Here is a 142,207-nt window from a genome sequence, read left to right as displayed (position 1 = left end):
ACAAAGGCCACCTCCTCCCTGGGGCGCTCAACAGTGCTCAGGTTGTTGAGGGCAAGGATCCTAGCACCTGTAGCATGACCCTGAACCCATGTTCTGCTAATTGGCATTGTGACTTCAGGTCACTCTTAACCTCCCCAGGAATCACTAACTTTATGTGCTAAATAAATAGGTTGGATTTGATCACCTCTAAGGATCGCTTGTATTAAACCGTAAGAGCTGGGGTGACCACATGCCCTCACTTACCTGGGACTATCCTGGCTGACACCTGCTGTTCGGGTGTGATTTATTTGCTACCAAATGTGTCCCTTTTTGGGTGACAGTGTATATGGTCACCTTCAACGGCTAACATGTTTCAAGCATTTACTACTTGCCCGATAATATGCTTTATAAACTTGATTTCACTTAATGATTTTACGTTCATTTAATCATTTAAGCTTAGAGAATGTAAGGTCATGCAGATAATGACAGACGTAATTGAGACATAGACCCAGAGCCTTCTCTCTGAAGCCGACGTCTCTATCCTTTTTAGCCACCGTGCTTCACTGCCTCAATGTCATTCAGTCACTCAACAAATATTTATAGAGTGCCTGTTATTCTATTCTAGTCCTGTGGTTCGGAAGAGGTTTCCAGAAACAAGTTCCAAAGGCTGTGCACGCGAAGCTGGTTATTGCTAATAAGGAAAAGCATCATTAATCAGGCCCGTGCCCACAGCACATGCTGGAGGCTTTTGCGTACGTGTGGTGCACACACACAGCACAGCTGGGCTTCAAGGAATCTTGGAGTAAACAAGCTTTGCCTTTTCGACTTGATGCTTGGGGGAGGCCGGAATAATGTGAAACATTAGCTTAAGTAAAGCACCAATTATGTAGGTGTGTTTGGTGCAGGGCATGTGTCTGCTTGATAATTGTTCTCTATCGTCCACAGATGTGGGTCAGATTCCCAGAGATGCCCAACCCTGATGTCAAAGACAATCAGGGAGACCTAACGGGGGCTTAAAGAGACAGCATAGCCTTTTCAGGTAAGACTGGTTTTGTGTGATGTTTAGAGAAGGCTTCTCTGTGACTCCCGACCGCTGTCTTTTTCTCTTAACTACTGCAGACTTATTTGTCCCGCACTGAATCCCTACAACTGCGTGCTGAGGCTGACTCTCGACTTCTTCCTTCAAATCCTTAACTGAGAATCCCTGTCCGTTTGTCTGTTTCAAGGCTGGGTAAACGCCAGGCTTCTAGATCTGACTTCTCCTTATATTAATGGCGTCTGTTTCCTCTGATCGCACCATGAAACTGCAAGGAAAGCAGGGCTGCGTTGTTGGCCTCGTGCACGGATGGGCCGCCAGGGCCAGGAGGTTACATGCTTGTTAGAAAATGTCGCTGGGGCTTGAGTGCCATCGAGCCCAACCTAGGGCTCTTCCCACAGCACCCGGGGCACCTGGGGACCGAGCACAGCTTTCAGAGACTCGGGAATGCAGAGAGGCAGGTCCATGCAGAGTAAAATGGCTGGGTGCTGAGATGCATGTTGGGGTTTCTGCTAAGGCAAGTCACTTGCTCAGGGTCGGCAATGTGTCCCTGGACCAGCAGCATTGGCATCATCCGAAAGCCAGTAAGACAGGCAGCATCTCAAGCCCCGGCCAGAATTAGGGTATCAGACTGCATATTTTTTTACAGGGTCCATAGGCACTTGATGTGCACGCTCCAGTTTGAGACCCTCTTTAGAAATGGCTGCCCACCTGCGGACGGGTGGGCTCCAAACCACGATGATGAAGTCCCTCAGGTACTCTCGATGTCCATCATTTTATTTCCTTTTTCACTCTTGTGATCTGTAATTGTCTTGTTTACTTATTTGCTCACTTATGGTCTGTCCCCTCCAGAGCATAAATTTTATGGGGCCAGCAAATACATTGTCTTATTCAATGCTGAATCCCTGGTGGCTCACCCAGAGCTCTGCACAAGGCAGATGTGCAAAAAATATTGGTAGGTTGGCTGGTTGGTTGGGTGAGAAGGAATGAATGAATGAACAAACAAATAGGGCGAGAGGAGGAAGGAAGGAAGGAGGGAGCTGGATTGGCAGACAAGTGGCCATCTTTTTCTTGAATCCCCTAAAGGCAGCTCTTGTTGCTTGTGAACTATTTGTCACAATTTGTCACAAAGCTGCCATTAGTAGAGATGTGTGACATTTACAGATTGATTGTAAAGGATACAGAGTTGTCAGGGGGGATTCTTCAATCACCGAGCGCTGGGGTTGTCCCATTCATTTTAGCAGGGAAGCTCCTTCGCAGATGAAATCTGCTGCAGAAACCCTGCTTAGATGACACACATGACCAGGGCTTATGGGGTCCAGATCAGGGACACTGGCATGCCCTGCATGGGGGCCAGGTCTTCCTCTTGGGCCATTCTGGGTGGGTGGCCTGGGCATGTCCTCACTTCCGTCCCTCAGCGTGTTCAGAATGCAGCACAGAGCTCCCCGTTTGCCCCCTCTCACAGCGGGGCTCAGTGATTGGCAGAGTCGTGGCAAAGCTGACCGTGCTCCTCAGCACAGAGCCGTCGGGACAGCAGCCAGCATCTCCCTGGAGCCAGCCATCCTCCCTGGCTGGCACAGGGTGGGCGTTTATCCTGCTAGACGGGGAACAGCAGAAAGGTCCCTGGACAACAGTGTAGTTGGGGACCAGTCCCTCCCCCCTCTTGCCTCCATGCTGCTCAGTGAAAAAGCATGGCCACCCAGTCCTTTCCCCCCACTTTTGCAGATAAGAAAACAAGCCAGAGAAGGGCAGTGGTCTGCCCTTGACCCCCCAGTGGCTGGGATGAGAACTGCCACCCCCTGGGATAGGTCCAGTTCTTTCACCTCCCCAGCCTGAGCCTGTCTTTTGGCAGGAAAGAAAGAAAGGAAGGAAGGAAGGAAGGAAGGAAGGAAGGAAGGAAGAGAAAGAGAGAAAGAAAGAAAGAGAGAGAGAAAGAAAGAAGAAAGGAAGGAAAGAAGGAAGGGAGAGGGAGAAAGAGAGAAAGAGAGAGAGAAAGAAAGAAGAAAGGAAGGAAGAAGGAATGAGAAGAAAGGAAGGAAGGAAGGAAAGAAGGAAGGAAAGGAGGAAGAAAGGGAGAGAGAGAAAGAAAGAAAGAAAGAAAGAAAGAAACAAAGAAAGAAAGAGAGAAATAAAGAAGAAAGGAAGGAAGGAATGAGAAGAAAGGAGGGAAGGAAGAAAAAGAAAGAAAATGAAAGAGAGGAAGAAAGAAAGAAAGAAGAAAGGAAGAGAAAGGAAGGAAGGAAAATAAAGAAAAAGAAAGAGAGAGAAAGAAAGAAAGAAGAAGGGAAGGAAGAAGGAAGGAAAGGAAAGGAAGGAAGGAAAAGAGAGAAAGAGAAAGAGAGAGAAAGAAAGAAAGAAGGAAGGAAGGAAGAAAGAAAAGGAAGGGAGGAAGGAAGAAAGAAGGAAAAAAGAAAAGGAAGGAAGGGTGAGGGAGGGGAAAGGAGGAAAGAAAGGAAGGAAGGAAGGAAAGGAAGGAAAGAGAGAAAGAAAAGGCAAAGCATTAATGGATGCCGTGCACTGAAGGTTTGCATCTCCTCTGCCCCCAACTTCATTTGTTGAAACTGAATCCCCAACGTGATGATATCTGGAGGTGGGGCTTTGGGGAGAGGATTAGGTCACTCGGGTGGAGCCCTCATGAGTGGGATTAGCGCCCTGACTAAGGAAGCCTGAGAGCTCCCTCCTTCTCCCATCACGTGAGGACACAGTGAGAAGATGGTCATTTATGGACCAGAGGGTGGGCTCTCCCTGGACCCCGAATCTGCCAGCACCTCGACCTTGGACTTTCCAGCCTCCAGAACTGTGAGCAGTTACTATTTGTTGTCTAAGTCCCCATCTAGGTATTCGGTTACAGCAGCCTGAATGGACTAAGACAGGGGGTCACTAGAATGAGAGGCTGTAGGGGTGAGTGGCAGAGGGGCGGCTTGTTTTCCTCCACCGTCCAGTGTCCATTGAAGGGTGAGAAATCTAGACAAATCTTTGTGTGATGTTTGGCGGGTTGGGTCATTTTATCACGTTGTAGGACTGCGTCGATCGAAACGCAGCAGCAGACAGCATTACGTCTCAAATCATTTGCTCGTAATGGATTACTTTTTCAGGCAGGACTTTGGTCTATGGCTGCAGAACCGAACATGTGGCGACTTTTTATGGATGCACGGGACTAACGGCGTGATTCGTGTCTGCAGCAAGAAGCTGCCGTGTGGCCCTCTTCCGACTCGGAATTCCTTACCGAGCACCTGTGTTCCCACCTGACCACGAGCTCCGGGACGAAGGGGGCGTCTCACTCCCAGTTGCTTCTGGCTCTAGCGTCCCGGCTGCTCAATAAATGGTGGTCGAATGACTGACTCAACAAATCTGCAGTCAGTGGGAGTTGTCTGGAGTTTCCAGGGTATGCAACTGCGGGGTTTTGTCCGTGCATTTTTTAATTTATTTTTTATTTGAAAAAAAATTTTTTTTAAACGTGTATTTATTTTTGAGAGACAGAGTGCGAGCGGGGGAGGGGCAGAGAGAGAGACACAGAATCCGAAGCAGGCTCCAGGCTCTGAGCTGTCAGCGCAGCGCCCGACGCGGGGCTCGAACCCGCGAACCGCGAGATCACGACCCGAACCGAAGCCAGACGCTTAACTGACTGAGCCCCCCGGGTGCTCCATTGTCCGTGCCTTTTATCAAATGCTCCAATTACCTCCCAGATATGCCTTGACACGGAGACCGACCGTCTTTTTTTGTTTGTTTCATTTTGTTTGCCTTTCAATTGGCTTGGGGAACACCTCGAACAGGAAAGGAGAAGGAAATATCGACACGGCTGACCGGCTACACCATTAGTCACTGCGGAGCGAGGAGATAGATGCATGAACGTAGCTCTCCCCGTACCTCTGGGCCGCAGACTGAAGCTTTGTCTTTACGTGCTCTGGAATTGCCTCGCGGACGAGAAATCCAGTGCTGTTTTCCCATTACGGTTTAGGAGTCATTTGAAGCTGTTTCGGACACCCACACCCATTCCCCCACCCCGCCTGCTTTTCGCAGGAATTGATTGGATTGGCCTTCTGGGTATGCAGACCGTCCTCAGGGGCCCAGCTCAGAGATCCCCCCTGAGCTAACGTAGCATCTGTAGTCTGTGTGTGTGAAATCAGGCAGGGATGGGGGACCCGGGGTTTAAAAAAAAGCAAGCGTGTGTCTTAAATTTACTACCCGTGAAGTCAGCCCTCGGCTTAAGCGCCACTTTATTTAGACCACAGTCACCGTCACGTGAGGACGGTCGCCGGGAAATGTGTTTGGAGCTTGGGATCGAGAGGTGTGGAGAAGGAGTGGGCTTTGTGGTCCCCAGGAGACCCAAGTAGGCATTTCCAATCAGTGAGGGCTCCCTGTTTGCGTCAGGATCGCCCAACCCCAAAGGAGAAGAGAAAAAGTGACAGGGCCGACACACTATGGCTTCAGAGCCAAGCTATGCTCCCCCTGCCGTCTCTCACCCGTGGAGGGAAAGGTGGAAAGTATCCTTGTTTTCGTGCCTCCAGTTGCTGGTCTTTGGACCTCCAGCTGCTGGTCCCCCTGCCATTTCAAAGTTGGCCCAGGACAGCAGTGTGACTGGTCCTTCTGCCCAGGCTGCTGTGAGTCCTTAGCCACAGATGGTGTCTTTAGTTCCATAGCAACATGGCCAACGTGGAGTGTCGTTCCCCATCCCCCGACAGTGGCCTCCTGGGGTGCAAATTCTCTGCCATCTTTCGTCCTCCAATCAAGGGGCGAAGTCCCTTTCCACCCCCCCTGCCTTGGAATTGGGCTGGCCTGAGTCGCTTGGACAGAAGGGATGGGATGGAACTTCCGGGGCTGGGCCTTCACAGGCCAGCAGCTCCCGCCCGGAGCCCAGCGCTACGCCCTGTGGAGTGACCGAAGGGAGGGAAACTGAGGCTCTTTGTTGGCAACCCACCTGAGCTCCCGGATGACAGCGGATACACATCGCTGGCTGTGTGAGCGGACGAGAGAGGGGGCGTTCCCACCCAGCGAAGCTTCCGGACGAGCGCACCCCAGGTGACGCCAACGTAGACCGGAAGGACCCCAGCGGCGCCCAGCCAACCCACACGGCCCTGAGGACCACAGCCGGCAGTTGTTTCAGCCACTACGTGCCGGGAACGTCTGTCACACACAACAACGGATCATTGAGAGACCCGAAGATGGGCTTGCTAGGAGGGTTTCTGAAGCCTGGGAAAGGATTGCCCCATTTCTTACAAAGAGGAGCGGGTGGCCAGGATATCGACTTCCAATGAAAACCACACCGGGTTGGTGAATTCTTCAAACTGAGAGCCGGGGGGGGGGGGGGGGCCCTTGCAGACCTCATCGTCCATCTTTCATTCCACAGGCAGTGACATTCCTGGTCGCAGAGTCACTTGGCAACCTCTGCCCTCACTTCGGCATCAGGAAGCCTGTCTTTTACTCAGTGATCTTCTCAAGCTATTTTTGTGATTGAGTTGTATGGTGTTTTCCCATCTTCCTCGCCCCTACCTCCAACCGGCCAGCAACATCTGGATGCTCCTTCTCAGGGGAAACTTGGTGCCTGCCAGTGGCCACAAGATGCCCAAGGTCGTCTTGTTCATCTTTGACATAAGGGAGAGTCGGGGGAGGGCTGGGGTCCCCAGGACCTCCGTGCTGTCTCCTCACTGTCTCACGTCTTGTGGTCAACTTTCAGCAGCAGCCCAGATGGCCCTGCCAATTGAGGGACGCCATAGGGTCCTCAGCGCTAAAGGGACATTAACCCGCTTTTGTACGGAGTAAGCCTGCATGGGAGGCACGGGGGCAGGACACCTTGGAAGGGGAACAGCAGGCTAGGAACCTTCCTAGACTGCCAAACCAAAATGCAACTTGGCCCATCGTCCTAGGTTGGGTTCCTGGTGACATAGCCGCAGAGGTGCACAGGAAGCTTACGTCGTCGGGGCATCCTTGGGCCCCACGTGTATGGAGAAGTAAAAGAAACAGGACCCAGGAGAGCAAGTTGTGATGTGGTCGCAGCAAAGCCTTCAGCTGACGGTGCAGGTGACCCTGGAGTGAGGGTGGGTCCTCAGAGGTGTTTCCCACTGGGCGAGGGGCCAGAGGTATTTCCCACTGGGCAAGGGGCCAGACCTTTCCGGGGCCCCACCCCAACAACGAGGGCAGCCAACTGACGTGGGACTGAGGGGCTCCCAGCCTGTGGGCCTTTCAGTCCCAAAAGGAGTTGCTCTCCTTGCCAAAGACCAGCCGTTGGCTGCGGGTGCCTGGAGGTAGCATGGCTTTGGGAGGAGGAGGGCTTTCTGTCTTCAGCGCCACGAGGGGCCCGGCTGAGGGTCATGGCTGTCAGCACTCACACCTCCCGAGGGAGAACGTGGGTGCCCCTGCGGTGCCCGCCGTGGCCGTTTGCTGCCTCGAGGTGCTCCTGACTGTGCAAGGAGCCGGTGGCGGCTGGGATGGTGGCCCCCTTCCGTGGCCGTGTGTGGAGGGGAGCGGGTCAGGGTCCCGGTTAGCACAGAGGCAAGAATCTCTTTGTCAAAATGACCGTTGGGGATCTCTGGAGAAGGGTTTCTCAGCCTTCCACTGCCGGGCTTGCCTCTGGCTGGAGCCGATCTCCATCCAGTCCTGTAGCGGTCACGTGGCATTTTGGACCCACACTGTCTAAAAACCCAAAAAATGTGAGTGAGGTTCTTCTCAGGGCCGTGAGGTGCTGTGATGGGGCTCAGGAGACTGACGGAGGGAACGGCACTTCCTGTTTCCCACCTTCGGGCCCATCACCTAGAAGGGCGGAGGATGGGGCCTGTGTCATTTAAGCCCTCTCCGCACCGCTCCCCACCCTCCCCTTTCTCTTCTCTCTCCTTTCTTTCCCCCAACCCCCATTCCTAAGACAAAATCCTGAACTCTAAGTTAGTATGAGGGTAGGATACAACCCCACAAAATGGTAGGAAGACCCTCCGTCCAGGTGTCAAACACAGACCTATCTGGGCTCTTTCTACCACCTACCAGGTGAGACCTTGGCCAAAGCCCCCAGGACTTCTCTGGGTTTCTGTTTCCTGAAACCTGCAGTCTCTATCCCCTGGACTGTAAGCCCCTTGAAGGCAGCCACTGCCATCAGCAAAGAGCAGCCAAGAGCAGGGCTCTTACGGGTCCTCAATAACCTGATGGACCCATGAATGAATCATGAATGGACAAACGGTTGCCTTAAAGGGCTCCCAGGGGTCGCTGTGGGAATGTACTTTGTGAACTGCAAGGATAAAAGCACTGTCTTCATGACGGCTCAGATCAAGGTGATGACGTCTCCAGGTACCTTCTTCCATCCTGAGATTGAGAAGGAGTAAAACCCAAGACTGAATCTCCCCGCTCCTCCTCCTCTGTCTGTGTGCGGGTCCCACGAGGGGACAGAGGCCCGGGAGGCAGGCGGGAGCCGGCGAAGGCGCCTCAGAGGCACGACAAAGAGGAGGTCCCAGCTCAAAAGCCCCAGGTGGCCTCTCACCTGCTTTAGGCTGGGCTGAGGCTGTCAGCAGCGGATGCTGGTGGCCACCTCGTGAACCATTTGAAGAGTCCCCTGGCTGGTGCCGTGGGCCTGCCTGGATGGCGCCCGAGATGTGCTGGAAGGATCTTCTGCTTGGACTCTCCCTCCGCCACGACCGAACAGGGAACATTTCCGCTGAGCGGAACTTTCACACACAGGCCCATAGGAGGGGGATCCATAAACTAGGTTTATTAACCAGCTGAAAGGCGAGTAGCTCGGACCCAGGCCTTTGTCGCAAGATTCCAACATCACCGCATTTGTTTATTTTTTTTAACTTTCTGAGCGAATGCCTATTTCTTCGTGTTTAGAGATTGGCAGTCCTGGAAAATGAAGTTTATTTATCTACCAGATACACATCATATAAACAGCTGCAAACGGCTTCCCTCCACCCCCTGCGGCCGCAGCTCTCAGCTCTGACCTGCGGGGCTGCTTGCTGTGCAGCCGAAAGGTGGTTGCGTTTTCTTGCACACTCTGCCCTCGGCCAGGCCTTGGGGCGGTGCCTGGGGGAGCCGGAGAGCCTGCGTTCTGGGACCCAGGTGGGGCTGAGGCCAAGTCTCAGCTGCAAGTGGGGGCAGCTTCCAGAATCTTCTCTGGTTGCCTCAAATCATTCCTAGGTCTTCGTGTACTTACTTGTTCGTTCAACAAACTGATATCGATCTTTCCCAGGCCCTGTGCCGGCCCCCAGGGACGTGAAGACGGTCAGGGTGGCCCCTGGGAGACCCTTACCCTGAAGGTGAGAGCCTCGAGGGGCAGGGTCTTGGTGGGGGGGGGGGGAGGTGACTTCCCTCGCGAGCATCTTTCAACCCCGAGCGAGCCCACCCGCCTCTTGTATTTCTCCAGCGGTGACAGCTGTCCCTCGTCCTCCCAGCCCTGTTCCCATCTGGGCCGGGGGAAGTGAGCTTAAGGACGTTTCCGGAAATGAGGAGAGGTCAGGATGCTGGAGTGTTTGGAAGTCATCCCGGGGAACGCCCGCTGAGGCCCTCGCTTGCCACTAAACTCTGCTTGTGGGACTGCTCCGTGTTTGCACGTGTTCCGATTTATTAAATGCGGAGGTGCTCGACAGTGGAGTGACATTCCCGGGCTGCTAATGAGATCCGTCAAATCCTTCCCCCCTTGCGTTCGAAGGCAGCCCCGCACCATAAACGCGCAAGGGTGGTGATCAGCCAATACCCAGAGTCTCCTATGTAGCACAGATCCCCAAAGAATTATGGCTCCTGGAAGGCTAACTTGGCGAGAGTGTTTGGACGCTATTGTTTTTCTTTCTAGGAAGAGCAGTTCACGTTTACAAGATGGATTATCATCGGGCCGGGAGAGGCAGAGGGTGTAATTTCTTGCCTGAAAATTGCTCGTCTTTTGAACCTTTCAGCCACTGAGTCAGCACCTTGCTTTATCTTCGTCTCTGCCTGCCAGGCTAGAGGGTTGTTGTTGTTTTTTTTTCCTATCTGCATTTCCTAATGGGAAGGCTCTGTTTCCAGCCAGCTGAGCAGTGGGCTTTCCAGGGCGGTACAGCCTCTTCATTCTCCGTCTTTAATCAGCTCGACCTGCCAGTGGGCACAGCACACGACTGGTGGCCTTCCAGAACAGGTGGGGTGGAAAGAGTGGCCCTAATGTGGATTTGGACAACCCTGGGGGACGGGAGGGGGCATCACAGGCAAGGGGGCAGCCTGAATAAAGGGCCGTAGGGAAAGCTGGACACATGCTAGAAAAGTGACAGTCCGGGAGGCAGGACGGAAGGGGCACGATTCCTCATGCTCTTGCCACATGTGTACCAGCCAGGCCAGTCCACGTCCGCCGGGACCCAGAGTGGGTGAGAGTAGAGTTCCCGAAGCCAGCTGCCCCTGCTGGTTAAACCCTGGCCAGAGGTCGGGCCCCACACTAGGTGCCTTTCAGGCCTTACCTTGTGTTTTGCGTGGAATTATGTCGTGATGAGGTCCTGACCCCAATACCTACGAAGGTGACTTTATTTGGAAGTAGGATCTTTGCAGATGGGATCAAGTTAAGATGAGGTGGTTAGGGTCGACACTCATTCAGTGCGACTGGCGTCCTCAGAAGAAGAGGCAAGTTTGGACCCAGACACTCACGAGTTACGGCTCGTGACAGAGGCAGAGAGTGGAGAGCTTCGGCCACACACCCAGGACTCCAGTGACTACCAGCCACCGCCAGGAGCCGGGAGAAAAGAGAAAGGATTCTCCTCCAAGGCTTCAGAGGGGGCATGGCCCTGCTGACGCCTTGACTTGGGACTTGGAGACACCAGAGCCGCGAGACAATAGATCGCTCCTGTTTTAAGTCACCTGGTTTTACCTGACGTCATTACCTTCTCTGTGGTTAGCAAATAATGGCCCCCCGCCCTGAGATGTCCAATCTCTAATTCCCAGAATCTGGTGAAAGGGCTTGGAGATGACATTAAAGTTACCGAGGTTTAAACAGGGCCACGACCTGGGTGGCCCCAACCCCATCACAGAAGCCCTGGAAAGCAGAGAGCGCTCTCCAGCTGGAGCAGAGGGTGAAGTCACCGAGACCCGGGGTGTGACGGGGGCTTCAGGTGTGGCTGCTGGCTCTGAAAATGGAGCACCGGGACTGAGGGAGGCTCCCGGCTGCCGGCCAGGCCAGGAAACAGCACGCGAGCTCTGCCGCCACAAGGAACCGCCTTCTGCCAATGACCCGAATGTGCCCGGGGCAGATTCTGCCCTGCAGAGTTTCCAGAAAGGAACGCATCTCTGCCAGTGCCTGGATTTGGACTGAGCCCCGCCTTGACCTCTGATTTACAGAACTGGGACCTAAGAAATGTGTGTTTCAAGCCACAAGGCTTGGGGTCATTTGTTCCAACAGCTCGGGAAACTCACGCACGATCTATAGCACAGATGTGGCAACTACAGCCCAGGGAGGTTAGCGACTTTGCCCAAGTTCAGACTGAGGCTCAGTGGAGAAGCGGACATGGGGACCCGGGTGTGACTGAAATCAACGCCCATGACTTACGTCGTTGGAAGCCGAAGAAATCTGTGGCAAAGGTGGAGGATAGGTAGAGTGAGTCCAGGCACAGAAAGAGTGTCACCTGATGTGACATGACAGGGGCTGGTGGAGGGGGGCGGTGGGGAGGCAGGGGGCCTTGTGATCCCCACGCTAGTAGGGGGGTGGTACCCACAGCAGGTGGCTGACACTGAAGGGGTCGGGAGAAATTGCTGGGAGCCCAGCAGGTTCGAGCAGAAAGCCGGCCCTGCCAGGTGGAACCAGGTAGAGTGTGCTGGAAAGCAGCTAGAAAAAAGGACCGAGTGTGCGAAGGCACATTTGTAGCAGGAGGTTTATCTGCCTCCATCTTGGACTGAAGTTCTGTTTTCCCCATAAACTAACTCCCCATAGGAGAACTGAGATCAGGCAAGTAACCAATTTCATACACACACCTGATGACCAAACAATAGCACCCTCATACCACGGTCAATACCCTGGTTACTCTTTCAGAAGGAAACATGGCAGGTGCCTGGCTGGCCCAGGCGGGAAAACCCTCTTGATCTCAGGGTTGTGAGTTTGAGCCCTACGTTGGGTGTAGAGAGTACTTAAAAGCAAAAAAAAAAAAAAAAAAATTTAAGAGGCTCCTTTTTTTAAAGTTTATTTATTTTTGAAAGAGAGAGAGAGACAGAGAGAGAGAGAGAGAGAGAGAGAATGAAGGGGGGAGAGGCAGATAGAGAGGGAGAGAGAATCCCAAGCAGGCTCTATGCTATTCGTGCAGAGCCTGATACGGGGCTTGAACTCACAAACTGCAAGATCACGACCTCAGCTGAAACCAAGCGTCGGACGCTTAACCAACTGAGCCACCCAGGTGTCCCTTAAAAATAAAATCTTAAAAAAAAAATCTCTTTAATTAAACAAATAAATGGAAACATGGCTCTCTATAAGGTTATTATCATTAACACCAGATATTCAAATAGCTCTGTCAATATATAACTTAATCACTTCAAAATAGGCCCAAGTCTGCCATAGAGTGGCCCCAGAAACCAAGCCGAGGGCAAGCATCGCAGAGTTTCTGATCAGGCCTGACTGACCCCCCGATATTTAATGGGGGCTTTTCCAGGGTAAGCCCAGGATAGAAGGAGAAGGTAGGTAATTCCCAGTGGTCTCTGGGAAGAATGCCCACCTCTCTTGGACTTGTCCCATCCAGTCAACCTGTGGGAGTGGCTTCTACATGGCGTAGGCTTGCATATAAAACAAAGAACACAAAGTTCAATCTGGATTTCAGAAAAACAATACTTTTTACTATAAATACGTCCCATGGAATATGTGTTCGTACAATATTGGGGGATACTTATACTTGGGGCCCCTGGGTGGCTCAGTCAGTTAAGTGCCTGGCTCTGGGTTTCAGCTCAGGTCACGATCCCGGGGGCATGGGATCGAGCCCTGCATCAGGCTCGGCACCGAGCGTGGAGACTGCTTGGGGATTCTCTCTCTCTCCCTCTCTCTCTGCCCCTTCCCTGCTTGCGCCGTCCCTCTCTCAAAAACAAATAAACATTAAAAACATATCTGTTGCTTCTCTGAAATTCTAATTCAACTGGGTGCCTGCGTTTTTATTAGCTGGATTTGCTACCCCAACCCAGCAATGTTCTCAAGTGGTGTCTTCTCTTATATGGAGGAGTCGAGGCTAACAACTGTCTTGATTCCTGTTTTGAAGCACACAGAGGATTTTTTTTTTTTTTTACAAAGAAAATGAATGTATCCCTTCCTCGTCCCCAGAGGACCAGACAAAACAATGTACCGGTACCAGTTGGATAAATGCAGAATCTGCTCATGGTCATGATGAGCTAACACTGGAGTGAATTTGTATGATACTGAGAAGGCCTTTGGAAGAGAGTGAGCAAATGCTCTGCCCTAGACAGCTCCAGCTTCTGCCAGAACCAAGACTGAGAGGTGAGTCTGGAATATTGGTTACGTCCGATATTCACAACCTACGAGGAAGGTCACAGAGGCTCAGAAACGCTGAGTAACTTGCCCATGGTCACACAGCAAAGGTAAGTAGCAGGAAATAAGGCCAGGGTTAGGACAGGGCTACAAAGAGGGAGGTCTGAGTGCCTCTAGTCTAGAAATAGTAACATCAGCTAACGTGCACTGAACCAAGCACTTGACCCTAAGCCTCCCATTCAATCCATAAAAACTCTGGTAAGCGTGTTAAGCAGGTGTTAGTATTCCTCCAATCTACGGAGGAGGGGGCGGACATGAGGCCCTCCGCAGGCAGAGCTGGGCTACAGATCCCGTGTTCTTAGCCGCTACAGGATAGTAGAGGATGTAGCCTGCAGACGCTCTGGCCAGCTAAAAACAGGAGCTAATGTCTAATAATCGAGACAATGACCATAATCTGAATGGGATGGCCAACTTCTCTGGAAGGATCAGAAAAATGCACCCCCCCCCCCACTTGGCCTATATTCCCAGTCATCAGCTAAAGCCGCTGGGCCACCCTGAGCCTCACCCTGGCCCACATCACCTGCTCGCAGAATACTGGCAGCATAAGTGAAAAGCATGCACTCCCACGCCGGGCTCCCTCCCTCATCACCCGACGACCGTGGGCGGGCTCTCAGTGTGTCCACTGCCCAATTAGTAAAATTGGGGTCATCGTGGTATCTACCTCACAGGGTCCTTGTAATCAATACGTGATAATTCACTTAAAGGCCATAATCACAGCTGTCGGAACATAATAAGTACCTAATAAATGTCAGCTACCACGCACCCTCTCCGTGCTGACAGATCAGTTGCCATGGCTCTTGCAAATGGAGAGCCACCAAGGCTCTGAGTGACCTGATGGAGGAGCAGCGCAGGGTCCCCACCCGGGGCTGACAAGGAAGAGGGATCAGAGCCAGAAGCTGCCGCAGAATTCTAGATGTCCATAGGGCAGCCCGTCCATAGGGCAGCCAAGACGGCTGCAACCGTACTAGGAAATAAACACACTAAAAAGGATGGGGGCGCATTGCTTTCAAAAGACAGCCCAGATCTAGGCATGGGCTGGCCTTGGTGGGAGGGGAGCTGGCAATCCTCAGGCTGGAGGGTGGCGGCCAGGTGGGCACTGGGGCCAGAAGCTCCAACAGGGCACCGGAAGTCGAAGACGGTAAAGGTGGCTCTCTGGCTTGTTGAGGATCCAGGTGCAGAGATGCTGCGCCATGCTGTGGACAGAGAGGAAGCCAGGGAGGGGACATCTCCAGGCCAGGCCAGGCCCGGGGTGGGGGAAGGTGGAGACCGCTGCCGCCCCAGGGTCCCGGCAGGATCCTGTCTCCCATGTGCTTCAGCAAGCGCCACGATATCTGCTGCAGACACGCCTTGACATCGCTCGCTCATCACCTGCCCAGTCCGAACACTGAGATCCGGGTGAGGCGGGTGCAGACGGATCGCGCGCCCCTCCTCCCGGCCGCGTCGTCCCCATCGCTCCTCCAGCCCCCGGGGCGCAGCCCCCCGTCCCGCCCCCCTTCCCGGGCGCCTTGTGACCCTGCATCCACCCTGTGCGCGCACCGGACGCCCGCGGCCACACGGGGGCGCTAGCGCCCGCTGCGCGCGTACCTGCGCAGAATCCGGAGAACAAAAGGAGCCCCGGGGACCTTGGCCTCCTTCACCTGGAACCACCTGCTCCACGGGCTGCGGGGCCAAGCGCCACCGCCGGCATCTGGCCCCCGCGAAGGAGTTAATTTTTGCTCGACGCTGCTCTCAGAAATCTGTTAAAGAAATCGCTCCTCCCTCGATGGCCTTTCTCCCCAGCTTGGGGACAAAATATAAGAGCTTTGGGACTCTAAAAGGGTTACTGGGTTTGTGGTTTTACGATGCGTCCTGCTCTGTATTCTCCGTCTCCTTCCCGGAGTTTACCAGGATCCTGGCAGCATCATTTTTCTCCCCTTTGGTATATTAAAGTGAACTTCTTTTCACGTTTGGACCAAATAGACACACTCTCGGAAAATGGCAACAAACTAAAGGCAGAAATAAAGGGAAAAGAAGGAGGAAAGTACCCTGGAAATCGGGTCATTGCAAGGAAGGGAAACTTCCACTGCACGGCTAGGTCAGCCTTGCCCTAAAATGGCTTTTATTCTCCAACTTCGAAATATACCTCATCGATGAGGTGCAAAACCCCGTGTTAGTGTGCCCGGACGCCTTAATTGGGAACCCCCAAAAGAGGCTAAGTTACAATCACCATCAATCAAGTATCTATTGAGGGCTTGTAGGCACAAAGGCAGCTTAATAAACTGCCAGAGGCTAGCCAGGCAGCATGCCCAGCCCTGGAACCGCGAGAGGGGAGAGGCAGGCTGAGCTTTCTGGGTGTTATAATTTAGTGGTCCCCAATTAACCCCTCTCCCCCCAAACTGATGTCCAAGGTCACTTTCCACTGAGCTTTGTCCAAGGTCAATTTCAACGGGGCTTTGTCCAAGGGCATTGCCATCTTGGTGCAGCCAAGATGCACCCCTCTGGTGGGTTCACGGCTCTGAGTGCACAGCTGTGGGTTCCTGAGGATTTGAGGGAACAGGAGGCCTGCCAGAGAGGAGCTGAGGGTTGACAGAAACTCCCACTGAGACCAGGGACGGTTTCAAGCGGGCCCCAGAATCGGGAGGTCCTGCTACAGATATGCCACTGAAATTCAGTCAACAGTAATATTGCCGTTGTCCGACGAAGACGTTTCCTGGGAAACTCCAGCACTCTTCTCAGGCTGAGGAGGGGAGTTCCCGCCCTTAAACCCCCCTGGTGGCATGAGACCACTGAGAGTACATGGGAGTTGGGGGTTGGGGGGAGGCAGAAGCAGTTCCTGGGGACTCCCCTGGTTAAGGTGATCTTGGAGGAGGAAAAGGAGGCAGGGGTACTCTCCGGTGACAATTTCCTGTAATCCCTGCAACACCACCCAGTTTGATGGCCCCAGCCACGTGTGGCTATTAAGCATGTGAAATGTGGTTGGCACTCCTGAAGGGCTGAAGTGTACGTCTGACTCAGTTTTACTTAATTTAACACGAAATAATCATACTGGCTAGTGGCTGCCGTATTGGACGGGGCGGTGCAGCTCTAGGCAGTGATGGTGGGTGGCGGTGGGGAGGGAGTGAAAGTGGGCATCATTGTTAATCTCTTCCGAATCGCCCCACACCGGCTAAATGCACCTGCATGTTTCCTCTCCAGTCTGCTGGGAGCCATTGTTACGGTGGAGGTGGCGGTTGAGTGCAGGCTGAGGGTGGCGGGAAGGCAGCCTTGCAGCCATGCAGTGACATGTCATAAATTGCCCTTAAGCAGCAACGGGCCGGGGATTAGAGGACTTTTCCGGTAGATACCGTTACCAGTAGACAGGGGTCAACAGCAGGGTTCCTGGACTATGGTTTCAAAATACTTTAGAGAGGATGTTGACTTCCTGCAAACGGGTTCCTCTTCAGTGATGGGTAAATGAGCACTTTTCAATTTCTCTGGAGGCAGTGAACGTTCAACGATTGGAGAGGCTGGAGGTCTTAGACACATTTATTTTTGAAGCTCAAAGCCGGAAGACCTCACTGATGCCAAAAGAGGGTGAGGCCAAGGGGTGGGGGCCGCGTTTAATGACTTTCTCAGAATCGTACAGTTTGGGGCAATGTTGGGACAGAGACCCAATCTCGGGCGCCCTGCCCTGGTCTGGTGCTGTTTCTACTGCACAGCATTCCCAAATACCCTGTGACTTTGGGCATTGTGGACTTTACATCTGGCTGGTTTGGCCAGCCAGCAAACTGCCCAATCATTTTGTCTTTATAGATGGGCAGGTGCCTGGTAGGAACTTGCAACACTGGGGGCAGGGGTGGCGGTGGTGATGTGTCCCTGGGGGCAGTGTTGAGGCCAGGGTAAAATTTCCCCAATTATTACCACCCCCCCCCCCACCACACACACACACTATCTTTATAGCAGTTTTTGCTTTTCTTGAACTAGAATGCAGTCAGGGTCCCTGAATTGCTTCTTCATTCTCTTTTGAGTAACAGACCTGGTTACCCAGTTGTAAATAGCAGATGTGTGGCAGATTATTAAGCCTTAATTTCTCCAACACATTTCTTCAGAATTTTCCATTTCTATTTATTTTCCATTTCTATTTGTTTTCATAATATCGCCGATTGGACTCATTTTATGGACCACAAATGTTGGCCCTTACCTCTTCCCCTATTTTGAAGACTGCGAATTCAGCTGATGAGCTGTAGGTGTGTGAAAGAGGTCTAACAATCTTACGTACCTGAACATGAAGGTTCTTGGAAACATTAACAGCAATACTGACCCCAACCAAATTCCTGGAGCACTTGAAGAAGTAGGATGAAGCCATGGCAAATGGGTAACTGTTCTCTCGAAATGTGAACACTTTGGAGGCAATGAATTCTACTCAAAATATTCCACCTCTGCACTGAGTTGAAGTACCTGGAAGGAGCCGTCACCGGGCACGGGTAGGTGAAAACGGTTGACTTGCTCTGGTAGCTACTGGAGTGAACCCCAGCCCGATCGGGAGACTGGACTTCTGGTTGACCAGTGGGGTGACCTTGAGCCCATCACTCCCTCTCTTTGCCCTGCTCTTCTCCTCTGTCAACATGATGCTTTAACACACACTTTCTCACCTTTGGTTCTAGTCTCCTTAGGAAAACCTACACGTGTTACTTAAGCCACTTAGAAATCCAATAAACCATAAGAGCAGAACATAGTGGCAATTTTAATTCAGGTGCTCCTCATGTCTATAAAAAAGCTCTTTCTTTGGGGCTGCGTTGTTCACCAGTGTTAAAACGCCTTCTATGTGACCTGACCCCCGCCTTTCTTGAAACCTCCAGGGACTGCTCCTGGGAAGCACTGGGTACCAGTAAGCATTGCATTACTGTAATGGAATTATTATTCCATTTGGATAATAATTTGTATGACTCAGGCTGCCCGCCCAGGCCACATTCTATCCCAGGTGGGTTTGGGTAGGCACCAACAGGTCCTTCAGCTGGGGCAGAGGGTAGGGATGGGGAATTCAGAAGTTATGGCTCCAGACTCTGTTGAAACCAGGTCCCTAATAATATCCAGGTGGTGCCAGTGGGTTCTGGGCTCTTCACTGAAACACTTTAATCCTTCCCATAGACCCAGGAGGTAGGAATATTCAGAACGGCTAATAATAATCACAGACACATTGCATTTCCAGAACCATGAGGAGTATCTGAATTTAAAAAAAGGTTTCTTCACACTTTCACTCACTTAATCTTCTTAGTGACCCTGCTAAATAACTACAAGACAGGTACCACTATTGTCTTCATTTTACCTGAAAACAATGGAAGGCTCAGAGAACTTAAGTAACTTGCCCAAGGTCACACAGCGATGGAGTGAAGAGAGCCAGCCGCACCTTGCCTGTTGGAACCAAAGCCCCCTCACCCTTAAAGCGAGACAGGAATTCCGGAAGGACTTTGTCCCCAGGGAAGTCTTGGCTTTGAGATTCTGTCCTAAGTTTAGAATCATCGCTGACGTTCAGCGCTGGGATTTATGCTTTCGCTTCAGTGACATGCGGTGAAGTTCCCTGAAGGTGGGACCGAGCTGTCAGGGGATCAGGCCTCTCCCCTCATCCCAGGAGTTAACTACCCAAACCGCAGTCCTTGGACTCTTCTGTATTTCTCCTCTCGAATGCTTCTTTTATGCCACGGACATTACTGAGATGGAGCCTAAAGAATGAAATTCATAGTTTTGCAGGGAGGACAGAACGGCATCAGACGGGCTCATTAGCGCTGAAACGTCAGCAGCCCGCATTCATCTAACTTTTCTACAGGGTGAAGGAACAGCCACCTAGTAAAAAACAGATTATTAAAAAAAAAATTCTGCATCTTTAGAGGAGAATGGCCCGTGGCAGCCAGGGTTCCCACCCCTTTCCTGGTCCCTTCCCGCAGCCAATGGTTAGCAGTACACTTTGTTTCTTGAAAGTCATGGGGCATCGGAGTTCTGGTGTCCTCATTTTTCTTCCTTCCATTGATGTATCATTACTAGAGTGAAAAAAAAAAAAAAAAAAAAAAGAAGGGCGTCTCGAGGGCTTTTGAAAAAAAAAGGGTGGCTACTCAAGACATTTTGTAAAGGGGGAAAATTGTGAAGAAAAGGAACCCCAGTGGGGGGCGGAGGGTTGTGAATGTGGCCTTGTCTGGTAATTCTTTCAGCAGAAACCTGGTGCTGGCGTTAGTATTTCAGTTCAAACTGTCACCTTTAGTTCTTGCTGGCTTTTCTGCCCTCGGCCCTGAACCTCAACAGATTGGGGCTTATTTACCTATTCACACTCGGCCGGGAAAGCTCATTAATAGGCTTATTAGCAACACCATTCACGGGAGGCCAGTGACAAAAGGGGTTCCAGCCACTTGAAGGGGGAAGAGAAAAATAAAAAAAAAAAAAAAACGTACAGAGATTATTTTTCTCATTCAGAAGCCTCACTGGTGTGAAAGCTTTCCTAGACCCTCTGAGGTCACTTGAAGCCTAAATATGATGACAGAATTGTGTGTGTGTGTGTGTGTGTGTGTGTGTGTGTGTGTTTTAATTCCAAACATGCGTTTGCTTTTCTCAAAACTGAAGAGCTTGCTGTTGTGGGCTGTGGCCTCGCTCCCTTAAAAATGAACACTCTTAAGGGAATAAGGGTCTTGTGATGGATTGGTGTCTTCTCATCCCTAGGAAGAATAAATTCTGCAAACTGCATCTGGACACGAAAGAAGGTGTTCTGATTTGTCATTTTCAGCGGAAGCCTGCCTTTTTATTCAGTGTACATAAAGCTATTGATGAATGGGGTTAGGGATGACGGCTTCCTGCACCAGTAATTTATGTGAGAATGTGTTAACAGCATTTTCAATGGCTAATGGATATGTTGCAGGATGGGAAGGGACTCTGTCCTGAGACACTTGAGTTTCCCATCGATGGGGAGTATAAAGACGTAAGTGCCCGTCGCCGCGCTGGTGGACCTTCTGCCGCCTTTTTGTGCCCACGGGTCTGAGAACTTGAAAAGGTGTGTTCAGAACAACCCAGGTGTGAGTGGATGGCTGAGGCTCACCTGGCTGAGCTGTCAGTTAATTAAAAGGCTTTAGGACTGATCTGGGTTAAAAAGACTTGACCGAAAACATACCCAAGCCAACGGACCGATCATTTTGCTTGAGACTCAGACCATTACCCTCGCTGTCAAATTTCCAAAATATAATTTCACAGCCATTTGCTGAAGCATTGCAGTGGAGTTGCTCGTCCTGGGTTTTAAGTAATTTACATAAAAAGTTGTCTATCGTGTATTGTGAAGCCAAATGATTTTCTCATGATGTGGCTGGCACCTTCAAAAAATTTTTTCGTGTTATTGAAGTGTGCCATGTCGGTGACCCATGAAGAACTCACTGCGTTTCTAAATGCTGGAAAAGTCGATTTTCCAGGTCAGTTTTGTACTCACTGCTCCATCTATCTTCAGGCCTCAAAAGCCTTCTAAAGCACTTCTGGGTTTAATGACCTTTTCCAAGGAAAAATAATTAAGGTTTTTATCTATATTGTCTTGTACTTAAGCAGGAAAGCTTAGGAGCTGGATGCGTGAGGAGGAGAGAAAGTATATTAAAAAAAATAAATTACCCCGTAGACACAGCCTAGTGAGAAAAGTAATGGAAAATATGAACTTTAACCAGTTACAGCCTGGCATTCAGTTGGCCAATCTGATTTTGCAGTATAAGAATCTAAGATTCAGAAAGAAGAATTGCTTTGCTCTAGGTCATACAGCTATTTACAGCAGAGTTGTGCCTTTAGAATCTTTCCAATTTCTTTTTATTACTCCAAATACATATTATTAAACAACCCTTTTTTGTTGTTGCAATTTTTTTTAAAAAAATTTTTAATGTTTATTTATTTTTGAGAGAAAGAGAGCGCGAGCGGGAGAACAGGCGAGAAAGAGAGCGCCACAGAATCCAAGGCAGGATCCGGGCTCAGGGTGGTCAGCATTAGAGCCGGATGCGGGGCTCGAACTCGCGCGCGAGGAGATCATGACCTGAGCTCAAGTCGGACGCTTAACCGACTGAGCCACCCAGGCGCCCCTGCTACAGTTTTTCACTTTTTCTATGAGAGGCCAGATCCAAAGTCAGATCTGCCAATAACCAGCTGTGTGGCCCTGGACAAATTACTTAACCTCTCTCATCCTGTCTCTTTATCAGAAACTGGGATTATTACTCTGCAAGGTGGTTGCACCGATGACGAATAACCGGTTCAGTGTGCCCCGCCCGTGGTGGGGGCTCCATAAGCATCGGTTTCTTCTCTCACTGCTGTAGTTTGGCAGGACAGAAAAGTGCAATGTCCCGCAGACATTTCCAAGCTGCTCTCTCTCTCCTCCAAAAGTTTCAGCTGCATTAAATTTCTCCCCCCTGTTAACAACGTGCGGTCCCTCTAGGGGCAGGGCAGGCAGGCCGTCATTTGTTTTCTGACTTGAACCAAAAACGCAACGCGATCACCCGGCGAACCGTCGGTCTGCGTCCCCTGGGAAGGAAGGGGGCGGTGGCGCGGGTCGAGGCTGTCGCCGCACCTCCGGGTCCCGGCGGTGGCCGGGGTCTCGGGCGGCTCGCGGGCGTCGGGAGCCGCGCGGAGTCCCGGCGGCCGGGCGCGCGGCGCTGATTGGCAGAGCGGGCGCCGCCGTCCAGGAAACGGCTCGGGTTTCAGCGGGGGCGTGACCCGCCGGGAGGGGGCGGCGGCGGCGCGGGCGGCGGCGGCGGCGGAGAGCGCCGCGGAGAGCCGAGCGAGCGGGCGGGCGGCGGGTGCGGAGCGGGCGAGCGAACGAGCGAGCGAGCGCGGCCGCCACAAAGCTCAGGGCGCCGCGGGGTCTGCGCGCGGCGTAGTCGGCCCGGCGCCGCGACTCCTTCCCGGGCTGCCGGGGCCCGGGCGCCCCGAGGCCGCCGCTTTCCTGGGCGCTCCGAGCGTTCGCGAGTCGCGAGCAAAGTTTGGTGGAGGAGACGCCGAGCCGGAGTCCTTTCTTCCTCTCGCTCCCCAAACCCGAGGGCAGCCGGCGGGCGTCATGCCCGCGCTCCTCCGCAGCCCGGGGTGCGCCTGAAGCCTCGGAGTCTTGGCGCCGGCGAGGACCCGAGGACCACTCTTGTTTGGAGTTTCCCCCCGAGCTCGTCGCTTGCTCCATCCCAACCCACGCCGGGCGCGGGGACAGACCGGCCGCCGGGCAGCGTTGCCATTCAAGGTAATCGCCGTGTCGGGTGCCTCGGGGAGCCTCGCCCGCCGGCGAAGCTGGGGCCGCGGGAGCCCGGGACGCCGGGCGCACTGTCCCCCGAGCGGAGGGCGCGGGGGCACTGGCACGGTGGAGCCTGCTCCCTGTCCTTGGCTCCCTGTCTTTGGCTGCATAGGTGATGGGGGAGCGGGATGCGTGCTGACGGCGGCCGTTCGGGAAGGTCTGCGTTTACTCCTTACCCCCCATCCAGATGCTGACATCTGCCTCTGGCACTGACACCCCCCTCCCTGTCAAACTGCGGCCGGCGCCGTCCCACCGGCCGGCGCGATCCTCCGACCCCAGAGCCGGCAGGCGAGTGGCGGGGCTGCCTCGCTGGTGGCTCGGCCCCGCAGGTCCCGGCTTCGGAGGGGCATCTTCGGGGTGGCTCATCCCGGGGTCCGGGGAGCGCCCGCCCTTGTCCCATCCAGGCCGGGCGGGGGTGGGGGGATCCGTCCTTTCCCGGGACGGAGCCGTTGAATGGGGCCCGCGACCTTTCCGTCGGGCTGGCTGTGCTCGGGGGAGGGGGGGTGGCACCTTAGGGGTGGAGGCCGCTCCGGTTCCCCGATTCAGGCACGGGCGCCCGTAGCCCGCTGCCGCCCTCGGTGCTGGAGGAAGCGCAGCGCGCCTGGGGCTAGGGGGCGAACTGGACCGACTTTTTTCTCGCTCGCCGCCTGTTCAGCCGGCAGCAGCTAGGGCATGTCGAAAGCGCAAGCGAGTTCTAACTTGCGCGCTCGTTCTTTCAGCTCCGGAGCCGCGCCGGGGAGTCAGCCGAGGGCCCTGCGAGACGCTGGCTCCCACTCTCGCGGCCACAGGGCCAGCCTCGGGGGGGGGGGGGGTCCCGGCCGGGGGCGCCGAGTCTCCGCCGCTCCCCTCCGAGCCCGCTCCCTGCAAACCCTCCTCCGGGCCTGCCTTCCTCTGGCCCAATTCAATAAAAACCTACCCTTGAAAGCAAACCTGCTTTCACACTCGGGGCACCCATTATGTGTTTGGTGTGAAACGCTATCAACATTTAAAACCCCATTGTCCCCCGGGTCCCAAATCCCTGTAAATCTTCCACTGGCCACGACTCATTTTCATCTGAAAAGCCTGTTTAGTTTGAATAGAAAAGCAATCAGGCGCCCCTCTCCCTCTCCCTCTCCCTGGAATGTCAATTAAAATGCAGATTTTTCTGAGCTCTTTAGCGTCCCAAGAAGGGGGAGAAACTCTGGATAAATGAAAGAAGTGGCCACAATGAGCCGGGCTGCTGGTGGTTAGGAGTTCCCCAAAGCTGCTGCAAGTTCTCACTGGCTTGCAGGCGTTCACCAGGGGTGGATTGCGGTCCTGAGTCAGCCTGTATTTTTTTGAGATTTCAGAATGTTGAGCAGCCCCCGCCCAGATCTGACCCCTTGATAGCTCCCTCCCTTACTCAGCTGGGAAGACGAGGGGAGCAGCAGGGAGGCTTTGAGCTGGGAGATAGGTCGGCCCCCTGGGGGGACCTGGGCATCCCAACCTTACGTGGCCTTGTTGACTTTCCTGATGTAGGATCTCCCGGGAACAAAGCGCCCAAATGCTCGGCTTGGGTGAGCCGGCAGAGGACAGATAACCCAGGAGCTCAATTAAGGCGGGCACTGTGTTGGTTTGCCTCTTGGAGCGTGGGGGCGGGGGTTGGGAATATTCTGGTAAGTTGAGGAGTCCAGAACAAACCTGCCAGCCAGGCTCTCTTGCTTGCCACTTTGCGTGTGTTTGGGGGCAGGTTTGTGCTGAGGTGAAAATGGACCAGGGGAGCGGGTGGCCACGAAGAGCCGTCCATCACAGGGAGGGTGACAACGCCTCCCCTGCCCGGGCTGAGAAGAGAGTTCCCTTTCAAGGGGAAAAATAAACACGCCGGGGCTTTCACTGAGGCTCAGACTCCAGGAAGGATTATGGTATTGAAGGCAGGAAGCCGGGATTGTGGCCGCCAGCGGCATGCTGGGCCTGTGTTCCCAACACCGAGCCTCGGGACCTAATTATCCTGCCTAGGAGGTCCCTTCACACTTTTGTCCACTTTGGTGAGGAGTTGTGCAGACCTGCTGCCTTAGGCCTCCGCCTTCCAGAGATGTGAGCAGGGGGCAGCCTGGGGCCTGGACCCGGTAATGGCTAAAATTCAAGTTTCTGGTGCAAGCTGACCGGTATGAATGAATGGTCTGAGATTTAGCTGAGGTCACTGACCGGCTTTCTCTGCCTGGAGCAAAGGAAGCCCCCTGGGCTGGGACAGGTGGGTGAGGAGGCCAGGGAAGCAGCCTGGGGGGAAACCTACTAGGATTTAAGGTTGTTTGTGGAGTTGTGTCAGAGGCAGAAAATTCCCATGCATTCTGGAAATGCTTAGTAAATCAATGGGCATGCTTGTGTACTTTCCTCCCACATGTGTGTAGAAATAGATACGGAGTTATCTTTTGAGGCTCTTAACTTCAAGAGGAAAGAAAAGTCAGGGGGAAAAAAAAAACATCCTTCAAGCAATCTGAAAATAGAGGGTGTGCTTGCATGCACGCGCTTTTCTTGCTTTTGCTGTGAATCACACCGTTTCACATGTGCTTTCTCTGCAGCAGAGAATTTCTTTTTTCCTTCTCAGGAAATGGTGCAGCAGTCTCTTTTCCCGTTTTAATCCTTAGTCAAGGCTAAAAGGAACAGTTTTTCTGATGTAGCTTTGGAGAGGCTCACGCCGTGTTGAAATTTGATGGTATAATTTGAAACCTCAAGTTGGCATACAGAAAGCCCAGGGCTTAGAGATTTTTGTGTTAAAGGTCTCCCCCCGCCAATCCTTAACATGTGGTTGGTTCACTTATAGAGTTTATGGAATCTGTGATTGTTTCAGATTTTCTCAAGTTTGTGCATTTCGGTTCTACACGTAGTGATTGAGGATAATGAACGCATCTAAAGTCATTCGGAATATTTAAGTTTGGGAAGCTCTCTTTGCCTTTGGGTCAAATGGGTGAATAGACCAGGCAGTTGAGCACCCCCCCCCCCCGTAACTTCTGTGAAGTTTCAGCCAATAGATTAGCCTATTGAAAGTCATTGTCCCAATCGCATACCATGACAGTAATTTACACGTCACCATCATCGTTCATAACACACCTGCGTTATTCCTCTGAGTTTGCGTCTGCTCTGTTCCTTCACCCGCTCTGTATGGGTTGAAGACATTTACGAGGCTGGGGGCTGCCAGTAGTCACAGCGGAAGGGGGTCCTTCAGGCTTTGAATCTTTTTCTTGGATCAGCTGCTTTGAACGTGTTGCAGTTCCGTTCATTCTTCGTAAGTGGCTGCCTGGCGAAAGATTGAAACACATTTCTGTATTGGGAAATGAATCCTGACAAGTGTAAACTGGTGAGGATTTTTGGTCGCCTTCCTGGGGTCCCTTTTATTTTGCTGGTCTCCTTTCTTCCTAAGAACTAACAGTGAGGGTGGAGCCAGCCTCTCAGCTGCAGCCCCAGAAATAAGTCTGCAAACAGACGCCTCCACGATCCAGCTGTCTGAAGCCCAGTTGGCCTAAGAGAAGTTAGCAAGGCCGGTGATGCCAACCCGAGCGTTGGGAACTTGCTTTTGTAGTTGCCCTTCAAACAAAGGTCACGTTGCTTCTGCTTTTTGAGGGCGGCAGGGGTGACGGCGGAGAGCAGAAGAGAGCGCACCCTGCCCTGATCTGTGTCCCGTCGCTCCGCCTCTACCTCTGTTCCTCAAAAGTGTGCTTTTTAAAGATCAGCCCACCCTGCTTCGTGGACCGGGCTGGTGGAAACACCTGGGGCTCTGAGGTGCGGACGCAAGGCATTTGCAGATCATGAAAAGGAACCGTTGGCACATATATTTGGGAAGCTGAGAAGCTGTTTTAGCCCGCTTGGGGTTTCAGCGAATTGGCATCGGGGAGGATTTCACTGACTTCGCCGAATCTCTCTCCTCTAGAGGCTGCAGCAGCTGCAGAAGCAGCAGCAGGACGAGCAGCGGCTGCGGCAGCACCTTGGCTCCTGAGCGTCGCAGGCGGTCCATGCGCGCAGAGGAGGTGTGCAGATGGGAGTGACGTCCACATGCAGATATGCAAGAGCTCGGGGGACTGGCACCACCTCACCCATGGTCAGCTGGGGTCGCTTCCTCTGCCTGGTCGTGGTCACCATGGCAACCCTGGCCCTGGCCCGGCCCTCCTTCAATTTAGTGGAGGACACCACGTTAGAGCCGGAAGGTAAGTTCCTTCGTTTCACTCTCAGGGTACCCAAGTTTGTTTGGGGCGTTCGTCCGGGGGAAGTGGCACTGAGGTCAAGGCCTCTTTTAGAATCCGCTGCCCTTGCGTCGTCAGTGAGGCTCTGAGAGCCAGGAGTGGGCTCCCTGCTGCCCCCAGGCCGGAGGTTGCCAGAGAAGGTTCCTTGCTGTAACACCGCAGGCCGGATGGTAGTTTGGTGGTTTCTGGGTGTGCGCGCTTCCCTGCTCTGGGTGAGGGAGCCAGCCTGCACTTCACCTTTCTCCGGTGCCCGGCGGTGCTGCGGGAAGGGGGTGCGTGGAGGTGAAGGCCATCTATAGCCTCCTGCAGGAGCTTTCTCACCGGAGGGAGAGTCTTGCTTCTGATGTAAAGAATTGCTGTTTTCTGACAAAAGGAGCCACGAAGGGAAATTGCCAACATCTGAAATGCTGACATTTTATTTTCATTGTCTAAGGAGAAAAAGAAGCTTCTGAAGTTCAGCCCAGAGACGCTAGACATATTAGTGTTTTTTTGTTTTTTCTTTTTTTTGGCCCTTGTCGTTCATAATACCTAAGCAGTACGTCGCAGAAACTGCAGAGTGTGCTTTAGGTAGATTTGGAAGTGAAGGTACCTGGCTGTCTCCCACATCTCTGAGAACTTACAGATCGAACAGGCCATGCACTGTGTTTCAGCCTTGGAAATTTAATTTTAAAGGCACGAAGCCAGTTGGTGAACACTTCAGTGGGGCTGAATTACTTAGCGGGACAGGGTTGGAACCTCTTTCCCGGGTCCTTCTGAGACGACAGTAGCCAAGCCTCCACTTGGTGCGGCGTTGAAATCTGTCATCAGCAGGGAATATTGGGAGCTGAGTTAGTTTTCCAGTGGTAATCCGAGAATAAAACGGCAGATCCCAGCACTCATCGCCACTTAATGAACCTGTTTGCTGAGAGCCCACCTGGTGCTTGCTAAGCTTTGGGGGCGGTCGTGGTCCCGAGCGGTCTGGGGTCAGCTCAGCTGTTCTGGGAGGGCACCCCGCACCGCAGGCTGGAGAGGGACGGAGAGCCGGTCGGGATGACACGGGAAGGAGGGCTGTGTTCCTGCCAGAGATGAGAGCACCGAGGGAGGGGGCTGCCACTGAGGCCCACGCATGCGTCATAAGAGGATAAGTAAGGGCAACTGTTTTTCTAAAACGGGCCTTACTGGGAGGCAGTCGGGCATCGGCAACAGTGAGGCCGGTCGGTGCCCCGTCTCACGCAGAGGCATGGGGGCTTTGTGCAAACAGGTGCAGTGACGTCACAGGGGTTTCCACGTCTCCGGGAGGGGGGAGTCTGGTGAGAGTTTGTGTCTGCGACACTTACGGGCTCCAGCCCCGGTGATGATGGCACTGCCTCCTTGTGCTACGTGCTGTGACAGAAGCACACGTGTGATTTGCAGAGGTGATGCCTTTTTAAAGGGCTTAATGCGAGAGAAAAGGTTCCTGGTTTCTGAAAGTCATGCCTGTTCTCTGATTGTGCTGATAATTACAATAGATGTGTTTCCTAATTGCTGATTTTTCCCTGGAGTGCGGGGCTCAGCACTTGCCCACGCAGCTGAGCCGGGGGTTTCCTACCGGGCACGGCCTAGGTTAGGAAAAAAACTGGCATTTTTCATTTCGGCTTTCAGGGCAGCCTTATTGGGAGTTTATCGCAACATATAAAGTGTAAACGGTCCGGGAGGACCTCTTTTTATCATATTTAATTATGAAAGAAAGTTTAAAATATGCGGGAAGAGGTGGGGGCGGAGAGGGGAAGACACAGTGGGCAGCGAGGAGGTTCCCCCCAATGGTTCTTTGTGTAACAATTTGTATCCAACAATGAGAGCAGGTCTTTCTAACCTGGGATCTGTGGATGCACTTGGGGGCTGGGGAGGTGTTTGCGAATTCTCCCCCAAGTTGTAGGCAATACTTTGCAAATGTCATTGTCCACATTTTTCGGGGTTCACAGCTTCCATGAGGTTTGCGTCCAGGATCGTGACAGGTTTAAATGGGAAGTGCAGAGCTGCAAAGAAGTGGCTTTGGAAAAGCATTCAACCCCCTCAACCTCAGTTTCCCTTCCTGTCATCTGATGGTTTGATAAGATGACCTTTAAGGTCTTCTTCGTTAATGCTAAATGAATGGTGATGTCCTCAGGAGCCTTCTGGCAACTCGCCTCAAAAGGTCGCCAGTAGGGGCGCCTGGGTGGCGCAGTCGGTTAAGCCTCCGACTTCAGCCAGGTCACGATCTCACGGTCCGTGAGTTCGAGCCCCGCGTCAGGCTCTGGGCTGATGGCTCAGAGCCTGGAGCCGTTTTCCGATTCTGTGTCTCCCTCTCTCTCTGTCCCTCCCCCGTTCATGCTCTGTCTCTCTCTGTCCCACAAATAAATAAACGTTGAAAAAAAATTAAAAAAAAAATAAATAAATAAAAAAAGGTCGCCAGGAGATTTTAGGGTCCCTGGGAGCAGAGAGCAGTAGAGCACACGGCGGCCTGGCATCTCATAAGCACCCAGGACCTGTTCTCATCCTCGTTCCTGATGAGATGGGCGCATGTGTCTGCTCTGTTCTGTGCCCATTGCCACAGTGTCAGGAAATGTGGAGGCTTTTGGAGAGAGTGGAGAAGAAAATCGCTCTCCGACGGAGAAGGCCCTTTGTGGCTCCAGGCGGTTGTGTTTGCTTTCTGTAGGGTCTGTGCTGTCCTGGTAAGTACCGCATTGGCAATCGATTTGCGTTCTTCCACTGCCAGAGTTTTGCTTTAGCGTCGGAGGTTATTAGCAAGGTAGTCTGGTTGTAGATGAAGAAGGGGTTAACAACTGGAAGCAGACTGACCGAGTGGGGACAGCTCCAGTTTAGGGCATGGTCCTGCCGACCTGGGGGGAGAGAGGGAGGATGGGTGGGTGAGTGGGTGTCTGTTGGTTCCAGTGCGTCTTCTGTGGTACGTCTGACTGTAGCTTTGATTAGCATAGGTTCAACCTTAACCTTCTGTTGCACAAGGCCTCATCTTGGAAGACTTCTTGGTTTGTTAATTTGGAGGCTCAGAGTAGACGCTGTGTATGGGGCTGGACCAGAGGAGAATGTGTCTGGGGCAAAATGTGACTAAGTTCCAGGAAGGGGCCTGTGCCCTAAGACTAGAGAATCCTTTCCAATCTTCTTGGCTCTGTACAATATTATCATATATCATCGTATCGTATCATCTATCATATATCATTTGTCTTCTGGACACTATGAAATGGTAACAGTAGGGTTGGATCTACCCAACTGATTTACGAAGAAAATAATCTCCAGGAGATTTTAGTTAATATCCCAGTTTAACAAAGAATATTTTCCGTTGGTCATTCATTGTTGTAGGGGAATGGCTGAAGGCTATAAGCTCAGTTATTGACTCGAAGGGGGTTAGTCCTCAATGCCAAGTACTGTTCTGTTGATTAATATTCTAATTATTTAAAGTATAATCAAGCTTGATTATCCTGGGGAGGAGGTGACTCTTTCAAGTTTTTTCTGACGTTTTGTCACCTACTCTGGTTCATTAAGTCATTGTTGACATTAATGATATCTTTGTTTACACCAGCCCAGTAGGAGCTAAAATAAAAGGGCTTTTCCAACCCCAAACCCCTAATTACTTTCCCACCCTCTACAAAGTGTGATTCTGAAAAGCGACAACCTGAGAAGAAAGTAGTTTGCATTTTTTTTTTCCAAACCAATTTTTTTGGCAACCTTCTAAGAGGTCGTGCTGTCCTGGACCAATGTGTGAGTTGGTCCCAAACTCAAAAGCAGAGTCAGTGAATGAAGAATGCACAAGGAAGTCAGATTTTTCCAGCATGGTTTTAGGTCCTTTGTTCCGAGTATTGTAAATGCCGTAATGTCAGCCATACGCATTTAATTGCAAGTTAAGAGAAAAAAGAATATATCCGCATACCAAGAGTGAATGATTTCAAATAATCTTCTGTTTTGTATTATCTGCATCCTTGCTCCTCAGTACGAGTGTTAATATTTAAGAGTTGACTGGAACTTGAGAGTTAGCTTAGGAACAAGGACTTATTCCCGGTCAGTTAAACGAAATGCAGGCTTATGCAGTTAAATACACAATGAAGTACACATTCTTTATTAGCATATAAAGTATTTCACAATTCATAGACAAAGAACTGGGCTAAACATTACCTCCGAGAGCAAAAATCGGGCAAGCCGAAAGACTTGGTGTTTGTATAACTCTCCATGCTCAGTCCCTCTGATCCGAATTCAGTGGGTGTGTGTTTTGCCTGTTTATTTTAACCAGTCAAAACACTGAGGACTTTCTCAGGGACAAGCCCCTCACTAGGAACCATAAGTGGTTCTTTTCAAGTCCTTCTGACCCATTTGAGGGTGAGAATTCAGATAACCAGAGCAATCCAATATGAGAGGTTTCCAGTATCAGACTTAATGAATAATTACGTGGTTATGAAATACCTAGGGTAGTGTTTAAACAGGAAGAGCCTTGTTCAATGTTCACATTCTCCAGAAAATGTATCTAGTGGCCCTTCAGCCTGCAGTCTGTTGTTCCCGTGTTTGCTTTTTCCAGGGCAATTGTTAAAAGGCTACCTCCCACCCTTCTTCATCAGGGTCTGGCTTAATTTCCCATTTCCATGGAAGCCGTCTGATTTTACTCTTTCGAGGGGAAGGGGGGACATTGGTTTTGGGGCGCCAGGTAGGCCACGCGGCTGGTGTGCCCCTCTCTACTCGCTGTCCCGATTGGATTCTTAGCACGGTGACTAGTCTGTGGGCAGGCCATTCAGAGATTATTTTCTGAAAGTTTTCCAGGCTGTCCCACCAATGATTCCGAACCAGTGGGTTTACTGCCACTGTGCAGAAATGCCTGTGATCGTTATCATTCGGGCGCCTCGAGGAATGACTCTAGCCTTAGGTTTTGAGTTCTTTTCATCCGTCTGCTGTATCCGCTTGGGGAGACTGAGCGATGGCTCTGCGTTTCCAGCTCTCCCTTCGTGGTTGCGCCTGATGTCGGTCACTGTGCCACACCTGTGCCCCACGTGCTTCTGACTTGCCTTCTTAGCGTGGTTTCTTTTAACTGATGGTGACTGTGTTCAAGGCTGTATGGGCTGAAGAGGGAACCTGATGTAGGGGCTGAACCTTCAGCGTTAGCTGAAGGGGGGCGGGTTTACTGAGCAGTGATGTTTCAGCATCATTGTATCCAAGACGAACAAACCCCTAAGAACACAGCTTTGACTTGTTAGAGGCTCTTCGGCTTGAGATTTTATTATTTAAAAAAATTTTTTCCTCTTTTTTTAAAGTTTATTTTGAGGGAGAGAGAGAGAGAGCGCGAGCGCACGAGCAGGGGAGGGGCAGAGAGAGGTAGAGACAGAATCCCAATCAGGCCTCATGCCATCACTGTGGAGCCTGATGCGGGGCTCGAATTCATGAACCGTGAGATCATGACCTGAGCTGAGATTAAGAGTTGGATACTTAACTGACTGAGCTACCCAGGAACCCCAAGATTTTATTTTTTTAATTTTTATTGATTTCATTATTTAAAAAAAAAATTAAAAAAAAATTTTTTTAAATGTTTATTTATTTTTGAGACAGAGAAAGACAGTGTGAATGGGGGAGGGTCAGAGAGAGGGAGGCACAGAATCTGAAGCAGGCTCCAGGCTCCGAGCCTTCAGCACAGAGCCAGACGCGGGGCTCGAACTCACGGAGTGTGAGATCATGACCTGAGCCGAAGTCGGATGCTCAACCAACTGAGCCACCCAGGTGCCCCCCGCAAAATTTTTTTTAACATTTATTCATTTTTGAGAGACATAGAGAGAGCGCTAGTGGGGGAGGGGCAGAGAGAGGGAGGCACAGAATCCAAAGCAGGCTCCAGGCTCTGAGCTGTCAGCACAGAGCCCAATGTGGGGCTTGAACCCACAAACCCTGGGCTCATGACCTGAGCCCAAGTCAGATGCCCAACTGACTGAGCCACTCAGGCGCCCCACATTATTTTTTCTAAAGTAAGCTCTGCGTCCAGCATGAGGCTTGAACTCATGACCCTGAGATCAAAAGTCACCTGCTCTACAGACTGAGCCAGCTAAGGGCTTTGGACTTGAGATTTTAAAGCCATGCATAACTCGTGTTCCATTTTGGGGAAAATGTTTATCTTCACACAAAGCCTTAAGGCTTTCTGGCAGCCCTTGAGTCTCCACAAACTGGCCACTTCCTCCTGCTTACCCAGGTAGACCTACAGTGACCCAGCTGATTGAGCTCTGGCCTTCTCGAATTAGGGAGTGTGTAAAGAGGAGGTAGGGAAAGGAGCCTGAGGCCAGGCTCTTTAAATAAGTCTGGTTGAACAAGCTGCTGGCCATGTTACTATAATGATTCTGTGTGTGTTGGAGAGGTCGCCTTCTGTAATTAACAAAGATTACACTTGCAATCTCCGCCCCCCCGGCCCCCCCCACCGCCGCCTCCTTGCTCTGATCAATGACTATCCCTTTTTAAAAGGGCATGATAGAGGGGTGGCTGGTGGCTCGGTTGGTTAAGCCTCTGATTCTCGATTTCGGCTCAGGTCAAGATCTCACAGTGGGTGGGATCAAGCCCCACATCGGTCTCTGTGTTGAGAGCCTGGAACCTGCTTGGGATTCTCTCTCTCTCCTTCTCTCTCTGCCCCTCTCCTGCTTGTGTTCCCCTCCTCAAAGTAAATAATAAACATTTTCTTAAAAATGCCTTTTTAAAAGGGCATGATAGAAAATCCAAAATGGTAGCTGCAAATGCGGTGCTTATGGGCTTCGTTTATAGAATTTCAAGTTTTTACTGCTTCTGTATTCATACAGAAGGATATTTCATGATTAGGACAGACTGTGGTTGACCTTGAAGAGTGTACGTCCTGTAAAGGCTTTAGGTTTAAGTCATGCTTTAGGTTTTCAGTAATTTTGGTTTTGGGAAACTTGCACCATGATGGAGTTGTAGGACTCTGGGTGTGAACTGTTGTCATTTATTCCACTTTGGAATACGTAAGTAATTACGCCCCGTTCTGGACTTTTGCCACTTCATGTGAATATTGAGAATTTCAGATTCTTCTTGTACTGAGTCAGGGAGCTAAGCTGTGGAATATTCTTTCCTTTAACCCCTTGTCCAACTAGAGAATGGTAAATTCCATGTCCTGGATGGATGGAATGCACGTATATGGAATTTCAGGTTATGGTGAACATGTTTTATGAGGAGGTCAAAACCCAGCTTATAAGGAAAGTTCTGATATGTTCAGGAATGAGGACATGGGACATATTTATTTGTACGATTTATATATCACCTTTCCTGGAAGAGAAAGAACTCCATTCTGGGCTCTGACGCTGATCAACTCTACATAAATTGTCACGGTCCTTTCCTAACTGTAGAACTCCTTCTTTGTCATTCTATGTGGTCTCTTTTTACACATGACTGTTTACTGTTAAGGTTTTCCATACCTGATCAGTTGTAATGTTTTAAAAATATATCGACATCATAAAGGCCAGTTTTGTGTGTTGGGTGGGGAGCAGGGTGGGAGGGACTATAAAATGAAAATACAGATCTTTGTGGTGACAAATTTAGGGTTTAAACTTTTTTGGAAGCCCTCAAACTTCAGATTCTTAGTTGACAGTGAGATTGCTCTATAGGAAGGCATGTGGCTGCCTTTAAGGGTCTCCCTCCTTGTCCACCATGCTTCCTGGGTTTCCACCAAATGTGTTGCATTCTTAGCTGATAAAAGGGGGGAGGGTACCCAATTGAATCTGTATCCTAAACATTATAAATGTTTCAAACTTAAAACACATCTTGAAAAGACCAAATATCCCCTATAAAATTAACTTAAATTCTTCATCTGAATCCATAAAGATGAATAAAATACTTTTTTTAATGTTTATTTATTTTTGAGAGAGAAAGCATGAGTGGGTAAGGGGCAGAGAGAGAATGGGAGACAGGCTTTGAAGCAGGCTCTGGGCTGAGAGCAGAGAGCCTGATGTGGGGCTCAAACCCACAAACTGGGAGATCATGACCTGAGCCAGAGTTCGACGCTTAGCCCACTGAGCCACCCAGGCGCCCTGAATAAAATAAGTTTGAGTGGCATGCGATGTGCTGTCTGGGGACAAAAGCACAGAAGGAACTTGGCCTTGGGCTTAGGCAAGACAGACTTGAATCACTCCCCTATCTACTGCTGCTGTGACTTCGTATAAGGTAGATGATCACTTTGAGCCTGCCTTTCTTTATCTGAAACTGGCCAATGAGATCTATGTGAGGGGGCGGGGATGTGAATATGAGGCAAATGGGTGTAGAACTCTCTCTCTCCATCCCCATCCTCACTTTCTTGTCAATGTAAAAACCTGATACAGGATTTAAAACCAAGATTTCAGGGGCACCTGGGTGGCGACTCAGTTGGTTAAGTATCCGACTCTTGGTCTCAGCCCCGCTCTTGGTCTCAGGGGTGTGAGTTCAAGCCCTGCATTGGGCTCTGTGTGGGCGTGAAGGCTCCTTTTTAAAAAAGAAAAAGAAAAAGCCAGTATTTCAGGCATATTTACTAGATCTTCTGGTGGGAAGCGTTTGCATTAATCAAAATAGAAAGCGTGCTGTAGGCCATTTATCCATCCCTCCATATCGTCTTGGGCCTTTGTAAGTTTGGACTTCAGCAATGTGATCGTCTTGCTGCTTGCAGTCCAAATGGTTCAGGGTTGACCTATTTTCCCCGTAGAAAAAAAACGTGTTTGCCGCTTTGTGATAATTGTAGGACACGCTCTTCATGGAGAGCAATATATTTTGGCAAGGAACGAGTTTTCTGTTTGAGGCTTCCAAAGGATTGCCGTTAGGCCCTGTGAAGAAGGATGGAGACAGGATTGGGGGGTGGGGGGTGGGGGTGGGGTGTAGCGTGCTCTGCTTTTGTCCAGGCCACTGAGGGGAGCGCCGGAGCAAGTTACTGTCGTTCCTGCCAAGTTTAACTGCAGCGACTCCCCTGGGCAGCTTGCTGGGTGTTCCTACCTGGGCAGGTAGCTGGGCTTCCGGACTTTATGGAAGGGAAGGAAATTGTCAGGGGACCTGCACTACTGAGGGGGAGGAGCTGAGCAATCATTTGCATGTTACACCCCTGTGGGGTCGTTTGATTGGACAAGCAGGGGTGTGAGGGGGAGTGGTCAGTGTGGATGGATGCATGCATGGGGTCATTTTTTTTAGCCCATTCCTTGAGAGGGTGAGGAGGGTGATGATAACGGTAGCTCTCATGACCATTTATTGAGTGCCTGCTGTGTGTCAGACGCAGTGCTAGGTCCCTTGACATCTAGCCTCTCTAATCTTTTCTCCCCGTTTTATTGAGATATGATAGACTCACAGCATGGCGTTAAGTATAAGGTGTACGGCAGGATGATTGGACTTACGTAAATCATTTCATGATTATTGTAAGTAGTTTAAGATCTCCTACAGATGAAAAAAGAAAAAGAAAAAAGAAGATTTTTCCTTGTGATGAGAACTCTCAGGATCTATTCCCTGGAAAACTTTCACATATGTCACACGGCCATGGTGATGATAGTCATTGTGTTGTGCATTACATCCCTAGAACTGTTGTTTTTTTTTTTTTTTAAGTTTATTTATTTATTTATTTTGAGACACAGAGAGCGTGAGCAGGGGAGGGGCAGAGAGAGAGGGGAAGAGAGGGAGTCCCATGCAGGTGTTCATCGCGGAGCCCGATGCGGGGCTTGATTTCACCACCACGAGACTGTGACCTGAGCTGAATTCAAGAGTCGGATGCTTAACTGACTGAGCCCCCCGGGTGTCCCGGCCTAGTCCTTGTTTATGTCACAACAAAAAAAAGTTTGTACTTTTTGACCACCTTCCTGCGGTTCCTCTGCCCCCATCTCTAATCTTAATCATCCAGCTGACCCCTGGGTCATTCATGTTCCCATTTTATGGACGAGACTCTTGACTGAGACCCTCGGAGATGAAATGTCTCCTCCAAGACTCCACAGCGGGCGTGGGCCCCGGCCTTGGGGTGAATTTCTTGGCATAAGGAAGGTTTATCGATTGATTCCTTTCCTTTCCCCGAGCAGGAGGGTCCTCTGTGGCATATGGTAGGGCGGCCTCGTCATTCTTTCCGAAATATGTCATTTGACTGTTAAACATGTAAGGACGCTGCTGGGTGATTCTGTCTCTTCCCCACATACCCACACCTATTTTCCTAAAGCTGTTTGAAGAAAAGTCCTGGGCAATAAAACCAGTGCAATAATTACCACTTTGTGATTCTCCGAGAATGGCCTCTGGTGATATGCAGCTGACTAGTAAGAAGCCAACCCTTTTCCTGCCGGGAGACTGGAGGGAGATGCCTTGAGGCCCAGTTAGTGACCCCCGGCTCAGTCACCCAGCAGGAGCTCAGGCAGGTAGGGCTGACTGGTCTGGTATTTGCCCATTTGCTCAGAAGCCAACTCAGCGGAGTGGGAGCAGACCATCCCGTTTTTCCTTGTCCCAGATGCTTCTGGCCGTTTGCCCTGGCACTGCTAAATGTTTGCCTTTTTGCTTGTCACTTTAATAGTACGTCACACTTCTCTCCAGCGTGTCCGATTCTCAGTTGGGTCAAGGCCCACCTGCGCAGACGGTTGTTCTTGGGGCTCCTACCACCTACGGTCATGGAAACGACAAATGGCAGGGCCTCCCTGGCCCTTGACGACGCCGGGGCAAAAGTGGGGAACAAAGAGAACATCTAAGAATGGAAAGGCAGAAGCAGCAATCCCCCACGCCTCCTCTTGGCCAGGAGGGGCGTCCCAAGGGGAGGAAGAGGCTGAGCAGTAGAGCCATTTTTAAAGCAAACAAAAGTTCATTTTGGGTGGTTAAAAAAAGGTGGCTTCTGAAGGGAGCTTGCTAGACCTGGAGGTGAATTGGGCCTGGTTTAGTCCGCTGGACCTTGCACTGAACTTGCACGGTGAATGCGGAACGTCCGTCCGGGGTCGCAGGTGTTCAGAAGGGGAGCTCAGCGTTGGAGAGAAGGTGTTGAATGCTTGGCGGTTGGAAACCTGCAGCTTCCTCTCTTAGCCTTGCAGCCCTGGTGGAGGGACAACTGCCAGAGCTTGGCAGACACAGGTCATCAACCCTTTACAGACTGTGGCGTAATTTTTTAAATGTTTATTTTTGAGAGAGAGAGAGAGAGAGAGATTGAGAGAGAGAGAGAGAGAGACAGAGAACGAGGGAGACACAGAATCCGAAGCAGGCTCCAGGCTCTGAGCTGTCAGCACAGAGCCTGATGCGGGGCCCGAACTCATGAACCGTGAGATCATGACCTGAGTGGAAGTCAGATGCTTAACCGGCTGAGCCACCCAGGTGCCCCCCAGATACATTTTTTGAAACCCTACCATGTGTTGAGCTCTGTGGGGATAGAATGGCAAGCCAAAAACAGTCTCAAGTCCTATGAATGGGCGGGGGGGCCATAGATCTTTGTCAAATAACTGCCAAAACGAGGTCCTAGTTCCAATCCTGGGTGCAGGTGCTCTGAAGAAGAAGCACGGTGGGTCTCAAAGTGTTGCAGGAACCCTGAGGAAGCCGGGGTGCCGCTTGAAGGAGACTAGAGTAGTAGGCCAGGTCAGGTGGGGAACCTGTGGGCCACGGTGAGGATTTTTCTGGGTACTCGAACTATGTGACTTCCCGAGGCTGAGCTTCTCAGGGAGGTGAGCACCCACCTTGATTCTTCAGCAGACCCCCCTGCATTGGCCCCAGTCAGTCCCAGCCACATGTGCCTGCCAGCTCTTTCCCTGCCCAGTTTGGGAACCATCCAGGGCCTGGCTCCTCCCCTGTCCCCCGTCAGGTTCCACTTGTTGCCGAGAGGTGCCTGTCTTTGCAGGTAGGGCCTGTGAACAGGTGGTCAAGGGTAGCTCTCAGCCACCTCCTTGACAAGTCTCTTTTCTGCCGCTGCAGTTTCTTACCAGGTTAACATGGAGGCCGGAGGTGGTGGAAGGCAGGGGAGCCTGGGTAGTGAACTCCCATAGCGGGGCCTCAGCCGAGGACCTGGGCATTTACATAAGGCTCCCTCCTTTCCCCGGAGCAGGGTGGGGCACAGTCTTGCTTAAAAGGGGCAGGTGTGCCAAGATGCTTGGGGGCCCAGCATAGCCCCTCCCGAGGTGAACTTGCTCTGATGGGTTTTGAAAGGGGCTGGGCTCTGCATGGAGAAGTGGAAACTCTTCAAAGTTTGCTTTCCAGAAGGTTTGACCTCTTTGCAGATACACGGCTTAGGGCCTAGGAGAAAGGCTGACCCTGGTGGCACCCTTCTAGATTTGGAATTTCCTGAATGAACGAACGTGCTTTCAGTCCTGGGGCACAGGATTCCCCACGGGGGAATTTTCCTTTTTTTTTGTAAGTCACTGGAGAAAAGCGGCAAGGGGCAAAGCCAGCTGGGGACGTGCCCCACCCGCCGCAGAGGCTCCCTGCCCCTGCTGACTTTAGGGGAAACCCCTCCAAGAGGTCATTCCGACCCAGCTGCTTGCTAAAGACCCCTCGGGCTATGAATCTGTGCCTTCAGCCTCAACAAGATTTCTGCACCAGGCTGGCCCGAACTTGCTGAGGCCTGAGTTGCCAGATCAAGCCATTCAAAGGAGGAGGGCCATCTGTTTCCCAGTTTCCAGCTGCTAGCCCTTCATTTGTAAATGGCCGGGATGCTGCTGGGGGGGTGGGGGGGAAACCGGTCTGGGGACACAGCTGCAGGCTCTGAACAAGTGTTGGAACTGGGGTCCTGCTGAGAGGAGAAAGGTCCAGCCCTTTAAGTAAACTTGCTCAAAGGTACTGCAAAAGGCCCGGAGTTGAAGATCAGGAGGCCAAGAGGCGTGCCCTTGCCTTCCTGGAGTAACTCTTACCCCACCCCCTTATCCTTTTCTTTGGTCCCTGGGGCGCTTTAAAAATATTCACTTATTCTGAAAGTACGTATGGAGGGAAGGGCTGGGGGAAAATGTCACCTAGGATTTCGACACGATCTGACCTTTGGGGGACTTGCAGGCCACATGTACCCACTTAGTATGCACTGTGGACTGTTTATGTCCGTGGCAGGGGGGTGAGCAGGTCCCGGAAGCAGGTTCTAGGAGCCAGGAGTAACCCTAAGTGCGGAATGGTGACCGTCCCTGAAAACTTGCTTCTGGAATGTAGTCACAGTGCTGGCTTAGGGCAAGCTCTCTGGAAAGCAGGCCCATCAGCCCCGTGCTGTTACAGGCTCCTGATGCTTGGGTGCCATGCAGGGCACAGGTGGGCGCCTTGCCGGGGGGGTTTGGTGTTCAGGGCTCCTCCCGGCATGCTCTGGGGTTGTGATAAGGCATCTGGTCCGGGGAACTCTGCAGGGGTTTTTGTGGTCCGCATGTAAATATCTGGTATCCCCGATTTGTTGGATAGGTGAACAGTAGATGCTATTTTAGTAAGCCAAGGCCTCTTCCCTCACTAAAGTCATCAAACAGGTGTCATTGGCATTGATAACAACTCTCTCCCAAGATCCTTGGATGTTTGGTTCCATTTGCCAGAAATCTACACTTAGGTAACTTACATAGATACGACCTGACAGATTTATGCATTTGAAAGAAAACCTTGTTTTAAAGTCAGAGTAAGGCAAATCAGCCTTACCATGAGGTGGGGGGAAAGAATCTGCTGATCACTTAGGGGTCAAGCTATAACCCACACACAGGCGCCCAGGCCTGCCCTGGCGGGAACTGGGGTGAGGGGTGCTTTTTCTCAGATGTGTCCCCACCACCCACCTTAGGGGTTACAAAGACCTTCCCAGGCAGCCTCTTGGTTTGTCCTTGTGATGACCTTGACCAGCAGCAGGCTAGCCCGGAGGTGTTTCCCTGTTCTGTAAACTGGGGCTCAGACTCAGGTGATGGGAAGGGGCTGTCCAAGTTGATGTGGGTTCATCCCTGCACAACCAGGTCTCCGACTCTCTCGTCCTTGGACACTGGTGCTGAACTTCTCACAGTGTGGTCTTTGGACCAGCAGCATTAGCATTATCTGGGAGCTGGTGGGAAGCTCAGAAGCTCAGACCCTACTCCACAACTACTGACCCAGAAACGTTGGAGCTGTGTTTTAATAGGCTGTCTAGGTGGTCTTTATGCAGAAGAAAGTCTGAGAAGCACTGCTGATCCCCCCCCCACCCAAGAAGGTCATTCGGAGAGGGCGGGCCGGGTCGGTGGGGGAGGTGGCTGTATTTGGCTCTGTAGGTTCGAGGTGAATAAACAAAGGCTGTAGTGTCTTGGAGATGAGAACAGCGTGGGCTGTGTTGACGGGAAGCAGGGATTTTCGCAGAGGAGATGATATTTGAGCTGGGCTCTGAAGGCTGAATAGGAGCTTGCCGGGCAGAGTAGTGGGGCAGGGTAACGGGCAGAGGAAACAGTGCCCGCGAGAACAGACAAGTCTAGGGCATGAGGGAGAAGAAGATGGAGGGGGGACGTGGGGCCTCGCGCAACCGTGGCCTTAATGTGAGGAATATTCTTTGGGTTTTACCCTGTCAGAGTGTGGAGTGGTCTCTGTCTTCTATTTATTTATTTCATTTCATTTCATTCGTTCATTCATTCATTCATTCATTCAATTAAAGGTCAGTTTTGTTTCCCAGGTTGCTCTAGGGGTCTGCGGTGGATACATGGGGTGGACTGGGGGGGCAAGGCAGAGGTCTTTTGGAGAGAAGGTGGGGACCTGCAGGGGTGAGGTCTTGCCCTTGTTCTCTTTTCAGAGCTGTTTCAGAGAGAACTAACAGGAGTAGCAGATGTGGGGCCTGGTGGGATGGGAGGCAGGAGGGAGAAGTGGGGGGCTTCAGGGCCGAGTTGGAGCTGAGTTGATGTCAGCCAGGGGCTGCTGGAGGGGAAGAGGGGGAAGGGCACTTGCTTGTTTTGGGCGGCACCTCGGAAGACAAGGTCAGGTGATGTGCTCCCTCAGGCAGGTGGAAGGATGAACCTTCCAGCAGGGACTTGAGCGGCATTGATGTGGAGGGGGCAGGGAAGGCTGCAGAGGTGGGCCAAGCAGAGTATAGGGAAGGGACCACAAGAGCCAGGGGCGGGCTTCTGAGCATATTCGCAGATACGGGGGAGTGCGGAAGGAGGAGGTCCCAGAGAGGCAAGACCTCCGCCACACCGCTCTGTTCTTAGGAACACTCACACACGTGCACAAGCAGAAGACAGAACGACACAAGGGATGATTAACACTAAGCTATGTGTTAGGGGCTCTAGAAACAGAACAGAAGGTTCCCCTTTGTTTTCTTACATCCCCAGGCTTCCGTGTTGAGAACACCTGGTTAGGTGGCTTTTCTGTCTCTCACGCGTAGTCTGCTGCAGCTGAGGAGTAATGATTTCAGCTAGAAGGTCTTCCCGCTGGTACATTCGAGGTCCTGCCGAGTGGCAGCGGCCCGGAGCTAGGTGCTTTCTGTGCGCGCGCTCGTTATCATCAGTCCTGGTTTGCAGGCGGAGACACAGGAAGCGATCACACAATTTGTCAGTGGCAGAGTTGGAACTTAGGTCGGTTCTCAGCCTGTTCTTGCCTTTTCTTTTCTTTATTTTTTTATTTTATTTTTTTTTTTTTTAATTTTTTTTCAACGTTTTTTATTTATTTTTGGGACAGAGAGAGACAGAGCATGAACGGGGGAGGGGCAGAGAGAGAGGGAGACACAGAATCGGAAACAGGCTCCAGGCTCCGAGCCATCAGCCCAGAGCCTGACGCGGGGCTCGAACTCACGGACCGCGAGATCGTGACCTGGCTGAAGTCGGACGCTTAACCGACTGCGCCACCCAGGCGCCCCTTTTCTTTATTTTTAACGTTTGTTTATTTTGAGAGAGAGAGAGAGAGAGAGAGAGAGAATGAGAGCGGGGGAGGGGCAGAGAGCGCGAGAATCCCAAGCAGGCTCTGCGCCTACAGCGAGGAGCCCGATGGCCAGGCTCGAACTCACCAACCATGAGATCATGACCTGAGCTGAAACCAAGAGAGGTGGACGCGTAACCGTCTGAGCCACCCAGGCGCCCCTGTTCTTGCCTTTTTCTGAAGAGCACCCAGGGAGGGGACAGAGATGGGGCCAGAGCTTTAATGCTAGGGTACCAGGAAGAGCTCAGGGACCAGCTGTGGGAATTGAAGCAGCCTCTGATGAGCAAGGTGGCTTTTTACCACTTTATAGGAGGAAGAGGGCTCTGCCGTTGTCAGGTCTCTGATGGAAACATTTTGGGGGCAGATGAGGCGTTCAGAACCGGAGATGACGCGTTCGTTTTACAGGCGACACCTCAGCAGGGTCACTCCTGATCTCAACGATGGTGATACAGGTCCGGCAAATCGCATTCATTCCTTCATTCCATGACCTCCTTGGGAGGCCCTCCCCACCTCCCAGTTCCCTTCCCGATACAGGGAGTACGAAACCTTCCCTCTGGGAGAGTTTTCCCAGGAGTCTGGGTCCGTCGGCAGGGCCAGCTTGATGACGTGGTTTTCCTTAGAGCAGCGTGTGCAAGGAAGCCCTGAAGATCTTCAGAGATGCCAGCCTCCTCCTGTGTTTCCAGAAGGCAGGAGGCCCACGGCCTGGATGACCAGGCATCAAGCACATGGACTCCTCGTTGTACGTGCGGCAGGGGGGTGCGTGCGGGCTGCTTTGACGTAACCTGCAGCGCCGGTTCCTGCTTCGTGGACACTAGATAATCTGATGGCATGTGCGGGAAATGCTTTTGAACAGAGGGCCCGGTGTGGAAGTTTTTGCTCAAGCAGAGCTGCTGATGTCCAGGGACTTTATGCAGATGGCACTGATCCTGTACCTGCATCCCGGTGGTCCAGTGGAAATTGTGCTGTCGTGAACATAAGAGTTTGGTGCAGGTGTTGGGACCAGGGAGAAAACCTTCCTTTTTATGCCCCCCCCCCCCTCCTTTTCGGAGAACATGATTCACTGACAGCCTGAAACATCAGGATCAAAGGGAGAGAGGGGTTGCTGGCAGAATAGGGAGTGATTATTGCCACTTGGGGTCCAAATCTTGGGTGATCACGGTGACTCCTGCTTCCCTGAGGGCATTCTTAGGCATGTCACGATTTCTACGTTAGTATTTTCTCATGGGCAGCTGCATCACTTCTTTTCAGACTTGGAAAGCTGTTCCCCACGCATCTCAAAGATAGACCTAAATTATATGAGGGGTGTGCCTAAATATATAATTTTTAATGGTTACCATATTGGAAACATATGCCATTATCCCATCTGATCATGAGGAATGTGAGCCAGTCCAGAATTTCTGGAACAGGCAGGCTACTGTGGCAGAGGTAGCTATTAGTGGTTGTTACAGCCCCCGTGGAACCGACGGGGAGGTTTTAAGTGCTGACGTGTGTGTGTAAGACACCCCAACAATTGGCCGGGAAGGGAACTGCGGCCTCTCGGCCTGTTTACGTGTCTGTGGCTCATCGCTCCGACTTCTTTGTGTCCCCCGTTTTTATGTTGGCCGTATTTCTCGAGGCAGAGAACTTTCATCTTTATATTGTGCAGAGTGTTTGTCTCTCCCTCCTGCCTCTTAAAGTACAAGTAGTACCTATGCCTTATAAGGCCTCCGTTTCATGACAGGATTTTTGTCTTGTGCAAGTCCCTTCTTGCAAAGGGGAAGCTCTCAGGATGTCTGAGACGGAACAGCCCGCTCTCTGCCGCCCCTGCCTTCACTGTCTGTGTGTCTGCGGGACCCCCCCCCCCCCCCGCCCCCCTCCGTGGGTAGGGCCCACGGGGCGGGGGCGGTCATTTCTGACTTCCTTGTGGGGACCCCGGTACCTTTGTGTCTTTCTGTTGGTGAGATTTGGTGCCGGGCAGAATGATCTGGGCCTTCGGCCCCTCCGGGTTACTGAAAAGCTGTGCTGCAATGCCCGACGTCTCGACTGCCCAGCCTCCCTCAAGCCCAGCTTGTAAAAATGCTTCAGGACAGCGGTGTGTATGAGGGGGGTTGGTATTCCAATTCCCATGGACAGAAAATTGGGTATCGGCCAGTTAAAACTTCGTACTGGGACCGTGGCGTGGCCGCTTCAGGCCATCTTAAAGAGCGGGAGGGTGAGTCGAGGCTAACCGGAACAGACAGGCTCAGCCGCCACTTACCGCCGTGTGTGTCGCGCACTGTGACATTGCAGTGACATTTGCAGCTTTATTTTGTGCGCTGCTGTCTCAGGACCTTGGCAGGCCCACAGCAGTGATATCTGTTCCTCTGGTACAGGGTGGTGGAGGGAGGGCAGCACCAGGAAGCCCGAGGCTGGTTGACTGCTCTGCTCCCAGTGCTGGCGTGACGTTTCCCGTGGGAGCGCCGAGCTGCGACAAGAGGCACACGTTTGTGTCCCCGCAGCCCGCGTCCTGCCACCTGCCCGGCCTCTGCTCCGGCTCCAGGCCCCGGGTGGGGGGACGATCTGTTTCCCGAGTTCTCTCTCTCTTTCTCCCTTTCTGATCCTTTCTGGAGGAATGCGTTTGGGGCTCAGATGCCCCTGACTTTCTGACCGGGAGCATCTTCGGGGGCCGTGTCGCAGGGGCCCCGCCACACTGCATCCTCGAAGCCGGGGTTCCTGCCTCTTAGCTGCGAGCATCTTGACATTTGGAAAGGCGCCGTCCCGAGGAAACCCCAGAAAAGGCTTTACCTTGTGAGGTGCGACGTCATCGTCCCGCTGGCCTTCGCCGCTTTGTTGGCCCCGGACCGTGTCAACCTGCCGTCCACCCTCCAGCAGGCGATCGGACGGGGCGAGCCGCGGGCTTCCCATCTGTTCCCTGTTTGCATTTGGGCGCCATTTCAAAAACCACACGGGAAAGTTTATAGGCAAACATTATAAAAAGTGACAGTCTGGAGTGCTGCTATGGCTGGTCTGGCAACATAAAGCGTTACCTGAAATAGCTTACTGTTCCAAACTCCCTCCCTGCTTCAGCTGTCCCGAGACGGCCCTGCTGGTGACACAGGGGAGGGACCCAGGGACATGTGCGTTGAAGTCGCATAAGTCACGGCCCTTCTGGACTTTGACAGGCTGTCCCCTCCCCGGCTCTGGGCGCATACAGGCCAGGGTTTGCTTCCCTGTGCTTGTTTACCCGGAGGTGAACACCTGCGGCTTGCAGCCAGTGACGTTGGCATGATGTCACTCTGAGAGGTCATGATCCCCGCCCTCACTTGCTGAGGGCTGTCCCCCCCGCCTCAGTGTCCTTCTCTTCCCAGATGAGGCCCCTCTGCTGCCCATGCGGGGACCGCACAGGCTGCATGCCGGGGACGGGCTACAGGAGTGCCCGTTGTCTCATTCTTTTAATATACACGTAGTCACTTGGATATTAAGAGAAAAAGCTGTGTGATCACTCTCGGTGACCGGGGTCACCTCGCCCGCTTCTCCCCTTGGCCGTTTTAGGTCTCCGTGACAATGTCGGACGCTGGTGTGTGTGTGTGTGTGTGTGTGTGTGTGTGTGTGTGTGTTTTCCCACTTTGAATTACTGTTATGAAAGATGGACGGAATTTTGTGTCTGTCTGTGGAAGTGTCTCCGAAAGAATATCTGGTGTGGAGCAGAGTGGCTTCTGGAACCTTCCCCCGTGGTGTTTTGGCAGGATCAGACGAGGGACAAGGTTGGACTGGGCGCTCCCTGTGGATTTCTCCCCCGCTCTGCGTAAGAAAGGTTAAAAGTAAGCTGTAGCACCAGAAAAAAAAAAAAAAAACAAAACAAATCCAGGAAACATTAATATGACTATAAAAGGTATTGTTTAAATCTCCTGGGGAATACTTTGCCCTGTGTCAACGGTCCTGCTTTACAGAGCAGGCCGCGCAGCCTGCTGGAGCAGGGGTGGGGGTAGGGAGGGGGTGGAGGCACCGGGCCCTGTCAGTGGAAGCAGATCCGTGTCGGGGAGCATCGCCGGTGCGTCATCGCTGGTGTCAGAGGACTTAGCAGATCTTCTTGGCTCCCCACCGAACGGTGTGAGGGAGATACCTGTGCAGGTGTGTGCGCGGCACTCACGGAACATGTTTGCAGGGCGCGGGCAAGACAGTCACCTGTCACCTGTAGCATTCAGACACAGAAGAGAAACCCAAGCCGGGAGTGGCCTCCTGGGGACGGGCGGGGACAGGGTGGCCTCCGCTGAGCCAGCTGTTTGGGTTCCAGGCAAAGCGCCCATGTCCTTGGCACCTTGTGCCCAGGTATGTTTGATGCAGGAACCCACAGGCTGGGCGGGGGTGCGCCTGGGCGGTGTGGCAGTGGACCGTGTGGCATCCCTTCCCCCCGCCCCCAACTGTCTTCCTTCTCTTGGCACCGTTTTTCCCCAAACGCTTCCTCAGTCCTCTCCTTGTTTTCAAAAAAATTTTAACGTAGGCTTGTTTACTTGGAGGGTGCAAGCAGGGGAGGGGCAGAGAGAGGGCTCTGTGCTGACAGGCTGACAGCAGCGAGCTGGACGTGGGGCTCGAACCCATGAACCGCGAACCCACGACCTGAACTGAAGTCGGATGCTCAACTCACTGAGCCACCCAGGTGCCCCTGTTTATTTATTTTTGAGAAAGAGGGAGAGAGCGCATGAGCGTGGGAGCGAGGGAGGGGCAGAGACAGAGAGACAGAGACAAAGAGACAGAGAGAGAGAGAGAGAGAGAGAGAGAGAGAATATCCCAGTCAGGCTCCATGCTGTCAGTGTAGAGCTCGACACGGGGCTCGAACTCTCCAACTGCCTGATCATGACTGGAGCCGAAATCAAGAGTCAGGTGCTTAAGTCCCTGGGCCACCGAGGCACCCCCTCTCCTTTTCGTTCACCCATTCGCCCTTCTCCCCGAGCCACGCCTACAGTCTGAGTGTGAACACCGCATTGCTGGGCTTTGCTGAAGTTGCCACAAACCCCCAGTGACCCGGTGAGCCTTTTGTGAACCGATCCGTTAGGTGCGGGTTCGTTCAGGCTTGAAGTCAGGTGGCCTAATTGTAATGGATGAACACCATTAGTGATGTGTTCTGGAGAGTTCTTTCACTGTCCTTGAAGCTTATCCTCTAACTGGAAAACGGGTGACAGTTTTGACCTGGTTTTACCGGAGAGAAGGACCACGTTGAGCAGAAGTCCTCTTATGGGCCCGGTGAGATGGGTGCCTGTCTGTGACATTGACCTGCATCTGTGGAGATACTGATCCAGACGCTCTCTGAGTATCCTCTGAAGATAGTGGTGCCGGAGGCGTGGTGAGCGTCGTCAGCCTCGAAGGACAGCGGTAGTGACGGTCACGGGCCCGGCAGGTTATAGATTGGACGCCGAGGTTCCTGTTGGTTGGCTCATCGGATCCTCACAAGCAATGCCGTGTCATTTCGGCATTCTTGCTCCTTAGTGGGGGAGGGACCGGGGTGGAGAGGTGAAGCAGGAACGGAGTGGAGCGGGGCTCAGGGGACCATCCTTTTCTTGCGCACGACGGCACATTTATCGTCAGCTCCTGTGTGTCCGGCCCCACGCAAGACGCGGTCCCTGCCCTTGAGGCCTCAGTGGGCCACGTTCCTCTTTTACCACCAACCAGCAGGTGGTGGTGTCTTTGTGACGTTGGTCCGGGCACCCCTGGCTTCCGCGAGACCCAGTGGTTTACCAGATATTCTCAGCGAAAATGCGTTCCTTTAAGAACAGGGAAATCGTAACTCTACCTTTGTCGGGAGAGAGAGGTTTTTGCGTCCTAATTGCAAGTATCTTGCTTATCTTTTTTTTTTTTTTTTTTTTTTTTAAAGCAGTCTCCATACATTCTCCTGCCTGCATGAAATAGGGACATGGCTCTCCTGATGGGAGGGGCCAGGGCAGAGGCAGGCTGGCTACGCGTCTCCCTGAGAGGGTGAAGATCCGCAGTTCGGGGTCCAGCCACTCCTGCGTAGACCTCTCTTGATGTCCGGTCCTGGCTCAGAGGAAAGCAGATTCTGTAGTATTCTCGGTACCTTGCTGACGATGCCGTGTGGTCCCGATAAATATTATTTTGTGACCCAGGCTAATCCACGATACATTCACTCTTAACATTGTGGGTGCTGTTTCGGTAATTACTGGTTGGTTATATGGGACCCAAATGCCATCTGATCCTTGCTTTAACCAGCTGTGAAAGGGACTCGGCCAGGTGTCCTGTGGGGCACCATCACTTCCGATGGGACTCCAAGCCGCTGGAAATGGGGCAAGGTCCGCGATCCGGGGTCGCGCTGAATTCCTTTTTTCTCTTCCTTCCCCTCTTTCCCACATTTTTCTTCCTTTTCTCTGTCCTGCTCGGGCTTCAGAGTTCAGGATATTTCTAGGAGTCCCTCAGTTCAGGTGCATTTGGACCTCAGCAAGCTCAGGAGGCGTGTGGCCTGAGGAACCTTCCAGCTGAGGTCCCGGCGACATCTTTCAGACATCACTTTGCCCTTCAACCCCTCAGAGCAGCCTTCTCTGAACATCCCGTACAACGGGGGTTGGCAAACTTTTCGTAAAGGGCGAGGCTTTGCAGAGGACGTAGGGTGTCCGTTCCAGCCGCTCAGCCCTGCCATTGTGACACAACAGCAGCCCCAGACAACACTTAAGGAGCAAACGTGGCTGCGTGCCAGGAAAACGGTGTTTACAAAAACGGGCAATGGCTGGGTTTGGCCCGGGGGCCGTGGTTTGCCAGCTCCTGCTCTAGAGAGAGCCCTCCCCCTCTGTCTTGTTTGTACCGCTGTCTTGCTGTATTTGGCTTCCTGACAAGACCGCCTCCCGTACTTTATACATTTTTTGTAGGCTTTTTGTTTATTGTCGGTCATCTCCACTGTAATTAAAGTTCCACCAGCGAGGCAGGGATTTTACTGTTCCCTGTTGCTCCCTGAGCATCTAGAACAAAGCGTGGCCCGTAGGAGGGGTCTCGTAGATGTAGAATGAGAGAGACAAAACTTACTCGGGAAGCGTAGCCTGCGAATTGGGGTTTTCTGCCCTCGTTTCAGGGTGTGTGTGTCCATGTTAAATCAGACTCTTACTTTCTTCTTCTATCTTGTTGTTGTTGTTGCTGTTGTTGCGGTGGTTCTCTATGTCCCGTTCAACGTCTGGGCTCTTCTTGGCACGTATGCCTTTGAAGGTGCCCCTTTGGGGAGCCCTGGCCCTCCCATGTTGGCTGTTGGTGGTGGTGGTGAGGATTTCTAGAACCAGATGCACACGGCCCTCACTGTTCCTTCAGCAGTGGGACTAAGGCACGGAGTGACTTTATTCCATTGTCATGTGGGAGATTTGTCCAGACTGCACTCAGAAGGACAAAACAGTTGCCTTGTGATGCTGCCCAGATTTGGAGCTATCCCAGCGCTGGGAAGCTTGATGTTTCCTGGGCCTGGGACTCTGGGTACCATTCACAGTTCCCATTGTGATGGATGAAAGCCCATTCATGGGTCCTCGTGGGTCCCGGCCAGCGGCTCCGGGTGCTCCCCTTGTAGGCCTGTGGCTCCCTCTCGCTGTGCTTGTACAGGTTGCCTGAGTCCCCTCTTGCCCTGAGGATTTGGGGACCGCAGTCATGTTCAGCACGGGCCCCTGCCATGTGTGTGTTGCTTGGGGCAAGAGGGACACCCAAGGAGACCTGAACCCTCCATCTACATCTTTGCTGTCCCCCTGGGCGACAGGACACGTCCATGAGCTACGTGCTGCTTCCCCAGAAGCTGGCTCAGCGGACAGGTGAACGAGGAGGGGAGATCCGCTCCACCCCCACGCCCGGGGGACCGATGGCAAGCTCATATCCAGCTGGATGATTTGGGCCTTGAAGGATGAGTTGGGTTAACGGGGAGGCAAGGGAGGGAGGAGTACCTCTCAAGGAGTTAAAGGCCAAGGCCCCGAGGAGGCTGGAGCGCAGGGTGTGCGGTGGGTGCTGGTGGGCAGGGAGGGACCCAGCTGTGAACGTGTCAGAGGGTCAGGTGCTCAGCTGCCTCATTTCCAGATCTGTCTAGGTACGATACAGAGACCTCCTCTTGGTTTTCTGGGGCATTTTGTTCTTTTTGGTGTTAAGAAAAACAGCGTGTTCCAGCTTACCCAGCACAGTATTAAGTCTCCAGGCCAGCAAAGTGATCTGAGCCTGAGAGTTTTGTACAAGGACCCATTAGCGTCCCTTGAGTTTGGGCATTTCATTTTAAGAAGCTCGGCATTGTGACAACAGGCAAAGTCTAGCGCAAATGGGGTGTGTGTGTGTGTGTGTGTGTACTTGCGTGTGTGTGTGTATGTGTGTGTGTAAAGGTGTAGACACAGCCATGCAGTCGCATTGAATAAAAAAATTGTAAAACACACGTCCTTACAAGTCAAAAATGCCACAAGAATAGAATTTCCCACGTGTGACCCTTGTAAGCAGGCTTTGGATTGGTAACAGACTGCAAAGTTTTCTCACATTATCCTTCCACGCTGGGTTTTGGGTGTGTGTTTACGGCCCTGCAGCTTGTGGAGACAAAGTGGGGCCGCTTCTATCGGGCACTTCCTCTGGTCGATGTCGCAGACACTCCGTCTGCTCTGTGCACGGCTTCCTGGGTGTGGGCGGAAGCCGACGCCTGCTGGGGCCCTTTGCAGACCAAGAACCGCCTCTCCTAGGAATAAACGGGCCGCCACTGACCTTTGTTGGACGTTCTCTCCTTTTCCTCCTTCCCATCTGTCTCCATCTTCTCTCTCCCACCTTTCTGCAGAGCCGCCAACCAAATACCAAATCTCCCAACCTGAAGTTTACGTGGCCGCGCCCGGGGAGTCGCTAGAATTGCGCTGTCCGTTGAGAGATGCCACCATGATCAGTTGGACTAAGGATGGGGTACACTTGGGGCCCAACAATAGGACAGTGCTTATTGGGGAGTACTTGCAGGTAAAAGGTGCCACGCCTAGAGACTCCGGCCTCTATGCTTGCACGGCGGCTAGGCCGGTAGACAGCGAGGCTGTCTACTTCATGGTCAATGTCACAGGTGAGTCGGCCTGCGAGCCCTCCGCTCTCTCTTCTCTGTAGCCGTTTTCTGGGTGAAATTGTACTGGACAAGGGAACTCCTAGTGGGATCTGCTAATTGGATGCCACGCACAGAGCTCCCTAATTTGTTATTGATCTGTTTTTGAAGTTCTTCCACGGGGACCGGCTCTGCCAGAGGGGCTGGTCGTTAAAAATGACAGGATTCTCATGTGCAAGGTAGCATTTTTCTTTTAAGACAGCATGCTTTTATAGAAGTAGAAAACACATCTCACCGCCCCCCCCCCCCCCCCATACTGTTTGTATCTTTGGCCGTTAGAATACAGGGTTGCAATTTGATGTGGAAGATTTCGGGTTCCTTTTATTAAAACTCGAGTTTCTCTCCTTGATTTTTCTCCCATGCAGCGAGGGGGAACTAGATGGAGGCCCCCTTTCTGGCCAAGTCTAAAGATTTGCTTTCAGAAGTTAGTAAATTCTGCCGGGGACTAATTCCCTTCTTGAAGGGGATCCTGACAACTGAAAGGTGGTGTTGGAAAGAATCTTTGGATAATAACGCAATCGGTCAATTTGCCGGGGCCTTGAATACTGTTGGAAGCTTAAAATCCAGTTTTAATATATCCAACTTGACAGTATGTTTAAAAAACGTGAAAGCAGAAAGCACTGGGAATCCTAATACAGACCAACTGTCCTCATGGAGAGAAAACTGAAGCCCTTAAAACCATCTTCACTAAACAAGATCTCAGACTTTTTGCGGGGGCTCCTGGGTTGTGGCCTTCCCTGTCCAGAAGGACTAAGTTGTACGTGATTACAGCCTTTTGCTTTGCAAAAACACAACCATGGATATATTCTTTTGAATACAGATGCCATCTCATCCGGAGATGATGAGGACGACACAGAAGGCTCCGAGGATTTTGTCAGTGAGAACAATAACAAGAGTAAGTAACGGCCGTCTCGGAAGGTCCCCGAGAGAGCAGAGCCTGGCGGGAAGTCCGGACTCTAACCTGCCGTCTTGTCCACTCTTCAGAACGCTGTGCCCTGCGGCCCTTGACTTTTCTCTGCTGTGTCTCCTCTCCTGGCTTTCTAATCTGAGAATAAACCAGTGTTCCTGTATACCCTTCTCTACCGTTTGTCCTTTCTTATTGTGTCACAAGTCACTCTTTCTCGAAAGCAGTTCCCAGTTTTCTGTCCTCGAATTTCGTTTCCTCTTCGGTTTCTCACTGTTCGGAGGCGTGATACAAGTAGAAAACACATACCACCCTGGTCTTCTTTGTAACCTCTGATGGTGCTTGGCTTAACTCAGTGGTTCTCAGCTGGGGCGGGGGGCGGGGATTCTCCTGCTTCTGACTCCCCTGGGGGACATTGGGCAACACTTGGTGGTCTCAGTAGGGGGAGGAAGAATGCCAGTGACATCCAGTGGGCAGAAGCGAGGGGTACTGCTAGGAAACATCCTGCAAAGTACAGGACAGCCCTTAACAAAGAAGGATCTGGTCTAAAATGTCAGTAGGGCTGAGGTTGAGAAACTGGGGCCTTTTTTTTTTTTTTTTAACATTTATTTATTTTTGAGAGATAGAGAGACAGAGGGTGAGTGGAGGAGGGGCAGAGAGAGGGGGAGACACAGGATCCGAAGCAGGCTCCAGGCTCCGAGCTGTCGGCACAGAGCCCGAGGCGGGGCTCGAACTCACGGACCGCGAGATCACGACCTAAGCCGAAGTCGGACGTTTAACCCACTGAGCCCCCCAGGCGCCTCGAGAAACCGTGACCTTTTCAGACATTGCTGCATGCTGAGAGGAAATAAGGGAAGGGGGCCTTGCTTTGTAGACAGTGACAGAGCAGGGAACCAGCAAGTGCCGTTTGCTTTTCAAAGGCTGTTAACACGTAGCAGTGACACGTGGGAGAACCTGGGTCAAGAAGAACTCGGCCTCTCTTACTCTGACACCTCTAAGTGGAGGTGACCCTGGGCAAGTAATTTAACTTCTCTGCCTCGGCTTCTTCAACTGTAAAATGGGAATAATAACATCTCGTGGGGTTGTTACGAGGATCAGACAAGTTTGCGTTTGTAGGGCGCTCAGAAAAGTGTGGGTCGCGACGTTCAATACAAAAGATAAAATGTAGCATTAGGTATATTTCCAGTAACATGGCTTGAATGTTCCCCAAGTGCTTGTACATTAGTTGCTGGCGTTCTTTGCTTAGGTGTTCTATTCTGCATGTTTTCAAAAGGACCTTAGTTTAATAAATTCTTACAAGGCTTAAATAATAAGTTAGTTATGAAAATAGGCAGGGCTTTTGAAGACAAGAAGAGAAAATGGATACTGGTAGGGACCTGGGATAATGTGTCAAATGGGGAATTGCATTTGTTCCAGTCTCCTAGCAGCGTAGGCAAAAAGGGAAACATTTATAGTTTTCATTGTTTTGGCAAGAGAAGGCTTGGGTTCTGGACCACGAGCATCAGCATCGTCTAAGAACTTACTAGAAATGAAAAGGCCAAAGCCCCACCCCAGACCCCGGACTGGAAACTCCGGGGATGATTCTCACGTGCGCTGAAGAATGAAAAGCACCGACTTAGGGATTCACACCTTGAGATCTGCCTTGAGCCGTGTGCGCTCTTGTTTATAAAACTGTGGGTGAGTGAAACTGTCTTCTGCTGTGATTTGTACCAACCTTCTTGGGAAGTTATTATGGTTATTTTTTTAATAACGCATCACTGGGACATCGGAAGACATCACTCCTTGTTAGTTCTTTGGCTCTGGCCGGGAAGGCAGTGGATGACCCTGCTTTGGAGGTGTGGCTTTGGGCAGGTTCGGTGCCGGTTGCTGGCTCGGGCAGTGCCCCCAACGACCACATAAGCTGGAGGGAGCTATTATTCCTGTTTTCTTGATTGGAAACTCACGATTCGGTGAGCAAAAGGCAAAGCCGCCATTCGCTTGCAGGCCTGTGGTGTGTTGAATCACGGCACCCCCCTGCCAGTCCCCAGGGTGACGATGGGGGGGTGGGGGTGCAGGGAGGATGCCGGCACTGTTGTGGACGGCTCTCAGGTGGGGCCCACGTGTGGGATGTCCAAATCTGGCAGCACCCGGGTTGTGCTGGCCGGCCTGGAACCTGCCTCGTCCTGGTGAACAGAACCACGTCTGAGAGCCTGTTCCCAGGAATACTTGGGAAGCCGTAAAATGTAACAGCAAGGTATGGGTTACGTAACAAGTAGACTGAGTGAACTGACTGAACTTTCTGGTGATTGCGAGGGATTACCTGCCATGGACCTCCAGGGTTTCGTCCCCCGAACACTGGTCCCAACCGCCCGGTGCCTGCGCAGACGGGCCAGGGAGCGGAGCGCACTTAACGAATGCCATGCCTTCACCCTGTGGCCAGCGTTCTTTGTAATTAGCTCTCGAATGACACCATGTCTGCCCTGCAGTGGGTGCTCTGCGGTGATTAAGGGCTGGTGTTAGCTGTACCAGGGAGACACTGCTGTCGGGAGCTGCCTCTGTTTGGTGCCTGTGAAACATTAGACACGATTTAAAGCGATAGCAGCTCTTAGCTGGCTACTTGGCCTCTGCCATCTGTTAGTGTGATTAGGCTGGTCTGATTCACAGGTGCAGCCTGGGGCAGTGGAGATTAAGCAGCTGTGGCCTGTGTGGACAGAGGAATGCCACGGCCGGGGTAATTGGCAAGGCGGGGAAGGGGATGTTGCCATTAAAACAATTTTTTGCCACCTCCAGTGTCAAATGCCTGACCTGATTAATAGGAAAAATTATAGAAGCGCCGAATTCCATGCGTTTTCAGGCACCTGCAAAACACCCGTGGGTCCAGATTGATTCCTTCGGTGCCTTCTGATTGTCTGGAGGCGTCACTGGGGTGTGTCTGAAAGCTCCTCTTCGGTGATGTTCACAGATGATGCTCCGGTGACCCTGTGCTGGCAGTGACATTTCTGGACTTTCTAAGTTTTTTTTTTTTTTTTTTTTTTTTTTTTAGTTTTGGTGGTTAGCTGTGAGAAGGCAAGCTTTTATCTACCTGGTAGAGTTCCGAAAGTATGTACAGGCTACAGAAAGCATGGCAGTCCAATACAGGGGCAAAAATAAGTCCAAAATTAAGGCAGGATCGTTGGCTATGGGCCATGAAAGTAGGTCTGGTCTGATTTTTAGAGGGCTGTTTTGCCGTATTCGGGTTGACCTTAACGCTTACACCATTGGTACATGACCCAGCTCAAAGGTGGGCTCCCCCATAGGGGGTTTCCTTATCGCTTCACGTGTTGTATTCCCTCGCATCTCAGCATCACGATGCATCTCAGACCCGCCTTTCCTGGTAGACCACTGTTGGAGGCAAGGACTGGCCTCGATGCTGAGCGAATGTTTTTTGGAATTACAGTCCTCCTCTCCATCTCTTACTGGCGCTTTACAAACAGAGTAATGCTCAGGTCTGGTCTGTACCTTAAGAGAAGAAGCTGGTGCTTCTCAAAGTATATCCCGTGGAACCCTAGTCCAAGGGCTGTGTGCCAAGAATGAGTTGTATTTTGAAATGAGTTTGAAAAATACCTCTTACTCTCTGACCCTTTCTTAGAGACTTACCCGGTGCACCAGCAGAATACGTTCTCTCCAACGTTCTATAGTAAAACATCTGTTTAATTTCGGCTTTTCCCAGGGTTTTCCAAACGCATTGACCGTAAGACCCTTTTTAAAATACAGCACTTTACTAACATCCTGTTGCACATGTTTTGAAAATCCCTGCAATGGGCTGATTTGATTGACCTGACTTTGCTTTTGCCTTTTAAGTCAAGCCCTTCCATCACAGATGTCAAGGGCATTCTCGGGTCATATTTTAGCAGCTGACTAACTGATGACCTCACACCTTACCCGCGCTTGACTGTTTCCCTGCGCGGAACAATTCTGTGATGTCATTACAAGCCTAGCTGCCAGGAAATAATGCTTCTTGCATATGCCCTTTAGTGAAACAGACTTTCTCCGGACAGAAAGTTGCAATTTCAAATGCTAATTTTTGAAATGCATCCAGGTTGAAGGTTTTGAAGGCTTCAGAGTTTATACTTTAGCATTGGAAAGCATAACTTAATTAGCCCTTGCCTCCCCTCGGTACGAGGTACCTTTACGGGTTATCTGGCAGCAGATGAGTAGACCTTTTTTTCCCAGGTGTCCCTTTTTTTCCCAGGTGATTTTTATTACCTCAAGCTTGTGTTTCAGCGATTCATGTTTCTGAAGAGTTTCTTGGGAAACCATGATTGACAAAGTTCAGGTTGACTGCTGAACTAGAAGGAATTGATAGCAAGGCAGCTTTATCAAGATCTGTGCTCCAGGAGTGGTTCTTTCTCTTGAGTGAGGAGGAGAGAGACAAGGCAATTTTCCATTTTGGTTTTCATTCCTGTTGAGACCTGCAGGTGCCTGTACTCCTGTGTCAGGGAGAAAGGCAGTTGGCAATTGTCTTTGGAACTGGCTAGGGAAAATGAAGGGACTTGGCCTGGGATTCCACGCTCCTTTCGTTGCTTAACCTGCTGATAATAACAGTTTATAGTCACCTTTGGTCTAATTGGGCCTTTTACTTGGTAGGGGTTATAGCTAAGTTCGTAAATGTGTTGGTTTCTTAGTTGGGTTACGCGGTTTCCAGGAATTGAAAGTTATAGTAACAATAATAAAAAAAAAAAAAACAAAAAAAAAACCCAAAGCACACAGTCTTCCTGAACTTTTTTTTTTTTTTGGGGGGGACATTTCTTTGTAATGGAAACCTCATCCTAAATTGGTTTGGGTGTTTTTTTTCGCAAAAGCCAGGGATGGCGTTCTATCTGGAAGGTTGGATTGAATTATCTCTTTCTTGGCCTCCCGTGTGGGCAACCAGCATAACCAACAACTGGAGAGTTTTCTTTTGAAGGCAGATCCTAGGAGCTCCCACGGGGCAGCTGGTCGCCCAGTGGACTCAGGCATTTCAAAGGTGGGTCATTTGTCTGTTTGCTTTAATGGGTTTCTTATCGATGCTTCAACCGATCGGCAAGGTGTTGTTTTTAATGAGATTCTCAAATAAAACCCGCCGCCCCCATAATCACACATTCACTCACATCTCCATATTTTGTTGGATTTGTTTTCTCTTAGTTTATGCAAAACTGAAAACACGAACCTCAGTCTACTGTATGGTTGAGCTCAGAGACCTCTTCCCACCCCCACCCAGTCAGGGTCAAAGCATTCAAATGTCCTGATTAGTGATATTTTTAAAGGCCCTAATTATAGACTTAAGACAGAGGCCTTAGTGGGGCTTTAGGGAGTTTGTGAGACTTAATCTAGGAGCTGAAACAGGCTCTGTTTTTTTATTTTTGCATCAATAAAAATACAGTTGGCAGTCATTAGCGTCCGCAGCTCACATAAATCTTGAACTTTTGACTTAATTACCATGGGAGAGTTCAAAGGGCAGCCTGGAGTGGTTGAAAGAGCACAGCCCAGGGAGCTGGAGTCCTGGGTCTAGCCTCAGCCTGGCCTTGGCCATGCAGCCTTGATCAGATCACTTAACCTTTCTGGATGACATTGATCACGTCAGCCGTTGGACCAGATGGTCACCGAGGCCTTTTGGTACAGTGGTAATAGGATTCCGTGTTTTTCCTTTAAACTGTTGGGCTGTGTTCTCTTTTTGATTTCAGTAAGAGAGGAGACTCTAGACCTTAGCCATCTGTATTGAGATACATACTGGGGCATGGAAGGGCTTCTGTGGGGGCAGCCCGTGTTTTTTCATTACGTTACCATAAAAACCCTCTAACCCTACCATTTGTTGACACAATCAATATCTGCCTGGAATACCTGGACAGAATGTTAGAATAGGGAGGGCCCTTATCAGAACACTCAGTTCACCTCCCTCATTTTATAGCTCAAGCTTTTAACACTTGTTCATCTGGTACATTCTTCCATCCATCCATCCATCCATCTGTCCATGTAATAAACACTTGAGTGCCTACTCCATAGGCTAAAGATGACTTACACTGTCCCCTTCAGATGCTCTACTCTTACTGGTCAGCAGACATCGAATGGAATAAATTTCAGTATGGGGACACCTTGGTGATGGAACCATATGTAAATGACAAGCCCAGTGAAGGAATTTGATCAGTCTGTGCTGTGGGATGGAGGTGGTATGTTGAAGGAACTTTGAGGGAGGTTTTTGTGGGGTTATACATCTCTTTTTAACCAGCACATCTTAAGAGACTACTGCTGTATTAAAAGTATAATTCTATTTACTTAGACTCATCACTGGTATATAATAACTGTTTCAGTATAGAAAATGATAATGAGTAGGTACCCCGTTACGATGGATTTTTCTTATTTTTTAAATTTGGCTGGGTTTTACTGTTCTTACTGTTTAGTGAGTCAGCATCATTCTTTAGCTACGTGTTACATCAGAAGGTCTGAGAATGTCCGAGCAGATGGGACGAACCTGTCACGAAGGTCACCTTGTTTACTTCCAATTTAGTATATTTCATTTTTTTATGCCATCCAAGATTTCCACAGTTCCTTTTCTATTAATTGACTTGAAACTCACTCCTCCTGCCTCCCTGAGATTATGCTAGGGAAGATACATTAAGTGGATACTCAGACCCTTCTTCGAAACAACGTGATGGAGACTTGGCTTATAGTTTTCCTCTTTTATCAAGTTGTTGAGGAAACATTTGTACTGAGCACCTGCTATGTGTTCTCTTTTGTAGATCGTTAATTTGCTAAGTGAGTTCCTCCTCTGCGTGTTCACTGGCCATGGTATGAAAAGAGGCCTCCTTAGGTAGAAAAGCTTGTTTCGGAGCCTGGTCCTGGTCTCTCACCAGCTGCGTTGTCGTTCTTGGGGTGGGGGGGCGGGGATGGTGGCTGGCATTTCCATGTGTCCAGACTGCAAAAATGGCAGGAGATGACAAATAGAGTTTGCAGAAGACATGAGGCCACCGATGAAGGAGGCGCAACGGGGCTAGTCCTACAGTACCATTATTTTTCTAGACCTTCCAGGTTCTCCCGTCTTCACGTAAAACTAGTTTCTTTCAGGAGGAGCCATTATAAAATACGAAAATAATCCCTCCCCTCTAGCGTCATGCTCATTAAAACAATTCATGAGCTCAAAATCTTAAAGAAAAGCCTAGTCACAGAAGGGTGTTGTCCTGTATGATGTTAGCACTCACTCAGAGTGGGACTGGGCAGAGCACTGGGGTGGCCCATCGCTGCCACACAGAGGACCTTGAAAACTTGGCTCGATGGCCTTGCTGTGGAGTCACTATTTACAGGTATTCAGGAAAAGGGAAAGTTGCAAATGTGGGTTTCCAGTGATAGCCACAGAGGCGATCTGTTTCTGCTTTGTTGATACGATTTTACGGTGCCCCGCCCACCTGGGATCCCAGTGGCTTCAGGTGACAAGTATGGTGCCCATAACCCTGCCTTATGGCTGTGTGTCTATTTTGCACAAGCAGGTTTTATAGGTGCAGTTTTGACGATTGAAATTTTACCCCAGGGAAGTGGCTTCCTGCCAGAAATTCCAGCAAAATTCTTTCACCCTTGTCCTTAAATCATCCCTTAGGTGCCAAGACGAAGGAAGGTGCTGGTTGCCAGTGTGCTGTTGCCACAGGCCATGACCGTACAGACTCATGTGGTTTGGGGTGATCCCTGCGTGGGTTACGGTCTCCCTGACAGCTTAGCCCAGTGAGAGAGGAACAGAGCAACATTCCTAGTTCCTTAAACTAAATCCTCCCCCCCCCTTTTTTTTTTTTTTTAACATTTTAGGGAACGTAAAAATCATGCCTAATGGAATGTAAGCACGTATCTGGTGATTTCTTTTCTGTAAAAAAGAAAAGACATTCCAGAGGATCAGCTCAGCCGTAATCGATGCTATCTGAAAGAGTCACTACATTAATATTTAGCTAATTCGTATGAATAGGCTATTGTGTTTACTTACACAAATGACATGAGTACAGACACCTGACAGCATGAGGTATGCTTTTCATTTAGGTCAGATTTATAAAAGTCTTTGTGTAGCAACAAAGCTCATTATTTATTTTGTGCTCTTAATGGTTTCTTTTCAGTGGCTGTGGCTGTGGCTGGATTTTTCTAAGTAGAAGCTTTTAGAATGAAAGATTATTGAAATTGTTCCAGTGTATGCCAGGCCCTGGGAGTCTTGTGATGAATGGTAATCAGATACTCCCTGGTGAACCCTCAGGAGACTGGGTGTGTTTAGGGGCATTTGACACCCAAAGCCACATGGCTAGCAAGTTGTCTACTCATTGCAGATACAGCTGATTTCAGAGGAAAGAGTGGAGCCCCGTTCTTTCACCCTTGGCTCTCCCTCCCCGCCCCCCCCGACCCCAACCCTCAGGCCTTTCTTTCCCTGGCATGCAGGACTGACCACCTCAGTTTTGCCTTGCTTGCACCATCTTCTTGGCACATCGTGTAGACTCCTGTCTGTATCCCACCGCCTTGACACTTAGATAAACAAGGAGAAAGAAGGCACAGCATGCCCTTGTTAAGAAATCTCCGCTCCACCTTTTACAGCCAGGTTTCGAGAGCAAGGGTGAGGCAAACAGGGGTAGGTAGTTTATCCAAATTCCTAATTGTGCCACGAAAATCTGGCTAAGTGAAGGGGTTGGTGTCACCCCTTAGGAGCGAGCTGTGTCATCCACAGAATAGAGGGAGGGGGCTTGTAAATCTGTATCAGAGACCAACCCCCTGCCTGGGCCCTTTTGCCTCTGGTTTGTGGAGTGGGTGTGCTCCTTCTCAGCCTAACCCTCAGCAGCAGTAAACACAGTTAGGAATCAGTCTCATAGAATTTCAGTGTTCTAGGATGTTCTAGGATGCCCAAAGCCCCGTGGATGGATGCTTCGGGAGAATTTTGGCTACCAGTTTGCGAAGACAGAAACATACGTGTGAAACGTGAAATAGCTGTGCAAGGTTTCAGTGGAACTTTCGGGCAGTGATGTAGAAGGCAGTGTGCCTGCGGGCCAGCCTGGCTATCCTGGACTCTGGTCTTCGACATCAGAGTGGTTGAAAAGGATGGATTCCAACCCCTTGGAGAAGCTGGTTCTTAACTAGCCATGGACAGCAGGGGCAAAGATTCTGGAATCAGACTGCCTTGGCTCAAATGTACCTGTAGCTCTCTCTAGCTTTGTAGCTTTTCTGTGCCTCAGTTTCTTCATCTCTAAACAGGGATTGTGATAATGCCTCTCTCATTGGATTGGTGTCAGGATTAATAGGTTAAACACGTAAGAGCTTTTAGAGCTGTGTTTGGTAAACACAAAGCACTCAGTCAGTGCTCGGTAGCCGTCGTTGTTGGCCGGGATGAAGAATTATGGCGGTATCCTGGATTGATGCCGTGGTTCTGATTTAGATCAAATGCCCTTCATTTGGCAGCTTAAAAAGTTGTGTCTTCTTTTGAGTTTAAAGGGTCACCTGTTTGTATCCATGACTTTGAGGGCCATTCAGAGGGCTTAATTTTACACGACATATAATCCGTAGCCTCCTAGTAAGTTTTTTTCTGCTCAGACATGGTAGTAGAATTATGGCATTCACAACCACCAAAAACTCTTTCCTCCATTTAAAAAATTAAAACAACAGGGGCGCCTGGGTGGCTCAGTCGGTTGAGCGTCCGACTTCAACTCAGGTCACGATGTCACCGCTCGTGAGTTCGAGCACCGCATCGGGCTCTGTGCGGACAGCTCAGGGCCTGGAGCCTCCTTCGAATCTGTGTCTCCTTCTCTCTCTGCCCCTCCCCTGTGCACCCTCTCTCTCTCTCTCTCTCTTTCTCTCTCAAATATAAAAATAAATACAAATTTTTAATAAAAAAATAAAAACAAAAATTAAAACATAGTGCGAGGGCTTTTTGATTTGTCACATCAAGTGCTGCGAAGTTAATGCTGCGTCCCTGAAAAATTTACCCTATTAGGATGGTAAGTTATCTCCTTGGTGAGCCTTTAAAGCTTCGGTGGGTAAGTTGACGTGGCTTCGAGCACACCTTGCTTGTGTGTGTATGCGATCGTTTGCTAGGTGTGGTGATCTAAAAGGATCCATTCTGGAGGACTCCGCTGCTGCGGTTGTGTGTGTTGTCGCTGTCTATGTAAAGTAGCATTTAAAAGCATGATTCAACATGAATTTATATTCTGGCGCTAAGAACAAGGGAGAGAAGGTACCTCAAACACTTTCCCCCCACCCCCCATTAAGAAGAGAAACTAGCAAGAAGTTCATCTCCAGGGACCTTCTGCTAGGCCATCTGCTAGACTTCAGAACAGTTTTCTTCTCATGTAAATATTACCCAGAGATTTTGAAAATGTCAGATCGTTCACATACAAAGTCAAATTCTCTTCCGTGTCATGGAAATGAAGCTCTCCCTTTCCATACGTTATAACGTTGTTTTCCACAACAGGAGCGCCATACTGGACTAACACAGAAAAGATGGAAAAGCGACTGCACGCTGTCCCTGCAGCCAACACAGTCAAGTTTCGCTGTCCAGCTGGGGGGAATCCAACACCAACTATGAGGTGGCTGAAAAACGGAAAGGAATTTAAGCAGGAACATCGCATTGGAGGCTATAAGGTAAAATCAGGTTTCCAAAATGCTCTATTTCTTACATTTTTGTTAATCCATTTTTAAGTAGTTGAAAGGTAGGAACCTTCAGAAGGGATATTTAAAAAAAAAATGAAAAATCAGTAATTATCATAATTGGTCATTTCCACACTTGACATTTGAAAAAAGTTTTCCTGGGCTTACATGTTACTTTATTTATCTATCTTTTAATGTTTATTTATTTTTGAGAGAGAGAGAGAGCGCAAGCAGGGGAGGAGCAGAAAGAGAGGGAGACACAGAATCTGAAACAGGCTCCAGGCTCTGAGCTGTCCGCACAGAGCCCGACGCGGGGCTCAAACCCACGAACCTCAAGATCATGACCTGAACTGAAGTTGGACACTTAACCTTAAGACTGAGCCATCCAGGCGTCCCTGGGCTCACGTGTGCTTTCAAAGCATAATTCCCATTTCTATTGTTCTTTTTTTTTTTAATGTTTATTTATTTTTGAGACAGAGAGAGACAGAGCATGAACAGGGGAGGGTCAGAGAGAGAGGGGGACACAGAATCGGAAGCAGGCTCCAGGCTCAGAGCTGTCAGCACAGAGCCCGCCGTGAGGCTCAAACTCACAGACCAGGAGATCATGACCTGAGCCAAAGTCGGAAGCTCAACCGACTGAGCCACCCAGGCGCCCCATTTTTTTTTTTTTAATGTTTATCTTGAGAGAGCATGAGTGGGGAAGAGGGGCAGAGAGGGAGAGAGACCATCCCAAGCAGGCTCCGAGCTGTCAGCACAAAACCCAACGCAGGGCTCGATCTCATGAACCGTGAGATCATGACCTGAGCCAAAATCAAGAGTCGGACACTCAACCGATTGAGCCACCCAGGCACCCTTACGTTGTTCTTTATGTGAGAAGAGTTTAATAACAGAAGGGTGGGAAGTTGAGAGTCTGTTTCCTATATGCTGTATTGTCTAGAACACTAAAACTGGAGCAGCATTGGAGAAGCAAACTTGTACTTGCCCTGTTTGGGCAGGATTGTAGGATAGGGGGTGGACTTGGCTTAGACGCTGGAGTATGAAATAGTACTTATTAAGAGAGAATGCTTCCGTGGTGAGAGAGGCAATCTCTCCATCCTCTGTCTTCACGGCCCTGGAGAGCCCATCACAAAATGTGGTGATGAGTAATCTCCTCACTCAGGCAGGGGTGAGGGGTGGAGGGGGAGGTGGAAATTGACCACCCTCTCCCTGAAAAGGCCTGTAGATGTCTATTCGGGCTTTTGTTCGTCCATTCAGCAGACGCCGATGAGCACAGTGTTTGGCAGGCACCGTCCTAGGCGCTGGACAGAGCACGGCCCTAGCTCGCAGGGGTTCCTCGTCTGGTAGGGAAGGTGGATGAGAAAGCCACAGCCTGGATGGGCTGAAGTCAGAAGAGCATGTTGTCGTGTGGATGTGCAGGGGGAGATGATGTGGGCTCTTTGGGAGGCTACGGATAATGGAGGTCAGGAAAAGATTCTGGGCTGAGTTTGAAGGAAGGGTGTCTCAGGAAGAGAGACATGGGACGTCTAAGTTATTTAGTCTGGAAGGGGAGGCCTGGAGGAATTTAATTTAGTATATGAGGAAGACTTGGGGAACCTTACTGTGACATTCTTTGGTGTGTTTGGAAAGCCTGAATGGGTGCATTAGTTACCTATTACCGTGTAACAAATTATCCCAAGACCAGTGACTTTAAACGACATTTTTATTTAAAAAAAATTTTTTAATGTTATATTTATTTTTGAGGGGAGGCGGGGAGAGACACAGAATCCGAAGCAGGCTCCAGGCTCCGAGCCACCAGTACAGAGCCCAACGCAGGGCTTGGACTCATGAACCACGAGTCATGACCCGAGCCAAAGTCGGACGCTTAACCGACTGAGCCACCCAGGCACCTCTAAACAGCATGTATTATTTCACAGTTTCTGTGGGTCAGGAATCCAGGTGTGGCTTAGCCGGGCCTTTCACCTCAAGGCCTCTCACAGGATTGCAACTAAGGTTTGAGTCTGGAAGTCTGATTTGTAGGGTCAGCTGGGGAAGGACCTGCTTCCAGACTCCTTCCCATGGTTCTTGGATTCACTTCTTTGCAGGTTGTTGGGCCAAAGGCCTCATTTCCTTCCTGGCTGCGGGCTGGAGGCTGCCCTCAGTTTCTCATTCCCCCCATGGGCCTCTTAGTACGGCAGCTCTTCCTCAGGGAGAGCAGACAAGAAGAGGTAGCGTGTGAAGAAGATAGAAGTCACAGCCTTTTGTAACCTAATCATGGAAGTGACATCCTACCACTTTGGCTGTTTTGTGTTATTAAGTAAATCATTAGGGGAGGAGATTAAATCCCCAAGGGCATGAATATCAGGAGACCTGGGGAATCACTGGGAGCCATCTTGGAAACCTGCAAGGGGGATAAATTAGAGGATGCTCTAGCCTGCATCCCAGCTTGTTAAGAACCAGGTAGAAGAGGACTTCCTGGTGGCAGGAGTGAGATACCGGGAAAAGTCAGGACTTTCTGCTGTATACCTGTGTCTAACACACCAGTGTCACTTGAGAGGGTACTTGAGTCCTGACCCGTCACTGCTGTGGTTAAGTGGACCTCCTCTCCCCACAAAGTGCTCTGGGGGCCTCTTCTGAAATACCATACACAATTCTCACCTTTAAAGGATTGTCTTCTTCAAAAATTTGTGACTTTTAACATTTAGACACAGCTGGAAGCCTGGGCAGCTCAGTTGGTTGAGTGTCCAACTGTGGCTCGGGTCATGATCTCATGGGTCATGAGTGTGAGCCCCGCATCGGGTTCTCTGCTCTCGGTGCAGAGCCTGCTTTGGATCCTATGGCGCCCCGTCTGTCTCTGCTCCTCCCCTGCTCACGCACACACTCTCTCTCTCTCTCTCAAATATAAACAAACATTTAAAAAAAAAAAGTAACTAGATGCTCAATCCCAGAGGATAATAGGGAAAAGCCTATGAATAGATTCCTAGCATGTGTGGGGCAGTTTGTGTGTGAAACAGATGTGAGATACACCTGCTGGGAGGGAGGTGGGTGCCTCTGAAGTTCTGGAAGCAGACGCACCTCGCTGAGCTTCCGTGATTCCTGCTTGTTGGTGGGACTAGTAGGCAGGAGGGTGGTTTTTCTCTCCACCCTTAGGTCAGTCCTCACAGCAGGCACAACGAGATTGGAAGGTCGGCTTGCTTTCTTTGTAAAGGACGAATTGACAAAGATTTCATTAGGTGGTGCTGCTTGGAAAGAAAGAGTTAAAACCGCCACAGTCGTGGCCCCTGGGGATCATTCTAACCACCAAACGCTCTCCAAAAACATAATTGATGCTGTTCCACTGATACATTTCAATACGACTAAAGTATAAGGCTGGTGGTCAAAATCCTGGTGGTTAACTAATTTCCTCACTTACGACAGCCGTGGAAAGAAGTTAAAAGAATTAATGAGCCTCCAGAAACTCCTGGTCTCAAAATAAATAGGACCAACATCATTATTCTGGGTAAGGAGGTTTTTGCGAATCTGAATTAGTGATTATAAATGTGCCAGAAGGCTGAGGGTGCCTGATGAGGAAATGCTGCTTGATTTTTAACAGGTGTAGTTCAGTTTTAATTATTGAGGACAACATTCTACTAACTGGAGAGCACCTGCACCCTAAAAACAACGTGGGGAACCTTTAGCAGAATACCTTTAACCTGTTCCCGTGGAGGCACAGATGACCAAAAGTTTTTTTGTTGTTTCATGTTTGAGCCGTTTCTGGAGCGAAAGAGTGGGAATTTGAGTGCATGGGAACAAAAATCTAAAGTACATTTTGCTCTAGGGACGCCTGGCTGGCTCAGTCGGCAGAGCGTGCAACTCTCGGTCTTGGTGTTGTGGGTTCGAGCCCCACATTGAGTGTAGAGATGACTTAAAAAATAAAATCTTAAAAAACTTATATTTTGCTATTAAAAAAAAAAAAAAGGCAAGGAGGGGAGAGAACTGTACCTTTGGAACATGATGTGCTGGCCGGAGGTGATGCGGGCACATTTCTGGCCTCGCTGGACTTTCTCTGGAGAAGAGTCCATGGCAATGCCTGAGCTCCCTGGGCTGTGGGGGGTTGGTGGGGGGGGGGGGGTTGGTGGGGGGATCACCCCATCAAACGCAAAGATGGTCAATCTGGATTTAGTAAGGAGTTTTCACAACAGTTGTGGCACTGGACGTTGATTTGGGGGATACTGGTTCTCTCAGAAATTCCATGGACTCAACCCAGGTCCCCAGGTCACGAAGTCCTTGGTGGTCACAGAGGCCGGCATGCCCCAACCTCCCATTGGTCCAATCTCTCCTGCTGGTGCAGGCGTCTTCCTTCAGGGCTCGAACAGGGTAGAGGCAGGAGCATGGGGTTACCGCCAGGTTTGCAAACACTGTCTACAGTGTCCACAGACACTTTTAAAGAATTCTGCTTCTCCAGCGTTCGCCCCGAGGGAACCCGTGTATACAATGCACTCCCCCTAAAGCAGAGACCTTACTGACACATGGACAGCCCCATGTCCAAACGCCCCTCTCCTCTGACTCCTATCCCTTTGCCACTTTAGTTAACGAAGAAGCAAAGCGTCAAGTTTTCCAAGATGTATTTTTCCAGAAAGCAAGACCTGAAAGTTTCCGCAAACAAATGTGTGTTATTTCTGTGATTTTTTTTTTTCTTCATAAATCTCCTTCTATAAACCATGGTGACTCTGTCTAGCTCAACTGTCTGTCTAGTTCTTTCTACCTGTTTATGGATCCGGCACCTTGGCCCTCACCCATGGCGTTCCAGCTTGTTCTGAAGTGGTCTGCCTATGTGGCCAAGGAAGGGAGAAGGGAACACAAAAAGCCAAAACAAAATCAAAGAGAATTATGAAATGGGACAGGAAGCTCATTTTAATTAAAATGACCAGTAGAGCTCTTTGGTATGGCTCAGTCTTGTTTACCAAAGAACTCATGCTGAGCCTTCCTTAGGTGATTAAGAGTCATATTGTTTTTCTTAGTATGTGGGCAAAGGCTGGTTGGATGTTATTATTTATGGTGGTAGAGGTCGATTTGAAGCATAACTGTATCTCCCTAATTGTGCTTATGCCCGGGCGTTTTCATCAGTCTTGATGGTGGGCAAGTTGTTTAAGCTCTTCGTGTTTAAGGCCACCTGTCCTTAAAATGACAAGTTTGGACAGATGATCTTGAACGTCTAACCCTCTCCCAACTGTGATTTAGTAGCATAACCATCAACCATTTTTTATCATCAACAATAGCACAGAATTTTTTTTAGAAGAAAGAGTTTACCTTTAAGGCTAGATATTTCATAGGGCTCTGAACAATAATTACAATTTAATGCAGGAAAGCCACAGGACCGGGGTAATTAATAGACCACCTCAGTTCCCAAGTCGTGCCCAGGTAATGACTGAAACATAGAGGGGAAGAGTATTCTTAAAAATTGCATTTCATGCCACCTAGTAACTATAAGAACCAAGAGAGATCACAGGACAAAGCCCTCCCTCAACCTGGCCGTGAAACTGGCACAAGAGCATTGGCTTCAGGCATCTGGAGGTTGGAACTCCCATGGAGCCCCTGAGCAGAGTGAAGCATGACACAGTTTGGACTGTCCATTTCCTAGTCTATTTCAGATCCAAGAAAAGACAGGGTAAAACCCCTTTTCTTATAATCACAATGAAAACCTGATGGTTTTGATGGGTAGGTTAATTAGATTTACATTTTCTGGGTTACTTAGAAGTCACGTTAGAGACCTTTGCTTAAATGGTATGCTTAATCCCAAAATCTGTTTATTTGGAAAAATCACTACCCTTGTCCTTATTAATATATTTATACTTTGTTGAGCTCTTTCTCAGCCAAGACAGTTCAGCTTTAATCCCAGAGCAGGCAGTCTGTGATGAGGAAGCAGGTGTATGTTGCCATCAGCCAACATGTGCTGACCGCTCCCACATGTCCTGACCGTGCAAGGTGCCCCCCACTGTCTGCCATGGCGCTGGGTCCCCTGCGCAGCCCAAACAGGGGAGCGCTGTTGTTTTACCCCTTTTCCAGATGAGGCTGGTCACGTGACTCCTCGGTGGCAGGGCTGACATTTGGACCCAAGTGGTTTTCTTCCACAGTTGATGCTCTGACTTAACTTTCTTCAGATGTGGTTCCATGTTTTTGTAAGAAACACTGGTGGTAAATTAGAAATCTGGAAATAGTGCTGGCATCCCAGGAACATGTGAGGATCCGTTGGCCCAAAGGTGTTCTGTTGAGAGCAAAGCTGGGCATCTGATGCTGCTGTTCCCACTTCCTTGACCTGTATGGGATTTTTACAAATTGTGCTGAAATACACGTAACGTAAAACTTGTTATTTATTTTTCATCACCCTAAACAGAAACTCTGTATCCGTTAAGAGGCAGTTCTCCATTTCTCTAATCTTTCTGTCTGAATTTGCCTGTTGCAGGTGATGCAGGTAAGTGGAATCATAGGCTATTTGTCCTTCTATCTGTTGTGTGTATCTGTCCTTCTGTGTGTGGTAGCAACAATCAGACCTTGATTCCTTTTTCACGGCTGGATAATACTCCATTATATGGATGAGACCCCAGTTTGTTTATCCGTTCATCTGTTGACAGGCACTGGGGACGTTTCCACCTCTTGACTCTTGCGGTTGGTGTAGCTGTGTGAACGTGGGTGTGCACGTACCTGTTCGAGTCCTTGCTTTCAGTTCCTTTGGTATCTACGTAGCAGTGCTATGCTGGGTCATCTGGTGATTCTTCATTGAGCTTTTTTGAGGAAGGTCGTGAGATTTTTAAAGAGTTTATTTCAAAAGGCAGCAAGTGCCCTGCTGGCGGTCTTGGCCCGCCCTCCCACTTCCACTCGCTTTTCTTGCCTTGTATAAATCTCTTCCCACTTCTCCGGGAGATCCATGCTTTGTGTAGTGAGCTGGGGGGAAGAGTTTCTGCAGTTGTGTCCTAGAGGATCAGAGCTCGCCTCGCCCTGCTCTCTGGACACCTCCTGAGAAGCAGACTTGGGCAACTTAAGCATTAATCGGGCTTTTGCCTCCACATCTGCCTGGTGATAAGCACCAGGGAGTGCCACAGCCCTTGACACATGTATTCAGTTTGTGCACACCTCCAGCGACGTGGTTTCGAGATCCCAGGAGCCTGTCGACGATGGGGGTCTGGCCTGGGACAGCAAGACTTCATGCATCATAATGCCACCTGGTTGATGTTGAGCTGTAGATCACGGGCTGCCTTTATGAAAGCCAGCGGTCCAAGGGATTGCTGCCTTTCTCCATAAATTGCACCCTGATACCGGTGGAAGGAAGTGTCGGGAGTATTTGCCGTCACACGGACACAGTATTCTTTGACTTGGCACGGAGCAAAACTTTCTATCTGGCTTCTGGATGTTTATTCTGCTTGTTATTGAACACCTAGGTATTTGGAAATGTCCAGATTTTTTTTTTTTTTTTTGGTTTCACTGTGGAAACCAAACATCCAGGTGACAGCCTGGGTCTTTGACCTTTCACCTTTCACTTAGGTGTTTTGGTATCATACAAACTAAATCTACATTCCCAGTTGTCTCCTGAAGGTAGCTGGGTGTTTAACATGCATCTCGGGAGATTTAGGTAGCAGAGGAATTCTGAAAAAACCCGTCTGGCCCCCCTCTTCGTCGTCTTTGTGACGACGGTGTGGAATGTTCGTGGAATCCACTTTTTGTGTTAGGAGGGAAAGAGTTGAGGCCATGACCTTCAGTCTGCTTTGTTTCAGTATTGCAATGTTGTTTTTTAAAAGCCTTCAGCGAACATCGTCTTGAAGCCTCACGCTCTCTAATTCTGTTCATTGGCAGATGAAAACTAATGATGAATTTTCTACAGGGGTTTGGCCACGGGCAGGGTGAGAAGGAAGGATGGCACGGGTGTCATTGGGTGCAGGACGTCTCTGCGCCCCCAGCTCTCGCCCTCAGGCTGCCAGCAAATTCCAGATGCGGTGGTTCTGCAGCAGGGGACGCCGGCGGAGAGGTTTTATTTGACTTTTTGGTCAAATGTGTGCGATTCCTGCTTGAATTTGAAAGGGTGAAAATAGGAAACAAGCAAACAACATGCACAATCACACCACGAAATTATATAAAATGTACTGCCGATAATTTAGTACATTTCCTTTCCGACTTTAGCTTTCCTTCTGACTATACAGTCAGGCTTATAGATTCAGGGCTATAGGCATCTGTGGTGTGTGTGTGTGTGTGTGTGTGTGTGTGTGTGTGTGTGTGTGTGTGTGTTTATACAGTGGCATCCTGAATACACATTTTTATCCAACCTCTTTTTTTTTTCATTTATCAATAACTATTTAAAAAGATTGTTTTTAATGCTGATGTGTTTTTGAGAGAGAGAGGAGAGAGAGAGAGGGACAGAGCACATGTGGGGGAGGGGCAGAGAGAAATGGAGACACAGAATCCGAAGCAGGTTTCAGGCTCTGAGCGGTCAGCATAGAGCCTGATGCGGGGCTTGAACTTCACAAGCCACGTGAGAACATGACCTGAGCCCAAGTTGGACGCTTAACCAACTGAGCCACCCAGGCGCCCCTCATTTATCGGTAACTATAAATAACACCTTACCAGGTCTGAACTTACCAATACCTCCTCCTTTTTAATGACTGTGTGCTATTTTGTTGGAATGAATTAAGTCCTGTAGGATGAGCTATGTGTTGTTAATGGCCCTCTTCCTGATGGATTCGGTTTTGCTGTCACAAGCAGTGCTCGAAGCAGTCATCTTGTTCATGTGCCTTGAAGTAATCCTCCTGGTTCTGTGTGTAGCCTAGATTTCTAGAAGTGGAATTAACTGGGTTAAAAAAAAATGTGTTGCTAATTTTAACAGGCCCTGCGAAATTATTTTACAGAAAGGTTTTTTCCTACCTTATGTTCCTATTCTCAATTGGAGTCTCTTTTTCCTTACACTCTTAAGTACTCAATGGCATGGATCTTCCTAATTTTTGTTAATCAGCCGGTGAATAACAGCATCTCATTATTGTTTTAATTTGCATTTCCCTGATTGTTAATGAGGTTAAGCATCTTTTCATATGTTTATTGGGTATTTACATTCTCTCTTCTGCCAGTGCAAAGATGTGACTCTGACCTAACTGGCAGAGGAATTGTAGCACTTAAAAAGATGAGGAATTAAAAACACACACACACACACACAACAACAACAACAACAACAACAACAAAAACCACACTGAAAAGGACATCTTACATTTTTGTTGGAAGGGTAGTGTCTGTAGGTTTACCCTGAATCGTGGTTTGGAAACGGAGTGTTCAGAAAAGAGACACAAGAGGTCTTTGTGCCTTTGTTTCCTCATCTTGATAGAGTTGCTGTCTGTACTCTCTCGGCTTGTCATTAAGCGACCACTAATTAATGGTAGGATATCCCCTGCTAGAGCGTCAAGCCTTCCCACCGTTGGCAGCTTCTAAGGGCGTCCCTTTGGAAAATGCCACAGCTCATAACATTTGGGATTGGTCGTTATGTCCAGGAATCAAATACTAGGGCAATGGTGTAAGAAAACAAATATTAACAGCACTGCATGGGGCGATATTGATTGAGTACCAAGGTCTCCAAAGGGGCAGAAACCCCTTGTTTGGTAACTGTGTTTCCCATCGTGAAAGCATTCGATAAATGGTAACTTATTAATAATTGTAGTGCATCTCCAGGAAGTAAATATTCAGGGAGCACACGCTCTTGAAGGAGGCTCTCCCGTGGAATGCCGTGGCCCCAACGAGAGACTGGAGCTGCCCTAGGGTTACCAACGGCAGCGGTATGCTGAGCTGCGTATGCCAAGATTTAATGTCTTGGGCAGAAGCAGATGATGCCCTCCCCGTGCAGTTCACGTTCAGCCCCATTTGGACTGCGCCCCGTGCCAAATCTGGATCCAGGCGCGAGAAAGACATTGACAGTTTGGATGGGGTCCAGAGACAGGCACTAGTCGTGATTAAGGGCTTATGGGCATGACATTTGAGCGGGGGCTCAAAGAACTGAATATTTACAGCAGGGCTAAATGCTGGATTACGTGGCTTGGTGACGTTAGGGCCTCTGGCTTCATCCCTAAGTTACCCTCTGTGTGATTAGCTCTTTCAGAGTCCAGGAAAGTCCCGCTTCTGATAGCCCCTGCACGCTTGGGGGGAGGGCGGGTCTCTGTATGGGCCCACCTGCCTCAAGTTGAATCAAGGAGTTTGTTAGCACCCAGCTCCAGGGTAGCACCCGGAGGGGGCGGGGAGATTTGGGTAGAGAAGTCTCACTGCCCTGGGACATTTAGCAACCGCCTCGGCTCCTTCACAACATTCCTTCTATAGGCTGTGCACCTAAGGTGCTTACCCCTCCTTAGCAGGACCCTGGCCTCTTGTTTGGCTCTCCTACAAGTGCGTGGCCCAGCCAGGAGCAGGAAGCGGGGCTTCTCCCAAGCAGAGTACAGATTTCTCTCCGTTGTGGGGTCTGATGCCCGCAGCGTCCTCTTACCGCCGGACTTTTCATCTGTGACAGCGAGAAGGACGGTCCCCCCGCCAGCTCCACGACATTAAGACCGGGACAGTCTTGATGGTGATACGGGGGGACCTGGTGGGCTGCCGCAGCTGGAGCAAAGGGACCGTCTGCCCAGAGCTCACTCTTCAGCGCTTGTGCTTGGTGAGGAGGAGTCCAGCCCTCACCCCCGTGATCCTGCATAAGACCGCCCGTGATGGGCAGTGGTCTCGTTTGTGACCTCTGCATCGGTGGCTGCTCTTGCGGTGCTGGCCTGCACAGAGCTGAACCTCTGACATGACGCGCCTCGAGTCGTAACAGGCTCTGATAACCCCTTACCTCTGTCGGCGCCGCTTTTCAAAGCGGACAGCTGCTCTGCCCTCCCGCTTTTGTAATGGAGCATTCATGAGATGATCTTTATTCTCTAGTTCCTTGACTCACTCATGTGCTTGCCGAGGCTCGGCTGGTATTAGCAGTTTTTATGTGATTAAGGCAGAAAACACTTGCAGCGCTCAGGGAATCATGCAGAAGGTCAGTTGGAATTCCTGAAATCATAGTTAAGACCACGAGGGCCCTGGCTTTTTTTTTTTTTTTTCTTTCCCCCTTCTCTGTTTCTCTAGAGTGCCTCGTCCAAAATGCCTTTAAAACATGATTTGGATTTGGGGGAAAACCTTAAAGCCTTAAACCTGCAAGGTGAAATCTGCATTTTGGCTCTTTGCAAGGAAAAGTCACGCTCGCTTGAGAGTTTGAGTCTATTAAAATATTTTAAAAGCCAGGTGCGAATGTTGGAGTCTAGTCTGTTCGCATGTTGACAGAACGGTGGGTGGGAATCACAATAACTTATTTTCACACGTGCCGCTTATCTCTCTGAAAAGTCTCAAGGAGTTTGTAAGCAGACGGATATACAACTTAGGTTTCCTAAGGATTCATTGCTCCCATATTTGGCATTCTGAGTGTATCTCTCGGGAACATGTAGCATCTGTTTAGGCATTGCCAGAGATGGGAGGGGCAGGCCTGTGTTCCCAGTTGAAACTTCTTGAGACTTCCAGACAGCATCTGGGGGTGATGGGGGAAGAAATGGCAGGTTTTCAGACTGGAAGGCTCCAGGAGCAGTACAGTACCTAGCTTGTGGGCTCCTTGGGAGAATCACATTAGCTGAGGCCAAACAGAATATGCACAGTAATCCTGGCATACAGCAGGTGCTCATTGGTGCTGGCTCTAAGTGGTTCCTTGGTGCTGTGGGACCTGAGGCTTCCTAGTGGATGAGCGACCTTTTGGCTCCCCTGCTCTGGGGCACTGATACCGTTGCAGGCCAATGGTCTGGCCATTTGGCAGCTCCTGGAGGAACCCATCCTTCATCGACAGACTCACTCCATACACTTGCCTATCTGAACATGTCAGTATCCCCCTTGCTCGACATTCACCATGACGATAATGATTGTTTTCGTTTGGCTCTGTTCTGCGTGCTTAGTACGAGGGAAATTGACAATTCAGGTGATTCTTCTCTACCTTCCTTGTCTCCTCCAACTTCTCTTTAAATCAAGATGGCAGAGTACCTGGTAATTTATGCTAAGATTGTTAAATAACCACCTTTCCTTTGATCTTTTCAGGTACGGAACCAGCACTGGAGTCTTATTATGGAGAGCGTGGTCCCCTCTGACAAAGGCAATTATACCTGTGTGGTGGAGAACGAGTATGGCTCTATCAATCACACGTACCACCTTGATGTTGTTGGTGAGTTTGCTTCTCCCCGAGGGACAGCTGTACGCCTGCCTGCTACAGCTTGACTCATTTAACCCTGCGAAAGTGAGTCTGGTTTCTCCCATGGTTTAAGGAGAGAAACCGTTGGTTCGTTTTCCTTCTCTCTGAACGTAAGCTGTTGTTTGAGAAGGATTCTTCCATCATTTGACGATGTTCCTGTTTCCCGATTAGCCATGTTTTACGTATTTTGTGTGATCCTCTTGGTTCCCTAGCACCGTTCTGGGTGAAATGGACGTGGTGTGAAATGTGTTGACACTCTGAAAGCCAGCATTACTCTTAAGAACGTTCGTGTGTTCAGGGAAAGGGTACAGATACGCGCTAGGAGAACTTGGTTTTTAAAAGGGAGGCAGCATTATCCAAAGAAGGGCAATTGGGCAATGCTGGCTAAAGAGTAAAGGAAAAGGTATTGTGATGACTGAACTTCTAGCTGGCTGGAGGAAGGATAGTGTCCAGCGGCCCTTTGCTTCCATCAGAAGAAAGTCATTCAGTGCTCTACTGTGGGTTCAGCTCCCAGGGAAAGGGAACTGTGTATATGGGCTTGTAAATTCCTTTTTATCTAAGTGCTCAGATAGGTAGGCTACTTTAATTAGATATCTTAAGATCAATAGGCTGTTGTCCTGGAATTCAAATGTCTTCCTATCTTGCCCTTTATGATGGGTTTTGTTGTAACTGATAAAGGAAGGGTGTTTCTCTGTCTTGTTGGAGGACTGGAGGTACCTAGGATGTGTCTCTCCTCATTGCAGGGATGGTGGGCTAAGATCTCTTCTTTGGCACGATCCATCTTTGCTCTGCCTTGTCCTCCACCCTGACTCACGGCCTCACCACCTGACCTGGCTGGGGGTTAGCTAACCGGTTCGCCCTTCTCCACTTGCAGATTGCCAGCTCCCAAGGCCTCCAGTCCAAGCTCGCCTCGATTGATTTTTGCCTTAACGTGACCCTTTGTTTCTCCACAGACTCCTGCCCCGCCACCGCGTCTATGAACGAAGGCTTTCCTCCATCATTTTCTACGCGTGTGTCCCTAGTATTATTTCATATGTGGGCATTTCTTCTCCTTCGGTAAACTGTAAACTCTTTGAAGAGAGGCCCCACAGATACCTGAATTGCCCAAAGAACTATTAAGAAACCTTCCAAAAGCTTGACTGACCAAATTTCATAGATTTTGGCTAATGGAAGTTTTAGGTTAACTGAAAATTAAACAGAAGCCATTTTTCGATTTTCTATCAAATTAAATCCAGAAGGAACTCCCCCTAGGAAAGCATGAGATCGTCTTTATTTCCATGTGTACATAAGGATTCAGTGAAAAAAGTTCTTGTCCTTCAGAAGCCTTACTGTGAAATTAGGTTGCTTTCACATAATGTTGCTCCTGTGGGCATTCATAAAAGACTGAGTTTCCAGAACCCTCTTTTCTCACAGAGATACTCGTGGAAGGTTTCTTAGTGGGAGTTACCACGTACAGATATTTTACAAATCAAACACAAAGAAGTAACGCTCAAATATGGGACGAAAATGGTGAACATTTATTTTGGCATCGATGTGCCGTAAATCTGTTGGTTAAGCACACAACGTGGAATTCACATTGGGCCTCACATCTCCTGAATTTGACACGAAAGTGTTTCTATTTAAGGAAAGAAGGTTCGGGGGCTAAAAGTTCTCAGTGCCTAATTTTGAAACAAGCAGTTTATTGTGCGAATAAAATAATTGTGCTGTAGCAATCCGCGGGGCTCATGGCTGTGTAGGCCTACAGATTGTTCGTTGGGATCGGTCGGGGACCATTCCAGGAATCCCCAGTCAGCTTGGCCACCCCAGCCACGGGCTCTGGCTCCTAGCAGGTTTTAGGTTGAGTTGTTATGTAAAACATTCAAAAGCCCCTCCCCCCCCCGCCCCCCCCCACCTCTCCTTTGAGCTTTCTGGCAGCTCATCTCTGTGAAGCCCTGAAATCTCTCTTACAGTTTTAGGGTTGGATTTGAACTGGGCTGCTGAATAATGGAATTGTGCTGTCTAATGTTAATCCCCTGGCAGTCAGTCTTGTTGAAAAGAGCGTATGATTCAGTGGTGTGATGTAGAGAGGAGCATAGAGCGTATGGAGTAATGAATGCAGAGAAAGGCCCGATTATGTCACAAATTTGGGAGATTGCCCAGCCAAACGTGGGCCAATAATGACACAATGCTGGTTGGGAATATCCATTAAAGCTCAACCCCTAATAATTTTCCAAGCCTTGAACCTTCTTTATAAATAGAAGCCAAAAGTCAGTGGAGTATAAGACATTTTCAGGAAAGACGGAGGTGTGAAATACTCTCATCTTTGCTCAAAACCCCAGTAATTGCTTTGAGAAGCACTCATAAAATAAGAAGTGAGTCAGCTCGAGAGTCTCATGTAGACTTACAGGGTTGGCAGGCGGTCGTTCCGAACGTCTCCGCGAGTGGCGACAAAAGGGAATTCAGGCCCGAACAACGAGTTTCTGGTGGCCCCGCAGCCCAAGTGCAGGATTCCACCCCGTGATCACCGCTTCTCGGCCACGTCCGCGTCTCCCGGAAAAACCGGAGCCTCTTTCCCAGCGAAAGTCAAGTCCTGTTCTCGTTCACACTCTCCAAGGGTTTACTTTTGTTGCTATGCTACATAGGGTTGCGGTTCAGATGTTACGAAGCATCAAAATGGGTGAGATCTTGTTATTGAAATCCTTCCTTGTAACGGCATTCCCCATAAGGACTCCCACTTAAAAGCCGTGTAATTTCAGTGACATTCTTGTGTTTTCGGGCACGAAGCGGCCAGCCATTGTCGTGTGTGAGGGAAGGGCTCTCGTTTACGGGCGCTCTTTCGGGAGCCTTGCTTGATCCTCGCTAAAATTGACACCATTATTTTTCAGCCATTTACTTGCAGGGGAAAATTAGCGTGAAGCACCGCTTCTGGGTAATTGTGCCGATAGTAAAACAGGCCCTCCTCAGAGAGCCGGCGGGTCTTGGCCATCGCTCCGCGGAGGACGCTGCAGCCCTGGATTCTGGTGGGGCCTCTGTCCCCAGGAAGCTGCGGCCTCGGACTCATCCTGAACCTTTGGTTTCAGCGGGGTTGGGTCCTTCTGGAGACTGTGCAGGGGGGAGGGGGGGCATCTGTTTCACGCCTCTCCCCGGCTTCTGGTGGCCTTCTGGTGGCCGTCAGCAGCTCTCCGCTTGTGACTTGTCATTCCGGCGTCTGCCTCTGCCTTCCGGTGGCCTTCCTCTCTGTGGCTCACAGGTGTCACCTGTCACTGGATTTCAGGCCTTGCCCTCGGAACAGGGTAGTGTCATCTCAGGATCCCTCAGTTAATTACAAGGACCTTGTTTCCAAGTAGGGTCACAGTCACAGGCTCCAGGGGTTAGGACACGGACTCCTCTTTTTGGAGGGGTGGGGGTGGGGCATAGTTCAACCCACGACAGTGGTTATGAGGCATCAGTTGGGTTAACAGATGAAAACACCAAATTGGCATCCTGGGGCCAACAACAAATGCTGGTTTTCTCCCCTCAAACCGGGACTCTTTGGAGGGTTAGAGGGCATTTTGGGGGCATCTGGTGGCTCAGTCGGTTGAGCGTCTGACTTCAGCTCAGGCCGTGATCTCACAGCTCATGAGTTCGAGCCCCGCATCCAGCTCTCTGCTGTCAGGGCAGAGCCTGCTTGGGATTCTCTGTTCCCCCTCTCTCTGCACTTCCCTCTCTGTCTTTCTAAATTAACTTTCAAAAAAGGGCATTTTTAATAGGTTTAATTAGACCCCATCAGACCTTCTGGTAAATAAACTGAATGCCGTGCCGGGACCAACAGGTGGGGCCCCTGCTGGGTTACGCCTTTGGTCAACGTGGTCGTCAGGGCTGTCCCAGGACTGATCAGGATGCAGAGGAAGATCGTGGTGTTTGAGAGCCCCGGGTTCTTCAAGCTGGCCTCTGCCTTCACCTGTCAGCCCTCTTACAGTTGAGGAACATCAAGTTGGGGAGTGGGGGGGGGGGGCGGTGAGGCATTTATTGGCCGAGAACTGAACCCTAGATCTGGGGTCTCCATCCGGTGTCCTCAAAGCCTAGGTTAATGCTCCAAGCACCGCACATGGAGGTCTCTGTTTTTGGTGTCCTGTGGTGTGGACCAGCAGGGACCACTGCAAGACTCTGAAAAGGTACTGCTGTTATCCCCACCCCACGTTCAGCTCTGTTGCAAAATAACAGAGAGAGAGAGATGAAGGTATTGAACGGACGAGTTGCTCGTCCTTCCTCAGACACCCTTCGGCTTTGAGTTACGAACTTTTTCTCCCTTTGGGTGTCCCAGTTCTGCAATCCCAGAGACCGTAAGTTTTGAGCTTTTCACCTGGCGTTGGGCATTTGGGGGGCAGAGGTTGGAAACAGTGAGTGCCTCTGGATGTGCTGATTACCCTCTATCTGACTTTCCAGAGATTTCTCCTCCTCTAGGACAAGAGCATTATAAGCGCTAGACAGTGTCTCAGTAGACAGTTGGGAGCCAGTCAGCGGCCAAGCACCGCTCTGGCTGGGTGGAGGGTCACTGAGGCCACCTCACCAGCCCTGACTTGCTCAGCAGGAGACCAGAAGGCTGCTGTCGACTAGTCCGTGACATAAATCTGCTGTAACTGGGCTCTGGGCATGATGGGACGGGGCCTGAAAGCCGAAGGAATCTGTCCCGGTGCTAACCTCCCCCCTCCGGTGTGTATTCGGGAGGAATGAAGAGTCTGTTATTCCAGGCACTGACTGATAAGCCTGGCTCTGAGGCTGACACCTGGCACTCTGAGCCTTTGGCGGCCCATCCCCAGTGGGAGAAGGAGAAATTGCGTAAATTGTTTACTGCTTGGGGCAGCCTCTGTCCTGGGAAGACAAAGCCTCCAGTGTGATCCCTGAGCAGAAGAAGGGCGACCGAGGCAGGTTCGAGTCCCTCAGGGGACCCTTACACTTGTCCGGAATGAACTGTGGAATCTTTCTCGGGTTGGGAACAAAGTAGCGTGTACGTAAATGAAATGGTGGCCTCGTTGATTAACTGGTTGGTGTTCTTACCGAAACTGTCAAAATTAGGATCGTTCCTGCTCATTTGCTCCTGACAGAAGACCACACTCTGTCCGTATTTTCTGCCACACCGTGGCTCCTAGACGAAAGCTTTTGTTTCTCCGTTTGATGAGGGGTGACCCTAGGTGGCATTAACTGCACAAAACAACGCACCCAGAGATTTTAGCGCTTTGAACGCTGGGCTGTCACTTTCTGAGTTGCCACGTGTGTGCATTTCCCTGGCGTCCACCGGCCTCAGTCCCACAGAGCCCCTGGGGGTTCTGAACTTGAAGCATCTTGACCTAGACGCTCCCTGGCCAGGCCTCATTTGATTTTCCCTATTCATCTTGCCGCCAACCGATTCTTTCCTTTTCTTGCTCTGGGTTTAAGACGCGGTGTCTACCCTGACTTTGGTCCTGCGTGCCAGCCCTAGAGTTGTGAAATCTCGCCGGAGGGGGATAGAAAGCCCCCTGTTGACAGGGGGCTGGGGTGCCATGCTAGGTAATACGTCACAGCGAGCGCTGTACTTATAAGTAGGCTTGTTTCGTTAATGTAGAGTCATGGAGCCCAGCAGGGTTGAGTAGGAAGCATAGTCCTTTTGCCGCATTTCCTTCTCTTCTTCCTGCCCGTTGCCACTCAGCCCTCATGACACTCCAGCCCTTGCCGGACGCACCTCGGCGGGGAATGACACGGTGGAGACCTTCACATTCGTTTCCAGCTTCGGTAGCTCTATGGCGTCAGAAGTCCAGGAGCCTCTGAGCCTCAGTTCCATTGTCTGTAAAGTGGGGGTGGAAACCTAGCCCCCCTGGAGGGGGATGAGGTAGTAGGGGGCAGTGCTTTATTTTTTTAATTTTTTTTATGTTTATTTACTTTGGGGGGGGGGGGAGAGCACAGCGTGAGTGGGGTGGGGCAGAGAGAAAGGAGAGAGAATCCCCGGCAGGCTCCCCACTGTCAGCGCAGAGTTGAGTGGGGCTCGACTCCAGAAACTGTGAGATCATGACCTGAGCTGAGCTCAACAGTCAGAAGCTTCACCTAACGAACCACCCAGGCGCCCTGGGGCAGTGCTTTTAAATAATAGGACCATAGGATTTGACTCTTAGTCACTATCATGAGGTGGTCCACACCTCCTCTTGGATCTCTGGGCCGAGACAGGTGTATTCAGTGCAGCCCTGGTTGAAGGAGTGGTCCCTCCTCCCCTCTCCTTTCCTCCAGGGCGGAGATTTCAAAACTTCTTTTGAGCTACTGTTCGATGAGCTTTTGGTTACTTCGGAGCAGCTGTTTATACCCGCTTCACAACCTGGATTTCAGGGGGCAAAAGCTGGTCGGTGGGCTGCTGCCTCACTCCCAACGTACCGGCCAGCAAATAAGTGCGTTCCTGCTGCACCACTACCGGGAAGAAGTTGCTCGTCCTAGGCACCGTGGGCGGTGATGCCAGTGTTTTCGCCATGCTCTTCGCAAGCCATCAGTTGCCCTCTGCCCCATAGTTGAGGAAGGAAGCCTTGTGGATTGCTTTCGGTTCTGGCAGGGGTCCCGGCTGAGGTGGCTGGGGGAGAAGGTTAATATTTGATCTCCTGCCTCATCTTTGGCGTTGGGTCTATGGTGTGGGCAAAGAGGATGTGAAAGCGTTACAGACAAGTTACTGTCTTACAGAGGTTTGTAAGAAGAGGGATCTCTCGACCGTACCCGGAGGGAAGTGTAGGGCAGGGCAGGGCGTGGGGAGAAAGCTGCTGCTGTCCCAGCGTCAGCGAGGAGTCCCGGCCCGAAGACGTAAGTCCACGGATGCCAGTCACGGTGCCCAGTATGAGCTCGAACTGTGCCGCCAGCGTGTGCCGAATTAGAATAACAGAAAAACGGCTTCTCGAGTTACTTAACATTTGGAGTTTGTGGTTCTTGACACGGCAGGTTCTTTTCTTTTTTAATTTTAATTTTGAAAATTTATTTTGAGAGAGAAAGAGAGGGAGGGGCGGAGAGAGAGAATCCCAAGCAGGCTCCGTGCTGTCGGCGCAGATCCGGACGCACCGCCAGATCGTGACCTGAGCCGAAATCGAGAGTTGGACGCTTGACCGACGGAGCCACCCAGGCGCCCCAACGCAGCAAGTTCTGAAGCAAGGCATCTTCAGGGTTTCTCTCCAAACTCCGTACGGCCTCCATTTGCAGTCACCTTTTTAAACCGGGAGACCCCCGTTGGGAAGTATTACAGTCAACTCTCATTAAAATGTAAATCTGGCAATGCCATCAGATTCCTTCCTGTTTTAAATGCTGCCTCCACCAGAGTGCCTCTCTGGACTCCTCCTCCTTGAGGAGAGCCCACTGCTGTGTGTGCTGAGTTTGTGTTTGGTGTGTTTTCACAGTCAGGGGCGGGCAGGGCAGAAATGACCCCGTGTTGTAAGAAGAAGGGGCTCCCAACCTAGAGGGCAGGCTCCATGGGGACAGGCGGCTTCCAGAGCTCCTGTCGCATCTTTCCACCATTAGTGACATCAAACGCAGGTGGGAGGTGGGGAAGAGATGGCTGGGTGGGTGGGGGGGGTATTGGTGTTGTGAGGGGGAAGATTTCCTGCTTCTCCTTCTGAGAAGAGAGAGGTTGAGGAGGCGAGAACCTCATTGGTTTGAGCAGAGCCCTCTAGATTGGTTAATCCTGTCTGGGAAAGCAGCCTGTGGCTGGCCTTCGGGGTGACAGTCAGTTGACTGTCACAGCACAGAAGACCCCAGAGTGCCACAGTGAGATGGTTGGTATCCATGGAGATGCCTGGATCTTGATAGGAACACTTATTTCTTTCTTTCTCGCAGAGCCTCCTCCTTCTAGGGTTCTCTCACCCATACTTCTATCCCAAAGAAGTATGCAAATCGATGGGCCACATTGTGCCCCGGACATATTTCCCCTCAAAAAGAAAAAAGTGGTATTTCGCTAGACAGGCATCGGATGTTATTCTGGAAGGTTCATTGGGCAGTTGTGCTTTCTTTGAAAAAGGAAGGCCTTCCTCATTTTATTGGGTTCAGTCTACACTCTGGACCGGGGCAGAAAAGTCAAGGATTTAGTCCTTTACATTTTACCTTCTGGCCAACAGAATGTATGACACTGTCCCCGAACGTTTGGTAGGGAGGGTTGCAGGCTGCCTTGGGGCATCTCATCTGGCTCAGAAAGTGAGAAGTGGAGCCTTCCATGAGCTCGGTGACCATTTGGAAGCTTCTCTTTTGGTGATGCTTCCGGCAAGGAGTATCCAGAATCCCTTCTATTTTCGGTGTCTGAGTTTGCCTCTAAGAAGACCAATGAGGTTTTATCATTTCGTGTACTTTGTACCAAAGGGAGGCATTTCTTGTTTGCTCAGATGGGCTGAAAGCTTTTACTTCTGTTTGAACCACCCCAGGAGCAAAATAAAACATCTAAGACGTAAGCGTGGTAGAGTTTTCTTGACTTCTTCTAGAATTAAGGCCTTTTGAATGAGGAAAGTTGATGAAGCCTGCGAACGTTAGTTTTGTAGACATCTTCTCGTGTCTGTACATATCGATTATTTCATTATCATTAGTGACCCGTATGCTCTTCTGTCTTGGATAGAGTGTAATTTACTTAATCATTTTCCCCCTGGGTGGAGACTTAGGCTGTGTTCCCGTTACAGAAGAGGCCACCGTGGCAAGCTTTGCACACACCCATTTGTTGGCCACCCGGGTGACCCATTTTTCTGGGACAGATTTCCAGAGGTAGACTAACCGGGCCCTCTTTGGTGTCGACAAAAGTATCTTCGACATAAAAAGCTTCACTGTGAGCGCTGCTGTATTTGGGGGACTCCCCGGTGATTTGATTTTTAGCTTCTTTGCAAACCGTTTGAGAGAAGATACTCTGATTTGGGGAGTTCAGCAAAAGGTATGTTTAGTTCCGGGACTTTGAAAAAACATCTCCGTCATACTCTTCCCAGGGAGGAAACCCAGCTATGCAGACTCCGGCTGATAATCTTGGCATTCCTGAAAGATGTCGCAGCCCCCTGCCCCCCATGGCTCGTGGCGTGGTGCTGAGGCTCTGTGATGTGGCTCCCAGCGTGACCGCGCTCAGCTGTGTTTACCCCAGCGCCACTGGAGCGAGCCTGGGGAGACTGACGTCTGAGTTTTGCATCAGCGTGAAAACCAAGCGCGAGATGGGGAGGGACCTTGTGCGGAGTCCTTTGTGTCAGGGCAGAGAAAAGCTGTCAGTAAACGGGACAAGATAAATACACTTAACTAATTGAGAAGGTAGGTTTTCTGCGACCCTAGAAATCGATCTTGTTCACTCTGTGATCACGTCACCTTTGCCGCTTCTCTCTTTTAAAAAAAAAAAAATTGTGGCAAGGCGTGCATAACAACGAAATGGACCATTTTAGCCACTTTTGAAGGTACAGTCGAGTGGCATTAAATACAGTCACGTGGTTACACAACCTTCGCCACCGTCTAATCCCCAGAATTCTTCATCATCCCAGAGCCACGTCTCCTTTTAACTAAAGAAAAGGCATTTTTGAATTTTTTTTAGTTCATTTATTTTGAGGGAGAGAGAGCAGGGGAGGGGCAGAGAGAGAGGGAGAGAGAGAGAATCCCTAGCAGGCGGTGCAGAGCCTGATGCGGGACTTAAACTCACGAACCGCGAGGTAAGGACCTGAGTCGAAATCGAGAGTCGGACGCTTAACCGACTTGAGCCGCCCAGGAAGGCCGCTTTTGAATCTAACTTTGACATAACTTTATGGTCACCTGAGCGTCTACCGTTCCGGTTTCACTCTGGAAGGCACAGAGCTCAGGGTAACATTTGGGGTGTAAGTGACACACAGCCCTCCTCCTGTAATTCGCCCAAGAAGACCTAAATTGACACCCAGCTGGTAGAAGCCACTCCGCCCCCAGCCACATAATACCGTCTGTGACATTAATTAGGGAAGGCGCTTTGCCTCCACCTGCTTTGGTCTTCCCAGGCCGCCCAGCCTCGGCCAGAACTTCACTCCGCTGTCCACCTCATCGAGCAAGCACAAAGGAATTAGTGGTGTTTTGCTTCTAGCATTTCACGTGGTGCGGCCCCCAGAAGTCACCGAGGGACTTCGGCGCTGGAGGGGAGACACTCGGGCTTTCCCCGGACGAGCTTGGTCTGCAGACTTTGGTGTCTCTGTAGGAGAAATGCGTATGTTTTGGAGGAAGCTAGGTCCCCACCCAGCCCAGTTCTGCGAGACTTCCAGAATCAGGCAAGAGGCAAATGAGGCTAAGCTAAGCTGAGGACAGAGAAAGAGCGACAAAGTGGTGACCTCCTACAAACGTGCATTTTTTTTTTCTTTTTTAAAAAGTTATGCTGGGTGCTCCGTCTCCCAGGCCACTCCTGTGTTCTGGAAGGTGACGGAATAGCTACAGGTACTTGGACTGTTGCTAAAAGGGTGCTCCTTCCTTCCTGTCGCCTTCCCTCCAAACCTGGCCTTTTCCTCCTGATCAGTTTTAGTCCGGACCTCCCTCTGTGCTGATTTCGAGAGGCTGGAGAAAAGTTCGGGGGCACAAAACTCGGAACCCTGCTAGATCTGTCCCGTCTGGGATGAGTGCATCAGGTAGAGTCTTGACAAGGCAACGCGCTCCTTCTGCTAATTGTAATTAGCACGAGGTCTTTAGCAGGCTAATGGGCGCCTCAGACTTCAGAGGGCTTTGATCACCTCATGCCAACTGGTTTAGTGTGCTTTTATGCAACAAAAGCGACCACTGCCTACCCTTCAGAGAATAAGCGAGGCTGGGCTTTAGGAAAAGCATTCTCTGGTGTTTTCACTTGTCCTCCAAGTTGTAGAACGTTCTTTCCCCATCCAGACCCCTTGGAGTGGCTAAGAAACTGCCATTTTAGACGAAGGGTAGCTACGTTTTGATTTCAGTTTTAAGACGGAGCAGGCAAGGTTCTCCACACTCTGCGAGTGAGTGGGTGCCCCAGAGCAGGAGACGTGCTATTTCCAGATCAATACGGGGCACTCCGTGTGATTTGAGCCTCTTGGCATTTTGCTGCCGAGAGAGCAGCTTCGAAACGGTTCTTTGTGGCAAGCGCGGCTGCACTTTTGGGGAGAAATGCTCAGGAGACCAATGTGTGCTGGGAAACCAGCAGCTCTGGGCTTGATTAATTTATAGGTGTAATTTAAGAACCTGGTCTCCTTCTGATCCCCGGGATGCGTATTTACTGAGCCTGTAGACATGCTCGCTGGACGTTTTTTATGGCCTTTGCTATGTCAGAGCAAAAGTTGTAGATCTCTTACGAGCCAACATATTATTATGTCCAGAGGAGGGACTGGCATGTTATAAAGTTTCAGTGGTCAATTAACAAAGATTTATTCTTTGTCACTCAGGTATTTTTCTCTCTTTCGCCGTAATTACCTCGTGGAGCGAAGCAGGCTGTTTTTCCGCCCGCTCCTTCTGGTTGTGGCTCCGAGCTTTGGAGCAGGACTTGAGAAGGTCAGTCTCGAAGTGGAGACTCCTAGCCGCTGGGCCTTCTGCTTTGGGAAAGTGGACTCACTCAGAGCTCTTGACACGGGGGCGGGGGGGGGGTGTGAGCGAAAACGCGGGGGAGAGAATGTGTTTTTTAAAGCGCATCAGCCTGTGTTTACTATGCACTGATTTGATGGGACCTCGTTCCAGTAGTGCAGCCAGCTGCCTTCTCGGCACCCTGTGGGGTGCTTTCCATCCTGTCTCAAGTCGGAATTCACGCAGGGGCCTTAGAGTTGCTCTTTGGAAGGTTCTCAACCCCGTTCCAGGTCCAGGCACTGTCTTTCTGCAACCTGCTCAACTCAGAATGGATATTTTTTAAAAAACCTCCATAAGGGCACAGGGGTGAGCTGCTCATCAGCTTCTCTGTTTTCCATATATTTATTTCACTGCCCCTGCAAAGAGAGAAAAAAAAAGAATCTGTTTTATATAAGATCAGAGAGTTAAACATGCTGTAAGAGAACCTTGCCCAAAACTGTAAATCCTTCCTGGTGGAGAAGCTGTGATTTTTGTTATCATGTAGAAGAACAAGAGATGGGCCAGGGGCGCCTGGGTGGCTCAGGGGGTTGAGCGTCCGACTTCGGCTCAGGTCGTGATCTCACGGTTCGTGGGTTCGAGCCCCGTGTCGGGCTCTGTGCTGACAGCTCGGAGCCTGGAGCCCGCTTCGGATTCTGTGTCTCCCTCTCTCCTTTCCCCTCCCCTGCTCGTGCACCGTCTGTCTTTCTCAAAAATAAGTAAACATTAAAAAATATAATAAAACAGATGGGCCAGCTCTGAGTTTTATTCTCTAATCCAGAGATAATTCATTGACTTATTTATTATTATTATTTTTTTACATTGGCTTGTTGTGCAAAGCGCTGGGAACCTGAGGAGTTTGCTCTGCCCAGGGCCTGGTGAGGTTGGGGGAAAGCACACTGGCTGTGGAGGGTCCTTATGCCACCATCACTGTCCTGTTCCTGTGGTATTTCCCAGGTGTCTACTGGGGCCTGGCCACGGAGGTCTCACCTCTGCGGGAGCCACTGCCTGTGTCCCGCTCTCACCCCAGGGTGAGAACTCCTGTTCTGATTTCTGTCCTCCCCCCTACTGCTGACCACCGCTCGGACGGGTCTGACAGACACCAGGGAAGAGTGATGGCTGCAGGATCCGAGATGAGGCTTACCATGCTTTGCAGATGCTGGCATCCCGGGACCTTTTCCAAGATGTTTGGGGCCTGCTCTCTGACTTGTTTAAGGGCAGAGAATAAGGTTGCAAAGGAAATCAAAGCCTGATGTGGAGAAACGAAACATGAGGCCTACTGACTTTTTAAAAACATTTTAAATAACATTCTCTAAGGTTTCATTTTATACCGAAGGCAGCTGTAATAAGTTTTGGAAGACGGTGTAAGGTTTCGATTACAGAGCGATCCCGCTTGCCGGTTTTTGTACCCAAAGTGAGAAAGGGCGGAGGGAGCCGGTGGGGGGGTGGGGGGGGGGGGGAGTGGTTAAGGGGTTATTTTGTATAAGGTGAGAAAATTCGAGAGGATAAATTCGAGACTGCAAGCCGGCAACTTTGGCGTGTTGTAATTTGCAAATGCAATAACATTAAGCCATTGCAGAGGCTTTTTTTTTTTTTTTTTGGTGAAAATAGTCAAGATAGCAATGGAATAACTTAATAACTGGAACGCAGCGGCACGTCGACCGCAAGTAAAACAAGGCTGCAGGTCTGTAGTGGGCCCTGCCAGTGTTGCCCCAGTGACTACATTCCCTGCTGAAGGCTGGCGCGGGCCAGAGATGCCGGGCGGTCTGAAAGCAACCATTGTTCACAGGACATCATTATTTGGTATTACGTGCACAATGTTTGCTTGTGAAACGATTTATTAGAAACAAGTATGTTTAAGACGGAGAACTCGGTTTGAAATTCAGCTGATCTGGCTCATGACATTTAAGATTTTACAGTACCTTTGTTTCCGAGAATAAATATTTCGGTCCACTGTAAATATTTATCTTGAAAACACACAAGCACATGTACACAAAACTGGAACGCCGAGCCAGAGCATGAATTGATACCTAAAAGTCACTTCTCTCTGGGAAAGAGGAAACCTCCTCAACATTCGGTATGTAGAAAAAGAGCGTATTTTGTGAGCTTGGCTGGCAGCATCCGGCCCGGAGGACAGATCCCCTCCCGCTACGTCTCTTGGGAGGAGGCCTGGCCAGGACAGTGCATGTGTGGACTTCACTCTGTTCTTCTCACGTGGATGGGGCTAGCCGGGATTTAAACCAGACCTGTCCCTGCCAGCTGCAAGCCGGGTCCCCGTGGCATCCAGCTGGCCGCCAGACCTGACCGGGAGGCTTGCTGTGGCCCATTCCTGGGATGATATATCAGCCGAAGAGGGAGGGTTTCTGGTGATTGAAGGGATCCCAGCTTTGAGATTTTCTGCCCACAAAACTAGGACCTCTGGGTTCTTTGCGTAGCCTACAGGGTAATGTCAGGCAAATGAATGACTTCTTTGGAGGCTCTGCAATCCTTATCTTTTTAATGTGAAAACGTAGGTGTCTGTGAAGTGATGGGAGACTCTGGAATGAAATGTGCTAAGAGTAACCCACTAGCATTTTTTCTTTCTCTATTCTTTTTTTTTTTTCTTACGTTTTTAAAGACCAACAGGCTTGTGCAGTAAAATCAATTTGCACATGGTCTGGCTCGTGTCCAACAAATTCCACTAAATGATATTTTCATCTGAAAGGCCCAAATATAGAAGCACTTAGATATCTATCATTCTAACTTGCTATTTCCAGCCCAGTGCACAGGGATACCCAGGTGCAGGGTGGAGGCATCCTTGGTGTGGCGGGTCGGCTGGTATCTCCTTATTTCCCTTGGCCATTTTTTAAGCTGGGGTTCAACGCGGTGGTATCTGCGGTGTGGACAGAGATAAGGAGGCTGACTCACACGTGCATGTACACGGGGACGGGGTAATACGTTTGTGGGTCGACGGATGGGGGATTGGGTACGTGTGGCTCTTGCCCAAACTGCCACGTAGGAGGATTCCAGCCGCTTTGTGATCCTAGGGCCTTTGTGGACAGGATCACACAGCAGGCTGGTCTGTTATTCCCAGATTCTTGGGGACTCTTGTGTACGATGTCTCACGAACCTTGACACGGTTGCCTCTGCGGGACTTCTGCACAGACCACCTCTAAGCCGGAGAGGAACTTTGCCAGGTGTAAGACGAGGGATGTCTTTTGTTGAGAACTCTTTTCCTAGAGAGAGAGGCAAGGCACGTGAGGGTGGGAAGCATACCCTCGATGGGGCTCTCTCGAACGTGGCCTAGCACATCACCAGGATTGGGGAACTGATGTCTGTCTGTTTCTTTGGGTGCCGCGTCTGAATAAAGGATGTCTACTTGTGAGGTGTCTCAGCGGCTCAGTCGGTTACGCGTCCGACTTCGGCTCACGTCGTGATCTCGCGTTCCGTCCGTGAGTTTCGAGCCCCGCGTTGGGCTCTGGGCTGACAGCTCAGAGCCTGGAGCCCGCTTCGGATTCTGTCTCTTTCTCTCTCTCTCTCTCTCTCTCTGCCCCTCCCCCACGTATGGGTGAATAAAGAGTAAAATGGAGTAAATCCGTTGAAAAGAGATGAATCGGTTGTTCATTCAGGAGTTCATGACTTGGAGCTTGAGCGTTCAGTTTTTCTTTGCAAAACAAGAAATGAAGTCTTCTCAGAGCATCTTAGAGATGTTTCAGGAGCTACCGTGTCTGGGAGCCATTTGGGTGTTCAGGGCGCCTCTGTCTTGTCCCTTGCCTGCGACGTGAAGCTTATGGTCAACGTGAGTCTCCGATATGATCCCAAGTGGGACCCGCGAAGGGGCCCCCGTTCCCCTGCCGTTGTCTTTCGATTGTCAGAACCTTCTCCCTTGTTGGGTAGGTGGCCACGGACAACCAATAACTTGAGATACAAGCAGTTCTTCTCTCTGTTTTCTAAATAAGTATTCTTTTTACAAGGGTCGTGCTCCAGCAGGCTCCTTTGAAGTCGTTTTTGTTATGCATTGGGCCGCGGTGTTATTTCAAAGGAGTCAGCCAGCAGACTTGAGGCCTTTTTGGCTTGCGTTCACGAACAGCCTTCTGGACAACACAACTCATTTATCCGTCTTCCCCCACCTCCCCCTGCCCCGTCCCCGCTCCCCCTTCCCTCCCTCTCTCCCTCAGAGCGATCACCACACCGGCCCATCCTCCAGGCTGGACTGCCTGCCAATGCCTCCACCGTGGTCGGAGGCGACGTGGAGTTTGTCTGCAAAGTTTACAGCGATGCCCAGCCCCACATTCAGTGGATCAAACACGTGGAAAAGAACGGCAGCAAATACGGACCCGACGGGCTACCCTACCTCAAGGTTCTGAAGGTGAGGACTTTCTGAATCTGAAGGGACTCCACTCCGGGGGTCTCCGTCGTGGACTCGGGGACAGGTTCTTTGATTTCCTGTTGGTGTGAGAAAACGATGCTCTTATTGGACCGGCCAGGAGAGAGTGTGTTTCGGGAATGAGCAGATTATTAGACTTGCTAGTAAAATTGCAGAAGGGATCCCACGGGGTGCTGGCAGGGCTATTCTAGTTGGAGTCAGAATAATTCATCTATTTATCAGCCCTGAGATCTCAGACGAGACGTTTAGGCTCGGCCGCACATCCATAAAAGCGGGGATTGTGCTGCTAGGTCCCCGACAGGGTGGTTGTGCAGGGTCCACGCCATGGCGTGCACGGAACGAGCTTTGTAACCTCTAGGCATTGTACCAGTGTGCATCGTTAACGCCGATGTCGTTCCCTCTTAACACGACGTTAGGGTCCGGTGGTAGTAGCCATCTTTTAGAAACCATTTACATTTTGCTTTCAAAAGAAAATTCCTTCCCCTTTGAAATCCATCCAAATGTGGTTTAGACACTAACCTTCAGAAAGTGTTTTTGCATTAGTGAGCTGCTGAACAAGGAAACTTTCTCCTTGTGTTTGTTAATTTGGTTCCTTGCAAGTCCCCGTGTTAATGGCATCAGCCTCTTTATTTTTTAGATCTGTCTTACTCTGCAGGATGGTGATAGCCAGCGGCAGCTAAGTCTGTACACCCTCTTCTCAGCCACTGCCTACCGTGTCTCCCGCATTTGGGTGCCCATAAGAGAACGTCCTTAAAAAGAACAGTCTTCCAGTAGAACCATAGGTAGCTCCACTAAGACCTCCCAACCAGTGAGAATACCAGTGCTCAAAAGAACTAGAAAACGACCAACCCGGAACTACCGGTCCATTCTGCTGGGTATCCATCACACCCTTCCATCCCTCTCCACGGGGTCACTTCCATTGTCCACCCGTTGGCTTACTTTGACCTTTCTGAACCCACAACCCGTTGAGGCAGCTGTTTAGACCTAACGGAGGCTGTTTTCTTGTGGTGCATTGGTGGTGGGACCCTAGACGGTACAAAGTTCCTCCTGGTTGGCCGTTATATTGTTCTCCTGTGTCTGTTCCAGCACTCGGGGATAAATAGTTCCAATGCAGAAGTGCTTGCTCTGTTCAATGTGACGGAGGCGGATGCTGGGGAGTATATATGTAAGGTCTCCAATTATATAGGGCAGGCCAACCAGTCTGCCTGGCTCACTGTCCTGCCCAAACAGCAAGGTAACAACGTTCTGTGTTTTTTTTTTGTTTTTTTTTGTTTTTTGTTTTTTTTGTTTTTTTGTTTTGTTTTTTAAAGAAGGCTGGATATAGAAGCTGAAAAGACTTGGTGCTTTGAGAGACTGCAGGCAGCTTATAGGATACTCTGTGGCCTTGGTATATTCATAATAATCTTTCTCTGGTGATGCAGCTGGTATGATGCCAGTAGCCATGGAAAAATGCCCACGATGTTCAAAATGTTGCTCTAATTTCTTCCAAAGATTGCCTTCCACCCCCCACCCCCCCCACCCAGTTTTTAAGTCGTTCCTTCTGGTTAACCTTGTTCGGGCTGCACATTCCCCATCGTTGTACATCTTCTGCATTTTAAATACACACCGGCATGCCTGGTTGAATTTGTGACGTTTGCATATCAGCCGAATTCGAACCTTCTCCTGCCACAGATTTGTGGAGAAATATCGGCACCGTGTGATTTTTCCAGCAGAATATTACTTCTTGGTGGCGTGACTGGTGCTCGTGAGATACTGTGCTTGATCTCGCCATCCCATCGTCAAGCATAGTCCATTTTAATCAGTGCCCTGCTGGACCCTGTCAAAGGCAACAACAGGTTGCCTGCCTTAGTTTGTCACGACCCACACTTGAATGTTGATATTAATGAAAAAAAAAAAAAAACCACCCCGTTTCTCTGCTACCAAGATCCTCCTTCTGTTGCTTTCCATGCAACATAAGTCAAAATGGTTACGCAGGAGTGAAAATTGGAGTCTGGTAGCTGACACGCAGTTCTACCCTGGTTGGTTCCCACCGGGCCGGAAGGGTAGGCCAGGTGTCCACCTGGGCTCGTGTCCAGTGTTTTGTTTTATAACACGGTCACTGAGACAGAACCATCCCTTTGTCAAGGTGGGAGTCTGCAGCCAACAGGACCAGAACCCAGCTTGGACTTTTGGGCGCCATACTTCTGGGAAACCATCCCTAAATCCAAAGCAAAACAAGGACTAAGAGAATGGATCTCTGTGGGTTGATTTTTCCATGCGTTTGATTGCATGCATGTCTAGGTGGTGAAGCCGGTGTGGTGACGGGGCCTGTGGAGGTGAGCTGCTCAGTGTCGTTCCGTGTCTCTCGGTTGTGGGCTCTGTGGACGGGCTGCAGTCGGAATCTTCTGGTGGCCAGCACCTGCCGGAGCCCCCGGTGTGATGCCTCATGGTTCCACGGCCCCCTCCACAATCATTCCTGGGTCGTCTAGCCTTTTCTCTTGCTTCCCTTGTTTTCTAGGCCGCCGGTGTTAATACCACGGACAAAGAGATTGAGGTTCTCTATATTCGGAATGTAACTTTTGAGGATGCTGGGGAGTATACGTGCTTGGCGGGTAATTCTATTGGGATATCCTTTCACTCAGCATGGTTGACAGTCCTGCCAGGTACATCCTGCTCTTTCTCTCCACGGTTGTTGCCCTTTTCTTGGTTGATTGCTACAAAATTAACACCGCTTCTGTTCGCAGAAAATGGCCCCTTTTATCCCGGCATAGAGATTTTTTTAAAAATGTCTAAAATGATCCCCCAGGGATAAGACAGTTGCCTTTGGAAATTTCACTCACAATGAGATCCCACCCTCACGTGAATGATCAGGTAAAATTTCATCCTTAAAAAACCCAAAGGGATCTTAACATTTATCGTGAGTCACGGAGTCAACGTACAAATTCTCACCCGTCCCTGTTTCTCTTAAGGAAGACGTTGACATTACTTTGTAACGTACAAAGTAGTTTTTTCTCATCTCAGATTCCATTTCGCTGAAATCCCATGTGTACTTTTATTACTTTGCTCCACTGTCTCTTTTTTAATGATATGAAAATAGATGGATGTCTGCCGAGGTGCCGGGGGAGCCCCACCTCTGCACAGAGGCTGTACAGAAGCAGTGTGTTACCTACCTCGGGAATCGGTGGCTTGCCGTGTGTTACAATAAAGTGGGCCCTCGGCTTGCTTTTCCTGCAAAGCATGCTCTTGCCATCTCGGGCTTGATGTTATTTCTGCCCCGTGGAGAAATCAACATCGGTGAAGCCCCGTTGCCTAAATATTGCTGCTGCCTGGATCTTTAACCGACATCTCTGTCCTAGTCGAACTTTTCCTGATAATCCCTACCTACTGCCTCTGTGCCTTTGTCATTGCCTTCGTGAAACTGCATAGACTGACTGGTTTGCCAGCTCGGGATGTCCCACGGCCGTTATTAATTGCTTATGTTTCGAGGGCCGTGCCTACCTGCATGCTTACCGTGTATCCCGTCAAAATAAATCGATCGTTTCATTTTGTGCTGTGTTGCTGGAGGTTTTGACTGTCATGCAAGTCTTTTTCTGGTTACAACGCATAAGCTTTAAATAATACCATTTGCATCCAGTTTGCCTTTTGTCGTGAGTCTGCTCTGTGAATATTTGCTTTGAAACAGTGAGATGCCTCTTACGTTGAGCTTGCTTTTTTACCTGTAGTACTGCATTCCGCAGGTGCGTAGTTGGCCCCCCCTTAACCAATTGGCCCGACGGTACTAGCACATTAACTGTAAGAACACAGCTTGAGGAAAGTACTGTTCGGAAATACCCTGCCTGTAGCTTGATGAGCCTTGAGGACGAAGGAGGGAGCGGGTATCATTTATTGGAAGTTGGTAGACGAACGTGCTACCCACATGGAACACCATTTCTGTGTTCAACAGAAACACTGTAGTGACATCAGTATAACCAGAAACACAAATTTCAGATGGTAATCGATGAGGGAACATTACCAGCTTTTCATGGCATGGGCATAGCGATTCTATACTAACAGCAATTTGGTCTTTAAATGAAATGCATTTATTTGTGGAGTTGAATACCAGGCTGGACTGTATTAAGAAATTTGAAACTTTTCCGGGCCAGCCCTACTAGATGAATATTTATTTCATTTCATGTGAAAGTGTGTTCGTCTGGGGTAAATTACCCTGTCACAGCTTCCTTTGGAAGAGCTTTATCCAAGTAAGAGTGATCCCTTCAGATGCAAAAGTGGGCACTGTTTGTATTTAAGAATTTTAAATTTGATTGGCCTCAGAGACCACCGTGGAAGACAGTCCGTTTTTTTGTAGGTGTGGTTGACTGTCGCATTGTGCCCGAAGGCCTAACAGAATGTAGCCTTGTAGCCTGCTCTTTGTGCCTTGGTGGGAGCTAGTCCACCGTGATCTCTGCATTGCAGAGGCCCCTTGAGGCTAGAGAGAGTGGCCGTGTGGGCCCTGGTGGTAAAACAAGGAGCCCTTGGTTGCTCGCCTTCACGGGGAGAGGTGCACGGCAGGCCCGTAGCCCGGGCCTTTCTGCAGCCTCGAGTCATTAGGGAAACCTGTCCTCGGGAATGGTTGTCACCTTGTGTTTCGTTTAACTGTGCCAGGGCGCATCAAGCCCGTGTCCTAACTCTGTGGCCTGCTTATCTGTTCCTCCCCTGTGGTCTGCACTCCAGCTCCTGTAAGAGAAAAGGAGATTACGGCTTCCCCAGACTACCTGGAGATAGCCATTTACTGCATAGGGGTCTTCCTAATTGCCTGTATGGTGGTGACGGTCATCCTGTGCCGAATGAAGACCACGACCAAGAAGCCGGACTTCAGCAGCCAGCCCGCTGTGCACAAGCTGACCAAGCGCATCCCCTTGCGGAGACAGGTAACAGAAAGTAGATAAAGAGTTTGAAGAACTTTACTCCTCCCCCGTATCCCAGCCAGCCCTTGGGTCTTTTTCTCTGCTTCGGTGCCATCTGCTCCTGTGAGCTTTCACTGTGTGAGTGGCCCCAACATGCCTCTTAGTGGCCGTCCAGTTAGTATTTGGGGCTTGGAGAGTCAAGTCCTGGTGCCCCGGGGCGGGGCGGGGTGGGGGGGGTCATTCGAGTCAAGTTCCAAGGGCAGGAGAGCATGATGGTGGGAGACTCTCGGAGCTAATCAGCAGAACTGGAAATAACACAGGGAGGCAACGCCCTTGTGTCTTTGAGGCTCAGGTGTAGCGGTCTTTTTGAATCATAGGCCACTTTTGTCCCCTGTGATCTAATGCCTTTTTTTGAGACCGGCTTATGCCACGACTTAGAAAGACAGGGGAGCTAGTTCTCTTTGACTTATTTTTTTTTAAATCAAGGTCAGAAACTTAGGCCCTAAAGATGGATCTGAACTACCGCTTGATTTAAACCAGACTGCGATGTCTGTCTTGACTGGGTTTTGGCTCGACCTCTCTGATTCTTAAAATAGAAATGTATGCATATATTATGTTATTGTTAATCGTTCACAAGTGTGGCTGTGGATTTGGTGGTAGAATGATTGTTGTATTGAACGAGCAACAGATTGTCTTCAGCCTCGTGTCTGGTCTTTGGCGGTCACCCTTTGCTCTTGTGTGCGTCCTGATTAGTTTAATTTTGCTTTGGGGAGACAGGGCAAGAGAGCCCCTGCACCTCTGCTTTAAACCAAGGCTCCAAAGCCGAGTGGGACAGGATACGCTTTGACCCTTTCCTCTGTGTGTTCATGAAGACAGAAGGGGAAGGCAGATGTGAACGGAAAGTGTCTACAAGCAAAGTATTTGGAGCGGTGTTGTTTCTTTTGAAACAGCAAGTAAAATGGCCAACTCACTGGCTCTGTTTCAGTGCACGCTTTAGTAGAATTTACAGGGCATTTGTTAAAATTGCAGATTCCTCTGTCCCAGCCCCAGAGATTCGAGTTCGGTAGGTCTTGAATGGGGCCAGGGATCTGTATTGTGTGTAAGCAGGTCCTTCGGTGATTTTGAACTGCACTCCGAGAAACTCTGGGTTAATCCCAGCTCTGCCCCTCCCGGGACTTCAGGTGGCGATGACATTTTCTGGATCAGGCATTAGGACGGATTAGGAACCAGTTGGCCAGCCGTGGTTTTGGCATGGCACCGGCTGTTCTCAACCCAGCTCCGGGCTCCGGGCTGAATGGGTCCTTGTTGACTCGTTGGAAGCCACGTATCAAGCAGTTCTTTATTCTTCCTAGAGGCCGAGGATAGCATTTGGAGGGTGTGTCAAGTGCAGGTGATTGCCCAAATTGTGTGAAGAGCAAGGGAAATAAAGGTGCCCATTGGGTCCCTCCTGCCACCAAGAATGCTATTGTTACTGAAACGACACCACTGTCATTCTTGGGGCTAGGGAAATAATGATGGGGCTGCTTGTCCGACTTTGGGAGAGGCCAGTTTGGAAGGTGACTCTCACATGGCCAGGTGGCGCCTTCAGTGACATTCAGGTGCTGTGACCACCCGTTCCCCTCCCTCCTCCTTTCCAGTTACCTCCGGGCCATTCTTACAGCCACCGCCTTGAGAACCTGACCTCAGGGAGTTGAAGAAGGGAGTGGTGTTCCCATCTCTATGATTTGTTGTTTTTTCCTACCAGGGGAAAATGCTACCTTCTGGAGGAAACCTGCAATTTGGTGTAGCTAGACGATTGTCCCATAATGATTTCATCATCTTTTTCTCTGCAGCTGTTACAGTGCTCTTTTTACTTCCATATAAAAGATGCAGCTGCCCTTAAAATCTCCTTGACTCAACCAACCCTAGTCATCGTATTTTCGTTTCTCTTCGGCTGACTGGCCTTTCGTCTTTGTCTGTCTCCACCTCGGTTGATCATGCTTCCTTCGTGTCCCTGTGTGATCAAAGGGAACATTAGGTCGTCTCCTTTTTTCTCCCCCCGCCCTCGCCTGCTTCCTTTCTTTATCATAATTTCCTGAAGGCTTGGTCCGACCCAGGTTCTGCGCAAGATACGGCCTGTCACCTTCACCAATTGTTCCAAGGTGATTTGGGGGCCATGATATGTAGTGGTCTTGGGTTTTAGTAAGGTCAAGTAGAATAAAGAAGCAGAGGAAAGCACACAAATCTCTGGGAGATTCATTTATTTGGGGGGATGCTGACACACCTCAGCTCCTCATATATGTCGAAATGGGTTGTGCGATTCTTTACGAAGAATGCGCCGTCAGGAAGCACGGCCCCTTTGGTAGAGGAGGAGGTGCCTGTCAGGTATCTGGGGACAAGAGGGTTATTGGAGTGTAGCTGGAGTGAAAAGCCCCATAAAGGCCGGCAGAGATGTTGATGACAGAGAAAATACCACGGAGATGCCAAGCATACTTTCCCCTGGCGACAGGTGAGCCTGTGACCAGATGTCTTAAGGATGGGCTGTTCCTAGTTACTTGCGAGGCCACTTTTCATGCTGTATTAGCCCAGCCTCCTCTATGACGCAGGTAACACCGAGAGTCTTCATGATGGAGACCAAGTATTTGCTTCTTGGCCCTGACCCTCCCCCCTCCACCAGCACGCACGTGCACACGCGCGCGCGCGCACACACACACACACACACACACACTCCCCGCATCTCACTCAACCCCATCAATCACTGTCCTCCTTTTAGAACGAGAGGAGTCATGTTTTTTCTTTTCCTTTTTTTCTCTTTCTTTTTCTTCTTCTTCTAATCCTACTGTGAGTGTTTCCTTCTTGACATTTACTGATTTGGACCGGACTTAACAGTTACAGGATGTCTCCGTTTGTTATTTTTTTTTTGAGTCAAAAATACTTTGCTCCAGTAGCTAGAAGAAGTTCCTTGTGTTCATTTCCCAGTAATTGTGAGTTTTTTGAGGCTCTTTATGCATTTTGATGCTTGAGGAAAGAGAGAACTTTTTAGTCGGAGGAGGCAGGTGGCAGCCGGCGTCTCCCCGTGTCCCTTGACAGGGGCTCATGCTGTTTTCAGTGCCGGGGCTCAGACACCAGGCCGGCCACTTGCTCACCTGCTCCTGTTCCTTTGGCATCAGCGTGATCAAGGGGGCCAGCCCAGAGGGGGTGTCCTCATGAGCGTGTCAGCTCTCGAGCATGTGCCCAGGCTGCCAGGGGACAGCCACAGTCATTGTGAAGCAGCCTTTATACACCCACGAGTTCAAGAGAGGGCTTCTCTTTCTGTGAGCTGCACACATCAGCGGGGCATTCGTGGGGAGGGGTGTAGAGGAAACTGAGGGTGTTTGTTCAGGAGGCATGTGGTATTGCTGGGTTTGGTGAATCAGTTTTTCGGTGAGTACGTAAGTTTCCTTCTCTGGAGCCAGAAGTTTCCATAGGGCAGGATGGACATTTAGCTTTTGCCGTAAACAGATAAAACCGTCTCCTGGGTAGGGGCACACATGTGCATGCAAGGCACACTCCCGCTACTACTCACCTCTGAGAAGGGCCCCCAGGGTCTTTTTCTGAGGCTTTGCTTTCACCCTCTTGGTTGCTGATATGGGTAGATCAAGGTCCTCTTGTTTTTAATGTTTTATTTATTTTTGAGAGAGAAACAGAGTACAAGCAGGGGAGAGGCAGAGAGAGAGGGAGACATAGAATCTAAAGTAGTCTCCAGGGGGGCCTGGGTGGCTCAGTCGGTTGAGCATCCGACTTCGGCTCAGGTCTCAGGTCATGATCTTGCAGTTCGTGGGTTGGAGCCCCGCCCCGGGCTCTATGTTGACAGCTCGGAGCCTGGAGCCTTCTTTGGATCCCGTGTCTCCCTCTCTGTCCTGTCCCTCCCCTGCTCACATTCTGTCTCTCTCCATCTCAAAAATAAATAAACATTAAAAAAAAAAAGTAGTCTCCAGGCTCCGAGCTGTCAGCACAGAGCCTGATGCAGGGCTCGAGCTTAGGAGCCATGAGATCATGACCTGAGCTGAAGTCAGACGATTAACCAACTGCGCCACCCACGTGCCCCAAGGTCATCTTTTTTTTTTTTTTTTTTTTTTTTAACAATATCTTTGAGATAAGTGGCATGTTCCCAGGGACCTCACGAACGGGACAGAAGCTGTGGGGGGACCGGCTCGGTGCGTGTGATTCAGGAGCCAGTTCTTGGGGGCTGTGCCTTCATGGGTATTAAACACGCTGAACTCTGTGAAGGAGGGTTCCACTTCTAGAAGCTCATTCATTGTCTAGCAGCTAAATGTCATGATATTGGGAGATTCTCCACCTTTTGGTTAGTCAGATGGTCTAATGAAATCTCCCTGGTTCCAGAAAACGCTTGGGTTATTAGGGTAGTCATGGATGGCTAACTGGAACCTTCCCTTCCATGTGGGTGCCTCGCCCTCCCTGGTTCCCACTGGGCTGTTAGCTCCTCTCAGCTTCTGAAAGATAGGACAGTTTGAGATCTGATTTGGATTTTGGCTGATGAGATCTTCTAAGAAGCACCAGCCCATCCAGGACCGGTGAGTCATTGCTTTGATGGGTTTACTCATGGAATCCGGGCTGGGGCTGCAGCCCGGGGGAGGCAGAGACCTGGTGAGGGAGAAAACTGATAAACCGCCTTGCCTGATGACTTAAATATTGTTATGGAGGGAAACAGAATCCAACCCCAGAAACGCCTCAAACCTTTATCCCAGCCGCCTGGTTTGAGGTGGTGAAAACATTTTGTTTGGCCATTGAGGAGGGGTGGACAGGGCTTAGAGCACAAGTATGTTAACTCGGGGCCTTAATGTTCTGGTTTAGGGGATCCCCAGCTTCAGAGTCAGGAATTAGTGACACCCGTGTGTCACCCCTCTCCTCCTTGCTTCTATCTGCCCTGTTTTCTGTGAGTCCCCCTACCCTCCCTTTGTTCAGTCTACTCTGGTATACAGAGATGACTCTCTTTCTTGGTGGCCCTTTAAAAGGAAAAGAAGAAAGCCACTTCCTTGCTTAGTTTCCCGTATATACCGTGGAAATACGCGAAACGCACCTTTCGTTAGAAGTTTGATTTATGGCACGTGTTAAAGAGAGTCCGGAAAGGGGGGAGCTGAATGGAGACAGAAAACAACATACATGCTAGGATCATGCCTGCCAGGATTGAGGAGTGGGAAGGCGGTTTATTTGAGTGTGTTAGTGTGTATTGTTCGCCAGTAACTTAATTATCGCCATTGGTGGACTACTTTTAAGTTAGATAGAATATCCAGTGGGGTAGATGATTTTGTGCAAAAAAAAAAAAAAAAAAGCGATAGTCTCCTAGTCCTGAATTAGTCCAGGGATTCACAGGTGGACAGTGGGGATTACTTGAGGGTCCCGAAGGAAAGACACTCTAGCAAAACACAGTATTTTGTAGAGGAATCAGTCGCCTGCAGAAGATTGTACCCAGCCCCGGAAACACATTCGCTCTCAGCAGAAGCAGAGTGAAGAGAAAGCCAGCCAGAGGTTACAGTCCCAGAGGGGATTTTAAAAGCTCAGTAAAAAACACGTGGAGGTCAAATTAAGATACACCTTCACAGACAGTGATCAGATTCTATAGTTTCTTATATACTTCTGGCATTTTCTTACCTTTCTTCCCCTTTGTGCTTTTTACAAGAGTATTTTCCAGATTTGCACATTGAATGTAAACCTCTACCCTTAATCGGGACAAAACCTTCATAAGTAACCCTTTCTGTAAACACGGTTTTAAAGTTTGAACGGTAGTGATAGCAACAAAGTTCGTAGAGGGCTTCGGTTTTAAAAGCTTGGACACGAAAACCTTGTGGAGATCGTTCGGAGGAAGCTGCACATGTACGTGAACTTTTGCCATGGGTTTGTGGGCAGAGATTCCTTACGGGTCATAGGTTAGCCGCAGAGCAGTTAACTTCTGACTGGTAAGTTTTTCTTTTCTTCAGCAGCCCCTAAGCCATATTTGTCATTAGGACGTTCTTACGCTTTCCCCCTGCCCCGGGACCGACCCCTGACTCCTGGATCCTTTATTTCTTGGGTTTGCTCTTTGACTTGCTGGAGCCCCGGCCCATCCCGGCTGTGAGCAGAGGGTCTCATCTTCCAAACCAGGAAGGCACGTCCTGTCCTGCAGTCAGCCTTCCCTGCCGGTGGGGTTTCGGCCTTCCCAGAGTGCACAGTGTGACAGCATCTCCCACACAAAACGCCCGCAAGCTGCAGATCTTCCAGGTTCCCTGGGGGGGCTGCCGGTCCCAAGCTCCCTTGGATCTGGGCAGCCAAGGATTCTGAAAAGGCGCTAGGAGAAACAGTCGCGACGTTGGTAGCAAATATCAACCGAACTCCTCGCCAGTGCCAGGCTCAGCCCTAAATGCTTTATGGGTGTGACCTCATTTTCCCCTCATGGTAAGTCTGTGGGGTGGGAACTTTCCTGGTTTCCTTTCAACGGGTAGGAAACTCTAGTCTAGGAAGGTTACACGACTTCCAAAGCGCTCACAGTTGGCCAACGTTGGAACTGGCACGTAGCCCCCCCGGGTGGTGCCGTTGGTCAGAAAGCCACCACCTGAGTGGAGCCCCATGTCGTAAGCAGTTAGCAGAGGAAGGGTACCAACCAGGGTTGGCTGCTAGGCCAAGCCCGGTCACCGGGGTGCCCACATGGGAGGATGCAAAGATGCCACAAAACCCAGCCCGGTAGTGCTGGGAAAGGTTGCAAAAGCAATGCTCTCGTTGTTTTGTTTTGTTTTGTTTTGTTTTTTTAGTTTATTTATTTTGAGAGAAGGAAAAAGAGAGAACACGAGCAGGGGAGGGGCGGAGAGAATCTCAGCACAGAGCCTGACACGGACTCGATCCCATGACCATGAGATCATGACCTGAGCCGAGATCAGGAGTCAGTTGCTCAACTGACCGAGCCACCCAGGCGGCCCATGTGATCTGGTCATTTCTAATTCCTTTAGAAAGAAGTCACTGTATGTCAAGCACGTGTGCTCTGCTGTTTTTTCCCCTCCTGGAACAGTTCTACCTTCCTCAATTCAGATCCCTACCATTCTAAAAAATATTTTTATTGTTAAAGAAAGTGCTTCTTCTAGGGGTGCCTGGTTGGCTCAGTCGGTTGAGCGTCCCGACTTCGGCTCAGGTCATGATCTCGCAGTTCGTGGGTTCGAGCCCCGCGTCGGGCTCTGTGCTCTGACGGCTCAGAGCCTGGAACCTGCTTCAGATCCCGTGTCTCCCTCTCTCTCTGCCCCTTCTCCGCTCATGCTCTGTCTCTCTCTGTCTCTCAAAAATGAATAAACGTTAAAAAAAAAAAAATGCTTTTTCTAAAACCTAAAAAGAAATACATATGCCTGGTGATAAAACTCAAACGACTTGGAAAGTTCTGAGGTAAGATGAGTTCTGCCCCTTCCCTCAACTGTGAGTCTTCTCTCTCTCTCTCCCCCCGAAGGTTAGCCACTATTCAATCTCTTCTATATCATTCCTGAAAGTTAAAAAAAAAAAAAAAAAAAGGTTGTGTTCTCACGCCCCACATGGGGAGGCCGCTCTCCTTTGCCATACCCTGTACTCCTTGCTGCTGCTAAGAGCAGAGTTTTGAGGACATGCCTCTTTTACCCAGAACTGTGCCCCCTCTTACTTCTCCGTGGGGTTTCCCCTCATCGTCATCGATGGCAGCACACCAGATACAGCGATAGTGGAATTCTGGAATTCCTGCGGGTCTGATGACGACAGACTACACGGCTGGCCTCGCGGAGAGAGTCCTGGCTGCAGGATTTGCCAGACCGCGGCCGTTGGGGGCCTGTATCGTCTCGTCCCAAGACTGACTTTTCCAAGTCTGGTTGGTTCTTGTTGCCTGTGACCCTCAGGGACAAGTTCCCATTGCCGTGAATGGTGACCTTTGCCTCTTTGTGTGGGAGAACTTTCCGGAAGACCGTTTTGTCTTTGACAACACCAGCCTCCTTCTGTATCCATAGCACGTGGCCTTGGTGCAGGGTGCTAGGGTTTGGGGAAGCATCTTTGGCCAAACCCAGTCCTGAATCTTTCTGATTCCTTCTCTGCGGATGGAGCTCGGGATGTTTGTGTGGTCGCTGAAAACTCTGTACATCTTGATGTTTTTTGAGAGACCCTGGTTTCTGAGAGCGCTGTAGCTGAGGCCGTGTAGCGCAGTGAGTTGGGGCCCATGTGGAGTCTGGAGGGGGTGTTCCCGGTTGTCTGTTTGGCCAGGGTGCCGTCCCTGCCTAGTCCCTGGCATTAGTGGGGAGCAGGACTGGATTCCACGGGAGTTCACACAGTTACCTTTTGTCCTTTCCTCCTCCTGCCACTTGAGTGCTTAGACACTTGGGTGTGAGGCCTCAGCCTCTTGGAGCCGAGTCTATCCGTGAGGTCTTTCTCAGCTCCAAAAGTTACGATTCTTCAGCTCCTTTTTAAAAAGTTATTTTTAAATTGCTTCCAGCAAATAACTTTGCTCATACTCTGCATGTAAAGCTTAAGAGTAAATGCCCCTGTCAAAAGACCGCTCAGAAGGGCTCAGAAATGTTCTCTTGTACGTTTTAAAAGATGATAGAAATTCTGGGTTAAAAATCCCTTACGTCTTGATTTTATTTTTTATTTATTTTATTTATTTTTGAGAGAGGGTGAGCATGAGCAGGGGAGGGGCAGAGAGAGAGGGTGAAAGAATCCCAAGGAAGCTCTGAGCTGTTAGCCCAAAGCCCGATGTGGGGATCGATCCCCAGAACCGTGAGATCATGACCTGAAGTCTAGAGTCGGATGCTTAACTGACTGAGCCGAACAGGCACTCCATACATCTTGATTTTAATACCGAAACCAACTTCCTATTCCTAAAATGACTCCACCTCAAACCCCCACCCCAGTCCGTTCTTGGGCTCTTCTTGGATTTCTCCCTGCCTTCAGGGCACTTTGGGCTTACAGAGGAGAGAATGAAGATTTTTTGTCTCAGAAAAGTATGGGTCTTCCTGTTCCCGGCGGGAATGGTTCAAACTCTACCTCGCGAAAGGTCATCGCAACTAAGTACATTTATCTGCCCTTGGTCTTTGCCACCTTAACTTCAAAGGTATGTTTGGGGGCGCCGGGGTGGTTCAGTTGGTTATGTGTCTGGCCTCAGCTCTAGTCATGGCCTCATAGTTTGTGAGTTTGAGGCCCACATCAGGCTCTCTGCTGTCAGCACAAAGCCTGCTTTGGATCTTCTGTCCCCCTCTCTCTGCCCCTCCCCCGCTCATTCTCTCTCTCAAAAAAAAAAAAAATAGATACAGCTTAAAAAAAAAAAAAAAGGTGTGTTTGTAAGCATAGCTGGAGAGTCCTGTTGACCTGGGCAGTCTTGCAGGGGACAGAACCAGAGAGGAACTGCGGGCTGCTTTGATGGACCACGTTAAGCCTCGTGTTCCAACTTTCTTGAGCCAAAGTCTTGTTCATGGTTTAGAGTGAGGTGGTGGTCAAGCAGCCCACAGTTGTACCAGGATGGTGTAGTCATCCTCGGGATTGGCCTTCAAGTGGGCTCCACATGTGTTTTCCTTATAGAAACTAGCCCAGGAAAGACACCGTGTTTAAGAAGTAACCGTTTTGTCAGACGCAGACTGAAATGGTTGGGGGGTGAATGAGAAAACTCGGTGTAGCCCTTGCAATCTTCAGATGGAAGAGGAGATTTCCCACATGATTATGAATACAAGGAGGCATTTTTTTTTTTTTTTCTCCTTGACTCTTCGCCCCACGCTTTCAATCCATTAGTCGCTACAAAGAGGCAGTTGATTTCCATCGAATGGCCTGGGCATCACCGGTTCCCAGAAGGACTAGGGGGGAAGCAGAGAATGGCCCTCAGTGCCTGGGTCTCCGGTGACCTTGAATTAAGACCCTTGGAGCTATGGGATGCCCTTCACATTCAAATCCTAGAGCTAGTTCCTTGAGACACTTGGCTTTTCGTTCCAAAAGACAGACGCCATATCAGAGAGCTGATCGTCTAACAAAAAGTTTTTACGGAATTTCACGGGCACAGAATTGATTCATGATATGAGCTGGTGTATGGGGAGATTGGTCATGTGGGGCTCCGGGACAGGTAACAAGGCAGTAATGAAGCTCATGGGGTTGTTGTTGTGTCCTCAGGTGGCTGTTGTGAGGAATTCGGACAGAAAGATGACTTCTATTTTGACCGGGTGCCGTCTAAAGATGTTTGCAAACCCGGTCTTGGGAGCGTAGGAGGTGGGTGAGATGTGGTGCTGCCGAGATAGGAAGACAGAGGAGCTGGAATCGGGTTCTTGACTTTGGCCGGCCCTCCCACCTTTCTTCCTAAGAATCGACCATCTGGCTGGGCTCTGGCCGGCTGCCAGCCTTCTCAGGTGGAGCCAGGATTACATCTGTGTCTTTGCATTTTGTATCCAGGTTTCTGCCGAGTCCAGCTCCTCCATGAACTCCAACACCCCGCTGGTGAGGATAACCACACGCCTCTCCTCAACGGCAGACACCCCCATGCTGGCAGGGGTCTCCGAGTATGAGCTGCCAGAAGATCCAAAGTGGGAGTTTCCAAGAGATAAGTGAGTATTTCCATTGGACACATCCCCAGATGGAGACTTAGGTCTAAATGGGGATGTTGGATTGACATTTTCTTTTTATGGTCCTTAACTGCAAAGGTCATGTCTGACGATCTCAACAGGAGTGAGTGAGGTTGTATTTCTAACCACCTCCTGAAAAAGAAAAGAATTGATTCTCTCACTTTTAAGCGTTCTTTAAAAACAGCTACTAGGCATGGCTGGTCTCCAAACGAGACGGTACCTTGTTAGCGTTTTTTTGTTTTTTTTTACTGTTTAGATCATTCATACCCAGTCACATGGACTAAATATCCCACTTAATAACAGATGTGACCTTCCAGCCGCCGGTTATTAGAACATGACTGTTCTGTAGTCCATTTCTTTGGAGAAATTAGATGTAAAATACAAATTGCCCTAGGAGTCTTCACTCAGTGTTGGCTGTTTTTAATGGTTATTCATGTAATATGGGGCTGAAATGGTTCAGATATGGTATCTGACATCAAATTTCCCGTGGTCCATAGTATTTTCCTTAGTGGATGGTGTGGAGGTGTTCTGATCAGATGTTTGTTCTAATCAGCATGCCCACCTGGGCTCTGTGGAAGGCATTACCGGAAGCTGTTTATCTCTTGATCTGGCTTGATGTCCATGTATTTGGGCTCCCTTGGACTGGATCTGAATCCTGGTTCCGCTAGCCAGTGGCTAGGCAACCTTGATCTTCTGCACTTCCATTTTTATAAACTAAAGATCATAGTATTGACCTCCCAGGACTGAGCGCAATTCTTGGCTTCTGAGTTCCCCTGCCTTGTGTTTCCCTTCCTGTACGGGTAAGCTGAGAGCTCTGAACCACAAGCATCAAGAAGATGGTGGGGCCAGGCAGAGAGTCTGTGAGGCAGATCTTGTGCTCCCAGCCCTCTCTTTCTGGTCCTGCCCAGAAGACAAAGTATGACGGTCCTTGAAGACCGTCAGCTCACTTGTTGTAGTCGTTCGAATCTGAACATTGGGAATAGTAGAAGGTGGGCATCCCAGACTATACGTCTGCATTCCCTCGCCTGCCATAACCTCTTGCCTGGCTTGGATACAGCTTTCACTCCCTGTCTTGGCATTTGCAGTTATCTCCCTAAAGTTAAGTCAGAGAAGTGTTTAATTACAATCGAAGAAACTCCTACACAAACTTGGAGGTACCAAGATAAGCTTTTCTAGAGACTGGGTATGACGAGCTCTCTTTGGGAAGAGAGGTAGCTTATGTGGCACCTGTGATTTCGATTCACCCAACTCCACACCAGGTTCGTTTCCCGGCAGCCAATTTCGAGATACTAATGTGTGCCATAAGCTAGGACCAAATAATTATACAGGTGTCACTCTGTCAAGAGAGCTAATGGAGGTAATTTCCAGTGTGTTTGTGTCCTGTAGCAAAAAGACCATTCTTCATTCGGGACTTGCTTCTTGAACAATAACCGGGGAGGCATCAGAGAAAACACAAGGTGTGGTTTCCTTCCCTGGAGAAGGTGGAAAGAGAACGGGGTTGTTTCTCACCAAGCCACTTGGCTCCCTCGTTTGAGCGTACCAGTCGGAGGGCGCACACATTCCTGCACGAATAGGACTGAACTATTCGTGGGGGGGGCTGCGATCGTATCGTAAGAAATCCCAGCTCTCAGGTTCAGTGCACGGTTTTTGTCGCCTGTGACGCTGCAGCCAACAGTGGAAGTCTGTGTGTGCCTAACCGTTAGCTCCCACCTTGGGGGAGGACCCTCGGTGCGGAAAATCTGAGCGCTAGGCATTTCAAAACGGAGTTTAGCACAAACGTAGGTGGAGCAGACTTCCAGTGAATGAAGGCTATTTAGAAGCAGTTTATTAGATTGGAGGCAGAAGTTATACAAAGAAAGGATTGTTACGCTTGTCGTAGCGGGGCAATAGGACATAAATTAGCCATTTTTCCAATGCAAATGTTTATTTTCTGCCAAGATATTAAATTTAATTTTAGTTCAGGATAGAAACAGAATGACCTCAGCATAGCATACGCCGCCCTCAGTCTTTGCTTAGCTTTTGCAAACCATTGTGTGCTTATCATAAATAGTGTTTATTTACTAAGGGCAGCTTAATACTTCACTGTGTTGTGCTTAAGTGAAAAAAACCACATTCATAAGTATCCCAAAGATTTCTCTGTTCTCTTGGCTTCGAGAATGCCCAGAGACAAATATATGGCTATTAGTATGGTGTGCACCGAGCTTCTGAGCTTAGAAATACAGTTCATTGTGTTCACTCTGGATTTTCTTCATTATTAATTTTGGGTAGTTAAGGATTTTCTAAACTGTGAGGTCAAAAGAGATTCCCCTCAATTTCTAGAATTTTCTTTTTCCTTTAGGGAAAAATTAGAGATTCCTTGAAATGCGTTTAAGATTCATATCATGTAACTTGGCCAGGAATGTGACCGTAAAATCCATTGGTATTTGAATAATAGTGATTTTAAAGACCTCACTTCACAGAGACAAAAAAAAAAAAAAAAAGAACAGCTTTAACATTTTTTCTTTGAGACATTCTAAATTACAAATATTCAATTGGCTCAAGATCAAAAGCTCCGCATTGTTAGCACTTAGGAAAGCTGACCACCTCACTAGCGAGGATACCTTCCACAAAGAAAATAAATTGTGAACACAAATGTGAAATTTAATAGCTGTTCCACCCGTAATTGACATTCTCTAAAACGTCACTAAGAAAATACTCAAGCGCGTGTGTACCCCAGGTCTCATTAGTTCCATATGATAAATGCTCCATGCTTTTGCAAGCCGCTGAAAGATTTTTATATTTAGTTCTGGAATTTCCCTCGCTACACCCCTTCACCAGATGCCGTGTGCTAATCCCCTATTTACACATTTAGGCTGACGCTGGGCAAACCTCTGGGGGAAGGTTGCTTTGGGCAAGTGGTCATGGCTGAAGCAGTGGGGATTGACAAAGAGAAGCCCAAGGAAGCAGTCACCGTGGCAGTGAAGATGTTGAAAGGTGAGTGGGGTGAGGGGGATGGGTGGGGGTGGGAAAGGGGTGGAAAGTCTTATCAAGAATGTTCCTTTTGTGGCATGTGAACTCTATCATGGCAGGGGTCAGAGAGCACATAGTTGACCTAGGGGTTGAGAAGTTTTCCATATAAATCAGCATCCCGGACAGACGATTTATCTTGAGCTGTGTGCACTTACAAGAAAGAAAAGCCAGTTTTGTTAGAAAGTGGTAGCCTCCCAGATTGTTCTTCGTCAGCTCCTAGGTGATGACCGTGATTTCCTATTCCCTCTATTTTTGTAGATGCTTAGAAAGTAGCAACTCACGTATGATTGATTAATTTAGAGGAGCATCGGCCTCTTGGATTTGGGTCCCAAACCTTCCCTTACAAATAAAGGAAGGTTGACCCTTTCGGAGGGAGTGAGGGGGTGCAGGGAGAGGAGGTCACACCTTCTGTTTTGTAAGAGAAACAAAACAGAATTGACACTGGTCTGGGAGAATCCCTCAGAAAGCTAAACGGACACCAGCAGGATCGGTGGCTGGGCAGAACCTTCTGGGCCATGTGAGCAGTTACCCCGGGACGTGAACGTCACATGTCACTGTGCACTGACCTTCCAGCCCTGCTTCATGCCTATGTCCAAGGAGCTTACGGCGTTTCAAACATTAACTTCTTCCTCCACAGTATTCTTTTATGAGACGAGTTATAGGGAACGGTTACATTATAAATCCTGTCGTAGGGATCTTAGAAAGGACGGTTTTTCCCACGTGTCTGGGCAGAGACACCTGTTCTTGAATATGGGTGCCTGACCCATTTGTGGATGCTTCCTGAATTAGGCTCTTTCTTTCTTTCATGGGCTGTCGTGGGATGATCCTGTCCCTCCCTGTGTGGGGAGGTAGCAGGTGGAAGGAGTAAGAAAGATGTTTTTTTTTTAAGTTGTTGATCTGCATGGCTCCCAAGAAAACTGGGGCGTTTTGAGGTCCTCACATTGGGGTTTGATGCCTGGGAGGACTGTGCTCCCCCACCCCACGTGTCTCAGCTCCACCAAGAGAGGTGGCCCTCTGGCTTTCATCTTGTGTGGCCGGGGCCTGCCTCGTGCGCCCTGGCCCTCTTGCGTGGCAGGTGTGGTGGGCTGCATGCCCCACAACAGCCAACCTTGGCACCCCCTGGCCACGTGCCAGGGCACGTGTGGGGAGGGCCCAGGCTTCCCGCCTCCTTTGGCAGAACTTCTGTTTGGCGTCTGGAGTTCAGAAGTGGAGGTCTGGGGGGGTTATTTCTTTGGATGTACCCAGGTTGGTCCTCCCTTTCAGGATGGAGGAAGACGTTAGCCCCAGAGCCCTGTCAGGCGTCCTTTTTTTTTACAGCCATTGGATGGCTCACAGCAACATCCCAGCCCTGTCTGTGCTCCGTGTGTCTGTCTTACCCTCCAGTCAGTTAATTGCATTGCTCCTCCTTTTGTGAAGCTGAAAAGCTTTTTGCAATGAGGCTGCTACGTATTTCCTTATCTCATTGTTTTAGTAAATGCAGATTGTTCCATATTGAATTAGCTCAGAGAGGTTCACGTGGAAGAGGCTTGCCACTTTCTAGAAGCTGTGAGCCTGTGACTGTAGGACCTAAGCCGCTTTTCTTGAAATTATAGAGCAGAAGTTTAGAAAACTTTAATTCTTTTATGTTGAGAATCACAGCCCCCTTTGAGAAACCCATTACAGAAGGCATGGGCCTTTGCCCACTCAGAATGCACATGCATACACACACACACACACACACACACACACACACACACACACACACACACAGTTATGAGGTGCCCCCTGAACCTGTCTGTGAATTTTCTAAGGGCTACAAGGGCTTGGATTAGCAGCACTTGGTCTAGAGAAAGTCTGTAGTGATTTGACATACCCCATCCGGGTCCTTCTCCCCACCCCTGATGCGCTCACAGTTGTTTTCAGACATCTTGAAGTTTGATAAGGTTTTTTCTGAGGCCCCTTAGATCTGCCAGAGGATGGAATTATTTCATGATGAATTTAAACACCTCCTCCCCCCGCCCCCGCAATTTGTGAGGTTTGCTGGAAAAGAATTGGCCTTTAGCAGAAGAAGGTCTATATTTCTAGTCCTGACTTTTGACCTCATTGACCCCAAATTAGCTATTTGACACGGATCGGGGCAGTTCCCCGTCCGGGCCTTTGCCCCCTTCCCAGTAAAATGAAGGAGATGATTTGGAAAGTCTTTTCTGGTTCTAAAATTCAATTTCATGCCGTTTCAACTACGTTTTTGGCAATGACTTACAGCAGCAGCTGACGGGTTAAAAGTAACTGGTTTTTAATTTACCGAATGTTTGTAGATGATGCCACAGAGAAGGATCTTTCTGATCTTGTGTCAGAGATGGAGATGATGAAGATGATTGGAAAACACAAAAATATCATAAATCTCCTTGGAGCCTGCACTCAGGATGGTGAGTAGGAGGAAAAAATGCTTTCATCCAAATAATTTACGCTTCAGTGTTAGCATCATTTTAGAAACGGTTGGACTTTTGGATCTTGCTCCTAGGGCACCTCAAGTGCATGTTTAAAGTTCTCTTTAAAAATCCCCTTAGGAAGATGTTCCTGGCCATGAACACAAAGGGGACTTTGTGACCGTACTGGGGGACTGGGGAATGGTAGGCGTTGGGTGGCTTTGGATGGGAGGGCCTTATAGAGTCCTGCTGTTTTGAGGCCATAACCTGGAGGGTGTTCGGAAAGGACAGGCTCCTTGTGGTTTTGTCTGATGGTGCTAAGAGGGATTTCTCAAAATAAGACCCTATGTTTGGGTTGACAAATGCCTTAAAATGGGGATTGAGGAAGCCATGTCTTGCTATGGGCAGCGGATGGCTGAGCTCCCAAGACTAGCTTAGAAGAGGAGAGAGTAGAAGGAAGGGACACGTTATCTGCCTCGGGGGAGACAGAGCCCTGGCTTCTCCCACTGGGGAGCTGACTAGCACTTTGGGACTCCGATTGAGGATAATTAATAGACTTGAAAATCCTATCTTTGCCTCAGCAGCTTCTCTTTTAGGTCGATACCGGGAGTCGGGAGACTTTCCGTGGAGGGTGATGGTAGATATCTTTGGTTTGGTGGCCTTTAGCGTGGGTCTCGGTGGCCACGACTCGTGTTTGCCCGGTAGCGAGAAAGCAGCCACAGATGATGCAGATGTGAATGGGCCTGGCTGCGTGCCAATACGATTTAATTGCAAAAACAGGCAGTGGGCAGGATTTGGCCTGCGGGCTGTCATTTGCCAACCTCCGATCTGTGCCTCGGAGAAAGGATCGCACGTGTGTGTAAGGAGGCGTACCCAGAAGCGTTTGTTTATTACCAACCTGGAAGCAACGTAAATGCCCATAAGTATAGAGAAATAAATAAAGTGTGGCCTATTTATATGGTAGAATGTATATATAGCTGTTGAAAGGAATGATCTAGATTTTTTTTTTTTATCAGCCCGACTGGGTTCCTTCCTCAAGGATAATACGTAGGGGGAAAATGTTGCAAAGCCGTATCTTCACGATGCATTTATGTGCTGGAAACCAGTGCATTGCTTATCGATACATATATGTGGGTAAAATGATTTAAAATGAACGGGCAGAGAGAGATCTCTGATAGCCACTGCTCTCCAGGAGGGCACTGGAGCACCAGGAGGGGGGCACTCGCCGTACCTCTGTTTATTTCTGGAAGACTTTGGGGGCTCTCTTGACCAAGTGTCGACTGGCATTTTGGGGAAGAGGAGAGGTGCCGCTGTCCTGTTTTTGTGTGTGCTTTTCCGTATGTTCAAATTCAACAAAAAAAGCGCCGGCTTGTGAGAGCTCACACTGTGCTGAGGTTCCCGGGGGGGCAGATCTGGGAAGGGTAGTCGCCTTCCTGAGCTGCTTTCTCTACTCCGTCCGCAGGGCCGCTCTATGTCATAGTTGAGTACGCCTCGAAGGGCAACCTCCGGGAATACCTCCGAGCCCGCAGGCCCCCCGGGATGGAGTACTCCTATGACATTAACCGCGTCCCCGAGGAGCAGATGACCTTCAAGGACTTGGTGTCCTGCACCTACCAGCTGGCGAGAGGCATGGAATACCTGGCTTCCCAGAAAGTGAGTCCTTCATATTCTCCTCAGTTGGGTAGATTCCAGTTTAAAAAAAAAAAAAAAAAGAAAGAAAGAAAGAAAAAGCCTGTGAAGAAAACAGGCTCTTTGGACGTGCTCGTTTGCTGAGTCAGGCCCTTGCATGTCTCGTACAACCTGGAAAATACTTACTGCATTATTCACACAGGGGCTTAGTGAACTCTTTTCAAAGCCAGAGCAGCCTCAGAAACGTCAAGGGACTGCATAGATGAGCAGAAAAGGTGTCTCCTCTCCTGAGATTCAGCTCTCGGTAGAGAGCCGCGGGCGTTGAGGGCGTTGAGGGGGCGTGGGTGATTGTTTTTGGCTGTATTCGTTCTGTGCCGAGTTGGTGGACGTAGACTTTGGGTGTTGGGTTTATGGTTTTAAGTTTGAAAGGGCGTTAAATATTCTAAGAACAGAGATCAGGCGAAGGGATATTTTAGTAACATTGAGTCCTGGATGTCATCTGGGTTTATTTTGTCTCCTCTCGCGGGGTGACCCTCTGGTTAGAAGTTGGCCAGGTCCCCTGAGGTGAACCGTCTGCATTCCAAGCATGCCCCTGGCAGTGGAACTTTAAACATCTGAGTTATTCTGAAAGCAGTTAGACAGGTGCCCTGATGTCCTCTGGGGCATTTTGGATAACCCAAGACACCCTTCCTTAGCTCACGCTTTGCAGGGAGGGTTGTAGGACTTTGTCCTTGGGCAGAGGTGGGGTCACTGCCTACCTGTGCTGGAGCTTGAAGCCCATCTTCGGTTCCCCAAAGAAGCGAGGTTCTCTCGTGGGCATGGGCCCACTGTCACCGTGGGGACCTGGGCTGGGTCACGGCCGTGCCCAGTCCTATGAGTGAGCGAGGCAGCCCGCGCCTGACCCCATGGCGTTAGGGATCCGGGGGAGGGGTGGCCACATCTCCGCCCCTGCTCCTGCGGCCACATCGGAACCTGGCCAGACCTACCACGTGTTCTGTTGTTGTTGCAAGAGAGTCCAGACTTGAAGATTTTTTCAGATCTTTTTCTTCCCCCCTAAAAAAGCGCTCACCGTGTAGATTTTAGGAGACAGTTTGGTGCCTGCCTCTGTGTGCAGGTGCACGAACCCAGGGGAGTTTGTCACCTGAAAAGCCTTTGACGTGAGGAAACGGTCAGATCCGGAATGTGGGACATTTCACAAGACATCGCTTCACAATGTCAGCATCACGAAAGACAAAAAGTACTGGGGAGATGGTTCCAGATTAAAGGCAACTTAAGAGGCAGGACAGCTCCATGTACTCGGGTGACCCTGGACTGGGTCTTGTTCAGGATGGGAGGGGGGAGGGGCAGCTTTTATCAAGAACATTTATGAACTGAAATTTGAATGTGGACCGTATTCGGTAGTACGACCAGATGGATCCGTGTTAAATCTGGAGGTGGCGACAGTGGCCTCGTGTTAAAGGTAGATCTTTGCTCAGGTATTAAGGTGTGAAGTATCAGTGGGGTCTGTAACTCACTTTTCATTTCTTGTTTTCTAATGTTTGTTTATTTTTGAGAGAGAGACGGCGCAAGCAGGGGAGGGGCAGAGAGAGAGGGAGACCCAGAATCCGAAGCAGGCTCCAGGCTCCAGGCTCCGAGCTGCCGGCCCAGAGCCCGACACGGGGCTCGAGCCCACAAACCGCGAGATCGTGACCTGAGCCAAAGTCAGCCACTTAACCAACTGAGCCACCCAGGTGCCCCTGCAACTCACTTTTGAATGGTTCGGGCATAAATAGTGTGTTCGCGCAGGGGGGATTGCGCGTGGAGAGGAAGACCAGCGCGACAGGTGAACCTGGCAAACGTCGGTATCCGTTGTTCTAGTTCACCTTTGCTGTAGCTTCCAGATAGTCCTAACTAAAACCCTGGGGAGTATGACCTGCCCGCAGGCTGCCAGTTGTGACCCTCAGGTCTTGGTCACTCTGGACCCTCCCTGTGTGGGAGAGGGGGAAGCATTCCCATAGGGGGTGGTGGAGTGGATCCAGTCCTGGACCTCTTGGAGCAGGAACCTCGGGCGGCAGCAGGAGAGATTAACAAGAAATGTGGGACTAAAAGTAAGTATGTAAAAGGCTGAGAATCGTGCTGTGCAGGAAACAGGCAGTGTGAGGTCAGTGGGGGGCCCGGGGCTGGGTGTGGGCGCAGGTGGCCGGTGGGCGCTCACGCGGAGGGAGAGCTGTGCGGCTTCTGGGGAGGGACGTCGAGAGCAGGGTGTGAGATGCGGCTGGAGGCGGGCGGGCCCTGCTGATTCAGGGCCTCCCAGACCCGGGCTGGGCGCTCCTGGCACATGGCGAGCCACGGAGGGGCCTGACGGGGTTGGGTTTGTGCTGCGAAGCTTGCTCCTTCTCCCGCTGCTCGTGACCACTGGGTTAGAAGCTCGGGGTCCTGCGGAAGGGTGATGGTGGTTTGCGTTAGGGTTTCTTGGCTCCCAGAGGCACTGGAGGAGACCACTGATGTGGGATCTGTTTTGCTGTCGGGGTACTGAGTAGATTTCCGGTCGGAGAGCCTGGATGGCGGTGCCGCTGATCGGGACGAGGAGGTCTAGGGAGTGGGAATAGATTCTGGTGGGCCATCCAGGATGCACCTTGAACATGCGCGGGCGCCCTTCAAGGGCCGCTGTCGAGCAGGAAGCTGCAGGCCAGAGCTTAGCTCCGAGGGCTGGGCTGGGACCTCGGCAGCCAGCAAAGGAAGTGTAGTTTCAAGGCACCGGGGGGCATCTAGGCGGGGAGAGGCGGAGCAGAGGGGCAGTAGAAAAAACTCTCAAATCTGGAGCTTGGCTCAAAGTACCCGATGGCAGTAGAGGCTGAGGGGACTCAGAGGTCGGGAGGAAAGGCAGGGTGTGGTGTACAGAGGTCACAGGAGGGGTTTCAGAAAGGGGGGTGTTCTTCTGCTCGGAACAGGAGAGGAGAATGCGCCTTGAGCCAGGCTCGTGGAGCCCGTGGGGATCCGCCCCTGCTCCCAGCTGAGAACTCGGACATCCTTCCTCCTCTGTTCAGTGTACTAGAGAAGGAACCAAGGGTCAGGTGAACTTTGTGAAAGGGGGCAAGCGAACACATTTTAGGATGAAGACCGAAAATGCGCTTGTCAATGGGGTTGTGATAATAGCGATTCTCGCCGTGATTAATTACTACCTATTTTTGAGAACTTAACATCTGCCAGGCACAGGACAAGCCTTTTACATACAGTATCATCCATAACCTCAGAACAGCTCTGAGATAGGTGTGATTTTAGGATAAGGGAGGACTGTTAGGAGGTACCAGGAAACCTTTGGGCAGGTAGGTATGTCTAAGTCATTGTCTGTATTTCCAACATGGGGACGCCTAGGTCCACAGAGAAAAGTGGCTGGTCCCAGACCTGGCCCTGTGGTTCGTTCCTCACCCACCCCGCTCCCCAGACTCCCCTGCTCTCTCAGGAAATCCCTGCTTCACTCTGGATGGAGGGGAGGACCACTCACACAGGGTGGGCTAGAAGGGACAGAGCTGTGTTCTGATAGGGCCTTGCGGGGTTCCCTTAGCTGAGGATCCTCTGCAGTTAAAGCCCTAGAACCGATATGAAACTGGTGGTCGATGAAGATCTTAAGAATGGTCCCCTTGAGGGGCGCCTGGGTGGCTCAGTCGGTTAAGCGTCCGACTTCGGCTCAGGTCACGATCTCGCGGTCCGTGAGTTCAAGCCCCATGTCGGGCTCTGTGCTGACCGCTCAGAGCCTGGAGCCTGTTTCAGATTCGGTGTCTCCCTCTCTCTCTGACCCTCCCCTGTTCATGCTCTGTCTCTCTCTGTCTCAAAAATAAATAAACGTTAAAAAAAATTAAAAAAAAAAAAAAAAAAAAGAATGGTCCCCTTGAGCAGAGCCTGCTTCCAGAAATGGAGGGCTTTTTCCTGACAGTGGAGGGGAAGAAGCAGGGAAAGGGCCAGATCCTGGCCTGCCCATACGCATGCCTCATGGCCGCTAGCAATGAGCTTACTGGAGGCCAGCTTAAGGAACTGTTGAGTGAGCTCTCTGGCTCATTACTGATGGAATGCAATTATGAATTCGCCTCAGTAAACATTTACTGGGTCAGGCCCTGTGCTCAGTGCTGGGGATATAGAGATGAACTTGTAGGGCCTGTCCTTGAGCGGCTTTCCGATGTAAGTGTGTGTGTGTGTGTGTGTGTGTGTGTGTGTGTGTGTGTGTGTGTGTGTGGTGGGGAACTAGGCAGTGGGCAGGTAAAGAAGCACCGTGATGTACACGGAATACAACTAGGTAATATGGGGCATTTGAGCCTTGTACAAATTATGAAAGTTGCGCTGTTTCTAGTTCAGAGGCCACTAACTTTTCTTCTTACCAAATCCCCAAACCAGTTAAACTTACTCCCAGGTGTTAAGTCTGAGTGGGTGTTTGTTTGGTTTTGGTTTTTTAATTTTTTAAAAATTTTTTTTTTTTAACATTTATTTATTTTTGAGAGACAGAGAGAGACAGAGCATGAGCAGGGGAGGGGCAGAGAGAGGGGGAGACACAGAATCCGGAGCAGGCTTCAGGCTCTGAGCTGTCAGCACAGAGCCCGATGTGGGGCTCGAACCCACGAACCACAAGATCGTGACATGAGCCAAAGTCAGACGCTGAACCAACTGAGCCACCCAGACGCCCCGGTTTTGTTTTTTTTAAAGCAAGCACCAGCTTTCCCATCTGTAAAATGGGTGTAATCACACCCATCTCCTAGGTTGCCATGGGCATTTAATTAGGTCAGCCATGCAGAGGCACCCATTACACAGTCTGGGTCATAAGGATGTTAGTCTTTCTTCCCTTAGTGACCCGTTGATCTCTGCTTACTTAAGAAATGGAATACCAAATGGTCTGAGGGCCCTAGTTATGTAAATGATCAGCGCTGCACTGGAAAACAACTCCTGATTTCTGCAGATGATGGGAATTTGGCTTGATGTTAATTATTTTCTTTTCCTGGCGTGTTGGTTCCAAGTCTCTTACTGTTCAGCCCAGAGGGTGGGCGTTACAGCCCAGAGGGTGGCCGGGAGTGTTTGATAGCATCGTGGGATGTGGGAGATAGGTGCTAGATTCTGGCTCTCGCCCAGATGATGATGGAGGCCACTGTCGTGGCGTCTCTGAGTTGAGCCCTAATGTGTGGTGGGAGCCCAGCGTGTGGGAATCCAGATTCTTCTGGCCGCACGGCTTGCCAAATGCACAGAGCTCGCGTCGGCGGGGAGCACGCCGCCGGGAGAGTTTGGCCAAGGGCTTGGAAGTTCAATCTGAAGAGGCCTCCAAACTAGGAACATGGCTCCCACCCGGCCTGGTCCCCAGACGGCTTCTGCGAGCTCTCACGTTTCCTGCTTCCATTCTGGCCAGGCACAGGCATACTAACTTGTGGGGCTTTCCTGCTTTCCCTTTTCTGGCGTTTGCGCATCTAGGGGGGCCACAGAAGCATCTAAAAACCAGGAATTGTTGGGCGGTGGGCAGGGAAAGAGAATTCCCGATTTATTCTTCAGAGAGAGCTTGGCTGGCTTCTCTATACTGGCCGTTTCACAGAGCGCCTGTCTGCAAAGAGCCCCGTTTCGCCTTTGTCAAGTGGCCTGATAGGACTCTCCTTCTTCTGGTCATTAACTTTGCCAGGAGCCCGTGTAAAAGCGTTTGAAAGGGATATTTGTTCACCTCTTTATACCTTGCCTTTTCCAAAAAATAGGGGGTGATGATTTGGGATTCTAATTACCACGTATCATGATGAAATCTTACTATGCTGAAGTGTAACTGAAACGTTTAGAACAACTTGCAAAAGTATATCATTTGTAGAAAGGAAAAATGGGAATTAATTATCTCTAGACCCAAGACCGAAGAGCGAGTTTGTTTCAGAACTAGAAATTAGCCGCCCTGTATAGCGAGCATTTCAACATTCCACCCTGCTGCCAGGCAGGTGACAGGCATAGGTTGGACCCTTTGTGTGGGCTGGTGCCTTCTGGGACATGGACAGACAGGCGTTAGTCATGATCTACGCCGGGAAAGGACGTGGTTAGTACTTTGAGAAACGCAACTTGTGGGAAGCCTAGCAGGTGTGTAAGGCTGAGTTTGGAAGCTTGGAGACCCGTTAGGGGCAGTGTGGCATCTACGGGGACGGAGTGGGCAGTGGTGACGTCCTGGGCTAAGTGGTTAGTAGTGGGGATAGAGCAGGATGGACAAAGGGCAGAGGCATTTGGGGGTCGATGTCAATAGAACTTGGGAGGAGGGTGCAAAGAATTCTGGGGTGTATCTCTGAGAGAGAGCCGAGACCTTGAATTGGAGGTACCAGAGAGATGTTAGTGCGGAAATGTTGCATAGCCTGTGGAAGATAACAAGGAGAGTCCCGGGAGAGAGAGGTCAGGAAAGAGGTAGGAATTGGCAAATCTTTTGTATGTATCTAACAATAGAAGCCCTGGGGTATGTGGAAATACACAAAATTGATGGGACATTTCCCCAGTTTTCAGGGACCTGGGGAAGAGAAGAAGCTAGGGGTCGCACTCAAGGGGGGTGGGGGTGCGTTTCTGAAAGGAGCATGAAATCAACAGTGTCCAGAGCTGCAGAGGGAAGAATTGAGGCGTTAGAAGAACTCACTTTGGTCTGACAAAAGGTTCCTCCATCGACTTTCAGAGGCGTGGGGATGGAAACTATGTTTGCGGACTGACCAGGAGGTAAAGATGATGTGGTTTTGGAGGTTAACTAGCTCTTCTGAGTTTGTCTGTAAAGGGAGGTAGAGCAAGTGTTGAGATAAAAGATTTTAGAGGGGCGCCTGGGTGGCTCAGTCGGTTGAGCGTCCGGCTTCAGCTCAGGTCATGATCTCGCAGCTCGTGGGTTCGAGCCCCGCGTCGGGCTCTGTGCGGACAGCCCAGGGCCTGGAGCCTGTTTCGGATTCTGTGTCTCCCTCTTCTCTCTGTCCCAACCCACTCGCATTCTGTCTCTGTCTCTCTCAAAAATAAATAAACATTAAAAAAATTAAAAAAAAAAAAAAAAAAGATTTTAGAATAATCTAGTTACAGATCTCGTATGAAGGACACCAGTGTTGGTCCTTGGTGTATCTTTACTCTTCAAAATGACTGGGGCCTTAGTTTTTTAGTTTTGTTTTTAATTTTTTTTTTTAATGTTTGTTTATTTTTGAGAGATAGAGCTCGAGCAGGGGAGAGACAGGGAGACACAGAATCTGAAACAGGCTGTCCGCACAGAGCCTGACGCAGGGCTCGAACCCACGAACCACGAGATCGTGACCTGAGCCCAAGTCAGATGCTTAACCGACTGAGCCACCCAGGTGCCCCTAGTTATTTTAATTAGAAAAGAAATAACCAATTTTTGATTTATGTTGTATTTCCTCTCTGCATCCTAAGAAGTATGTTTTCTCTTTATTCTTGAAACATTTTGAAATCAGTTCTTTCTTGGTTTCAGTGCATTCATCGAGATTTAGCCGCCAGAAATGTTTTGGTAACAGAAAACAATGTGATGAAAATAGCAGACTTTGGACTGGCCAGAGATATCAACAATATAGACTATTACAAAAAGACCACAAACGTAAGTCAGTGGCAATGATGTGGTGGAAGGAAGGGGGGCGTGGGGGTGGCACGGAATGTTCTAGATGAAAAGATGATAGATGCTCATTCCTCTGCCCTTTATCCCTGTTCTTTTGCTTTACTCTTTTTTTTTTTTAATGTTTATTTATTTTTGAGAGAGAGAGAGCGAGCAAGCGAGCAAGCAGGGGTATGGCAGAGAGAGAGAGGGAGACACGGATTCTGAAGCAGTCTCCAGACTCCGAGCTGTCAGCCCAGAGCCCAATGTGGGGCTCGAACTCACGGACCTCAGGATCATGACCTGAGCTGAACTCAGACACTTAACCGACCGAGCCACTCAGGCACCCCATGTTTTGCTTTACTCTTGACCAATTTCTCAAGAAGTAAATTTAAGCTATATTTAAGATACCTTTAGTAAAGGTGAATAACCAGCAGCCTCTTGGGTCAAGAACTTCCCTAGCAAAGACTAGAGCTTGGGAGTTTCTAGGTTAATTTTTGCCTAGAAGGTGGTCAGGATGTGTCTGTGTGCTAGGGAGAGAGATGGTCGTGAGAATCCAGAGAAATGGCATTTTATTCATGCGCCCAAATCTGCACCTTGCACGTTCTATCCAGGCCCTGCTGGAGCTGATTCCTTCTGCTCTCCTGACTGACCAGTGAAAATCATTAGCATCCGCTCTTCAGTGAGGCACAGCCTGCTGAGCTTGCTAAAGTAAATTGGGTTTAAGAGAGTGGCTGTTACATTTTTTTTTTCCCACACTTGCAGGGGCGACTTCCAGTCAAGTGGATGGCTCCAGAAGCCCTTTTCGATCGGGTGTATACCCACCAGAGTGACGTGTAAGTAGCTCCTTTTCTCTGGCTTCTCGCCATCGGGTTGCGTTGCAAAAAACACCGTGTTCACCGCTCTTGAGTCTTCGGTGCCTGCCGTATCTCACACGTTTCTGGAAGGTGCAGGAGCCGGCCTTAGAAAGGACGGATTTTATGGTAGGCTGGTGACCAATGCCGTGTTACTAATCTGCCCAGCTTCAAAGCGCATGCGGGAGGCGCACCGCAAAGCCACCTCTGGCCAGAGCGGAAGTGCCCCCCACCCCCCAACTTATTCACGGATGTGCGGCCTCAAAGCCGCTATCGAATTTGCCAAACTGGTGGCATGTTCTTTGCTCCCTGAAAGAAGGAATTTTGAAACTTCTCCTACTCGATGGTCATCTACCATACTCCACCCCCCCCCCCCCCCATCCTAGCTTTGCCCTGACAGAGAAACGCTGAGTGGGGCACGGTCTGCTCTGGTGACTTCCACGGGGCCTGATGGCTCTGTGTACCCTTTGAAAAAAATATCAGACCTTGTCTTGGCACCCTTGAGAACGTTAGAGAAACAGAGTGAACATTCTATACTATGTCCGTGATGGTAACACCTAAAAGTATTGTCAGGGTCAGGCTCCCAACTGATGTTGTCAACTTTTAGGTTTGGAAATGAGGTCGAACGATGTTCCCATGGTGGGACGCTGGGTGGAAGGTTACAGAGCATCTCTCGGTACTGTTTTCCCCAAGGTCCCGTGAGTCTAGAATTCGTCCAAAATAAAAAGCTGAAATCAGTGGAGTTGTTTTTATTCGTGGGAGCAGGAGGACCCCCGGGGTGGGTGTTGATTCCCTGCCAGCACGGTCCCAGAAAGAAGGTGCCGGGGGCCCGTGTTTGCAGGGAGCCAGCTGCCTGCGTGGGGGTGCCACTCTTGCTCTGCACAGAACCGGGGAGAGTTTTCGTTTCTCACCCCAAACCTGAAACTCCTCCGGATAGAGTCAGTAGGGGTGTGTTTCCAGAGCCACAGTGACATAGGTAAATGTAGGAATGTCAGCTCGATTATGCCAGGAATTGTCAACATCCTGAAGGGGGCCCAGAAAGTCCAGCCGTGGGTCTCCGCAAGGTCAGGTGCACATGGTACCTTGTGAGTTGTTTTCAGATTCTTTTGTGGGAAACTCATCTCGGGCCTAGGATTCCTCCAACCTTTTTTTTTTTTTTTTCACGTTTTTTTTAAATGTTTCTTTAGTTTTGAGAGAGAGAGAGAGAGAGAGAGAGAGAGAGACAGAGCACAAGCAGGGGAGGGGCAGAGAGAGAGGGAGACACAGAATCCGAAGCAGGCTCCAGGCTCTGAGCTGTCAGCACAGAGCCCCATGAGGGGCTCGAACTCAGGAACGGTGAGATCGTGACCTGAGCTGAAGTCAGAGGCTTAATTGACTGAGCCACCCAGGCGCCCCCCCCCCTTTATTTTCTTTAAATGTTTATTTATTTTGAGAGCGAGCAAGAGAGAGGGGGAGGAGCAGAAAGAGAGAGAGAGAAAGCAAAAATCCCAAGCAGTCTCTGAGCCGGCAGCCTGGAGCCTGATGGGGGGCTAGATCTCATGAACCACGAGATCATGGCCTGAGCCGAAATCAAGAACCAGGCGCTTCACCACCTGAGCCACCCAGACGCCCCAGGATTCCTGCATCCTAACCCCAGCCTGATGCTAACTTCCTTTCATGACCTTAGTAAATCAGGAACCGTTTGTGCCCTCAGATGCCCCGCTGGCTGCGCTGGGCAGCTGTTACCTGTTACCTCCAGCATTGGCTTGCTGGCCTTATTCTGTCAACTGCTCCTGCTGGGGGGTCAGGCACATGGGCCGGACGGCAGCATGAAGAGCTTTGCCGCTTCCGAGTCGAGATCCTCACATGCGAACACCGCATTTAACATGAACAACTTCACCTGAGAGGGACGGAATCAAAACCCCAACCACCCCAAAGCTCCACCAAAAAAAAAAAAAAAAAAAAAAAAAAAAAGACGGTTTACCATCACTCGCGTGTTGTCTGTTGATGGAAAATTCCTTGAGAACATCCCTCACATCATCATCACTTGGGGATGCTCCTTCGGGGCAGGAAGGCACATGTAGGATGAACTTCAGGAGGGCTCGGGTCATTTGTCTTTGAACATGAGAAGTGGGTGGGTGTTTATTTTCCTTAACCGGGCACGTTGAGGGTTTTTGCGATTCGGGTGGGTTAGTAATAACCGTGTTTTCTCTCTCCTTTGCAGTTGGTCCTTCGGGGTGTTAAGTAGGGAGATCTTCACTTTGGGAGGTTCACCCTACCCAGGGATTCCGGTGGAGGAACTTTTTAAGCTGCTGAAGGAAGGACACAGGATGGACAAGCCGGCAAACTGCACCAATGAACTGTAAGGGCCATTGTCTCTCTTGACGCTGTGTGGACCCGCCCCCCTCCATGCCAGGAACCCTTCTCCTGACTTACATCTGGTTTTCTAAGGCCCCTGGTTTTCTGTACATGCTCTAAGAAGAGTTACTGCTGGAACTTTCTGGGCTCAATCCCAGAACTACAGTAGATAGCCACACTGATAGCCATGACTGTCCCAAAGAAAGCACATTGACGTGTATGGAGTGAGCTTTAAATCACAGAGGGCATCAGGCTTGCGGGCCGAGGGCTCCTACCTTTGTAGAGTGATCTTCCTGGACCACTGTGCTATGTCCCTACCGTTGTCTCTCCTCAGAGAGACAGGGAGAGATACGCCTGGCCTTTTCGCATACATAAGCTGGAAAGCCGTGGGGCTGCCCGCACGGAGAGGGGGATTAAAGGCCAGGATAGCTTTTCTTCACTGTGTGCACCGGCCTCCAGCACAGCCAGGGGGAATGGGTGTTTCCACAGCTTTGCGACCGCTGGAGATTGCCCTTACGATTGACATGGGCCCCCATTTCCTTGGAGCAGACTCGTGTCTGGTGACCTGTGTCATACCCACCGGTTTAGCACAGAGAATTAAAAATTTGTCCAGGTGCTATCCTTGGAGCCCCAGGTCTGACTGGAAAACCATGAGCTGGTTTCTAGAAAAACCTAGCCCACACTTCAAGTGGAATTATGTTGTGTTTGTGACATGTGTCCTGTTGCAGTAGAGATCAGTGCTTTGAAAAGGAGGCTCTCTCTTCCCAACCCCCAGGAGTTAACTGAGAAGAGTGATTTGTCCCAGAGACTGTGGTCTATTGTGTATCGTTTCATGGGGGATTTTATATCCGTAATCCCATGAGTACTTTTCACTGCACAGTGGACATCTGATGAATGGCCACATTTTATAGTATATTATATAAAGGTATTTATTGTGCTGCCTGTCATTCCTATTGCTTTTTCTACTATAGAGGGTCTGTCGAAACCCATAATCAAGATAAGGCCTGGGACCCTGGGCCTGTCCAAGAGTTAATCAGGAAGTTAACGTGCAGCCCAGTGATGGCAGATTAATTCATAAAGACCTTACCTTAAAGTTGTGGTTTTCAGACTTCATTTAAAACAAACAAACAAACAAACAAACAAACAAAATCTGAGGAAGCTTTTGTCCTCGACAGTCATTAAAGTAAAACCCGAAGCGTGAGAGAGAAGATTCTCTGTGTAGTTGCTCTGGTCCAGGCAGGGGGTGGGGGCGGGAGGGGGTTGCCGGGGACAGACTGGAGACCCGGGTCCCATAATAAGGCTTTTCCTGCCACGTCCCAAAGTGCCCCTTGAAGGTGTGATACGCCCATGGGGGTGTCACCGTCACAGGAGCGCAGAACCCGGCAGTGAAGGCATCTCGACAAATGTCTGTCTTCATGGCATAGATACTGTCCTGAGACACTTTGGGTAAAGTGATGTTTTTGTAGCTCAGAGCGCCTTTCAGAGGAAACCAAGAGGGTGAATTTGGTGGGGGGCGGGGGCAGGGGGAGTGCAGAGAACTGCCTTCTCATCTGGAAAGTTCTGATCCATTGTCATCACTTCGGACGTGTCTCCATAGCGCCTCTGAAAGCTGGCTTCTAGCCGGGCGCCTAGTACGTACAGAATGCATTCACCAGGAAATCTGTTTCCCCAGGTATATGATGATGAGGGATTGTTGGCACGCCGTGCCCTCACAGAGGCCGACGTTCAAACAGTTGGTGGAAGACTTGGGACCGAATTCTCACTCTCACCACCAACGAGGTAAGAACCCCCCTTCCAGGAGCCCGCGGCCCTTTCTTGGGAGGCCGGTGCGGCGCTTTCAACGCAACCTCGCCCGCAGGAGGCTGCGCTGTGGTCGATCGTTTTCCCACGGGGCTCAGACAGAGTCAAAATCTCTGCGCCTCCTGAGTCCTGATTTTTCTCAGAGCGGACTCACAGCAACCGGACCCTCCGCGAGGCTGCGCCTCTCTGGCTCTGGGGTGGTGGGTAGGAGAAGGGGGGGGAGGGGAGAGAAGCGTCCGGCGGCAGCCTTTGGGCTTGCATGGGAGGGTGCGTGGGCCAGTTGGACTCCGCACCCTAGTCGTTAGTGGAGGAGCCGCCGATGGGCTCCCTTGGAAGCAGTGGACTGCCATCTGAGTTCCCGCACGACACACGCCCCTGTCCCCTGTCCGCCGTGACCCTGTCCACTAATGGCGGTGTGACCTCTGTCCCCGGGTGTGTGAATGCACACACAGTTTTCCTCTAACGGGCGACTTGCGATTTTTTAAAAATTTTTTTATTTATTATTGAAAGACAGACACAGAGCATGGGCAGGGGAGGGGTTGAGAGATGGAGAGACACAGAACCCCAAGCAGGCTCCGGGCTCTGAGCCGTCAGCACAGAGCCGGACGCGGGGCTCGAACTCACAAACCACAAGATCATGACCCTGAGCCGACGTCAGTCGCTCAACCAACCGAGCCACCCAGGCGCCCCTTCGGCTTGCGATTTTTTAAGTGAAAACTTGTATTTTTTGTCAAGATATTTTTTCTATAAAATATTTCTAGTCTGTACCAGTAAAGAAACACCCCTCACTGTCCAAATGCAGTCCGGGCAGTGCCTGCTTCAGCAAGCAGACAGAGAGTGGTCTGTTATGTTGTGGAAAATGTATGATCTGAGCAGGAGAGAGCATAAAACCCAGCAAGGCCAGAAAACCCCCCACGAAAAAACTGTTCACGAACGAATTGGAGACATTCAGTGAGGGTACAGAGAGCAGTCTTCCCTCCGAACGAGAAAAAAAACCTCCCCCAAACCCACAGTTGTCTTACCAACAGCAACGAAAGCTTAAAATTGCTTAAATAAAAATAATACATTTAACGTATTTTTAAATAATACATTTAATAGTATGGGAATGATTTTTTCAAAAAAGAAATAATCCGAAGCCTTAAGCCAGCAACATTATCTTGTGCGTCTAACTGTAGCTGATAAAAGGAGAGATTGCATTTAAATGAATACAGCTGACCTTCAGAAGTTGAAAGGAAAGGAATAGTTCAAGGGGGGGGAAAAAAAAAGCAACTTTCTTCTCCTGCCAAAATTGTTGTTTCTAGTGTAAGTTCCTTTAACCCTAGACTTGGACTCCACTGATATTCCTATTTTTTCCCCTATCAGATCTGAACATTTATGGCTGCATGTAGCAACTGGGACAGCACTAATGTTCCATTTTAATGGTCCTGCGTCTATGCTCTGTGCTACTTTATTTATATATTTATATTTAAAGCGGGCCCATTCATGCTGAAATTTACATCTAGCATCCTAAAATAAAGCAGAATGCCATATTGTCTAACGGATATAAAAATCGAAGTTTCTTTCCTTCTGAAAATCATTACCATATGCTGGAGAAAAAATGGTTCCATTTAGGACAAAATTTCATTTTTATCATTGTAAGCAAAAAGTTCTCTTTTGATGTGGTGGGCGTGTTTTGTTTCCAGTTGTGCGGTTATGCTGATGTTGTTGGAACTTACACATCCCCCACTCTCGGATGGGGGTTCTTTTCTTGCCAACCCTGGTGATGAATTATAGCGGTTTATTTTTTTTTTAATTTAAAAATTTTTTTTTTTTTTTTTTTTTTTTTTTTTTGGTCTTTTAAAATGTATAGTCGCCAACATTCTGTGGGCTCTTTTCTGATAACACGGGGGGCTGGTTGTGCTGTGGTCTGCACTTTTTTGTCTCCCCTCAGCAAAACCGCCTGTCCTGGAATGTCACTGGCTCGGGGGGGTATGAGCAGAACGGCCCCAGTGTGTGAGCCCAGCGGGGGCAGCGAGGCCCGGCTGTTTCCCCGTTTAGAAATCTTCCCATAGTTCGCAGAGCGGGGGGTCTGCAAACCTCGTCAGTAAAGGGGCCAGATAGTAAATATTGTCATCATTGTGAGCCAGACCGCCTCTGTTGGCAATATTCAGTCCTGCCATCAGGGTGAGAAAGCACTTACGGACGATGCGGTAAATGAGTGTCTGTCTTCCGGATAAAACTTGATGGACCCTAACATTGAAATTTTGGTGTGAATTTTATGTCATTTTATATCATTTTAATGCTATGAGATACTATTCGTCTTTTGATTTCCACCGCCCCCCCCCGCCCTCCCCCCCCCCCCCCAACCATTGAAAAATGTTAAAAAACCATTTTTCGCTCATGGGCCATACAAGACCAGGCAGTGGACTCAGAGCCTACCATAAGTCGGAGGAAATGTTATCCTGGGTCACCCCGGGGAGCTCAGAAGAGCCCTTTTGAATTTCAAACTTTCTTTAACAGTCCATTATGGATTGAACATGCACGAGTCTATCCGAGCCTTTTCTGAACCTGTTTACATTTTCAACTCAGAGGGCTTCTGAGAGTGATGATTACATCTGTGAAATTACCCGCTGAAGGGAGACATATTCCCCTTAAATGATCCTAGAAACTGCAGGAGTGAAATGTAATTCGTAAAATAAATATTCATGGTCTCAGCTATTTAAAGGGGTCCCAGGAGTCCACAGCACATTATGTTTTTGTCATTTTGCCGGGGCTCGAATTTGACCGGGTGCTCTCTCTCGAGGAGGCACATAGTAGCCAGCCGCTCGCACCGGGGTCTGTGCCAGTGGAATTGACCGGTCGGCACCTCCTTCTTATCAGCTGGGTTTGGACGTTCCCTGCTTGCCCATAGTTCAGTCACGATGGGTTGTAAGAGAAAAGTCGAGGGCAGCCTGGAGTAAACCTAGTTGGGGCCGCGAGGAGGTCTTGGTGGGACCCGGGTGGGGGCTGGACCTCTGGAATCTTCAAGGGGCGCCCCTGTCCTGTCCCCGCTATCGCATCTCGAGAGCCTGCGTGTGAAAATAAAAGTCTTCTCTTCCCTTCTTTCAGGAATACTTGGACCTCAGTCAACCTCTCGAACCGTATTCACCTTGTTATCCTGACCCAAGATGAAATAAAACGTCTCTCTTCCCTTCTTTCAGGAATACTTGGACCTCAGTCAGCCTCTCGAACAGTATTCACCTAGTTACCCTGACACAAGGAGTTCTTGTTCTTCAGGAGACGATTCTGTTTTCTCTCCGGACCCCATGCCTTACGAACCATGCCTTCCTCAGTATCCACATGTAAACGGCAGTGTTAAAACATGAACGGGCTTGTCCTTCTGTCCCCAGACAGGACGGCACCGAGAACCTAGCCACACTGAGCAGGGAGGCCACGCCCCCGGGAGCTTGCTGTCTCCGCTTGTATATATGGATCAGAGGAGTAAATAATTAGAAAAGTAATCCGCACACGTGTAAAGAGTGTATACAGTTGGAAACTTGTAACCTTCACCAGGAGAAGAAGAATGTTTCTGGGGCAATCGACTTGTCCGTGGGCCACCACGCACCCGTGACCCACTGTGGGTACTGGCTGTGGACCAGTTGGACTCAAGGCAAACGCATGTTCTGCCTTCCTTGTGAATTTTGTAATAATTGGAGAAAATATATGTCAGCACACACTTACAGAGCAACAATTGCAGTATATAGGTGCTGGGGTGTATGTAAATATATTCAAATTATGTATAAATATATATTATATATTTACAAGGAATTATTTTTTGTATTGATTTTAAATGGATGTCCCAATGCACCTAGAAAAATTGGTCTCTTTTTAATAGCTATTTGCTAAATAAATGCTGTTCTTACACAGAATTTCTTAATTTTCACCGAGCAGAGGTGGAAGGATACTTTTGCTTTCAGGGAAAATGGTATAACATTAATTTATTAATGAATTGGTAATATACAAAACAATTAATCATTTATAGTCTTGTGTTTTTGTTTTTTCGTAATTTAAGTGGCATTTCTATGCAGGCAGCACATCGGACTAGTTAATCTCTTGCTTGGACTTAACTAGTTATCAGATTCTCTGACAAGAGAAATATTTACCGAATATGACTAATTTGGGGAAAATGAAGTTTTGATTTATTTGTTTAAACTCTGCTGTCAGATGATTGTTCTTAAACCACCAAAATGCCGATAGTAAGCGAACCCCATTAATAAGAAAGTATTTTGTTTTGCTGTGCAGCCCTGTCACTGGGCCCATGGATCATGTAACTGGACTTCCCAAGACAAATGGTACCAGCGCTCTCTTAAAAAGATGCCTTAATCCATTCCTCAAGGATGGACCGTAGTTGAGCTGATAGCAGAATGTACTTCTCTCCGGCAGCTGGACTTCTGCCTGAGTCGCACGTTAATCAGATTAGCCTGTATTCTCTTCGGTGAATTTTGATAATGGCTTCCAGATTCATTGGCGTTAGAGCAGCCTCTTAGAGTCTTAACATCTCATCGTAGAAATTGAACGTTGAGTTGTTCTGCTGATAGTTTGGGGGATACTTCCATCTTTTTAAGGGATTGCTTCCGTCTAGTTCTGGCAGGACCTCGCGGAAAGATCCAGCCTGATACCCGTGTCAGACACGATGTCGCCGTGTTGTTGGTTCTGTATTCAAGTATCGTGTTTTGCTTTGGAAACACCTACTCACTTTGCTATAACCATGCAACATGAATGCAGATTACACTGATTCTATTTGTTATGGAATTGGAGAAAGTATTTAATAAAGCCTGTTAATTTTTATACTGACAATAAAAATGTTTCTACAGATATTAATGTTAACAAGACAAAATAAATGTCACGCAGCTTATTTTTTTAATACTCTTGTCTCACCAAATGGTTTCCTGTGCTTGGAGGGGTGTCGACTCGGTGCCGTTCGGTGGGATTGCACGAAAGCCAGAGCCGGGAAGGCTCGTTGTTGGCTACAAACCGGTGATGAATTGTCAGAGGGGTTGGCTGAGACCAGCAGAACCTGGGACCCTGAGACCGGTGGATCCAGTGGAAAATCAGGGGAAGCTGGTTTATGTTCTGGCTCTGTTGCTTCTTAGGGCCCCAAAGATGTCCTTGTAGCTTTGTGGGCCCTAGTTTCTCCCAGAAGAGCAAACGGGGGATGGCACGGGTGAGAGCTTTGCAAACAGGGACGTGGTGTTGTAAGGATGCCAGGTGCTGAAAAACGTATTCAGAAGGTAGGGACACTGGGGAGGGACCTTGAAACCTCTTAGGCTGGCTTCCCCATGATGTACGGAGAGGAGAGTTTGCTTCAGCATTTCAAAAAGATAGCCTGAACAAATTTTAAAATGATTTGACCTATTTCCATGCCACCAAGAATCTGAAGAGGGAAATGGTGTTCTTCCTGCTAATAACGTGCAAATTCTATGACTCAAGCTCTCATTATACCTGCCTGCCAGCCTCCGTAGCAGGAAAGGGAGACAAAACTAGCCTGACTTCTCCCAAACTTCAGCCATGCTTCATTGTGTTTGAGGCCATTAGTGGACCGAAGGTCTTACCGGCTATCTGGAGGGTGGCCTACCGGCCTGGTTCTGCGTTTGCCAATCTCCCGTGCTCCCCATCATCGGTCATCAGCAGAGCAGAGTTGTAATCCCACCCAAGAGAATGGGACTTCAGAAACTAATTGGAAGCAGCTTTTAATTACGTGTGTACAGGAGGATTATTCTGCAGCCCACTGGGCATTGTCACGGGAGTCGGGGACCCCCTTGGCCCGGGCTGAGGGCTAACTTACTGGTGCGGCACGCGTGTTTGAAGCTGGGTGCTGCATCCGTAAGAGTCCTTCTCTGTGAAGATCGATGGTGTGCATTTTATGCCTTTGGGACTAAAGGGGCAGTTTATGGCTTTTTAGTCGACAGTGGAGATTCGAATCCCATACTGGCTATTGGCCATTTTGATTTTTGAATTATTTCGAGAGATTTGTCATCGAGGGAAAGATGGCAGAATGGTCCATGAGAAGGATGAGAAATACTTCTTTTTTTGAGCCCTGCCCCAAATAAACAGATGGAAGCAGGGTATGATAGCAATCCTGGAGCTTCTGGTCCTCCCCCCCCCCCCACCCCCGCCACCACCGCCCCCCACCAGACCCAAGGAAAGCAATGGAAATTAGTTGAACCACAGTGTGATTGCCATCATGATGTGAGACCAGTTCATTTACAAAGAAACAAAAGTCTTGGACACCTCCGTGAGAGGTGGGTCGTCCCTGGGCCTGCCATCTCCAACTGGGAAGGGTGTGGTCAAGAGGCTGCCTCGGAAAGTAGCTGGTGGTGGGGTCAGGCAGGGTGGGGAGGATAGAGTGGGGTGGAGAGATGGGGCCTTCCGGAGGGTTCTGTGGATTCCCTTGGGACTGGGTACCCTTCTGCCCTGTTAAGCCTCTCAATCCTTTACCTCAGGGAGCTTCCCTCCACACAGGAACCTAAAACACGCAGTTACAAACCTCTGGCAAACTTGCACAGCCATGCATTGAGGACCCAGCCACCATTCTGGAAACAGGAAGTTGGTCCACTAGCTTGAACCGTACAGTTAAGCCTCCGGAAGGGTGGCATACAGAGGTCCCCACAATTACAGATTAGGAACTGGAGGTTTCTGAGCGTGGCATGGCTGGGAATGGTCTAAATAAGGCTGCAGCCTTGCACAGTACTGGAGAGAGACAGTGATAGACTGAGACAGAATGGATTCATTTATTTCTTAAAGCCGGGTGATGTTGGGCAAGTCTTGGATTCTGTGGGGACTTTGATTTCCTCGACCGTAGGACTAGTTAACCACCAGCCTCGCGGTCCCGCAGTGAGGGCTACCTAGAGGAACTTAGCTCAGCTCTGGCACACCAACCTCAATAGTGTCCTTCTAAGAATTTGTTTTTGTACCTTTGTGATTTTTTTTTCCTAGTGTATTCACAAGGTTGTGCAACCATCGCCCCCTAATTCCAGAACGTTTTCATCACTTCAAAAGGAAGCCCTGCCCCAATGAGCAGCCACTTCCCATTTCCCTTTTCCCCTGAGCCCTGCAACCCTCGATCTGCTTCCTGTCTATGGATTTGCCTGTCCTAACCATTTCACAGAAACGGGATCGTAGTCCAATACATGGTCTTTTGTGTTTGCCTTCCTTCACTTAGCATGGTATTTTCAAGATTCACCCATTTTGTAGCGTCTATCGGTAATTCCTTTTTATTACCAAATCCTATTCCACTGTGTGGATATATACACATTTCGTTTATCCGTCCGTTGGTTGATGGACCTTTGGTTTCCACTGTTTGCCTATCAGGAAAAGTGCCGCTATGAACATTAGCGTACAAGTGTTTGTGTGGACATAAGTTTGCATTTCTCTTGGGTGTATACCTAGCAGTGGGATCCCTGGGTCACACGGTAACTCCGTGTTTAACCTTTCGAGGAACTGCCAGAGTGTTTCCACAGTGGTTGCACTATTTTACATGCTCGCCAGCAATGTATGAAGGTTCTCGTTTCTGTATATCCTTGCCAACATTTTTATTGTCCGTATTTTTTATTATAGCCATCCTAGTGGGTGCCAAGTGTCTTCCTAAGAATGTAATAGCCGAGGAGATCCCCCCCAGGTCATGAGTGAAAGATACAGAATACCTTACTGGGTTCTCTAGAACAAAATAATTGGCCTGGCTTTTGCACTTCTAAAATGGCCAAGATCGGTGAGAGGGCTTCAGTGGAGGCTCATGGAGCAGAGGGTGCTGAGAAATCGATCCTTCTCTTTTTCCTCTTGGCCGAGAAAGGAAGGAAGCTCGGCCACGGGCTGCAGAAGGAGAGACCTGCTTCCTGGCCGGAATCCTTGAGTGCGTCTCACGTCCCCAGTTTTACACCAAACGAAGTCTGGGGGACTTGAGCGATCCATTGGGACTGATTCATGCACCATTACTTATGTATGCGCATGGGAGCCCTCCTTATCCAGCCAGCGTTTTGATGTTATTTATTTTTTGATGTTTTTAAAGATGAAAGCAAAGTTTATCTTCTCTCACATTTCATCCCCAGGAAGCCTTGAAATGACTTGGCCGGGCACGGACTGCAGGAGCCCTTCCACGTCTTAAGTGACGTTCTGGAATGGGGCCCTTCTTGTGTCGTTTTTGCCTCAGGGTTCAGGGGGTTTTGATGGGCTGCTCCAAATTGCCTCTCAGTCCTGGCTCAGAGGTCACACGAGGTGCTGTGGAAAGAAGACAGTGGATAGGACAACGATCCGCGTTGACCACCTTGCCACTATCTCCCATTAGCTCAGGACCTTTGAAATAAAAGGCAGTGGGTTTCTTCTAATTTGCAAATCTGAATCCTAGAGTATGTAGCAGTTGAGTGGCAGAATTGGGTTTAAAATACGTATGCAGGTGAGTGATCTTTCCTCCTATGGCTCAGAACACTGCCTCCTTCCGGGCTGTGTCTTTTTAGTTTCTTTCTCTCTTTTTAATTCCTTAGTTGGGGTCATTTAACCGAATCCTGCCTGTATCCCTTTCAAGTCAAAGTCTGTAGCACGATGTATTTGGAAAGGGACAGAGAACCTCGATGGATTTATAAATTAAGAATAGAGGAGGAAACGTATTCTTCTTCCGGAAAGGGATGATAAGTGATCTCTCTCAAATGATTGTTGAATTAAATAAGACTTTACCTGGGAAGCACTGAACACAGTGCCTGCTGTGTGGCCTTCAAATATTAGCAGCAGTTTATGCTTATATTTATCATCTTTCTACAGATACAGATGTAAACATACACATAGATGTAGATACAAGGTCAGAAAAGTATAAATATGTATATGTATTTACAATTACTACTGAAGAAACTGATTCATGAAATTGCTAGGCAGTTGTGAATTTCATGACGTCTCCCCCCACTTCCCTGAACAAACATCATTTAACTTTTACGTTTGTAAAAATGACCAAAAATTCTAAAAATGAAATTATGCTTACAGCACTCAACCTGTTATGGTCCCCTTTTTAGTTTGATTTTTTTTTTTTAAGTTTTATTTATTTTTCAGACAGAGAGGGCGGGGGAGGGGCAGAGAGAGAGGGAGACACAGAATCCCAAGCAGGCTCCAGGCTCTGAACCTTCAGCACAGAGCCCGATGCGAGGCTCGAACTCACTAACTGTGAGATCATGACCTGAGCCGAAGTTGGACGCTTAACCGACTGAGCCACCCAGGCGCCCCTATGCTCCCCTTTTTAAACAAGAATTTGCTCTCTAAACCTTGCCAGGCAATGCCCTGTATGAGCTTTAAGGGACGAGTCAACGTGTTAAGAACTGTAGGGACCAAGCTGGTGAATGGTTTAAGTACCACGGTCTGAAAGACCAGAAGTAAAAGTTTGGGAGGGTTTTTGCAAGGGAAGCTCCTTCCTAGCCTTGTATGTGATGTAGTTACAAGCAAATCAAAATGGGTCCTGTGACAAAAGGAAATATCCTGTGGACAAAACAGAGAAGGCCTGATGCGTGTTCTACCGGGGTTGGGATTGTATCATTTAGGGGCTGTCCCCCTAAATCTACGGGAATTATGAAATTAACGTTGTTACCCAACAGGTTTGGAGAGATTGAAATACGCACTGTTCCATGGGGGAACTTCATTAAGAGTTCTGGTTGATTCCAACATATCTCCTTCCTACAGCGCGTACTGGGAGAATGGAAATGAGAGAGGACGGCCGGATAGTTTGCTCTGCAGACCGAGAGCCGCCCTTTAGTTATGCTGTGACTTGATCGGCCGCCTCTTCTGGAAAAAGGCTAAGTGTATCTTTGCATACACTAACCCAGCGGGAGAGGAAGAAAGAACCTAGTTTCCTTCCTGGCATCATCCTTACTCCCCATGAGACTAGCCCTTTGGTTGCTTTGTATTGGATTTAGATCTGACCAAAATGCAGACGCTCCTGGTTTATTGCTGGCCATCACCCAGTAGCTGCCAGAGCTGTGAAGGAAGAAGGCAAAGGCAAAACACTAAATCACAAAAGGGCAGCGGTGTCACTGGGGCTGCAGGTGTGGTTAGTGGGAGAGCTTTCCTGCTCTTGAGTGGATCCGGTGGGGGGCGGGGGGGACAAACTGTGGCCCACAGACCAAATCGGGCCTACCACCTGCTTTTGTACCACTTGTGAGCTGTAAGGGAGAGTTTTATGTTTTTAAGTGGTTGAGAGAAAATAAAAAAGACGTATCTCGCGATGTGTGAAAATTATATAAAACTCAAATTTCAGGCCATAAATAAAGTTTTATTGGAACACAGACACGCACGTTCATTTATGCATCGTGGACAGCCGCCGTAGCTCTGTAACAGCAGTTGGATCGTTTCGACAAAAACCCCACGGCCCAACAAGGCTTGTGGGCAAGGACAGTAGCAGGTAACAAGGTCCTGAAATTGGGTGATGCATGTGAGAATAGGGTCCACTTGAAAGAGGCCCGGGGGTGGGAATGAAAGTCATGAAAAACACCCTTTGGCGAAGCAGGGTGTTTTAAGATCCTTTGGAGACAGTGAGTGGCCAACGTGATGTGTCTGAACGAGCCTTCCTGGCGCCCTTTCTTCCCAGGAGCTCTGTGTAGCAACATGCCCAGTGTTGCCACAGAGATCCGCAGACCGAAGGCTAAACAGCGTGGCTCTTCCAGAAGGAGGGAAGGTGAGAGGTTGACATTTGGATTTGAATGAGGCTTGTTTGGCGGGAAGTAAATCTGATCTCTTCCGGCCAAGGAGCACCTCTGTGCCTCGGCAGGACCGGTTTGAGGGGGCAGGATGGCCCTCTTTACAATCCTGTGAGAAGGCCTTATTAGCCATCACTCTGGGGTTCTTGTGTGCATTCAGATTTTCATGGGAGAGCTGGTGGGCACACATCCTCGTCCAAACTCCTCTCGGCACACAAAGGCAATCCCAGGACAGACCCTGTTGGGTCTGCCTTGGCTCACCTGCACACATAATTATGACTTCTGCTTCCCAAGAACCGGAAGGTCAGATGGCTGAAGACTTGACGTGACAGGGTCACTTGCCCCGAACATCAGCACACAACTCCCCCACGTGAAAAATCTGGGCGAAAAAATCTACCTATGCAATAAATGCGTACAGGTAACGGAGACTGGTAGTAATAATGCATAGGTCTGGTTTCAGCTTTCCCCTTGTCTTCCGAATGAAGGTGAAAGCGACTCAAACACTAAGCCCTTTTTTTTCTGACCCCAAAGCAGGTGAGCTTAGTCAAGTGCAGGCGTACCTCGCTGCTTTGGGCAAGCTGAGCCTCTGGCAGATCCCCAGGATGAAAGCCTAGACCCTTTTCAAAGACTGGGGCGAGTGTGAGGGAGAATGCAAGGGTGTAAGTGTGGTCCCTTGAAAGGTACGCCTTGTTGGCCTGGCCTGATTTACATGGCACCCGTAGACCCAAGGAAAACCCGAGAACGGGCCCCCGGGCAGCGGCCGGGCGGGTATGTGTGGTTGAATGTGCGGACATGCACCGTGGTAGACCAGGCTTTCAGGGCTTTTCAGGACAATAAAAACATTCAGAATTCCCCCTGGTTATTTAAGGTCTCCAACATGACTCAAGGGCATCTTCAAGACTTTGGGGCAGCTCCGCACCTACAGGAGAGAACACGAGCTATTAAGAAAGAAGGGGCTGGCCGGGGTGGCTCCAGAATTTCTTCATTGGATGAGTTGAGGGTCTAGAGTTGGCACGGGAGGGGGTCTGGGGACTCGGGGAAGTGATTCGGAGCCACTTGTGCGTAGCAAGCGTGCTGCTTTTATGCAAATCCAGTGGCGCTGTTGTTTTTGCTGCCTTTGAGGGGTTGGAGATCGGGAGGGTCACAAGCTCCCCAAGCCACCCCACCCTGCCCCCCACTACCGAGAGTTCTCGCTAGCCCGAGAGGTTTCCTTTGCAAGCCCTTCTCCCCAGCAGTCCACCAGAACCGCGTTCTGACCTCTCCTGACCACCCCGCCTCCCCCACCCTCGCAGGCAGGAAGGGACGCAGAGTATGACGGGCCACCCGGAGCCATGGCTGCTGGGTCCAGCTCCACGCGATGAACGCGGAGCAGTGTGTGTCCTGGAAGGTGAAACGCTATCAGAGTTTGTGCAAAGGGAGGCTCCGGCGGAGTGTTTAACTTAGCTCCCATGAGGCAGGTGCTTTGACATTTGGTGGAGCCAAGGGTCAAGGTGCATTCTGGAAACTCATAGCCACACCCTGCTTCTGGGGGAGGAAAGGCTGGTTGGGCAGAGTTGGCATTTAGGTAAGAAGAAAAGGGGACCGTGCCTTCCAGAAGGGCTTGGGGCGCCTGGGTGGCTCAGTTGGCTAAGCGTCCACTTCTTGAACTCAGTTTAGGCCTTGATCTCGGAGTCGTGAGTTCAAGCCCCACACTGGGCTCTGTGCTGGGCACCAAGCCAGCAAGCAATGGCTCTTTAAGCCAGTTTGTCAAGTTGCTTTGTCAGGGGATGACCTCGTAACAATTTCTAGGCTCATCCTACCGCCTTCCACCAAACTGGCCAGCTGCAAGTTATGTACGATGGGCCCAGTCCCCCGCTAGGGATTGGAGGGTATATTAGTTCCTATCCATTGTTAAAATAGTCCTGTAGGGTGTTATACATTCCTATGGCTGCTGTAAAAAATTGCCACAAACTTGGTGGCTTAACACAACAGAAGTTTATTCTGTGGCCGTTCTGAGGGCCAAGGTCCCAAATCAAGGTCTCAGCAAGGGAAGAATCTGCCTTTGCCCCTTTCTGCTTCTGTTGGCTCTAGAAATTCCTTGGCTTGTGGCTGTGTCGCTGTCTCTGTCATCACGTGGCCCTCTTCACTCCTCTTCACGTATGTCTCTTCTCTGTGTGTCTCCAATGACGTCACTTGTCATCAGATGTAGGGACACCATATGATTCAGGACGATCTCATCTTGAGACCCTTGATTTCACGATACCTGCACAGGCCCTATCTCCCCAAAAGTTCACACTCGTGGGTTTCAGGGGTTGGGACGTGGATGTATTTTGGGGGGGGGGGGGGGCGGCAGGCACCATGCAACATGTTTCACGAGCGGGGCCTTGGTGGCTTCTTCACATAATTTTACAATCAGGTTGACAGGGAACAAGGCTGGCACTCATTAAATCATTTGCTGGGAGCTTCAATTTTATCTAAGAGCTTTCCGGTATGCTGGGCACTGGCTACGCGAGAGCAGTAAAACCCATTCCCTCCCTGGCCCTGCTGAGAAGGGAACGAACCTGGGAGGGAGGAGGGTTCACAACGCTCCTCTGAGGCAGGTGCGGGGGTCAGTCAGCTCGTTCACAGTCACACCGTTGCCCCAGGGAGAGCGGGGGTCCATATCCGGCAGGCTGGATGCCAGAACTGGGAGTCTTCTCGACGCCTGCACCTCTGGCAACCGCCCCCCCCACCCCCCGTCAGTCCCTCCCTGATGGGTGAGATTTGGGTCAGGGGGTGGACCCACACCTGACCTTCTTGAAGGATAGAGCACGCTGAGGAAGGTGAGTGATCTGGGTCAAAGGAACACTTGAGGGTCATTCTCTGGTGGACAACGGCAATAGGTACAACCCCCCCCTTCCTCCCCCCCCCCCCCCGGCCAAGGGAGGGAAGCAGAGAGCAAATATGTCCATGTGAAAGTCAGGATTTTTTAAAAAAAACATCTTTTTAACATTTATTTATTTTTGAGAGAGAGAGCAGGAGCAGGGGAAGGGCAGAGAGAGAGGGAGACACAGAATCCAAAGCAGGTTCCAGGCTCTGAGCCGTCGGCACAGAGCCCGAGGTGGGGCTCGAACTCACGAACCGTGAGATCGTGAGCTGAGCCGAAGTCGGACGCTTAACCGACAGAGCCACCCAGGCACCCCTGAAAGTCAGTTTATAAGGGAGAAAAATGGTTCCCTGAGCTAACTGGGGCAGCCCTCAGCCCTGGTCTCTGTGGAATGGGAACAGGATCCCTTGAAGGCTCCCTGGAGATGGAAGAGATTTGGGGTGGGGGGGCGGTTAGGCCTGAAAAGTGAGGGGTAAGGGCGACGCGATGAAGCACCCTGGCTGGTGACCGGCCACCGTGGGGTTGCTCTCTCTCCCTCTTCTCCCGAGTTGATGTCTGTCTTAGCTCCGGCGGCCACAACAAAATAGCACAGACTGGGCGGCTTAAACCGCCGAGATTCATTTCACACAAGTTGTGGGGTCTGGAACTCCAAAATCGGGGCTTACAGCTGATTTGGTTTCTGGTAAGAGCTCTCTTCCTGGCTTGTAGCTGGGCGCCTTCTCACTCCGTCCTCCTATGGCCTTTCCTCAGCGCCTGGGCAGAGAGGGGCGGGGTGGGGAAACAGAGAGAGACAGGGGGAGAGAGAGGGGCGAAGGAGTTGGGGGGAGAGAGAGGGGTGGGGGAGGCGGATGCACTCTCTTCTTCTTCATATGAGGCCACCACAGCCATGGGATGAGGTCCTTACCTTCATGACTCTATTTACCTTTAATTACCCCCCCCCCAAAGGCCCCATCCTCCAAATACAGACACGTTGGGGAACAGGGCATCAACATGGGAGTCTGGGAGGGACGCAATTCTGTCCACGGCAGCTCTTTTCTCCCCCTTTCTCTCCTTGTCTTCCTGGCCTCCCGTGCAGCCCCCGGACACCATCCAGCAGACGGGCTGGATTTGTGCACAGACCACAGCCAGGGCCGTAGGCTCGACTTTGTCTCTCCAAGCCGGTGGAGAGGCCTCTGAGCGGCCATGGGCTTCAAGGCCAAAGGTGGCATCTCCGGCCCACCGTCACTGTCCAGAGCACAGGGAGATCCCTGACCTTCAGGTGGAGTGGGGAGAGGTCATAGGTCATAGTGTGCCCAGGCAGCCCGGCCCAGCGGAGTTGAGAAGCCACACGTCAAGCCCAGCTCAGCCCTCCCCAGCCATATGGCCCTGGGGAAGCCACCTGGTCCCGTGGAGCCTCAGGTTGTCATCTACAGCATCGGGGCAACCTTCTAAGCCGTGGCCCCGGCTCCCTGACACAACTGTTGTCAGATAACTTTGGGAAAACTCTGGCAAGAGGCAAAATACGGTATGGGTCTAAAGGGTAACTGCCAGCGTGTGTATAAATAAGAACCCCCTGGGCCTGGGCCTGGGCCGCAGAGAAGATGCTTCTGCCCAGACCCAGGTTCACGGCTGAGCTTCAGGCACAAGGGAGCTGAGTCTTGGGGCCCCGTCAGCGCACACGCCTTGGGAAGTGGCTCTCGGTGTAGACACGGCATTGGCCGTTTCTCCGTGTTCTGGCTGTTCGAGGCGGATGGTTCTGGAGAAGCCCAGTTATCTCAGGGCACAGGGGATTTTCATGTTCTCTGGAGACAAAGTCGTGCTTGCTGTGTCTTCTCTGATGCCAGGGTGCCCCGGGGATGAAGGTGGCCCCTGCAGATGTCAAATAGACCATATTCCGTCTTTTTCCATGTCTGGGCTTCTGAGAGAAAATACCATCAAAGAGAAGGGAGAAAGACCCATTTTGTTTGGCGAATCTGGTTTGTTTTTAAACTGATGTATGTAGGAGGGTGTGCTATTTGGTTGAAGAAAGTCTTTTAAAACTAGAGTGTGGTCCAGGACTGGGTTGAGTGCTCGCCACTGTCTTTACGTGCCAGGGAAGGTATAGAAGACACAGGTGACGGCCTGTCTTTTAACAGAGATGCTCACCCTTGGATTCTTATTGCCTAGCAAAAATACTCTTTCCTTACAGAGACCAGCCTCAGTTTACCACGGCCTTCTACTTGCTGTGTGACTTTGGGGAAGACGCTTAACACTTCTGAGCCTCCATTTCCTCATCTTCGAAACATACACCAAGAACTGCACGAGGGCACTAGCTTACAGCCTTCTTGTGAGGATGGGGAGCAGAGAGTGTCAGTGCCTCCAAAACCCCTGAGGGGTCCACGAGGTGGGAAAACAGGTCATGGTGTCCCTGACACCTCAGTGTGACTTTGGTGTGTCAATTTTTCCCTTCCTCGTAAGAAATCTCCAGAAGCCAGAGGAC

At 49.9% G+C, this 142,207-nt stretch overlaps 1 protein-coding gene across 1 annotated transcript; it reads left to right on the top strand.

Annotated features, from left to right (window-relative positions):
- Nucleotides 1-22,537: 22,537 nt before the first annotated feature.
- On the top strand, nucleotides 22,538-131,101 carry FGFR2 (fibroblast growth factor receptor 2). The gene is given in 19 exon segments (XM_019459630.2): nucleotides 22,538-22,650; nucleotides 26,585-26,858; nucleotides 51,376-51,642; nucleotides 52,499-52,573; nucleotides 63,000-63,169; nucleotides 75,245-75,368; nucleotides 91,022-91,212; nucleotides 93,728-93,872; nucleotides 95,920-96,116; nucleotides 106,476-106,627; nucleotides 109,497-109,618; nucleotides 111,949-112,059; nucleotides 113,522-113,712; nucleotides 121,112-121,234; nucleotides 121,994-122,064; nucleotides 124,286-124,423; nucleotides 126,092-126,167; nucleotides 126,169-126,198; nucleotides 129,399-131,101. Coding segments are annotated over 18 exon segments (2,517 nt in total). The 5' UTR covers nucleotides 22,538-22,650; nucleotides 26,585-26,689; the 3' UTR covers nucleotides 129,564-131,101.
- The last annotated feature ends 11,106 nt before the right edge of the window (nucleotides 131,102-142,207 follow it).

The sequence above is a fragment of the Panthera pardus genome, unplaced genomic scaffold (assembly GCF_024362965.1).
Source record: "Panthera pardus isolate Hobbes unplaced genomic scaffold, ASM2436296v1 HiC_scaffold_22, whole genome shotgun sequence".
NCBI classification, from domain to species: Eukaryota; Metazoa; Chordata; class Mammalia; order Carnivora; family Felidae; genus Panthera; species Panthera pardus.
The sequence above is the reverse complement of the archived record's forward strand: the minus strand, read 5'-3'. Positions and strand labels throughout refer to the sequence as shown.